The sequence below is a fragment of the Cucumis melo genome, chromosome 9 (assembly GCF_025177605.1).
Source record: "Cucumis melo cultivar AY chromosome 9, USDA_Cmelo_AY_1.0, whole genome shotgun sequence".
NCBI classification, from domain to species: Eukaryota; Viridiplantae; Streptophyta; class Magnoliopsida; order Cucurbitales; family Cucurbitaceae; genus Cucumis; species Cucumis melo.
Window position 1 is genome coordinate 17,618,715 of NC_066865.1, and position 144,179 is coordinate 17,762,893.

Below are 144,179 nucleotides of genomic sequence, written 5' to 3' on the forward strand. Positions count from 1 at the left end.
AAAGCAATTTTGACCAAGCTGATACATACTCTTAGGGTGTTGCATGCTTTGCATGGTAGCTAGTAATGTACAATCCTCGGAAATAGCTGGGCTACTAATACTGTTGCAAGTATGGGCATATGATAGATTTAATATTGTAGCAACCACAAGTTGAATTGCAAACCCCAACTGATTGTTCACTAAGTTCCAAAGTACTATTTATTATTATTATTTTAATAGGTAGATGGAGAAGTGTCCTACTTGCATCTGAACAGTCAGCAAATATGTTATTAACATTTTGACAGATATTTGACTAATTGATACACACTCAGGTAACAAAATATTATACAAATGAATACTGTATATTTTTTGTTGTTTACTTATGTTTGTTTTTTTCTTACATATTAATTTGACACCATACATACTCAATATCATGACATTACCGCTTGATCGATGTCATAATGGTCAAGAAGTTTAGACTTAATTTAGCCCTCTAATATTCTTCCATATCGTAAAGTAACATTTATTAGATCATGTGTGTTGCGACAGTTGTTCAATATGCGATAAATCGTGCCATCATTATGCTTTACAAACCCAACACTAAACTACATTGGTTTAAGAGGTGAACACGGTGAAAATTAGCGTAAGATGCATCATGAATATATCACGATGTAATGTATACATCATGAATCGTTGTGCACAAGGAGAAGTAACATGACCCAATTGTATATGCCTATTTTTCTTGATACAATTCAATTAAGAGACGATTTATCACACCCGAAAATGCTTACTATTATTGCATGTAAGAATTTTAATATGATATGTTTTATAATTATATGACATGAACATTATTAAATGTTATTATATTTAACCGTGCAAAATAATTTTGTTCAAGACATACACGAGTACTCGGTGGAACACGATTTACTAGATTTGAGTTCAATGTGTAATCAAACCTTGATAAATGTAGAACATAATATTCAGCAGATAAGATGACTCAATGTTGTTGACATAGGCTGAAGACGTATTAGACATAGATTGATAAAGACAAAGCAAGGATGTTGCAGAGGAAGAGATGTCACTATCCTTAGTTTGTAGTTCAAAATTTTAATTCATATAAATTCAATTTTCAATTAAAAATGATGTAAAATTACATTCTCCTTTACACCGAAACCATAGTCATATTAGAAACTTAATATGAAAAAAATAATAAAAATTAGAGAAGTATTTACTTTTAGCCGGAAAGAAATCCCTTGGAAGCCTAAAGAAGAAAAGAACAAAATCGAAAGAAAAAAATCAAGTGGTGTTGCATTCCTCAGAATTGTGCTCGCAATTTAATCTATTCATGATTTCATTATTAACTCAATTATTTGTGATTTCATCGTTAAGGAGATAATTAAAAAAACATTAGAGAGAATTAAATAAACTAAAAAAATTAAGCAAAATATCGAAGTCGTGTATCCACTATACAATTTCGATTGTAACATTGAACTAGTCTTCAACTACGTATGCTGTGAGTGAATTAAAGAAAGTTGTATACCTACGCGACTTTCATTCATAACAATTTCAACTCTAATCCTTTTTTTGGTTAATTCTTTTATTATTACCCTATTTTTATTGATAGTTTGAATGAACATTATTTTTCAAATTAACAAGTTTTTTCATTAGAAAAAGGGGTTTGATGGTTCTTCCATTAATTAATTGAGAAAAAAAATAAATAAATACTTTATAAACAAAAGAGAAATTTTCATAAATATTACAAATCACTAAAATATTTACTGTCCGTGTAACAAAGCTCATGAAATAAGTAATTTCTTTCTCATGAAATAAGTCATTTCTTTCCATTATCTTTTTTCTTTTCCTCTCATCTTCGCTGCAATTTCTTTCCATCGTTTTTCATCTTTTTCTCTTTTTTTTTTCCAAATTGTTATTTGGTTCAAGATCGTGTATTAAATATAAGAGATTCATTTTTTTCAAACTTTTATTTGGTTGTTCAAGATCATGTACACTTGAAAAATGACGTTGTTTAGATTTTGGTAATTAAATATAAACGATCATGTGAAAAAATAGCGGTCGTGTATAAAGAATCTTGAAAAAATTGTTTAGATTGTGGTAGTCAAATCTAAACGATTGTGTAAAAAAAATAAACGATCGTATAAACAAATTTAAACGATCGTGTACCAAAAAAAAATTAAAAAAAATCGTTTAGTCAAATCTAAACGATCATGTATAAAGAATCTTGAAAAAATAAATGATCGTGTACCAAAAGAATCTTGAAAAAATTCGTTTAGCCAAATTTAAACGATCATGTACCAAATATATTATTCGCGTCGTTGATGATTTAATTGACGAGACATTTTTAGTATTTTTTATCGTAGGCATGTGGATTTTTTTTGTTTTTTGAAATTTATCCTAGTGTAAATATTTTATAGCTTTATTATATTTTGGAAGAGGATCCTTAAATAAATTACACCCGCCAAATTTGAAATAATTAATTACACCCACAAAATTTGAAATAATTCATTTAAGAAAAGTACATTGATGTCTTAAATCGAATATTCTGGTGATTATTCTAAAAAGTATGACCAAATAATTTTATAACTCTGTTGAACTTTAACAACTTATATGTTCGATTCTAATTAGTGGAATTAATGTAAAAATAAACTAATCAACAAAAAAAAAAGATTTAAAATTTAGAATTAATATAATTAATGGGATTTTGGGAGGACTAAAAATAAATAATTGATTGGTTTTGTGATTTAATTTTCTATAACTTGTTGAACTAAAAAAAAACTTGAATTTGTTATCTCTAACATATGTGGACAAATTAGGTAGTAAAATATATATAAACAATATACGTGGGCATCTAACATTATCATAATATATGGAATAATCACTTGAAAGCCCCTTCTTTAACTACATTATGCGTTAGCATATAACATTACCATTAATATTTATAATACTCTTTCTTTTTTTTTTTATGTTCATCCTATATCAAATATATATCGTTGAAACTTTACTAGGAAAAAATCGAGAAAATGGTACATATTTCATGAAATCTAATTTTTGTTGTCTCTCATAGAAATATCATTTGATATCTATGAGTCGCTTTATTTCAATGTTGTGCATAATAAATCTACCAAGTTATCATTCCAACAAACTTGTTGTACAATGATGTTGCCTTTTAATTTTTCTTCAAGATCACAAGTATAGAAAAACTTTGATGAAATTTATTTGGTTTTATTTACTTTAATATATTCTCCTTTGACTAGGCTATACAAGGTGTGTTGTCTTAATTCATATATCGTTGGAAGAATATTATTGTAAGACAAGTCACATGTTCCTCAAATGTTCAGCCAAACACATTCTCGACTTGCCTTATGAATTGCAAGAATTTCATCATGATTCAAGGAAGTGAGTATTAATTATGGTTTGTTTTACTGACTATAGCAGTTCTTCCACATGTGAAGAGATAATCTTTTTGGGATTTAATTTTGTGTAGATTAGATAAATATCCAAAATCTACATAACCAATTAGATTAAAATTCAATTTAGTTGAATAAAACAAACACATATCCATCGTTCTTTGGAGATAATGAAGTTATCCTTAATTACATTTCGATATCTTTTTGTTGAAGAGTTGTGTTTAGCTCATAGATTTACTGAAAATTTGGTATACGATTGTTCGTTTATATTTGGATGACTACCCGAATCCTACCCAAATCTAAATGATGTTTTTCAAGTTTCTTTATAGACGATCGTTAAATGTGACTAAACGATTTTTTTCAAGATTCTTTTTATACGCTATCATTTAAATTTGACTATATTATCGTTTATATTTTGCATATTCTGGTACACGATTGTTTATTTCATTTATTTACTATACGTTTTCAAGGATAAATTTTAAAAAAAACTTTTTCAATTTGTTATATCAATCATAAATATTTTTTTTTGATTGTTTGTTATAGTATTTTTTGTTGAAGATATTTATTTTTATTTTTACACAATTTTTCCTTCACGGAAGTCCCAACCACATGGAATGTTGAAACCATAAATCTCCAAATTGGCTTAATTTCAATGCAATGGCCTCTGTTTCTTTCTCATGTCTCTCTTCTCTCAACCCCATCATTTCTTCTTCAAAACATTCCCTCCTCATCTCCCGAATCTCCGACAAGCCATTTCCCTCCAAATCTTTGAAGTTCTCATTATCCCCAAACCCACCAAATCCTGAAACTCCTCCACCCAATTCACCTGAAACTCTCTCTGATGCTGCACCGCCTCCTCTCGACCCTGTCAAGCTCGCATTCGAGCGAGCCAAGGCCTACAAGAAATTGTCAAAATCGGGCTCCAATTTGAATGTTGAGCTCAAACCCGGTGTTGGTTCTGAAGGCAACTCTGTCCAAACTGGTAAATTAAGTTTCGATGGGGCTGACGAGCAGAGAAAAATGCAGGGTGGGCTTAGAATTACGGTAGAGGGTGCTACTGAAGTGAAGGGGGAAGCGAAAGTTGTAACTGATGGCACGAAGGGTGGGGAAATCAACACCAACGAAGGTAAATTTTGTTAATGTTGATTTGATTGAGTGTTGGAATTATTCTGATTAAGTTCAAAATTGTAATGCGGTATGGTTGCTACCTATGTATGGTGTGAGATAAGTTGTTATTCTGAACTTGAAATTGAACGCTTTGTTATAGAAATTTGATTTGTGTAGTTGATGTATTACATATAGATCATGTAGGGAGGAAAATGTTTAAAAGATTTGGACTTATGTTGCTGGTTCGGGGACATCCGATTAAACTGGAATGATACAAAGAAGATTATCTTGATCCTTACGCAAGGATGACAAACACAAATCAAGAAATGGTCCAAATATTTAAAGAAAGTTTGGATTTATGTTGTTATTTGAATATGCATAGTTTGAGAATTGGGTTTCAATAGCCTTACTTTGTATAACTGATGGGACTAGTAAATCTATCGGTGTTAGTAAGCTCACGTAATTAACAGACAAATATAGCCACGGTGTCTGAACTGAAACTCAACCAACTGATAGGTTGTGATTTTATTTTCGTTTTAATGCAATTCAAAGATGGATTATTTAGTTCTGAGTTGTTAATTCCTTGGTTTGGTCTATGTTCTCTTTATGATCTTATGATGGTCTTCTATTCGTTTTCATGTGCACAATTATAAGGAAAGAGTTCCGTAAGTAACTTGAATTGATATTAATGGTGAAAGTGATCTTCAGGATTGAAAGACAGAGAACGGGAAAATTTGGGAAACAAACAAAAGGGTGATAAAAAGGGAGAGCTTTCTATCTCAAGCATTGATTTTATTGGGCTTGGCTTTGCGGATAAGAGAAAGACCAGGGGATTACCAGCTGGATTGGTTCCAATTTCAGACCCCTTTTCTGTAGAAGACTTGCCTGAAGTGGAAATAATTGTAGGTGATTCGAGCAAGTTTGACGATGCGACAGCATCCAAAATTAAACCAACGCAGGAGGATGATTCTGATCTTTACAAACCCAAGGTTTCTACATGGGGTGTCTTTCCCAGACCTGGCAACATTTCTAAGACGGTAAGACATCTGCTTTTATAGTGTTTTTGGTGAGAAAGATTCCATTGTCCATCGTTTGTTGATTTTCTTGTGGAAAATAGAATGTGCTTACGTCCTTTTTTTCTTTTTAATAATAAATGATGTGTTAATCCAAGTAGGGAGCCTAAGTTCATGAACTAATTTTTCCATGCAAAACCTTCTTCATCTTTGTCTGAAACGTTAGCTATTGTTTGTATACAAGGAATTGAGGACTATATAAAATCTGAGACAGATAGTGTAGTGCATCAGATGGCTTGATATATCATTGAAATTCCTGAATACATGTTAACCTTTTGACGACAAAGATTACCTTCACTAGTACTCTCACATAATGGAGAAAGTGCTATTTCCCTCTTTGATTATTTTGGAATATCATAATGTGTGAAGGTGTGTTACACCTCAAGATGGAGTGTGGCCATAACTCATAAGTTGGTTTATCAAGAACAACAACAGAGTACCATTGTTACTAATTTGAAACTATTAACTAAAAAAAGTACTGTATCATATATGCTGGACGACTTGATCATGAGTGAGCAACGTGGGTGAAGCATACGCATACTATTTCAATGCAGAAAGTGTCGTACATTCAACGATTCAACAAGTACTAATAAAATTGCGACTCTAAAGTGTTCATTGGCATATTTACTTCATCAATGATGCCCTGTGAAAGCTCCTTGAAAGGAATTCTTCAATAATGGTGCAATTGGATTCTGGTAGATTTCACTGATACACTTGTAGACGTATGCTATTCCAATATCATATTTAAGGCCTCATTTATGGAGGCATATATTAAGTTCCTAATAACAAGGAAACAAAAAATATGAATATATTGCAATATCAATAACCTTTCAAGAGGGCTATCCCACCTTGGAGAGGGCTATCCCACCTTGGACAAACTCCAAAATAATTTCCTCACCTCAAAGGTACCCAAGTCCCTCTATTTATAACCAAGTCAACCCTAGGTAAAAGCTACTATGCCTTATATTTCCTATGTATCCCCTATTAGTATTCTTTTCTCACAACACATTTTTAGAATTATTTCCTTTCTTATTCAGTTTGGAGGTGGAAGAACTATACGCCCTGGAGATGTGCTTGAAACAGATGAAGAAAAAGCTGCGAAGGAAGCACGGACAAAAGAACTGATTGCTGCATACAAGAGAAAATTTGGCTTGACCATAGATGCGAAACTGAAGTCCGAATGTGAAGTGGTGAGCTTAATTAAAAACAAACATTATTAACTTTTATAATGTTATGTCTTGACACGAATAAACATCCTTTTTTCAGTGTTGTGGCCTTCCTTTATCAAATTTGTGATTTGATTTTTCAGACTATTCTCCAAGCTTAAACATTGCAATTTACAAAGTAATTTGTGCATTGTTTGCATATGGAAGTTCTCTCCCTACTTCTAAAGTTAAACATATTCTTATCGGCATCTCATAATTACAGGCACTAGAGGAAGGCGATTCATTGATGAATGTTGGAAAACTTAAGGAAGCCTTACCATATTACGAGACAATTATGGAAAAAGTAAATTTCCAGGTAGGTCTTTTGTACCTTGAGTTTAATGAGCAGCTTAGAAGAATATATTTGGTAGAATGCAATATTGAACTGACTCAAATATCTATACTCACCTTGCATAATGTGCAGTAATGAATTTTCCTTTCCCTAACTTGTAAATGGGTTTTGGAGACCTCCATTTATTTAAAACAGAGAGAAAAGAGTTCCTAGGCAGCACACTAAGTTACTTAGTCAATTTGAGATGCCTAGTTCTCTCCCACCCACATTTCTCTCAAGTGCTTCTCGACAAAATATATTTTATTCAGACCAACTAACTACCGAGGAATAAACATATACAATAGATTTCCTAGCAAAAACCTGGTTTTATTTCAGTCAACCATCCGGCTGTCTTCCTAGATTCTCCTATATAAATGAAAAATACCTTCACACAGGGGTCTCAATCCAGTGTGGTATTGCTTTATTGCAGATTATTAAGGTTTCTAGAGTCTAGACTGACCCCTTAATATATTAGATGTCCTGGGTGGCCCATAATCTTGATGGGTCTTCCCCGCAAGATGTTGGTTTGATGTCAAAATTAAATATAAGTATACAAACTGGATAACTATTCTCATGCTTTGTTGTTTTCGTCTCTGACTTTTGTTTACTTGAAAATACTGTTTATGCAGAGTGAGCTTCATGGACTTGCTGCTTTGCAGTGGTCTATCTGTCAAGATTCCCTTAGTAGGTACGTTCATGGCCTTCGAATAAGCTTTGTTTGAAGGTAAAATAGTGAACACTAGGTTTACATGGAAATGAAAATCCTAGAGTAGGGGGGAAAAAGCCACGATAGAGAGTAAGTTTTTATTATTTTCAGACCCTCTAAGAATTACAAAAGGAGACAACTTAGGCTTTAGCAAGCTCTAGTACAAAAATGGAAACAAACTTAGGATAAAGTAAAATACTAAAATACACTCGGGCCTATAAACTATCAAGAAAGCCCCTTATATTCAGCAAGCTTTAAAACTTAATAACGCTAGAAAAGATAATCTATTTTTTTCACGTGTAGCTAAGCTTTTAAGTCAAGATCAGCTCTGCATGAATATATATTTTATGTTCTCTCTGCTTTTGATCACGTAAATGTTCTTTAACATGAATAATTGTTTATGTAATGTGGTTTATTTTGAATTATGTTTCAAAAGTTTTCGTCAAAGTAAGGGTGCCTTCTGTAAGTGATATGAAAACGAAAGTTTTTGAAATAGGGATTCACTTATAATAGAGTTCTGTATCATGTTTTTTGGTGTTTTCAAATATGTTTTGTAGTAGCTTTAGAAACTAAATGCCGTTTTTTTTTCTTTTTGTTTTTAAGTTTACTTTAACCCATTTGAGTTTATGGATCTAAAATCAAGAAACAATCTAAATCTCATGCTAACATGCTTTAAATCCTCATCAAATCAATTAAGAATGCGTCCTTACAAAAAGTTCCGAAGTTAGTAACTAAGTGAAGATAAGATTTGAGTATAGATTATTATTAGTGTATTATTTTATCCATTTGCTAAATTGAAAAAAAAAATCAATGCAAGTATGAATATGAAGTTACTCAAAATATAATTAAAATTTCGTAGTGGAACAATATAAACATGTCTAAGTAGGAGTTAGATAAACATGGTGATATCAAAGAAAGGAGGGAACGAGTATAGAAAACTGAGAAAGAATTGAATAAATTGGTTTTTTGTTTGTTTGTTTGTTTGTTTTTTATTTATTTATGATATCACAATTAGCATTCTTAACAGGCCAGATGAGGCTCGAGAAATGTATGAGAAGCTTCAGTCTCATCCAAATCCTCGAGTGAGCAAGAAAGCAAGGCAGTTCGTGTTTAGTTTCCAGGTAACTAGTGACAGCGTTTTTTAGATAAACTTGTTTAGTATGAAGTTAAATATAAAACAATCAGTTCTTCAATTAATCAACGCTTATACTAATAAATTAATTAATGGTTCAAAGATTGAAGTGTATCTTGTAACTTCATTACTATTATTTAATGGGATTCTTTCTGATGGTTGTATGACTTTGGACCTTTTCCCATGTTCAGGCAATGGAAATGATGAAGGTAACGACAAGGTCGTCCTTCCTTTCAAATGACAGCAGCTACCAGAACTATTTTGAAGCTTTTCTTGAAAACAAGCTTAACTACTCAGCTGACGAATCCGGGATTGGGGAAGGTGTACTTAATCAATCTCTTCCCTATGTCATTTTTCTTCTTTCTCCTATTCTTCTGGTGCTATTTGCTGCTGTACAAAAGAGAATATAAAATCACCCAGTACAATAGAGAATTCATACAAAATATAAGGGGACCAATCCCCTTTGTATATAGAGGCATTCTTTTATGCTGTACAGCAGAAAATAAAATCACCATACATTAACATACGTAACATAATACAATGGGATTGGTATCCTTCAATTGTAATGTCAGAGTATTTGTATTTTTGAAGTTCAAAGCTTCTTGCAGAATTGATGTAGCAGTTAATGAGAATGGCAGCATCACCAAAGGGTTACCAACTGGGTAATTAGCTGCCAATCAACTTAGCTATCTACTTCAAATAGAAGACTTTTGTACTGTTGGCGCTGGTTATATACATCTGTTGTACTATGGTAGTAACTGATTAAATAAACATAATATATTTCAATGTGAGTGGTTAATGAAAATCACTTCTCTCTCTTAGATCTACCTCATCCTGCTATAGTAACTGAATTAAGTACGACTATGGTCTCACCATCTTATCCTTAACCAATGCCACCACATCCTCTCTCTATAGATACTTCATCAATTTCATTATCCATAATAGTTGGTTAGTAAGTCCTTGTGGGGTATCTTTTTGTATTGGAGATGCTGGACCTTGGTACCTTTGAGAGGTCCCTTTCAGCCAAGTTAGGTAGAATAAGTATAAAATAGATGATGCAAGTCTAAAGAGTACCAATTCAGTTGCTAACCAAAACAACATATTACATTCTTGAATTCTCAACCAAAAAGTTAGAGGTTTGAATCTCACTCCCATATGTTGAATTCAATGATGTATTGATTTAGTCAGGGAAGAGCTTCGGAACTCTCGAGTTGTCTTAGAACATGTATTTCCCTCCTATTTTTCTTGCTTCCTGTTTTTTGTTCAACATATCACATTCAGAACCTCAAAGAAGATGACTAGGTTTGGAGTTTTGAGTTGATAGGCCCCCTCATATTTCCTTCATATTATAATAGATCATGTGAAATGCATAGGACCCTGTCATCTATATATTCTTTTGTACGTTTAAATCATAACACTGTACAAAATAACTATATAATTTTGTATCTGATTTGCATCTGAAATAGCTTCTTTTCATTAGTTCTTGTGCTACTTTGATGGAAAAGTTTATGCTCGCTATGATTGGTTCAATATCTTCAGGAACAAAATGAGTCTTGTTGAGATTTCAATGATAGATGAGACTTTTCAGCTGTATATTAGGCCCACACAAAACTGTTTTTTGGCTGCATATATACTTGTAATTCAGCTTCAACTTTTTTTTTTTGGTTCAGATTTCTCATTTCCCTTTCTTATTCATTTCCAGGTCTGCTATGCCATTTGAATAAAGAACTAATCTTATAGTAGGCATTACTTTACAGATATTTAATGGAACCCCTTTTTATGAATTATGTATTGTCTTAATGTATTAATATTGTTGAAGCTTCGGATTGAGGATGCTAGAAACAAAATTTTGAGAACCTCTTTCAGATTTAAGATGCTCATTATATCATAACGAGCCCAGAAACTGTCCCTTTTTGGGCCTTTTTTGATTATATATCTCATTAAGCACATGGAGGAGTTGGTAAACTTTCATGGTCCTTGCTGTCCCTGTTTGCTTTTAAAGATTTTCCTCTTTAAATAAAGTAGGGACATTAGGGTTCCTACCATAATATGAAAGTTTTAAATCAATCTTTGTACCATGATAAGATTTATAGATCTATAGTAATGGAACAAAGTTTTGAATCAAAAGTGGGATTGATAGTATTTTAATATGTAACACTTTTGTTTCTTTATATTTTATGAATTTTATGAAGAAAAATACCAATCAAGTGTTTCCTGAAAGTACTCAATGTTATTTAATATATATAGTTTTAGTTTTATTCTATTCTGTTGTGATTTTATGATTTCTTGTGTGTTCAAACGTTGTTTATTATTTACTTTTTCTTAAAAGTGGTTGTTTGCACAAATAGTAAAACGAACTAAAATATTTATAAATATACCAAAACATTATTGTAGAGATGTTTGCCAATGATAGATGCTAATAGTCTATCCGTGTCTACTACTAATGACACTGATAGATATTGATATTTTGTTATATTTGTAAATATTAGCCGTTTTATTATTTAAAACAATTATAAAAAGTAAAAAGTAGTCTTTATGTTTATTCTCTCATAACTTTTGAAAACACATTCATATTGTGTCTTCCGTTGTGTGGAAACTATAAATATCATTCAACCAAACTCGACATCAATTTATTTCAAACTAAAGACCAATGTAAAGATTTATTGGTCAAAATGAGTAGTTGAACTTGCGTAGTGTTTGTACTATCAATTTTAAAATAGGATGTTCAAACTGATATAATGCTTATGCTATCAATTTCAAAGTAAAGGTTGGATCTTATTGAAAATACCATTGAAAAATATTTAATGTGAAGAGATAAATTTAAATATTTTGATTAGATGGAATGTGACTCAAAGTACACAAACTTAAATGGAATGAGACTAAACGTCCATAAGCACAAGAGTGTTTTAACCTTTTTGTTTCGGTAAGAAAGAAAGCTAACATAATACCATGTTTGCAAGAAAGTTTATAGAGCCTTACCTAGCATCAACTTTATCATCTCTACGCATCATATATTAATAACCAACAGTTAAGATTTAGTTGAATTATATGATGTCAACGTGCATATAACTTAACTAATTTAAGATATATCTCACCGACTATAGTGATATATATCAGAATATTTCACCTACTCAAGAAAAAAAAAAGTTAAAAGCTAAAATTGAGGCATAAAAATGAAAGATTAGAAATAAAAACAACATTAAAAAATTGTTGTGAACTCCATTGATGGCTTAATCTATGACGTTATATTAAAGATGAAATAGAAAAACAATATTGTAAAAGCTTAACCAATTTGTTAAAATACTTGATTTGTTGGTACTTCTTCCTAAATGAACCAAAAGCACATAATTTGCTTTATACAAGTAAGGAATCAAAGATGCAAGTTAATGATTAGTATATTTTAGTGGTGATGGTTCCATTGATATATATCTTTTCTAAATGACTCAAGTGGACCATCATTATAAAATTAAATGGAAAAGAAAAAGAAAAAAAGAAAAAAAAAAGAAATGAAATGACGTTTATTATTAATAATAATATTGTTATTTTAAAATTTAAAGATAGAATATCAAAAGCCAATTATCCAAAGCAATCAGATATGGTTCATCAATTAGTTGGTATATGAATGCTTCACTTGTCAATGATTAGGTTCAACTATTTTAATTATCAAATATTAGGAAAATTGTCAATGAAGATCACAAAATAAACAAATAGATAAATAAAATGAGAGCACATAGATTATATGGGGAACTAAAATAAAGTATTTGAAAAAAAATTAGAATGCTAAGGACAAAGCAAATATTTTCTTTTTGTTTGTTTGTTTATACAAAGCAATAGGAAGTATATAACAATAAATAAAACACAAGAAAAATGTTAAATTAGGACTAAAACAAACAACCTAACCAGAATAGTTTGGGTATAAGATAGAGCTACTATATTCAAACTTGAATATAACTATAAAAATGAGAGAAAAGCTATTTTAATATGTTTTTTGTGTGTGTTTTTCCAACCCCAAATACCATGGTGGAGAGTAATAAAATCAAGAGATAAAAAAAAAAAAAAAAAATCAAATTTTAAAAATATAATATTTTAAAGTATTAATGTTTAACATTTTCAAACCTAAAAACCAAACAATCCAACTTTAAACGTAACAAATTAAAACGATACTCTTTCCTAGATCATTTAAAATTTGGGTAAGAGAAACACAAATACTTGCAAAAACCGATAGTCCATGCATACATACATACAAATTTATGATTGGTTAATCCAATTATAAATTTAAAGTAAAATATGATTTATTTAAATAATAATATATTTGAGTTTGGTTCAAGTTAAAGTTTTATTTGGTATCGAATCTTGTTTCTTGTTTTTGTTTCAGAAAATTAAGTCGATAAACATTATTTTCGCTTCCAACTTTTTTGTTTTGCTATCTATATTCTACCAATATCTTAAAAAACAAAGTCAAATTCTTTTAAAAAGTTATTTTTGTTTTTGAAATTGACTAAAAATTTTAACCATTATATTTTGAAAAGTTATTCATTGTAATCATGGTAGGAAATAGAGATAAAAAATGCTTGATTTTCAAAAAGAAAAAAAAAAGTTGGTTACCAAACCGACCTTAATTTCAAATTCAAATATTGAATTACACAATTAAGTATATGTTTTTATTTTTTCATAAAAATAATTTGATTATATATTATTTTACACAAAAAATTTGATCTAATTTAAATTCTTAAATCTTGTATTAACTCAATTATGAAGGGTTTCTCTTCTTCTTCTTTTGTTTTAATTAAAAGTTTAGGGGACAAAACTTTGAAATTTATGTTTATTTGGTTTTCAAATTTCTTTTCTTATTTCATCCGTTTTTTTTTTAATTACAAATTTAGACCACAAATGTTGAGATTTGTGGTTATTTGTTATTTTTACCTTTTCTTTCTTTCTTTTCTTTTTTAAATAAATACACTCTAGTAGTTATAAATTTCAAGATCTTTTCTTTTTTAAATAAATACACTCTAGTAGTTATAAATTTCAAGACTTGTATTACTTGATTAGTTGAACTTTTACAAGTGTTTAATAGGTTTTGGATTTCTAATAATTCGTCTAATAAGACTCTAACGATAATTGGTAGATATTACAAAATTTTCATCTTATAGGCCCTTAAAAGTTGAAATCGACCCTTTCTAAAATTGGATGTTTATGAATTATGGAAACTTTTAATTTTGTGTCCACTGTGTCTATAGATTTTAAATTTTTTTAAAATTTAAATCTAAATTGTTTATCATTTTGTTTTTGGTGTTTGGTTTTTAATTTTTGAAAATTACACATTTTTTTTTTTTTAAATTTTCTTTACAATGGTTTGTATATCTCTTAAATATAAAGTTGAATTTTTAATAGAATTCCAAAACAAATAAAATTTATAATTTTAGAATTTTAGGAGGATAAATCGAAGCCATAAAGTTTATTGATTAAATGTATAAAATTTACTTTTTAATGCACATAAGTTGTATTTAAAACTTGTACCTAAACCCACTTGTACCCCACACACACACACACACACATATATATATATATATTAAAAGAAACAATTTCAATTTCATATTCTCATGCTCATGCTTACAATGATAACATTGTTTAGAAATGAAATATTTTACACAAAGAAGAAAAAAAAGAAAAAAGAAATTATTATTACTGGAGCTCATAATTACATTATGTTTTAGAAATTGAAAAAAGAAATAAAAAGAAAGGAAAGTGGTTTTGGCGTTTTGTGCTACTTTTTGAGTGTTGATGTGAATGAAGAACGATGATGGAAAACACAATAATGTGGAATTCACAAACAACATATAAACTTCCTTTTCTTTTGCACCCCCACGAGTTACCCCAATTATCCACATTTTTGCACCAATAATCAACTTTCTTTTTTCTTCCTTTTCTTTCTTTTTTTATTTTTTTTTTATTTTTTTTTATTTTTAGTAAAATTACAAATCTAAGTTTTTAATTTCAACTTTGTATATTTAATCTCAACAGTGTTTAGGAGGATGAGTAAAATTACATATAATAATTTGAGGATTATAATAGTCTGCGTTTGAGGTGTATACTATTATAGTTTGTATTGTTATAGTCGGTGTTTAGCCTTCATTTGGGTCATGGATTAAGCAAAAGAGGAATTAGAGTTATTTTACGTCGAAATCCCTGTCATACATTGTTCCATTCTCTCGGTCGAGTGCATCTTGGGACTACTAAAAATTTTGTTTTTCTCGAGATTAATCTCAACTGAAATCAATTTCAAAATTCTTCCCAAATTTAAAAACTCTTTGAAAATTTGTTTTTCGATTTTGTAATCCAAACCGTGTAAATTCTGAAACATTTTTTTTAATGTTTTCATTGTAACTAGAATTTGACTTTTACATTATTTTAAAATGCATAATTATATTAAATACATATAAAAACATTTGTTATAGACTCAATTAATTATCTTAATATAATATGTATTGTGAAATATATCATAAATTATAAAATATTACAAAATAATAATGACATAATTATTTTACAATTTACAATTTAACTATGACATGTTGACAATAAACTATTATTAATTTACGGTTTACGATCTCACTTTTTCGGACTAAACTTACCATTTAGCTAAATTCTCTACCAACGTATTTTCATAAAATGTGTAGATAGACCAAAAATATGTATTTAAGGTCATTAAATCTTAATCTTGCAGAGGATATATACATATATTACTTAATTGGTTGCTTTATATATATATATGCCTACATTTTTATATATAATAATAGTTAAATATAAATAAAATTGTAAAATATGTTAGGATAGGAGATTTGTCTCTTTCGTATTACGCTACTCAAAGTTGACTAACCCTTTATTAGAATTCAAGTCGGGAAATTAAATAATAATAATAATAATAATAATAATAATATGTTTTTCTTTCTTTTTTCTTTTTACAAAAAGAAGAAAACAGAGATGTAAATAAAGTAAGCATAAAAGAATTTATAATACTAATAATGAGAGAAGAGAGGAGGAGGAGGAGGAGGAGGAGGAGGAGGAGAAGGAGGAGGAGGGGAGCGTGTGTTAATGGACCAGAGGCCCAAAGGTAGGGCCCGCAAGCAGCCCACTAAAGCCGACCACTTTCCTCTTTTTTTATTTTTTGTAAAAGCGCGGCACCGCCCATTTCTCCTCCCCGTCAACAGTCCAATAATGAATATTACGTATCAAAGTAAAAGTATGGCAAACGCCCTCTCTGAAATTACTCCACTGCCCTCCTTTTTCTCTTCTTCCCTTTCTAAAACACTAAAACCAAACCTATTTCCATTTCCTACTGGAAAATTATGAGTTTTAAAAAGAAAAATCAACAAAGAAAAACCAGCTTACAAAACAATTACAAATAAAAGTAAATTAATTGTCATAGATATAGATAGAGTGGAATGTGAAATAATCTAAAAAAGGTGAGATGAAAATCAAACATTATAACTGGTAGAGAAAATAATTAATTTAGACATCGTATTTATACAAAATATTATGTGTAGAAATAGTAATACGATGATACATAGAAAATAGTACAAAAAGTGGGATGATTATTAAAATCCATGGCGGTATATGTATGATCAAAGAAAAGAAAAGAATGGCCTAATTCGATGAGAATGGGTTGAATTACTTAAACGACAAGAAGAAGAAGAAGAAGAAGATGAAGAAGAAGAAGATGAAGAAGAACAAAGCTATAAGATAGGTCAAATCCCACAAGCACAAATACAATAATATAAATTCAATTCAAAAGCAACAAAAATAAAATTAAAACAACTTTCAAATTTTGTTCTCATAAATCATCATAGACAAAGAAATCCCACCCCCTGTTCTCTCAAAGCATCTCCAATTAGAAAAGAATCCTTTGGGTTCGCTTTGGTTTTCACGAATCTTCTTTCTCTACGACTTTTCTTTCATTTCATGTTTAACTTTTCAAAAAGCTTATTGGGTTTCTTCTAGAGATTGAAAAATTCCCCTGTTTTTGAATCAAACCCATTTTGGAAGATGGTTCAGAGAATTGTAGCGAACAAATTTGGTGTTCAAAGTGGTGGTGGTGGTGTTAAAGGTGAGAAGAGAGTTGCGAGTTTCAAAACTAGTTCATCTTCTTCTTCTTCTTCTCAAATCCCAGATTGTAAAAACAGAGCAGCTGATTTGAAGAAGATGATGAAGAAATCACGAGCTATTCAGCTTTCTGAGTTTGAGATCAGTTTAACTTCATCGCCGGTTAGGAAGAATATATCTCTGCCTGGTAAACCACCACCCAATTCTTCTAATGTTTTGGAAATCAAACAGAAGCAAAATCAAGCTTCCGTGATTAGAACCAGCGATGGCTCGCCTAATTACATGAAATCCACAAGCTGTTTTGATGCAAGGAAAGAGGTTTCTCAGGTGAGTTCTCGGAATTCTCGAATTTGTGGTGATAGTAAGAAACCCAGAAGAAGGAATTCAGAGAATTCTACTCATGCGTCTATTACTGGCCTTAAGCCCACCAAGAGTTTGACAAAATCCTCCAGTATGAAACTGGTTAGAACTTTGAAGAAGGCACCAAGTTTTAAGAAGTCTTCAAGGGTGGCTCTGTGTGCAGACATGGATTCTCATAGAGCTACCTGTTCTTCCACTCTCAAGGACACTAAGTTTCCAGCATACCTCGTGCTGAGCCCTGGAGCAACTGAGTATGAAGGAACATCAGCCATGAAAGTCTGTCCTTATACTTACTGTTCGCTTAATGGTCATAGACATGCTCCTCTGCCTCCTTTGAAGTGTTTCTTGTCTGCAAGGAGACGTTTGTTGAAGAATCTAAAAGTTGAGCCTTCTGGTCTTGGAGTGAAAGGGGTTGATGATGCTGGTGGGAAAGTGCTAGATGAAGAAAAAATGGTCCCAGAGGTTTTGGAAAATGATGGTGGGTTGGATTTTTTCATTGAAGTTTATGCTGAAAATAAGGTTGATGATGTTGGATCAATTAATCAAGATAGGGTAACGAGTGGAGATTGTGCCGGTGTTTCTTCTTCTACCGTGGGATATGAAATGAAATTGAGCAGTGAAGAGGACAATAAACCAGTTGCAGAGAACATATCTGATGGATCCATGGAGTATGAGGTTGGTTTAGGTGAAGAAGTGACTGAAGGAACCTTCTTCCATGGGGACGAGTACGAGGATGATGCTGCTTCGACGGACACCGAGATGGAAGAATGGGAGGAGCAACAGTTTTTGAGCATGGAAAATGATGGTTTGGATGAGGTTGAAGATCAATCAAATGCTGTAACTGAGGATATATCAGAAGTGGCTCATTTGCAGAATGGAGAACTTGCTGGATCTGGTGACTTTGTAAATAAAAAGAGTGGAAACTTTGAAGAACAGCTCTATATTGAGGATTCTGACTTGAATCGCCATCCGGATTGGGAGGTGGAAGGGGCTAGCCAAGTGTCGGAGAGCTTAAGCTTTGATCAACTTTCTTATTTAGAGGATGAATATGATGAGAAGGATGCTACACAAGCTGTTTCTGAAAGAGATGAAGTTGAATATCTGGAGATGATTTTGAATTATGAACTGGAAGCTGAGGTTGAAGAAACTCTCTTTGTAACACAGGAAGCTTCAGATAAAGAGGAGGAAAGACAAAATCTTCAAGTTGATAGAGTTTCTGATGAACATTGTGGGATCCATGAAGAAGTTTTGCTATTGGATTACCAGCTCCCCAACAATGATCTTGTCTTGCAAGAGAAATTACTAGATGCCGATATTGATAATCAAATGGAAAGCAATAAACAGCTTGATGATTCAAACCATGGAGGTGAGGTTGCTATTGAGGCTGAAAATTTTGATGGACAATGCCAAGAAATCTCTGCTACTGGAAACAGTAATTCTGTTTGTGAAGAAGGTGAAACTGAATCTTCAATAGTCCTAGAAATGACAGGTAATGAGGTGCCTAGTGATTTGAAGATAGAAGAAACATCTATGAATGATAATAGCATCGTGCCGGTTGACATGGTGGAAGGAAAAGATAGAGCAGATTCATTACTAAAAGCATCAAAGGTATCCCGTAACGCAACCGAATCCAGCCAAGAACTTGATCTCGCGACCAAGAATTGGGAAGTAAATCCAAAATGCAAGAGATTAGGAGATGAATCAGAAGATCGGGACTTCAATCCACGAGAACCGAATTACTTGCCATTGGTGCCAGACCCCGAAGGTGAAAAGGTAGATCTCAAGCATCAGTTGATTGATGACAGGAAAAATGCAGAAGAATGGATGCTTGATTATGCACTTCAACGAACCGTCACCAAACTTGCACCAGCTAAAAAGAAGAAGGTGGCACTTCTCGTTGAGGCTTTCGAATCAGTCATGCCGACATCCCGCTACGAAATCCATCTTCGGAATAATGCTTCGGGAGCTTTTACTCCAGCCAAACGCATCCAAGCTTGTTTCTGATGGTAGTAGAAGAGGTAAACCTCCAAACACCATCTTACCAAGTTCATTTGTTTTAACTTGTTTGACTAATGAACTAAAACTTACAAAAAGACCCAAAAAAAAAAAAAAAAAAATAGTGATTCTAGAATAAGGTTTGTAGCAGATGATCAACAGCAACAACTTGCTTGTATGTTTAGGATGTTAGAGAGGCAAGATGAACTAATTATGAGGTCTAATAGGAGTGTGAAAAATACTCAAGTGTGTTAGAAAATCGTCAGTTTCTTGACACTGAAGTATTCGTCGTCGATGGTTTAAAGATGAAGAATGAGTGGCAGGGAGATTTTCTTTGCTTCCATACATCCCTGTTGGTGAACTGCAAGGTTTGAGAGTTTGTCATTCTGTATGTTTGATTCAAAGGGCATGAAAGAGGAAAACAGTTGAGTAATGTCTGATGTCTGTAAATTATAATGTAAGCTATGGTGTCATTTGTTCATGTGTGCTTGTGATGATGAAGGTGTATTAGTAAAACCTTCAAACCCTCAGCTAATTTCATAAACCTTTTTTCTTTTCTTAATTTTTTTGATTTTTATAATTCACATCTCTACTGATATATATATATATATATATATATATATATATATATATATATATATATATATATATATTATATTTTGTAAAGTGGCATTGAGAAATTTGAAGGGGTTAAAGATATTGAAGTCTCCTGTCTAAGGTGCAAGAAATGCTAATGCGAATTGAAGAAGGAAAGTAGTTTACACTACTTATGCAAAATTTCTTCTGTAATGATACTCTCATACTCTCAAACTTGAATAGGCCTAATGGCTAAAATCACATTTGATATAGTCAAGATTACTTTTCTTTCAAAATTAAAACTATTTTGAAAGTTTGGAAAGATGATATGAAATTAAACCAAATGAAAAGAAAACCTTGTGAGACTTTGAACCAAATTTACATTTGAAAAGGAAGAACTTTAGAGAACTAAATTGGAGATATTGTAATTTTCTTTTCCTTCACAATGGTAGCAAAGGGTAACTTAAACAAAATGAGTCAAAACGAAGGGCAAAATCTTTCCAAGGAGGATAGTTTTCGAGTGAGATTGTCGAAAAATCAAAGGTCGTTCGAGCATGAGTGGTTAGCTCATCACGAGCAACAAAATTATTATAATGGTTAGTTTAAAAAAATAGGAATAAACCCTCCTATGAAAGAGATAACAAATAGAGTCGATGAAAGCTTGAACTACGTTAGCATAATTGGGATTTTCAACTAAAAAACTTACAAAGAATCAAGAGAACTGGTTTCCACCCAAAGTGGGAATATATTAGCTTCAAGAGCTTTAGAAAGACCTCACATAACGATGGCCTTGGCGAGCTGAACAAAATCTGCCAAAGGAGAATAAAATTTCAAGGTAAGCCTAACATCAACATTAACAATGGTGTCAACCCAAACATTACTATTTAGAAATCTGCATCAAAGTTCAACTCAAAAGAACTTTGAGAAGGAGCAAACTATAATTATAAAATACATGTAAAATCAATTCATCTTTCACGGAAATAAAGCTAATTTATTCGAGATTTTTAACTATAATTGAATTTTCTATTTCTTTCATTTTATCCTATGTTCAATAAGGTCATAGCTAGAATCAACAACAAAAGAGTAGATAACTCAATGTTATTGTAATCGACAAATTATCTACTTCTTCTCTTGAAGTTAGAAGTTCATATTTTTTATAGAAATGAAAGAATGAGAGAAAGGATGTACGGGAGACAAAATGTTTTTTCAATAATAAATAGAACAAATATTAGATTGTTACGTTGTTGCAACGGTTCCTAGTAACTTCTCTATTTGTTGAGTATTTGAATAGTAAAGCAAAATATTATCATTATAACCATACATTCTCATTAATCAAATTTCTAAATTTATGAACGAGTTAACGCTAGTTATCCCTACAAATTCTCAAACTTGGTAAACATAATCTAAAACTAATCTTACAACATAGTTAGGTGAACCAAATAGAAAAAAAAATAGATAAAATAACTATATATATATAACCGTAATGAAGTGGCTTAATAAAGAAAAATTTTGGATTTTTCTTTAAAGGGCCTCATTAGTGATTATATCAAAAACCAAACAATCACTTTGAGTCTAATAGAATTAATGTCTACTAAGATGTTGGATAAATGTTCATTTCTTTGAAATCGAAGGTTTAAATTGTAATTCTCTTTCGTTTGTTGTAAATAAATGAAATACTATTTCAAATTGAACAAATTTTGTAACTTAATCCAAACAAATCAAGAAAACTATTAGTACAGAAGTTTTAATTTTTTTTTTATCACCAGAAAAAAAAAACTTTAGCAACTACTTATCTAAAGAAAAAAAAAAGGATGATCCTCCTAATAAGCATATTTTTAACAACACAAATTTGATGAAATTAAATAAAAAAACAGAATAATGTTTTTTTTCCCTTGAAAGTAATTAATTAATCAAATAAATATAATTTTGAAATTTTAAACCATACTCGTAATTATATTTTTCTAATAATTTTGAGGACACGTTTGATGAAAACACTACCTGTTTTTTTTCTTCTTCTTTGTAACTGATATTTTGGTATTTACTTAATTATTATTAGTTACTCTTAAGATTGAGTTTGTACTACGAATCTCGTGAATTAACTGTCACATCCCATGTTACAAAAAAAAAAAAAAAAAAAAATCATATTTTCTAACGAAACATTTGATCGAATGCTACATTTTCAAATAGAAAAATATAATATCAAACTTGACTTAAATTTTTAAGAAGCAAATATGTTGAACAATATTTACCATTTTAATTTTGGAAAACTAGACATCGAACTTGTTTTTTTTTTTTTTTTTTTTCTTTTTTTCTATTAGATAATGTAAGTGAAATTTGAAAAAATAAAAGAAAATAAAAGATTGAAAATGATAAAGATAAAGAAAATGATAAAGAGTGGGGGTTTGAATTTTGTTGCTTTAGGTGTAAAATGAGAGGGTAAGGTTTAAAATTTTTGCCAAATATAAGCACAGATTTTCTTTTCTAAATGTAACAGTCTGAGAGAAGAGCTTGAATGCTACAGAATGGTAACAAATACAGTTAGAAACAAGAACCCATCAATTGTTTGTTCAATTCTGTTGCCTCAAACTCCAACCCCTTTTCAAAAGATTCTTTCTTTCTTCTTCTTATTTCTCATTCTCTTTAATCTTCTTCTTTATAAAATCCACACATTTCTTTATCCACAGCCACAACCCTTCCAGCTTTTCCCAAAAAATTTCCCTTTTCAAATACAAAACAATGGCTTCCAATTTCACCATTTACAACAATATTTTTGGTTCAGTTCATGGGAATTTCTTAACCCTTTGCTTTCATACGCCTCCAAAGATTAATTCCGATGGCATTTGGGATTTTGTTTTTGGGTATGCTTCTAAAATTAGGTCTTCTCCTCTTCCATTGTTGGAGCTTCAAATGCTGCTTATTTTCTTTGTCATTATCATCCTCCATTGCTTCCTTCACCTCTTTGGTCTCCCTGTTTTTGTCTCTCAAATGATTGTAAGTCTCTCTCTTCCTCTTTTTCTATTCTTTTTACATCTTATTGTCTTCTAATTGGTTTGATTTTGTATTTGCATTCTTTCGTGAAGATTTGGTTATTTAGTGATTGATGAAATTTAAGAATCTCTTCTAGCTAAAGTTAAAAGAAAAACTCAAATGCTAAACATCTTATATCATAGTAAAATGACAAAAATACCCCTATGATAAAAAAAGAAGTTAAAATTGGAAAACACTAAAATTGCATCAAAATTATTAAATGTAATATAAAAAATAACTTGTAACTTAGATTAATATTTGAGTTTATCAATGAAACTTTTATGAATTGATAAGAAAAGATCATTGAACGTATTGAGAAGTAATATTTTAAGATGAGGTTTCGAATTTGATGACGATTGAGCTTATTGTCTTTTCTCTGCTTCTTTTGTTGGTGCTTCGTCACAGGCTGGCTTGATACTTGGATCATCATGGAGGGGAAGTTTTAGTTCATTTGACAACTTCAAAGATGATGTATTTATGACAGCATCACAAGAAATAGTGAGTTTGCTGGCAGGATTTGGTTACACACTTTTTGTGTTTCTTATTGGAGTTAGGATGGATTTAAGTGTGGTTAAAAGATCAGGAAGACAATCTTTGATAGGTGGTGTTTTATCGATAGTTATTCCTGCAATACTTGGTTCATTGACAGCATTTGGTTTTTCAAGACTTGGTAAAACACATGAAACGGCTAACATGGAGTTTGTAGCAGCAAACCAATCATACACTTCATTTGCTGTTGTGGTTTGCCTTCTTGACCATCTCAAAATTCTGAATTCTGAAGTTGGTCGTTTGGTACTTTCTACTACAATCGTAGCTGATTTGGTGGGTCTGAGTTTCTCCTTCATAATTACTGTTGTTGAAAATGTTCAAAGCCAGGGTGCTTTGAGTGGTTTGATGACTATTGCTTTGGCGGTTGGATCGATGGTCCTTGTCGTGTTTCTCTTTCGCCCTGCGATGCTTTGGATTGTTAGGTCTACACCAAGTGGGAGGCCTGTGCCGGATGGATACATATGCATCATTATTGTATTGGTGCTTGTATCTAGTGCAACTTCTAACATTATGGGACGAACCGTTTATTCAGGACCATTTATCTTGGGTTTGATTGTGCCTGAAGGACCACCTTTAGGAGCTAGTCTAGTGAATAAACTCGACAGCATTATTACATCGGTTTTCGTTCCGCTCTTTGTCACTATTTGTGTGATGAAGGTTGATCTTTCATTCCTTCTTTACGATGGAGAATTTTTTATCTATTCTACTATCGTGATCTTTATATCCACTATTGGAAAATTGGCTGTTTCTGTTGGTACTGCTCTATATTTCAAGATGTCTTCTCATGATGCCTTGGCATTTGGCCTCATAATGTGTACCAAAGGCATTGTAGAGCTTGCTGCTTGCTCTTTCTTTTATGACAGTAATGTAAGGTTTTACATGACATTAGACTTATATATGTATATATTTATACTTGACAATGAACTAAAAAGTAACTTTGATGCTTTTGGTGTGAAATTTGCAGTTACTAAGTAAGCAGACTTTTGCAGTGCTAATTGTTGATATTTTGATTTTCTCGATACTGATGCCGATGCTCGTGAAATGGTTCTATGATCCTTCAAGAAAATATTCTCACTATCAGAAAAAGAACATTCTCAATTTGAAACCTGATGCTGAGTTGAGCATATTAGGATGCATTCATACACAGGATGACCTTCCTGTTTTGCTTAACCTTCTTGATGCATCATGCCCAACCGAGGAGTCTCCTGTTTCTCTGTATGCTCTTCACCTTGTAGAATTGGTTGGTCGAGCTACGCCTGTTTTCATCACACATGAGCTTCATGACAAAAAATGTTCATCTGAAGTGATGGTCTCAGATAGTCTTATTCAAATGCTTCGCAAGTACGAAATGAGTAACGAAGGTGTTGTATCGATTGAGGCATTCACAGCAATAGCTCCAATGAAACTAATGCACGACGACATATGCACCGTAGCAGTTAACAAACTCACTTCCATTATAATCCTTCCATTTCATCGAAGATGGACAAGAGAAGGATTCGTGGATTCAGAGGATAACACAATAAGAGCATTAAATTGCCAAGTCCTTGAGCGAGCACCGTGCTCAGTGGGAATCCTCATTGATCGTGGCCATCTTTTGAGCTATCGTTCGTTTGGAGGTTCTTGTGCATCGTTATTACAAGTTGCAATGGTTTTCATTGGTGGTCAAGACGATAGGGAAGCATTTTCATTTGCTAGACGCATGGTTAAAGAGTTGAGTACTGCTCAACTCACAGTGATACGCTTACTTGCAGAAGATGAGAGCATTAGCCATTGGGAGATGGTTCTTGACACGGAACTGTTGAACGACGTGAAGCATAGTTTTGTGGGGGGCGAACCTTTCAGATACGTGGAAAAGAGAGCGGATGAGGGGTCGGAGACAGCATCAATAGTAAGATCTCTTGGTGATGAATATGATCTTATCATAGTTGGAAGAAGAGAGGGGATTGATTCACCACAAACTTCAGGTTTGATGGAATGGAATGAGTTTCCTGAACTTGGGATCATTGGAGACATGCTTGCCTCTGCTGATTCACATGTTAAAGCCTCCACCTTGGTGGTTCAACAACAACAACAATGGTCATTTTATAAACAATGATCAATCAATTACGTCCATTTTTAGTGTTTTTTTGTGGTATAATTTAAGAGCAATACTTGAGCATATTTTTTGCTGCACATGTCTCTCTGCCACACACTGAAGAAAATTTAAAAATATTTTTGAAAGAAAAAGGTCAAGTTTATCAAGTGACAAACTTTAACCGGAAAAAAGATTGCAAAAAAAAGGTAGAGTTAATGATGTACCAACATTCTTTTTCATTCATATTTTAATTGTATCATAGTTTTAGGCCATATTGTTGATTGGAACACGTCTATCTTTTACCTTTTTGAAGTTGTTCTTTTCAAGGCGGTCTTCAAATAGTGTGTTTCCTATTGGTTTGCCCACAAATGTACTTGTGTGAATACAAAGTCATTTTCATTTTTTTTTTCACGTAAACCAATATTTTCATATACGAGTGATTTCTTTTATAGAAATTAGCAAAAATAATAAGATGGGGAATACAAGACGTGGAAGAACTCCAAACCAAAAGAAAGACTACAAAGAAAAATTCTACTATGTGAAAAATTATTCTTACCCCAATTATAATAGCACTCTTTCAAAGTAGTATATCACCACATAAGTTGCTAGTATTCCAAGCTTAATATGTTTCAAATGAAACCTAAAACTTAAAACTTATTTTATAGTGACACTTTTTTGAACCTTTTTCAATGTAGGACAACTGTATTTTTAACATTTTACTAAAACTCAACAAATTCCACCTTCACTCTTCATTCTCCTTTCCATTGACAAAAGTTGACTAGTACCTTTAACAAAACTTTAAGTTTTCTTTCTTAACATCAAGATTTGCTTCCAGTATTCATAAAGAGGGAAAGTGACAAGATGTGTTTGAGCACCATATCTTCATCATTTATTTTCACTTCGATCATCTCTAGATGATGCTATTAAGAATAACTAGATTGATATGAGTTTTCTATAACTTCCACCATTCCTAGGTCTGTTGCTTCTTGATCATGTACAAAGATTGAGATACTCTTTTTCCTTCAAGCTTCTCCCTTACTTTTAGGGGCTATTTGGACGTAGTATTAACAATGTGGGGTTGAGTTTGGATAACCCTGACTCACGTTTGGGCCTCATTTTATGGAAACCCTAGTTTTAGGGTTTCCATAATACTTGTTTTACCTCTTTAACCCCCCATTCTTTCTTCCTCAAACTTGCTGAAATTTCTTCTTTCTTTCTCCCCTTCAACCTTGTTTTGTCTCTTCAATCCGTGTTCCCCCTTCCTTGAATCCTTCTACAAACCATCTTCAACCTATCCTCAACCCTTCCCTTCTTCTCCCTCAACTCCTTTATATACACAAATTTTTTTAGTCGATCCATATGTTTGTGAGAGCTTCGCCATTCGTTTTTGTCGTCGAATTTTTTTTTCTCTTGGATATAAAACCCCATTCTGTTCTCTTCACAATCCATCTCTAAATCGGTTCCACATTCTCTCTCACTCTTCGAAACTGTAATTCGTTTTGTTGAAGGATTCGCTCCAACGGCGTTGCCTCCGAGACTTTTTGGTTTCGTTGAACGCCTAAGACGATTCCTTGCCTTCATGTTCGATGGGTCTTCTCGCTGAACATGCAAGTCCTTCGTTATTGTCCCTTGGAACTCCCCTTGCCGCTCGACTTCTCTTTTGTCGAGGTCTTTTCCTTGCCGATTGGTGTTTTCCTTCACTGAGTTAGGACATGTGCTACACATTCCTTGTTGTGGCAATAGGTGATTTTCGAGCATGGTATAGGGAGATAATTTTCGGTTTGAATTTTCTTTATTTTCGAAGCCGATGGTGAGGTCTACGATTCTGATTTCAATTTATTTTTTTAGCATATTTAAATTTGTTTGGTTTTTTTATATTTTATTTTAAATTTTCATACTCTTTGTGAAAATTGGGATTTTTTATTTTAATTTCTTTTAGCTTCCTGTTTGTTAGGTTTGTATTTTGCTATGTTTTACCGATATTGGTTTGCTATGTTTCTATGTTTGTATGTACAATAGTTTTTGTTGAGGTTGTTCTTTCGTCTTGGTGAGGATTGTACCTCTTTGGAGACTGTTCATTCTGAACTTGTGCTGCCTCTGTTTTTTGTAATTTCCATTCACTTGCATTTACTTGTTTATTTCAATATCTGTATAATGACTGGTCTATTATTTTAATTGATGTTTTGTTGATCTATTATTTTAATTGATGTTTCTGCTACTAGAAATTTGGTTCCAATTATTGAATGAGTTTCTTTCCTCTGAGGCTATTTTTTTCCTAAAACCGTTTACATTTTTATGCTTACTATTAACGAGCTTTATTTTTAATTTTGATTTTTGGGTACATTCGTTGATGTACACGGTACGTATTGTTTATTGTTTCTTTTTATTTTTTTCAATTACTTGACTCAATTAGAATAGTCTGTGCTCATGTTGCTGTATTGTTTCCTAATTTTCGTTTTCTTTTGTAGGACGCCCTTCATAATATCCTTCTAAGAGTTACTATGGATTAGCCGTTTGTAGTATATTTTTTATTTTTTGTCGTTTCATTTCGTTTACGGTTAAGACAGTGTAATTTCAATTGAATTGTTCCCAACAAACTATTGGTTTTGTAATTTGATTTCTTTTGGTCTTGTATTTAGCTCTTGCATTATAAAACGAACATTTCTAGTATCCTTTTATTATATGCACGCTAAAATTGCATCGCTCTAATTTTTTTCTCGCACCTTTAAGTTCGCATTTGTTTCTTACAATCTACTTCGATTGCATTTCATGACTACTTGCCATGCAAAGATACTTGCCACATTAGTTGAAGAAAATTAGGAACCACATATATTTTTTTTACAAAAGTTAGTATGTTCATTTACAATAAAAACCATGCCCGCGAATTTAATGACAAAAAAATTTTGGAACTAAAAAAATTATCACATTACATTTTCATTACTATATTCATTTACAAAAAAAAAAAAAAAAATCATGCTCAACCACTAATATGTTTATAAATCATACTAAGAAAATTCTCCAAACTACTATCAATGGTTATTTTAACCATTTTTTTTTCACATTACAAAACAGAGGTATAAAACTATTTATATGTTTTCAAAGTTAATTGTCACTGAGTTCATAATAATTTTTTAATTAACATGGTTAATTCGACCCACATCACTATTTTTATATTTCAAATTAGGAATTTTGCAAGAGTTAGTAATTTTTTTTTTATCATCCACATCCATCATAAGTCTTATCATTTTTCAAATATAATTTTTACAAGAGTTGTAGATATGTTTCCAATTCGTATGTTTACATTTTTTAAAATGTATATCACCATTCATGTGTAACACATGCGTTGTAGGTGTAATAACATTCTAATTACACATGTTCACAGTGGTTACCAAGTTCTACACTAATCATACTACCCAATAAGAGGAGTTCGACGCTTTCGTAAAAAAAAATATGCAATAATAATTTCATTCGTATATGTACAATGTGAATTAAGAAAAATGACTATTTAAAAAAAAAGATTCATAACCCAACCTACATAACCCTTCCCCAAACATATCTTATTATAAAATCTCCATAACCCAACCTACATAACCCTTCCCCCAAACACATCTTATTATAAAATTTTCATAAACCTATCCACATAACCTTTCCTTCAGACACCTCTTATCATAAAACTAAGTTTCTAAACCCTTCTTCCAAACAAGAATTATGATAAAACTCTAATCCTTCCATAACTCAACCCTTCCCCCAAACGCACTAAAGGCTTAGTAAGAATAACTAAATTTGTCATTTAGAATCCATTTCATTAATTCTTTTATGATACAAAAATTCAAACAATGCAACAAACTCTGTGCATACTCAGAAATTTAAGAAACTACAAAACCCTAAGGCTTTAATACTACTTTTTGGGAAAACCTTCCATTACTCCCACAAAATAAGCAAATAAACAACAAAAAAATTTAAAAGAAAGTCGTAATAACGGGGAACACAAGAATTAGAATGAGAAAACCCAAAGTGGAGAAAATACCAAAAAATCATTACAATCGCATAAAAATCTCTTTTCTAATCTTAATTACAATAGCACACTCTCTCATAGCATTATACCACTGACACAATTACCCATTTCCAATTGAGAAAATTTGAAAACTAAAGACAAACTCCCTTTGTATAGGGCTTGAAGTTCATCACATTCCTTAAACCATTCTAACGTGGAACAATTGCAGTTCTAATATTTTGCCAAAAGTCAATAAATATTTTGTTAAAATGTATGCTAATTATTATCTTTTTCAACGATCTTAAGAAATTTTCTTATGCATTATGTTATATATATATGTTGATAGCACTAAAAATATGTTATCTAATCCCGCTTAATTTTGGATTTTTCTTAGATTTTATATTTCTGTAGGCTAGTATGGAAAATTAGAGGAGATGAACAGGGTTTAATCAACCTTTTTAATAAATATACCCAAATTAAACTAATTAGATAATTTTTAAATTAAATAGAAAAAATTTAGCTAATTTATGTTAAATAACAAGATTGACAAAAAGTATATAATAAAATATACAATCAATCTCAACCAACAAAAATATGCAACTAAAATTAAATGTAAAAATAATTAGAAAAAGATGTAGAGAAGAAGACACCACAATTTTCTATAGTGGTTGTTCAATCAAACTCGACATACATCCACTTTTTCAAGCACCTCTTGGAATTTTGATTGAAAACCTTATTTTGACTCTTTTTATGGATTAAAGTCGAACGACTACTTGCTCCTTTTTCGGGTTCAAGAGCAAACCTAATCCTTTTCACGGTTTAGGATTCAACCATCACAATATGAATTCTCTAAGGACAAAATGAAAAAAATAAAAATTGGAAGCTTTAGAGAAAATAACAATATAGTGACTTTTACAATTTTTAAGGATTATAAGTTAAATCAAGTTCTTAAAAATTCGAGGAGAAATGAAGTATTTAAAAAGAGTTTAAAGATATTAAAATTTCAAAATCATTTTGGGTGATTAGATTAAAAGGAAATTGAATGGTTGAGATTTAAACTCAATTGACCATCAGATAAAAACAAATAATAATATAGTGATATATGCTTTTTAAAATAATTTGTTTTAATCTCGAATAAAAACAAGTTCACCGTATTTTTTAAAAAACCAGATGTTGACACAAAAATAAATAATAATATTAAAATTTATTTTCTTTTTAAATATGAATAAAAAAACAAAAGCCACATGTTTTACTTTTTTATTGCTGCAAGTGACTTTTTTTAACAGGTTCAATTTGATTATTTGGCTGCTACATCATCATCTTGGATATTTTTCCGTTAATCATGTTTTAGCAATAATATTTTTTTTCGTTTGAACTCCGATTTGGGTGATTCAAGAGACGTGAGAATCATTATTCCAAGCTCTAAATTATGAACTATTCAAAATAATAAAATTGTCAATAAAAAATTTAGATTTGTTATCATCAAAACATTAATTAATTAATTAATTTGAGATTGAGGACAAAAAAACCAACATTTTCTAGTTGCATATTTCGTAGGATTTGAGCACATGAAGGAGGAAACCATGTGATAATAGCGAAATTTAGCTAAAGTGGGTGAGTTCAACCTTGCTTGCCCTAAAACTACTAATTGAGTTTGGATGCTTTTCATTAATTTAATTTGTATCGATGAGTTGATTCAGACAAATAGATTGACTTTTCAATTGATTTGGTTAGGTGTAACGATTACTTTGGTTTAATAACGAAGAAAAGTATGATTATGAATACATTAACTAACAAGGGAAATCCAACTAAGCTAAGTTAGGACACTTTTAATTATTAAATTCAACCCCAATTTACTTTTGTCGCAATTTTTGTTCCTTTACAACAAAATAACTACAAACCTCCATCGTCTACCATCGTACTGTAAACTGTTTACTTGAAAAATTATTGGTACTCCATATGTTGGACCTAAACTTACCATTAAGAGTAGTAGTTGCAGTTTATTATTTTGTCAGAGTTTGGGCAATAAAATGCATTGGAATAGAGAAAAAACTATCCTCACAATTCAAGAGAATATATTATGATAGGAAGGGGTGAGCCACAAAATAACAAGAGATGACACCTGCATGCATTCTCAATCGGGGCTTCGACCTCACTTTTTTGTGTTCCAGAAGAGATTTAGTTAGAGTACAACTCATTTAATGCACAAATAATCTCCATTTATGAATATTCTTATATTTACAAATAATTGATTTACTAATAAATTCATGCTCCTCTATTATGTATTAAATAATAATTTTTTAAGGTAGAATACCAATTCCTTAAAGTTTATTAAATTATTGGAGTTTATGTCTCTCTCGTCTAATTTAGTTCTTATTTCTTCAATTTTCCTTCATGCACAATAGCGTAGTTTATTTACTTTGCAATAATTTGTAATCTTTAGAGATGTTCAATAGATGGGTTGGGCTTAGGAACAGACCCCCACACCTATTTTGTTCTCTATCCTTACAAATTTAGAGTAGGGAGAAAGAAATTATTGTGAATATTCTACCTTAAAGTTAAATATTATTAGATGTCTATGACTTTTGTAGATTACAAATTCATCGAATAACCTCTTCATCAATTTCTTTAACTTTCTTGTGCCCTATTTATGTTTGGTTTTATAACCATTATTTTCACAACCCTATAAATAGAGGTTGTAGAGATTATTGTATACACACCACAATTGAGTTTAATTGTTTCTCTTATTCCTCTCTTCTCTATTATTCTCAATTTGGTTGTTCTTTGTTTTTTATTTTATAACACGTTATCACTACGTGTCTCTACTATACTCTAAAGGTTTTATAGAAATTGATTTTGATTCTTGTTAAAGACTCACTAGAATTTTCTCCATAATTTTTTAGGTATTTAGAATTTCGTTCAAATATGATGAGTATTTTGATTTTGGTGATTTTGTCGTATATGTATGTATTTGGTGTATTCATCATTGATCTTTTCATCACCATCATTTATATTTCTTGAATTTAAACATTGATAACTAAGTATGCAATATATGTAAATTGTGAAATTGTTTGCTAAGTATTGAATAAGAAATTTTGGAACCAATCACAAATTGCCACATCATTTACTAAAACAATTGTATTTGGTATTAACTAAAAATTGACATGTGTCCCAAATTAAATTTAAAGACAAATTGGACAATTCTAATAATGTCAGGTGTCTTTATTATGACAATTGGATCAAATTAATTATTTTGGTTCAATTAAATATTATTTAGTTAGGCAAAAATTCAATTGAGCGCAAAAATAAGCTTAATTTAGCTTAAAATAAAATATGACACAAATCCATGTGATTGAGTCCATGGGTATGGTCCATGGACCAGAATAGGCTCAAGTCCATAAAAGCCCAGCAGGGAACTCTATAAATAGAGGAGTTCTGTAGTGTTGGAAATTTTTGACTCCAGAAGGTCTAGAGAGAATTCTAAGAGATAGAAGCCTCTTCAACTCCTAAAGTCGACCACCCTCGAAGATTGAAGCTCGTTTGAAGATACAAGCTTTCTTCCAAGACTCCAATTTCCTAAAGTCGACCACCCTCGAAGATTGAAGCTTCTTTGAAGATACAAGCTTTCTTCCAAGTCTCCAACTTCAAGAACATCACGTGCTTCGCTTCCTTAAATCAAGCGTAAGCATCCAGCCGAGAGAGAATCAGAGGATCAAATTTTAGTGATCGAACCACATCGCATCGAATCAACATAAATACAACATCAACATAAGTTCAACTCCACGAATCAAATTTCTCCAGAAATCTCGTGTGAACACTAAGGTACATTTGTTATTAGTTTTACAATTTGATTTGATCAGATCGGAAAACTTTACTCATATTTTCATATGTTAGACAAAAGTTACATGTACTTTATCCTCAAATTTTGGTAGAATAACTAAATAGAAAAATTTGTAATTGCATAGAGTTGATGAAAAACAATCTTTAATTTGGTTTCAAGTTATGTATGACATTTTCATGGTAAAACTTTTTTATGTTAAATTTTGGGTGCATGAGTTATGTATATCATGACATATGTGTTGGATATGTATATATTCAAACTTAAATTCTATTTGAAGTATACATATATATGTGTTGTTACTATTTTAGACCATAGACAATTTTTGTATTTGTCGAGGATATTTTTTTCAAAGTTGCTATGTAAGTTTGAGTAAATAATAATTTAAAAAAATTGAAATTTAAATTCTAATCAATATAATTTAACTTTATCTCTTAGAACCATCAATTTATGTATGTGGTATATATTTAAAATTGTTGCAAACAAAATATTATGCATTTGATGAAGAACTATGATCATAAATTGTAAATTAGTGCATCACATTTTTAAATTTAATCTTATATTTGGAATATTTGATTGAGATGTTTTTTAATTAATTTATATGAAAGTTTAAATTAGAATATTTATTTTTCTAATTGGATTTCATTTTACTTGATAAATATTGTGGTAATATTTATCTTTTATATATATATATATATATATATATATATATATGTTAGGATTATATCATGTTAATATTATTTTTCAAATATGAGAACTAATAAATTTTCAAGATTAATTTTAGTTGTTTGTTGTGCTTGCGTTGAAACTTATTTGATTGTTGAATATTTAAATTATTCTCAAGTGAATTTTGTGAGTCTTAAAATTTTGTATATAATGATTATATATATTTGATTAAATTCTCTTGTGACAAAGTTTACGAAAGTTATGTATTATTTTAATTACTTCTTAAACCCAATTTTGATTTAATGCACTTGAAGTTGCATAAATCAATTAATGCTCATTATTTTTGCCGTGCACTCATAGTTGCACATGTCAAAGCATCTTTGCTCTAATTACAATAACAATTTGAGAGAGAAAAGTTTTAAACATTATATATTAGATATTTAGCATATGTTTCTATAAAAAAATGGTAAAATTCGATCAAATAATTTAATAGCATTCCTTGAAGTGAATGTTACAATATTTAGTAAGATCGAAATTATGTTAATAGAGAGAAGTGTTTATTTGATTAGAATTGTATATATTTATATCAAAATTTTATTTTCCAAATATGTTTTGGAAAAGATACAATAATCTTGTATTTTTCGTACATTAAGAGTCTATTTAAAAATTTAAAATCCTTAACGATGAAAAGGAGAGCAATGTATGAAAAACAAACTTTGAGAAATTATTTTATATCTACTACTACAAAATTGGGTTTACTTGACGCTTTTACAATTGATATATACTTGACAGTTTTAAGAAAAACTGTCAAATAACATAAAAGAGCGTAAACAATAAGAGGTATTGAAAAAATCCAAATTTTTTGTCTTTTTCTTTTAAATACTTGACATGTTAAAATTGTCAAGATTATTTTTAATTACTTGACATTTAAAAAATTGTCAAGTAAGATATAATTTTTTCAATTAAAATTTTTCCTCTCCTAATTTTTACTTTTCCAACCTTTTTTCCTCAATTTTGTAAAAAAATTAAACCCTAACAATTAATTTTCCCTCTTCTAATTTTACTCTTTCCCAAATTTTTCCCCCCAATTTTGTAAAAAAATTAAACCCTAACAATTAAATTTCCCTCTTCTAATTTTACTTTCCCCCAATTTTGTAAAAAAAATTAAACCCTAACATTCTAATTTTACTTTACCAAAATTTTTCCCCCAAATTTTCTAAAAAGAATTAACCCTAAATTTTCCCCCTCCCAATTTTTGGAATTAACCTAAGTTTTCCTCCTCCCAATTTCTCAATCTCCCTCACCCGAAGTCCTCCAAAGCTGCCGCCGCCCACACTGCCACGATCTGTCGCCCAAACTGCCACAAACGCTCGTGCCCACGAACGCCCACGAAGGATCGTCGCGTCTGTCGCCCACACCGTCCACGACCGCTCGCGTCTGCCACCCACACCGCCACGAACGATCGCTCGCGTCTTCCAGTTTCTTCTTCCGCAACCGCCGCCGCAAGCCGTCGCTTCACGTTCCGTCTTCCAAAATAATCCACCGCAACCGACCACCGCCGCGAATTCTGCCCTATTTTTCTCCTAATTTTATCCGTAAGTCATTTTAATTAGATTTGTTTTGATGTCATTTATTTTTTTCATTTTTTTATTTAGTTTCATGCTAATTTTTGCATCTATCTATTATTTGTTTTCAATTTTGTTTGGTGTTGGAGATTGAGGGTATATGAAGTTTCTTGATGTTGGAGATTTAGTGTTCACTTTAACCCATTGTGTGTATTGGCCAATACGACTTTGTTATTGTATTATTTTCAATTAAGTTTATAGGGGAAATCATGGACCATCAAGCTTTTCTATTTGGGATATCATTGAAGTTATCTTATAGGGGAAATCATGGATCACCAAGCTTTTCTATTTGGGAGGATATTGAAATTATCTTATATTGAAGTACTCACTAGAAACGTTTAGGAATTGTTTTGGATGTACTTTATAGTTGATTTCATCCACTTAAAAAACCTAAAAAAACCAATCAAAATAAGCACTTATAGTATGTATTTTGATATTCCTTTGTGAAGAAGGTAGAGTACCCATTTAGACTTTGTTTTAATAATTGCATTTGTTTGCATGCAAGTTCTTATTCCTTTGTATTTTGATTGTTGGATTTTAATGTTATAGATTTGGTTATGGCCTATAGTAACTTGTATTCTTTTTGTTAGTAGGAGTTGCTAAAATCTTGTATTTCTTGTATTCTTTCATATGAATTTCTTTCATATTATGAATTTCTTGTATTCTTTCATATATTATAATTCAAATTGATAACCATTACTCAATAATTCTCTTAGGACTTACACTTATGGATAGATCATGGATGCACAAGAGTACGTTATCGAAAGATTATGAATTGGGTGTAGAAAACTTCATAAGTTTTGGATTTTCTAATACAAAAGATGCCTCTATTCGTTGTCCTTGTTTGAAATGTGGGAATTGTGAAAAGCAAAGTCGTACTACTATTAGAGATCACTTATATGTCAATAGAATAGATGAAAGTTATAAAATTTAGTTTTTGCATGGTGAACAACTACCTGAGTCATCCTTATATGAGGAATCTTCTAAGTTTGACACTCATATGTATGAAGAGAATGATGTTGGAAGTATAAATGAAATGATTGAAGTTGCTCATGAGGAGTATTCAAAAGATCCAAATGAATTTGAGAATTGCTTAATGATGCCGAAAAACCATTATATGAAGGATTCAAAAATTCACCAAGTTGTCCACATTAGTGAAGTTGTATAATTTAAAAGTTAGGTATGGATGGAGTGATATTAGCTTTTCGGAACTACTGAAAAACTTTAAAGGAAATTTGCCTACTTTCAATGAGATCCCAACATCCATGTATGAAGCGAAGAAAACTTTAGGTGCATTAGGAATGAGTTATGAAAAGATTCATGCATGCCCTAATGATTGTTATTTGTATAGAAAAGAACACGCTAATGCAACTGAATGTCCTGAACGTGGTGAATCAAGGTGGAAGTATGCTAATAATGCAAACAGACGGAAAAAAAAATTCCTGGAAAAGTTGTATGGTATTTTCCACCGATTCCACGTTTCAAAAGATTGTTTCGAAGTATTGACAATGCTAAAAATTTGATTTGGCATTCTAATAAATGAGTAATTGATGGAAAATTACGACATCCTGCAGACTCTCCAGCTTGGAAATTAATAGATTTGAAGTGGCCAGACTTTGGTTCTGAACCTAGGAATATTCGTTTAGCATTGTCAGCGGATGGAATCAACCCACATGGTGAAATGAGTTCTAAATGAGTTCTAAATATAGTTGTTGGCCCGTAGTGGTTGTGCATGAAAAGAAAGTTCATGATGTTATCAATGTTGATATCGGGTCCAAGGCAACCAGGGGATGACATTGGTACGTATTTAGCACCACTCATCGAGGATTTAAAACTCTTATGGGAAAGTGGTGTTGAATGTTATGATGCTAATCAAGAAGAAATATTCAATTTAAGGGTTGTTTTGTTACGGACAATAAATGATTTTCCTGCATATGAAAATCTTAGTGGATTTAGTGTGAAAGGGTATAAGGCATGTCCAATTTGTGGAGTTAATACATCCGCTATAAGACTAAAATATGGGAAGAAAACGGCATACCTTGGACATCCAAGATTTCTAGCACGCAACCATCCATACCGACGTAAAGAAAAGTCATTTAATGGTGAAAAGGAGCTTAAAACAATTTCAGAACCTTTGTCTGGAGAGACTATATATTCAAGAATAAAAGACCTTGAATTTCCAAGAGGAAAGAAGAAGACAAAAAAAAAAAAAAAAACAACCTATAAAAGGAAGTGCAAGGAGTTGTTGGAACAGAGTGTCTTCGTTTTTTGAGCTACCATATTGGAAAGATCTTCATGTCAGACATTGTCTAGATGTGATGCACATTGAAAAAAATATATGTATGAATATATTGGGTACGCTTCTTGATATTCCTGGAAAAAGTAAGGACGACTTGAATGCTAGACGTGATTTAGTCCATTTGAAAATTCGACCAGAGCTTGCACCTATCAACGGTGAAAAAAAAATCTTCATTCCTTCTGCTTGTTATACTCTTACAAAGGAAGAAAAACGTTGTGTTCTGAAGACATTGTCAGAAGTAAAGGTACCAGAAGGTTATTCTTCCAATGTTAAAAACTTAATGGTTTAAAATCTCATGACTGTCACGTGCTCTTACAACAATTATTGCCTATTGCAATAAGATCTGTGCTCCCAAAACATGTTCGGTATACCATCACTCGGTTGTGTATATTTTTCAATTTGATATGTAATAAAGTCATCGATGTGCAACAACTGGAAAAGTTGGAAGAAGATATTGTGGTGACTATGTGTTTGCTAGAGAAATACTTTCCTCCTTCATTTTTCACCATTATGATGCATCTCACTGTACACATTGTCAGAGAAGTCAAACTTTGTGGGCCTGTATATCTTAGATGGATGTATCCCTTCGAAAGATACATGAAAGTTCTAAAAAACTATGTAAGAAATAGACATCATCCAGAGGGTTGTATTGCAGAAAGTTATATAGTAGAAGAAGCTATTGAGTTTTGTTCAGACTTCTTTCTGGGGTTGATCCTGTTGGGCTAGGCATTGATAGATTAGATGCATCTTTAGACAATTCAAGATTTGGTAGACCATTATCTGCAGGAGTTTCCTTCAATTCTGAACAAGATCTTCTATACCAAGCTCATCGGTATGTTTTGGCTAATACAATTGATGTGCAACCATATATAGAGTAAGTTAAAGTTTCAATTACCTTGTCTTCGATTTTTTATTTAATTAATGACGTAAACTTAACTATATATTACAATGTTTCAATGTTCAAGTAAACATGTGGAGGTATTGCAATTGAAATACCTAAATAAGGTTCTTCATCAAAAATGGATTCAAGAAGAACACAATCGAACTTTCATATCTTGGTTAAGAGAAGAGGTAAAATTTTAAACTTACTGATATTTTTTTATGATGAATTTTGTAATTACGTTAAGGTACTTGTCTTGGTAGGTTGCATATGAGATTGGGATGGGAAATGTTGAAATTTCAGATAACTTGAGATGGATTGCTCATGGCCCTCATCCTTTTGTCATTAAGTATAATAGTTATGTCATTAATGGATGTCGCTATCACACGGAGTCTTATGATAAGAATCGAAGTGTTCAAAATAGTGGAGTTAGTTTAGTGGCCAAAACAATGCAAGTGTCTAGTTCGAAAGATAAAAATCCCATCTTGGAGATATGTCCTTTTATGGAGTGATTCAAGATATATGGGAACTTAATTACAATACGTTCAATGTTGCAGTGTTTAGATGCGATTGGGTTGAGAACAATAATGGTATGAAGATTGACGACCTTGGTTTTGTCTTAGTTTATTTAAAAAGAATAGGTCATAAGTCTGATTCATTTATAATGGCAACCCAAGCAAGACAAGTTTTTTACGTTGAAGATCCAAGTGATGCTAGATGGTCAATTGTGCTTACTCCACCACAGAGAGATTGTGAAGATCAATCAAATGACGATGAACTTGGAGATATCATGTTACATTGTCAAGGAGTACCTAGTGATATGCCAAATGTCGATGGAGGTAACGATTTGGATGAGAATATGTCAACATATGTACGATCAGACTGTGAAGGCACATGGATTCCTAAATAACACATTGTGGGTGAGTTTCTACTTATTATGTACGTATATGCTATGTTTGGTTTGTATATGCCTAGTATGCCTAATATAATCTTCATCTTTCTTTGACAGGATATTCTCTTTACACATGGAGCCAACGATAGTAAGAGACGATCAAGACAAGGAGGTTGGTGGAGCAGAGATTGATGGATTAGTTGTTGGAGTGGTTGATGAACATGTAGAAAAACCTAAACAACAAAGAAAGCAGGGACCAACGATTATGTTTGATGTGACACGTGTTCGAAGCGAAGGTGAGAGAAAATTGGTTGAATACAACGAAGATGGCGTACCAATTGGAGAAAATGGGGCGAAGCTTAACTCCTTTATCGGGTCGTGTGTACACTACTACATCCCCATTATCTATGCAACATGGATAGATGTGCCTGCAGAATTGAAGGAAAAGATATATACCATAGTTGAGGTAAATTTAATTATAGTAATTTTTGTACAAGTTTATTTAAATTGGCAATATGAAACTAACTGACCTTTAATCTCAGACTGCATTTATAATCGACAATAGATCTAGGAAGAGCATTCTTAAGACTGCAGGAACAACATTCCGTCAATTTAAGCATTGGTTGACGAAGAAGTATATTTTGCCTTTCAAGAATGAACCTGAACTCTTGAAACGACCACCATACATGTATTCTTATATTGACCAAAAACAGTGGGAAGAATTTGTTAGATCTAGACTATGTCCACATTTTGAGGTATCATTGAATTTACTTATATTTTATGTATTAAATATTTGTTAAGAAACTTTTTAAAACTTCAATACGATGTTATATTGTGTAGGACAAAAGAAAACTTCAACAAGAGAGACGAAAGAAGAATAAGTATAACCATAGACTTTCAAGAAAAGGTTATGCTAATCTTCGAGAGGAATTGGTAAGAAATAGTTTATGTTTGCATTAGTCTTAAAAGCTTCTTACTCAATGTAATGAATGTATAAGTTGAAATGTAGAAAAATATACCTTCAGAAGAAAGTGAGCTTGACCGAGCTAGCATGTGGAAGAAGACTCGTGTAGATAAGAAGGGACAATACGACAATGAAGATATTCAAGAAGTTGTGAATCGTATAGTAAGACACATTACAATTTTACATTCTTTAAAGTTTTAAAGTTTTATGAAATTAAATTATATTTTTGTGCATTTTTAGGATGAGATCTCCAAAACTTTTGCTGATAAAGAGCCGTCTCCAAACGATGTTTTGACACAAGCTTTGGGTACACGAGAGAGTAGTGGACGTGTACGTGGAGTTGGTGGGTTTGTCACCCCAAGTACTTATTTTCACACAGCAAAACGCTCAAAGAAACGGAATGAAGAAATTGACAAGCTTAGTGAAGAGAATGAAAAGCTTCGTTTGAGAGTTCAAGAATTAGAGAATATTCACATATCAACACAATCTACACCGACGTCTGCACATGGATCTTGCTCCAGACCAAGATTGGAATACGATATTCAATGTAAAAAAAATGTGGAGAATGAGGTAGTTAAAGAGGAGGTGAATGTAGATGTGATTATTTTGAATGATCTACAGGAGGATGCTATAGAGGTAATTAGTTATGTTTTGGCACAACTTGATGCATGAGTTTCTATAAGTCTTATTAAGTTTATTAATGTTGGATTTGTCTTTCTTAGGTTCGTAATGAAAAAGAAGTTGTATGTGAGTCTAATATGAAGATGCCACTACCTTTGAAGATAATACTCAGATTTGCTGAAAAGGTAATGGACAAAGATTCAGGGATTCGTTACCAAATACCATTCTCGATGTTTGGTATCTGTAGGAAGACGTGTGTTCTTCGAGAAGATATTATTGATTTTTGTAACATGCGAGAAGTGAAGACTATGACATTGGTTTCATATATGGCATAAGTACTCATTCATCCATTCCAATCTTTTTATATAAATACTTGTTTATTGATTTCTCTATCTTTCTTAGGTATTTGCATTCACAAGATGACCTTTCAAATTACATCTTCGTTGATCCATCCCTTATATCTGTTGGACACAACACCCAAGAAGTTAGAGCTCGCAATCTTTATAGTAGATTAATGGCTTCAAAACCAAACTAACTCGTTCTTGCTCCATTCAATCCAGGGTAAGTAATTACTATACTAATCAATGAATTATGTGAAGACAATCTTGTGGTTGTGGTGGTGGTGGTGGTGGGGGGGGGTTATGAAATTAAATTATATGAAAACAATCTATTTTATTCTTTCTATGTAGTGGTCATTGGGCACTTCTAGCTATTAACGCATATGATGAACGCATATGATGAGACAGTCTACTATCTTGACTCACTTCGAACAACATCAAGAATAGATATTAGATATGTCACTGACACGTAAGTAAGCTGTCTTCATATATGATGTTTTCCATCTTAAAGTTTACTTCATTATAACGTCTAGTTGTTTGTTGGTATTATGGCTATTACTATCTTCCGATCTCAGAAGAATATTCCAACAAGTCGTAAACAACCAATATGAAAAACAGTGAAGGTAAGTGTACACATATTTCTTGGCAATATGCATTATATTGGGTAGTATGTGAATGCTTCTTGGCAATATGAATACTATGTGATTGTTTCTTGGAAATATGCATTATATTGGGTAGTATGTGATTGTTTCTTCACAATATGCACTATTTTGGATACTATGTAATTGTTTCTTGGCAATATGAATACTATGTGGTTGTTTCTTGGAAATATGTATTATATTGGGTAGTATGTGGTTGTTTCTTGGAAATATGCATTATATTCGGTAGTATGTGATTGTTTCTTCACAATATGCACTATTTTGGATATTATGTAATTGTTTCTTGGCAATAGGAATACTATGTGGTTGTTTCTTGAAAATATGCATTATATTGGGTAGTATGTGTGGTTTCTTGGCAATATGCATTATATTGGGTAGTATGTGGTTGTTTCTTGGAAATATGCATTATATTGGGTAGTATGTGATTGTTTCTTCACAATATGCACTATTTTGACAATATGCACTATTTTGGATACTATGTAATTGTTTCTTGGTAATATGAATACTATGTGGTTGTTTCTTGGCAATATGCATTATATTTGGTACTATGGGTGATTTCTTGGCAATATGCATTATATTGGGTACTATGTATTTACAGTGTCCTTTGCAAGTTGGAGTAGTTGAATGTGGATACTATGTGATGAGATACATGGGAGATATAATCACCAATTGGAGCATAATAGTCACAGATTTGGTAAGTTGTGTTTAAATGATTGTTTGAATTATTTTATAAATTAAATTAAAGTAATCAAAGTATTAACTTCAATATTTTGGGTTTTATATCAGATTGATACTAGGACCTCATACAATCAACTCGAGTTGGACGAAGTACGAATGGAGCTTGCTAATTTTTTGGGTGGCCACATGTGAAATGATCATAACTAAGTTCTTTTTGGGTTAGATAGACAAATTTTGTTGATACTGGATATATGTGAACTAGTTTTATTGTTATTTTGTTGATACTAAATATATAGGTGAATAGTTTTGTTGATATTGGGATATAGGTGAACTAGTTTTGTTGATATTTTGTTGATAGTGAGATATAGGTGAACTAGTTTTGATATGGTAACGACACCTTTAGGCTACATATATATTTTGTTTATATATCGACACATTGATGGAAAGTTTAGGCTATTGTTAGAAGTTTGGGCTACACACACATATATATATGTTGTAATTAACTATGTAATCACCAACTTATATATGTGGTTTATTGATATATCTATGCAATTTCTTTGATGGAAAGTTTGAGTTGATTTCAAATTTTTAATTGATGTGTATTTTAATATTGTTGGACTTCAAAACAGGTGAATGATAAAATATATGGATATTTCAAAATATATAATTTTTTATTTGAACAAACCTTATAATTTCACTTGACGTGTAAAACATGTCAAAAATAAAATCTCATTATTCTTGACACAGAATTATTTGACGCATAAACACTGTCAAGTATAATTCCATAATTGACGTGTTTTAAATGTCAAGTATAATTATACTTGACACATCGAAATTGTAAAAAATAAACCCCTTATTCTTGACACTGGATTAGTTGACGCATAAAAACTGTCAAGTATAAGTATATACTTGACGCTTTTTCAATGTCAAGTACAATTATACTTGACACATAAAAACTGTCAAGTAAACCTTCCTTATTCTTGACACTGGATTAGTTGACACATTGAAAAGCGTCAAGTAAACTAATACTTGACAGTTAAAAAACGTCAACTAACCACAGTTTTGTAGTAGTGATCTCTTGAAGAGATCATAGTTTTTATTTTATTCTTATGATATTATTTGGATATTACAAATTACTTACAATCTTCTGAAGAGATAATGGTCTACCTCTTCTATTTTCAACGACACATTTTACTCCTACCCTATCCCTTTTTTATTTTTAACGACACAATGTTTTGATTTGTAGTGTCGTTAAAATCCAAATTTGTACTCGAGCTCGCATGACTAGGGGTGTACCTACGGATCACGTGCATGGTTAGGAGACAGTTATATTGTATATACAGAGTCGCTCGCACAATGAGGGGTGTTTCGACGGGACCACTCGCACGATTTAGGGGTGTTCGTACGGTCTTACTCACTCAGGCGTGCTCTGTTGGACACACGATGCTACATTTATGTTTCTAATGAAAAGTTAACAGATCACCTAGTGGGACTAGTAGTGGGTCCCTTACTGAGTATATTTATATACTCACTCTTTCCTATGTTTAATATTTTAGGCTAAGGTAGAGAACTTGAGAAGCTGGCGAGCGACAAAAAAAGGATCTGTGGCACGCGATATGGGGACACCGTTCACATAAACCAATCCTTTCTATGTTGTCATACATTGTTCAATATGTCCAAGTACGTTGTGGACAACATTGTATGCACACTAGAAGAATTTTGGCCTTTAATGTCGGTTTAAAACCGACATTAAAGACCTTTAATGTCACTTGGAAACCGACATCTTTGTGAGCGTTATGAAAGGCCTTTAATGTCGGTTGGGCTTTAATGTCGGTTTAAAAATGACATTAAAGGCCTCTTTAATGTCGGGTTAAAAACGACATTAAAGGCCTTTAATGTCAGTTTTCAACCGACATCTTTGATAGTGTTATTGAAGCCCTTTAATGTCGGTTGAACTCTGATGTCGGTTTAAAACCGACATTAAAGCCTAGTTTTTACAAATTTATTTTTATTTAATTGTTACATTATTGTTCTATAGATCAACATTGGGTCAATGTAGATAAATATATTTTTTGCACGCCAACAAATCAATGAAATTCATATTATGTTAGAAACTATAATATTTGTCTTTTACATTTGAATACACAAAATAAAATCTTAATATTATTTTTATATATACATTCTACAATAGTACATGAAAAAAATTCTAATACAAGAATTAAATAATTAAAAATCCTAAATGCCTTCTCAGTCTTCAATTTTCAAATATCGCTTGGCCATCTCTGCACAATCGCTTAGCATTCAACCCGATATGACTTCAATTATCTACAAACAATATCCAAATAAAAACCATTTATATAGAATAACAAAGCTCTTTGAAGCACTAAAATTGTAGACAATGATGAAAATATCTTAAGATTTTATATCCACACCCCAATCTACATAACTCTCTTCAGTCTACCTCATCCATTAGAGTTTCCTAAATCTCTTCAATCTAATATTAGAATTATTTCATAGATGCAATCATATACAATCCTTTTCCCAAATTAAAAAAAAAAAAAAATTATGTGGCAACCTATGAACTTTTGTAATTGATTAGCTCATAATATTGCCCGCCAAATGAATAATCGACATTTTTTTACATAACATTATTATGAAAACCAATATCAATCTATAAAGAAATAAGCAACATCAACTCAATAAGTTGAAATGTAAAGCAATCATATTTGTATACCTTGGGTGTGGAGAACCCTTGATTGGCTTTTGGCCATATTTCCTCCATGAATAATCATCATATCTGCTAGCTTGTTACTAATCGTGGGCACCTTAATCGACCGCTTCACTCTATGCTTCACTGTAGTGTTATTAAAGGCCTTCCCTTTTCCTACCATTGCATTTCATAACAAAAATATCAACACAAAATACACAATCAACAACCAACAATACATTTGAAGCATCATTTAATCTTTAGAACACAAGAACACTGTGTAACCAAGAATTTACTTGCCACTTATGCATTCATAAAGTGTGTTCAAACTAGAAAGCCCTTTCTCATTGGATTAATAGGAAGTAGAGTATGACTGTTCTAAATGGGGAGGGAAAAACAGATAAAGGAGAAATTTTAGTAAAAATTTGCCAAGGGAAAATGAGCAGGTGTAGCCATTTGAGGGTAAATCCTGAACTGCTGAACTATCCAGTTTATAAGTGAAATAGAGTAGAAACAGAAGTAAGAATCAACAAACAAACCTGTCAATCAAGCAGCCATTACATGCTACAAAAACTATATAGTAATAAAATTCTAAAGCAGAAAAACTTTGCTTTGATTAGTTGGCAAACAGCAAACCGTATAAAGTAACACAACATACAATAACAAAGTCTCTGAACTGTAATATGCCATGCACGAAAGTTTTCCTTCTATGTATCAAAGCTGCTTATGAACAAAGTTTTCCTTCTCAAGCAGCCTCTCTAAAAAACACATCATCTTGAGATCCAACATCACGAGTAAATCTAATATCAAGCAAGTTTATAAGGGAACTCAAATTTGATTTTCCAAGTTTATAAGGGAACTCAAATCACAAAAGAGTAACCTTGACAGTCCCATCACCTGAAGTGTTGCGATCCTTTAATGTCCTTGGGCTAAAGCGAACATCAGTTATCCATTATGAGTATTCATCAAGTATAGACCTCATTTTAAAAGACTTTATGTACTATATTGTAGCCTGCACCATAAAATTGTTAAGAAATGTCCTAGAAACTAAACATACTGCAAACATACTTAAATTAATCAACATAGCACCATACTTGATAACCCACTTAATAAGAATATATTTAACATTTTTATCACTCCCACCACCTGCAAGTAATTTTCCATCAGATGAGAAGTAGCAACATTCGACCTTTTTTGTACTTGAAGGAATTACACAAATTTCCTTTAGGGTGGAATAGCTAATTTACTTGCAAAAAAGCATTAATACTTACAAAGAAAAAATACCTCACATTTAAAAGGAATAATACTTACCTAATGTTTCGCTCATAGTTTTTATGAAGTTTTTTTTTTTTTTCAAAAGTAAAGCATAAAAGAGAGTTTTCCGAACTATGGAAAAGCTTGTGATTGAACCTTCAAGCATTTAGCAACAAATATTTTCCAATTTAGAGATTTGTGTAAAGAACCCATATGAAATCCATATTCATTCGCCAAATAAAGTCACAAATTAGCCAACATCACTCAATCTCCATCTACCTACTAATTCAGCTGAAGCAATTATCTACTAATTAAATGGTGAAGAGATTTTGGCATCTAACCCTTAAATCGAGGAACCCAATTTTGTATCTATTAATTAAACTATGGTAGAATTTCTACAATCTAAGCAATCTTCTTTTAATCACCAAATAGGTAGAATTTCATTAAAATTAAGCCCAACTAATTACCTCTTGTTGAGATCTCAGGTACTATCACTTGTACGAAATTTGGAGCTTGATTTCAAATGGGTTCTTTAAACTTTGAAGTGAGTGGTCTATATTTCCTATAAACATAACAAAAGCCACATTACAGAGAATATGAGGAGGTGTTTGTTGAAGGTGAAAAAGAAATTAAACCATCATCAACCTTTGAGAATGAGTCTATAAAAAACTTTAACAACCATCAATTTCATCTCCACTTTTTAAATCTGTACTGGAAGCTAACATATGATTCATCAGTTACAAAGAACAAGACAAAATTTGATAAAAAAAAAAGGTGACAATCGTATCTCATTATATGTAAGCTAAGAATCCAACAATGAATTTTGATTCTAAAAAATGGATGGAAGACAATACGGATTATATATTCATGAAGATGAAGATGATATGCAAATAAGAAGCATCTTCAGAAGCCAAAAGATTGAACTCTATTCTAAGATAGCAAGTACCTAATCATATTCCAAAGCCAAAAACTACTATAATCTTGTGGAATATAAGATCCCACCAGCCCCTTTCCATGTCCACCACCACAGTTCCGTTCCCATATCTAATTCAAATCAAAAGATGAACAATGATTATAAAACACCAACTTCACAGTGGTAATTAAACAAATATCAATATTAGCACAATGATTAGTTTTCTTTCTTTTTCATTTTCCTTTTCATGAAAAAGTTACCAGTAATAGCAACCCATGAAGATAAAGTTAAGGAAACAAAATTTCATGCCTAACTTTAGACAAAAAAAATAAATAAAAAAAAAAAAAGTAAAGAAGACATAAAGGAAAATATAGATGCTAATGTCAAATACTAATAGCTCTTAAACTAATTCATCGTGCTTAGCGTTGTCTAAAAGTTAAACAATGACTTACAGTAGACTACCAGCAAAATATGCCCTTCAAAAGTGGAGATGAACTCAGTGACTATTAGTTGTAAAGCTTCATCGCATCCAAAAGATTAAAATATCTTCAAGGTGCTCTAACCTTTTATAACTTAAGTTTGATATTTGTAATAATTGATATATGTCTTTGTCTTCCACGTTGTAGTATGCTAGAGGAGTCATTTCTTCAAGGTGCTTTAACTTCTATCTGCATCATTCTAAAATAAACAAAAACACACCGATCAAAATCAAAACAAGTAATAAAACTTCAACAAGAAATTGAACTACAAATTCATTAGTTCTAATTGAAAGTGGTTGAACCTCGTCAAGTCAAATATAATTTGTTTCTTCAGTAAATTTTTTCTTAATAGGGATATTTTTTATTGATTCTGATAGACCACAAAACAAAATTCAAGTTCAATTAAGGATATTCTATTAAAAGTAATATCATGAGAAAATGAAAACAAAAATAAATAACATTATAAGCCCTACCACTTTCTTCTTCACATCGGAATAACATTAGGATGCTGCCAACATTGAGATCGACATACTTCACTACTGTTAAATCGAACAAATGTGAGCGAAAATAGATCAATTACAAAGTCTTTGGAAGAAATACCATCTCTAATGAGAATATCTTCAGTTGGAAATCGTTCAAGGTATTCAATGGACAAACTGCCAACATTGAATTCAATGGGCAACTTCAGAATCGTTCAAGGCGTTCAATGAGCGGCGCTTTGAATGCAGATCTGGCCACGAGCTTTAACCAGATCCAAGATTATGAGATAGATACGGCTGAGCACGGTGATGGCGATGGTTGGGACGGACCTTCTAGTGGCAAGCACAAAAGCAGTGGTGGGTTCGATGACTACTGAGCATGGGTGGGTTTACGGTGGTGGCGAGCACAACGACGATGGATTTCTTCTAGTGGTGGTTCAACGACGACAAGGTTGGGCACGTGGTGGTTCGACGACAACAACGTTGAGCACGAGGGATCACAGTGTTGGGTTCAACGACGACTGAGCACGGGTTGGCTTGATGGATTTCTTGCGGCTGTTGTTCAAAGGAGTGTTAGGGATCGAAGGCGTGAGATGCAGATTGAGAAGAGTAGGATAGAAATTGAGAAAGAGAGGGATTGTAAAATCATATGGCTTGGAGAGAAAAGAGTAAAGTTAGAGGGAGAAACCATTAATATTTTACAAAATTAAAAAAATAAAATAAAAAATAAACTTTGATGTCGCTTTTAAAAAAGAAGGATGTTTAATGTCAGTTTTAAACCGACATTAAAGAGGGAGCTTTAATGTCGGTTTAAAACTGACATTAAACATCCGCTTTTTGAAAAGCGACATTAAAGCTCATTTTTCATTTTTTCCACATGACATTAAAGCCCAAATTTCTTCTAGTGGCAAGAATGTAGTCAAGTTATTTAAGTATGGTTCCATTTCTTGTCATGACATATAATTTTATCGAGATGTCTTTACCATTTTTTTTAACTTTAAGATTCTTATGAGTACTCATATTCAGGATTTCTTCTAGAATATCTGAATATCTATATTCTTAACTGATCATTAATTGACTATTTCTTCTTCAAGGATCTTTCTTTTTGGAACTCACATTTGCCTATCACGCTTCAAGCGTGTAATATTGACAACTTGTAAATATTCATTCATATATAACTCGGTCACTTTCTTACAATTATAAATATTCTGTAAATGCATCTACATTTGATTTGATATCATTTTAGTCCAAATGAGATATCTTTTGAACTTCTAGTTCAAAATAATCTGTATGATGATCAAAATGAGACAATACTTATGCATTTCATTCAATTTATTTTTTCAACATTTTCTTAAATTCTCCCCCTAATGTTGGAAAAAAAAAGCTGTCTCATTAGAACTAGCAAATTGCATAGTAAATATATCATCCATCCGGGGTTTAATTGTTTCATCATCTTAAACATGATCTCATACAAATTTAGAAGCTTTTCTTTTCAAACATATGCTACAATATGTTCGTTCACTTATCTCAATCAAAATAATAAGTATATTTATGGCCATCAATAGGATGCGCCAACAAGAATTAATAAACCATGAATCTCTTCCCAAAAGCACGAGAGTTTCAATTTCAATTTTCGCTAGTGAGAGTTTGATAATTAACCTCTTGAGAACAAGAGACCCCTTGACAATTTATTACATGAAAGAATCTTCTAGTTATTCAATGGATGTCAATGTATATTTCCAATCATACATTAATTTCATTATTGACCCAAAATGACTTTCTCATGTCAAATAAAATTATATTTGGATCAATGAACTTCAGGTTCATTGTTGCATATATCAATTACACGAATGTGTGTGTAACATGAGAAGTAAAAATAGACAAATTTTCTATATATCTACCTGTAGAAGATTGTATATAATATATATATATATATATATATATATATATATATATCATATATTATTATTATAGTCAATCTCTCTAGATATGATATCGATTACAACATATACCTTTCCAATTTACTAAACTTCTCTTTGATAAATTTACAAAGATAGTAAAGTGTATCAAGACTATCAAATCTTGAAGATGTATTGTTTAGTTTTAAGTATAATATGCATAGATGTACTACATGCAACAAATAAATATCAATTATTCTTATTATCTCCGAGTGATTAAAAGGAAACCTAAATATTTCATTCATATTTATATATATATATATATAAATGGGTAAAAGAATAATCATCTCTTCATTGGAAGTAATCTGTGATATCCAAATAATATCATATTTAAAAGGTTAAAATAAAAACTATGATCTCTTCGAGAGATACGAATAATTTAACAAAGTTTTCTTTCATACATCGCTCTCTTTTTCATCGTTAAGGATTTTACTTTTTTTAAATAGACTCTTAATGTATAACAAATACAAGATTATTGTATCTTTTCCAAACATATTTGGAAAATAAAATTCTTGTATAAATATGTATGGTTTTAATCAAATAAAACTTCTTCTCTATTAATATAATTTCGATCTTACTAAATATTGTAACATTCACTTCAGGGAATGTTATTAAATTATTTGATCGAAATTTACCATATATATATATATATTTTATAGAAACATATGCTGAATATATAATATAATGTCTCAAACTTTCTCTCTCAAATTGTTATTGTACGAGCAAAGATGTTTTGATATGTGCAACTACTGGTGCACGACAAAAACAATGAGCACTAACTGATTTATGCAACTTCAGGTGCATTAAATCAACATTGAGTTTAAGAAGTAATTAACTATTATACATAGCTTTCATAAACTTTGTCACAAGTGAATTTAATCAAATATATATAATCATTACATATAAAATTTGTAAGACTAAAAAAGTTCACATGAGAATAATTTAAATATTCAACAATCAAATAAGTTTTGGTTTAAGCATGACAAAAAAATAAAATTAAAGATAATATTGAATACTTATTCTCATATTTGAAAAATAAAAAAAAATATTATCACAATTTTTGTTAAGAATAATACAATTCAATTAAGAAAACAAATATCCTAACTTTACTTTCTATATATATAACAAGCATATTTAAAGATATAGAAATATAAACTTATTAGAAAACGTCTCAATTAAATATTTCAAATATAAGAATTATATTTAAAAATAAGGCATGGTTTACCACCTTAATCTAAATAACATTATAACATTTATAACATACATCTAAAATGATATAGCATATTTGACAAATCTATAAGATTTAACCAAAAAAATTAAAGTTAAGAAATACTTTATATTCAATATATTTTCTATTTTGGATCACTCAAAACAAGGTTATTTAAGTTTCTTAAACATAAATTTTATCCTTCAACAAATATGAAAATTATCTATGGTCTAAAATAGTAACCACACAAATATATACATATACTTCAAATAGAATTTAAATTTGAATATATATATATTTATCCAACACACATGTCATAAGATACATATCTCATGCACCCAAAATTTAACATAAAAAAGTTTTACCATAAAATGTCTTACATAACTTGAAACCAAATTAAAAATCGTTTTTCATTAAATCTATGCAATTGCAAAATTTTCTATTTAATCATTCTACCAAAGTATGAGGATAAAGTACATGCAACTTTTGTCGAACATATGAAAATATGAGTAAAGTTTTTCGATTCGATCAAATCAAATTGTAAAACTAATGACAAATGTACCTTAGCAAACAATTTCACAATTAACATATATTGCATACTTAGTTATCAAATGTTTAAATTCATCTTTATGTTTAAATTCAAGAAAGATGAATGCACCAAACACATACATATGCAAAGTCACCAAAACTAAAACACTCACTATACTTGAATGGGATTCTAAATACCTCAAAACTATATAGAACAACCTAGTGGATCTTTAACATGAATCAAAATCAATTTTTACACAATCTCCAAAGTGGTGAGACTCGTGCTAATAACGTGTTATGAAATAAAGAATAATGAAACAACCAAAGAGAATAATAGAGAAAAGAAGAAGAAGAGAAGACAATTGAACTTAATTATAGTGCATATACAAATTATCTCTACAACCTCTATTTATATGGTTGTGAGAATAATGGTTACAAAACCAAACATAAATAGGGGACAAAAGAGGTTATTGAATGAATTTGTAACCTATGGAGGTTATGGACATCTAATAATATCTGACTTTAATGTAGAATATTCATAACAAAATTGACAAAATATTTACAAAATAAAATAAAAATTTAGATTCCATCAATATAACATTGATAGATGCTGATAGGTTTCTATTAATTTTTTTTTCATTGTCATTATTGATGTAGATTAATAAAAGTATATCATTGTCTACGAGTGTTTATTTCTAAAGTTTTGTTATCATTTTTTTTAAAATATTTTTGTTTATTTTAATATGTTTGATTTAATTTACAAATTTTAAGTCAGATAAGATAGTTTTTAAATACTAATTTGAGATATAAGTTTCATTGTATTATTATATATTAGTTATTACTGTAAAAATGTTTTAAAAAAAAGACCAGCCAAAACTTTTAAAATTTATATATTATATATAAACAAATACATTTTTTAAAAATCTAACTCAGAATTCAAACCTTTGTTCGGAAAACATAATAAATAAATTGTGAGCAAAGAAGTCTAAATTTTAAAAAGAAAAAAAAAATCATTATCAAAGAGGCATTTACGATTTAACGTTACTAATTAAATTTGTAATTAGACCCAATCCAGTGGCATGTTTGGACCTCATGGTTTTTGAGAAATTTAATTTCATAATTGGTTTCGAATTGAATTCAACTATTTTTATTTTTCTACAAGAAAGAACAATGATTTTGAATTGAAATTGAAAGTAATTTAAAATCTCTCTATTTACTTTAGAAAGTTTTTAAAAAAAACTAAACCAAGCCAAATTTAGAAGTTCATACCATTTAAAACAAGATTATTAAGTTAACCTCGTCATACTTTAAATTCCAATTAACACACCATAATTAAAAGTTTGTAGTATTATTAAATTTAAGTGGTGGGTAAATACATAATTTTGTTATTTCATTTTGTGTTGACTAAAATTATTATTATTGGAAAAAAGAACATGAAGTGCAGCACTCATATGGTAATCCATGTGTCAAGCATGTGCACATTCGTGACTAACAACTAAGCCTAGCTGCCTTTTTTCATAAAAAGAATAATCATTACTATTTAAAAAGTAAATTTGCATCCTATTATATATATATATATATATATATATATATATATATATATATATATATATACAAACATGTTATTTTGATATGTAATTTATAGTTAATTCTAAGGATAGACTTCAACCTTAAACTTCAAAATTATAATTGTTATATATTATTTACTGAGTAATGCATAGGTTATAGATTGACAAATATATTTTGATGATGATTTTTTCTTTCGAAAATGACCATGAAAAGATAATTATTTGATATATTCTTCTAAAATAATTGGAAAGATAATAGTAGGTACTGAATTTGTTTTTCTTCATACAAACTGTTTGGTGTTATTCTTTTCAAAATTGTTTTCAAGAACTACTTTGAATCATTTGTGTGAATGATAAAGTTATCATGAATTAAAGTTGCTTTTGTTTGACTTTACTACAAAGGAAAAAAAAAAAAGAAAAAACCAGAAAAGAAAAAAGCAATTTTTAGGGCTGGAATTATATATATATAGTAAGGTGGGTGAGGGTAATTTTAAATAGTAGAAAAAGTTTTTCACCTCTAACAAATAATATGTTCTTTTATTCAATTATTTTAATGAATTGACTTTATCAGATATTGAAACCAAAACAAAATTTATAGTTTATAATTTTGGTTGAATAAATAATAATTAATATTTTTTTCTAATATTACAAAACATTAATTACATTACTTGGAGAAAAAAAATTGTACATAATACCAAATATAACAAAACTAATTAAAACATTTATCAATTATAGCTAAAGTTTAGATTTATTGTTGTCAATTAGAATCTCTAACGAAATTTTAGTATATTTTTGGGATTGTTTTTTCATTTATATTTCCTTATAATAGTTTCTAAAATACACAACACAGCTCTATTATTTAATATATTTTTTTTAAAGAAAAGTTATTGTTTGTTTGGTTCATAAATATGACCAAAATAGGAAACAAGAGTGTCTACACACACTATATCTTCTAGATAATTTCAATTCAATCTAAATTTAAATTTAAAAATAATTAGTAATTTTATTTTTATATTATTGAATTTTCATAGTTTATCATTTTTTTTAAATGTGTAGTAAAAGTTTGACATTACATCAACTGTTGGTTAAAAATATTTACCTATAGAAAATTAGGTAAGAATGATACCAAGAACAAAGACCAAATGGAACATTATTGATAATATCTAGAAAATAAAAATGAGATATAAGAGATTTGAATCCACGTTTCATGGAGAAAAATATATATATCATCAATATGAAAATTAACTTAGTTTCACAGTATTAATGTGTAACAATTTATTTAATTTTATTTCATGTTCGTGAAATTGCTTTTAAAAATCAATTTAATATTATGAATATTGCATCTTAAAGTGTAAACTCAAGCATGGGATATTGAATTGATTGAGTGATTAAATGTGTGATTCATAGTGATTTAATACTTATCAAAATAATTTTAAGGTTAAAATAACACTTTATTCCCGTTCATTCCATTTTAATTTATGTGTTTAATTTTATTCTCTTGCATTTTCAATAAATTTTAAATTTAATTCATTTATTGTTAGATTTTTTATTTATTATCATTTTCACTATAAATTTTAAAAAATTATTCGCACATTGTGTTTATTTCCATGAAAATTATTATGATTATTTAATCAACATCAATAAAAATTGATCTTGAGAGATTAAATTGAAGATTTATTAAAAGTACAAGGATTGAAATTAAACATTTGAAAGTAGGGAATAAATTTTAAAGTAGAAGGAACGAAACGATAATTTAACCTAATTTTAACAATTTTGAAATCACAATCAATACATTTATTAAGATTTAAGATTTGTTAAAAAGGTGGATCGTACAAAATTAAAATAGTCATACATTGTTGAGATTTAACGATTTATGAATATTTAAATTCTTACGTTATAAAAATCTTTTAGAAAACAAAATTGGTTTTTTTTTAAAAAAAAAAATCCGAGAGAGGAAACATTATTAGAAAAACACATTTACCCAAAAAAAAAAAAAAGAAGAAGAAGAAGAAGAAGAAAGAAAGAAAGAAGAAAAATGAAAGGCAGAGCATAACCAACCAAGTCGGTTTACTTGAAGAAATGGGAAACAAATAATAATAACAACAACAACAACAACAATAAAGAAATAAAGATTTTTTTTTTTTTTTAAAAAAAGGGAATGGTATTAATGTCTTAAGAGTAAATAGAAAGATAAACCAAAATCTAAATTGTTTCTGGGAGTGAGTTTTTTGTTAAATCTCCCCTCTTTTCATCTTCTTCTTCCTCATAAAACCCTCCCCTGTGTTTCACTTCCTCTGTGTGTTTTGAGTTTGTAATGAAGATATTTGAAATGGAGAAGAGAATAAGAATGGTGATTTTGTTGATTGGGTTTATTACGATGGGATTTGGAATTGGAGATGGAGAGACAGAATGCGATTTATACAGCGGGAAATGGGAATTGGATTCTTCGTATCCGATGTATAATTCATCGGAATGTCCATTCATAAGGAAGGAATTTGATTGTATCAAATATGGCCGGCCAGATCGTCTCTATCTTCACTTCAGATGGCAGCCATTGCACTGTGATCTCCCCAGGTTCTCTCTCTCTCTCTATCTACAATTTCAAATTTATTGAGGGTACTTTAGTCATTTTGAGTGTTCTTTTTTAAGTGTATTAAAAATAAATATTATTGTATTTTCTTTTTTGTAAAGTTACTTTTCTTTTTTCTTTTTCAAAAAATAAGACTCTTTCATTCTGTTTAGAGATGTCCAACAATGTGAGATGGAGTTGAGGATGTGTTTAGTATACATTCTCAAGGGCTTAATTTAAAACATAGATTTTAGATAAAATTAGAGTGTCAAATTTGGGCCAACCTAAATGGAGTTGTAGAATATGAATGTTTATATTATTATTTGCTTTAACAGGAAGGATTTTATAAGAAAAATATTTATATTTATTATTTTTATTGATGATTTCCTTAATTATTTTTTTGGGAATTAATAAGGTTATTTAGTGCATATATTTGGAATTAGTTGCTAAGCTAGTAGGAAAAAAGTTTGTATCTTTATTTAAAAAAGTTGCAACAATTTAGTTTAGGTTTTCTTTTTTTCGTGAAATTATTGTTAAGATCCAATGAAATTTGTTATGAATGTAGAAGTAGGAGTATTGTTAAGATCCATCGCTATGAATGTAGATGTATTGAGTTGTTACATGATAGAATTTGATTGTTGCTTTTTATGGGATTAAAATTTTTACTATTTTATAGTATAGATTAACTTATTATTATAAATTTGATGGGTTAAAATAATTCTTTATCATAAAAGAAATTTTGAGAAAAATTAGATTTTGATAATTGATTTTGAAGGAATTTTTTTCTTTTACTATTTTAGTAGTAGATTAAATTATTAATATAAATTTGATAGCTTTAAATAATTCTTGCTTATAAATTTTTTTTAAAAGAAGTTGAAGATTTTTAAACTTTTATTTTATTCTTTTGAAAAAAAAAAAAATCTCTTTTTTTCCTTTTTAATATATATTTTTTTATAATTATGACTTGCAAGTCTTAACTAAATTAATGTATAATTGAAATTATTATATTAACACGTCAAGACATGATTTTCAAAAAAGAAAAGAGAGAATGGATTTAAACAATCCTTTTAATAAATTCATGTAATAATAGTAAACAATATATTCTTTTTTAAAAAAGTAATGGAGTTGAATATTGTCATCAAATATTAATTTATTTTTTCTTTAAGAAACAAACAATTAGAATACATTTATATTTATTATTATTAAATGAATCTTGTTTTACAAATGTGATCATAAAAATGATTATATGGGTGCTGTGTGGTTTAGGGTTTTGATAATTTTAAATGGCTAGAATTTCACAAATATTGGCATTTTTTCTTATAAAATTGATAAAATAATATCATATCTTGAGAATGTTTTCGTTATATCTCACTCGTTGTGTTCTAAGAAAAAAATTATATATCACATGGGAGTCCATTTAATTATGTATTTTATTTATAAAATTACCAGAAGGAATTACATTAGACTTTTTAATTTTATTTATTTATTTTTGTTGTAATCTTTATAGTAATTTTCTAATCTTTAATAATTCATAATACTTTTTAAAACTTTCCTTTTTCTCAAAAAAAAAAAAATACATTTTCTAAAATCCATCCATCTTAACAATAACTCACCCCGTTAATAACTATTTAGTTTTTTTTTTAAATTAAATATATACTCTATGAACTAAAAATTTATGTGTTTTATATTATAGTATAATGATGTTATTGTGTTGAAATGAAAAAAAAAAAAAAAAACACAGATTTGATGGAGAAGATTTGTTGGAGAGATTTAGAGGGAAGAAGATAATGTTTATTGGAGATTCAATAAGCTTAAATCAATGGCAATCACTTATATGTTTGCTTCATGCTGCACTTCCTAATTCCACCATTGTTCAACAATCCAATGACACCACTCGTACTATTCAATTCAAGGTTAGTTTACTCCAAAACCCTTCAATCTATCTTTTCTAATCGCTACACCCCAATGACATAAATAATTCAAGTTATAAATTTTACTTTTCTTTTTTAATGCTTCCTTTCTTTTGACTTTGTCTAGATTCAATATAAATATATATTTATTTATTTTAATTGAGATTCAATTTTGAATTCTTTTTATAACGTTTTTGTTTCTGTTTTATTAAAAATGACTAAGTTGTCTGTTTCTTTTTATATGATTCTTATTGAAATAATATTTAACTATGTTTGTATATTTTGTCCAATAAAAAAATATATATAAAGGAAGAAAACGATATTTTTAAATATAACAAAATGAATCAAAATATTTATAAATATAGCAAATTTTAATTTTTACCACTAATAGAAACCAATATCTATCGGTATATATCATTGATGAACATTGATATTTTTGTCGTATTTGTAAATGTTTTCAACAAATTTGTCATTTAAAAGAAATTACTTTGACAAAATAATGTACTTATTGTTTTTATGAATGTTCTAAATCTAAAATGGGTTTAAAAAATAATCTAGAACTTAAGAATTTTAATGCTCTTTTCAAATATACATATCAAAGTGAATCAAAATATTTATAAATACAACAAACTATGTCTCTATAATCTATGATAGGTAGTGAAATTTTGCTATATTTGTAAATATTTTGAGCAATTTTATCACTTAAAACAATTATTCAAGATGATGTATAAAATTAGATGATTAAAATTAAATATTGAAAAGTAGAAATGAGAAGTAAGGATGAGACGTCTAAAAGTAAAAACAGATTATTCCATATAGGATGAGAGAAAGATTTGATTTAATTTTTCAGGAATATGGGACTTCAGTGATGCTATTTCTAAGTCATTACTTGGTTGATATTGAAGAAGAAAAAGGGATCGGAAGAGTTTTGAAGCTTGATTCAATCAAAAGTGGAGATATATGGAAGCAAATGGATGTTTTAATTTTCAATACTTGGCTTTGGTGGTACCGCAAAGGATCTGGACAACCGTACGTAAACCTCTCCCTACCCTCTTTTAGGGTTTTAAAAGTCGGTTTGGTTGGTTCGGTTTAGTTTTTGTTACGCTCTATCTTAACCTATGTAATTATGGCTATATTTTGTCTTCTCTTTTAAAATATGTTTGTAGATGGGATTACATTCAAGTTGGCAATGAAAGAGTGAAGGATATGGATAGAATGGAAGCTTTTAGACATGGATTACAAACATGGGCAAATTGGGTTGATTCACAAGTTGATACAAACAAAACCAAAGTCTTCTTTCAAGGAATTTCTCCATCTCATTACAAGTAAGTATATATATATATATATATATATATATATATATATATATATATATATATATATATATATATATTATTTTTTCAATCTCTGTCCTCTCTTTATTGTTCTTCTTCTTCTTTGGATTTTTTTTCTTCTTCTCTCTTTTGTTATTTTGGTTGCTTAAAAAATGTGACATATGCATGCTTTTTTTTTTTATGATTTTTTTTAAAAGAATTTCAACCTTTTTTCCCTTATGATTTAAAATTTTTAGAATTAACTATGTGGTTTTCCATGTATATTCTTTTGTTAGCTATCTTAAATTCTTATATGCTACATGTTTTCCTTGACAATCAAATTTATCGGTAACTCCAGGAATGAAATGTCAAATTAAAAATAACTCAATGATAATTAATAAAATCTTTTACTCTAAAAAGTAAAAAGTAAAAAGAAAAAAAGAAAGACAGACATAAAATGATGTATATGAAAACCCATATTGGGTAAGATCAAAACAATCAACATTTGGCAAAGTTAAGATCAACGTGAGAAGATTAATCAATAATACAATCATATATAAGAACTAAATTGAAAGTTCAAAACAGGAATGAGAGTTGGCCGATTTGGATTGCGAAACATGCATTACATAAATGTTATTAAAATGTTTTATTTATCAAAACTAACAATTTTTTGTTTGTTTGTTTATGTTTGGCAGTGGCAATGAGTGGAATGAGCCAGGAGTAAGAAACTGCTTTAAAGAAACAACTCCAATAAATGGATCAACATACCCAGGTGGTTTGCCAGCAGCATCGTGGACACTTGAAAAAGTTTTGAGTGAAGTTACAAAGCCAATTCATGTACTTAACATAACAACACTTTCTCAACTTAGAAAAGATGCACACCCAAGCTCCTACAATGGTTTCAAGGGAATGGATTGCACACATTGGTGTATTGCTGGCCTTCCTGATACTTGGAATCAACTTCTTTATGCAACTCTCATTTCTTCTAACACAGTACACATATATACCAATTAACACTTGTATGTATTACTTAATAATTATTTAGGGTTTCCTTTTTTTCCTTTTTTTTTTATGAATAAAATTGTCGTACAGGACGGTCAATTATATTAGATATCATTCTTATTTAAACCGTGGAATGGAAAGTTATACATTATAGTTTTTCTTTGGAAATTTTGTGTGGATGAGCTCCTTAATTTTCAAGGCTTCAAATGTAAAAAAGACTCAACCTTGGAAATTAAGTCAATCTTGTATAAAAATCTATTTAAAAATATATTAATTTTAGAGTTAATAAGAGAAATGACAAAATAAAATGTTTTGTTTTAAAATTATAAAAATGGCAAAATGAATTTTAAGCCATTGACCAAAATATCCCCAATAATTCAAACAAATTATATCTATTCAAATCCTAATCACTAAAATTATTTCACTATTATTAAAAAAGAAACAAATATGTTAAATTTTACTAAATAAAAAAATAAAAATCATAACGATTCCATTAAATATAATCCTAGAAAATTATACAAAAATATATATATATCAAAACATAATATTTTCAAATATTGAACCAAAAATATTTTGTGCTTAAAATAACTTTTGGTTCTCACCAATTTTGTGTATTCAATAAAGTCGGGCAAACAATTTTAACATGACCATAAATACCTTGTATTTTGAATACTTAAACACACTCATTCAAAAGAATTCATCTATTAAAAAATATTTAGTCAGATAACAAAAAATTAAAAAAAAAATCTCATAGTACCCTCTTTTTTTCTATATTACGAATATGGCAAATATGGCAAATATAACAAGTAATTAATGATATTAGACAACTATTAGAGTTATCGGAGGACTATCAGACAGTTATCCACTTCTTAATTTGCTACTTTTGCAATTTAGAAAATGCAGTGATAGGGATTCTATTATCATAATTTTTTTTTTGCTATTTTTGCAAATGGCTCTCAAGTAAATATTAGTTTAGAGTAATCTATAAAAAAAATAAAAGATACGTCATAATTATCTTTTGGTGACCCTTTTTCCACCATCTAAAGTGTAAACTAAATAAAATAAAAACTATGTATTTGTCCCACAGCTTTATAACTATGCAAAATAGAAAAGTACACATAGCATATTGAATGCTCAAACAAAATACAAAAACAAATAACAAAAACAAAACCTGGTATTTGGAAATTGATACGAGGTTGAGTTGTCCACCAAAACACCTTCAATTCTGCTGCTAATTTTTAATAGCCGATTCAAATTGTTCTTGACGTATTCTAAATTCCCAAGACATTTATGATGTTGGAATGAAGAAACTTATAAAGCAACTAGTATTGGTCTTCTTCTTCTTTAGTTCCCTTTAGTTTAACAAATTAAGCTCTATAATTTAAAGAGATAGTGTCCGGGCCATAGTCTATATAAGATTTGTGCCTACTAGACCACAAGCTAATCAAATTGCCAATGTCTTCCCACATGTTCACAGTGCTTCTTTTAATTTCTCTGAAGATGCGATTGTTTCTTTCCATCCAGATCGTCCATAAATGAGCAACTCCTGCATTGAATGTGATAATACTTTTTCTGCTTGTTTGCTTGACCTGCATAAGGATAGACAAAGGGATTTGGTGCTATTTCTGTCAAAGATTCCGCCAATGTGAGATAGTAATTTATCCTGTAGGATTTTTGAGATCCACAGTCTATGAAAAGGTGGTTGATATCTTCATTATTGGAGTTACAAAAAAGGGCTCAGCGGCTAGGATTTAGGCAAGACTTTGGCATCTTTTTTTGGATGACATCTAGTGTGTTGATACTTTCATGGATGATCGTCCAAACAAAGAATTTGCATTTTCTAGGCACCGTTGACTTCCAAAGATTTTCGAAAAATTTCTAGGATTTGCACATCACTTGGAGAGCCTTTGTATAAAGCTTGTTTGATAGAGGTTATGGTGAAGTTTTTGTCCCCACTTAAAATCCATAACGATCTACTGCTTCCATTGTTCGGAGATGGAGAGGGAGATGTGAGAATGTTTTTGATGCTGCACCAGATGTTTATTTCTTTGTCATTAAGTGGCCTTTTTGGTGCTATATTCCAATCGTCAATATTGTTATCCCAAACCTATCTTATTGTAGCATTTTAAACTTGTGTTTGGCTGATATAATTTGCCTCCATAGTGCACTTGGTTTTGCATGGAAACACCATAACCAGGCGAGCAAAATTTGTGTCCTCTAATCTTGTTATGTCGAGCCCCCCTTTGCTCTTTGGAGTTGTGACTAAGGCCCAACGCACAAAATGAGAATTTTGATTTTCTTTGTTGGATTTCCAAAGGAAGTTTCTCCAAATCTTCTCGATTCGTTTGTATACAGTAACTAGAGCTTTGAAAATTGAAAGCTGATATGATAAACTGGAAATTGAGGCTTTTAATTATGAGAGTTAGTTTTTCGCCTTTCGAGATTTGCATATATATTCAACTGCTTAGCTTTTTATGGATCTTTTCATTGATATTTTACTAAAAGTCCTTTGAGTTAGGCTTGCCACCTAGGGGGATCCCAAAATAATCTATTGGCAAAAACTACCATGGGACGATATCCATTGACTAGTAACATAGGACGTTCGACTCCCTTAGACATTTATTGGAGAGAATGTAAATTTTGAACGGCTTATGGTTAACACAGAGTTTTAGTCCAAGTGGGAATTTATTGAAATTTATATCTTAAAACACATAGTTTGTAGTTTAAATTATATTCTATTCAATAAAGTATTTATTGATGACTTATTAATGAAAATAGAATATTATAATCTTGAATCCAATAAACTAAGGTCCTGAGGCTATCTAGTGTAGACTTGAACTTTATGTCTATAAGCGTGGATCAAGTTCGAGTATATAGTCCAAACAGTCTATAGTGTATGAATAAGGTTGAGCGCCTTATTCTGGGAACACTATGGATGCAACCTGCTCTGTAGTTAGTACAAACGAAGTGGTCCTGAATCGTTCATGTAGAGACATGGGAGTGGAGGCATCCTATGTAAAGAGTTTACATAAGACTGAAACCATGAAATAGTCACTTTCAAGTTATAACACCGTAGACTATATAAAACTGACTATTTAGTTTTTGATGACCTAGGTTGTAACGATCCAACTTTTCAGAATAAGCTGAGGTCATTACTTTACTATTAAGACACTTCATCAAAATATAAAGATTTCATAAAACCCGTTTAAAATCATTAAACATCCAAAAATAAGGAAAATTGTCTTTGGACCCTAATTCAAACAATTTTAAAAGTTCAGAACATCGTCTATAAAATCATAAAAAAAAAAAACAAAACAAATAGATATCCTAACCATAACTCATTTTACAATCCTCAAAACAAAAATAACAAATATAATAAGCAGAAGTATTAAAAATAAATGTTCCCGTATGACGTTCACGAATCCTTCTGCCCCTCGTCGGTCTATCTCTCGCATTACCTTTGTCTGAAAAAGTTAAACATAAAAGGATGGGTATAAAATATACCCAGTAAGAGACCTACTACTGGTCTCGTTAAGGATAAGAACAGTTAGCTTCTTATTAGGGAGTACCCTGCAACATAATAGTCTAGTGATCCCATAGGATACACGCATTAGTCTAATGATCCCGTAGGACACACATATCATTCTAGTGATCTCATCGGATACACATGTTAGGCTAGTGATCCCGTCGGATACACATATCAGTCTGGCGATCCCGTAGGATACACATCTCAGTCTACTAAAATCGTAGGATACACATCTCAATCTACTGATCCCGTAGGATACACATCTCAGTATAGTCATTTTGAAGGATACACAACATGTGGTGATCCCATAGGACATTATGCCTGCAAGGTGCACTACCCCATAGATAAAGCTAACAGTTACCCTTTAGTCCATTCTAAGCAGTCTATGACAATCACATTAAAACACATTTCAAACTAATCATTCAGACTCTACGCATATAACCAGTCAAACACTCTAAGTCCAGTCAACAATACCATTCAACAATATATATCTAAACTATACTTCACGGTCACACCATCTAATTACAATCCATAATACAAACCATCAATATGTAACTACCTGATAGTCAAAGCATCTAATTCAGTCAACAGCACAACCCATCAATATCCAAACTACACATGACAGTCAAATCAAATACATCCAATCAATAGCACAACCCATCAATATGTTTAAACTACATATAACAGGCAAGTCGTCTATACTCTGTTAATAGAATAGTCCATCAATATATATAATTTATGAATAACGGTCAAATCGCCTATACTGTATCAACAGTGTAAACTAGCAATACTTTCTATCTACACATAACAGTCTAACTAGTGCAGTCACTATTTTATAAGTTTCGTATACGTCAATACGTTACAATTATAAATTAAGTCCAATAGTCGAAATCCCTTACCTTACGCTTAGCTAAGATTCTTGATTAAGGAAGTCCAATGAACTGAACCTACACATAAACATAAGAACTCAAACACTAACTCGAACAAATTCACTCAACCAATTCACCCAAATGTGAATTCCACCACTTACCAAAATAATTGGAGGGTCGATCTCCAATTAAACTTGTTGTATAATCTAAGAACTCGAGCTCCAACACCTTCGAAGAATCAACAATTTAAACTAGAATGGCTGTGGAAACAACTACAAAACCCATAAAAACAACCTTACCACAAGACTCACACCAAGGCAGAAGTGGCTTTGAAGTTCGACAGACAAAGGGCACAACCTTACCACATGATCCCTAGCTCTGCGGTACGTATATGTCTCTATTATTCTTAAATTTTTGCAAATATATGATTATGTACTAAATTTAGTTATTTCTATATCATTTTTAGGACCGAAGGTGTAGAATGACACGCATACGCACCTCGTTGGGAGACTTTTTTTTATGTTTATGTTTTTTCTATTTTGAGAACTATATTTATTGTAGTGAACTTATTCGTATTATTAATTTTAATTATATTTTTTTTAATTTGTATTTGTATATTTCTTAATTTATTTTAATTTATATTCAATTTGTTTTAATTTAATACAAAACGTTAGGAAATTTTTTTGAGCAATCTGAACATCATTGTGAATGTTTGAGCAAAATATTATAAGAAAAAAGTAGAAATAAAATATCAAAAATATATATAAAAAGAAATTCCCAACGTAAAGAAACGTCGGGAAAAAACGTCGGGAAAGAAAATTTCCCGATGCTGGAAGTTGCACCGACATAGTGTGCGTCGGGAAAGATGAATTTCCGACGCTTAGATCAGCGTCGGGCGAGGCTTTCCCGACGTCGCGCTGGTTTGGCGTCGGGAAAGCCTCTCCCAACGCCTTTCTCCCGACGTTCTTCCCGACGTCGTTTTGTACGTCGGGAAAGGTTATCCTGACGTTCTTTTCATTTTCGCCGACGTTTTTTGGCGTCGGGAGTACCCCCGTCTCTTGTAGTGTCGGTTCTTAGTCTGGAGAATAGCGGATTAACTATAGTGGTGATCTCGATTCAAGTTTGTGAGGTGATTATCGAGGATCCAGGAATTCTTCAAAGGTAAGTATTCCTTTAATCCTAATTATTTTATTTAGGATCTTTTTATACATGTTAACTTCTAAAGTGTTTAGATTCAATTAGAGTAGAATTCAATCCGTAATTCCGCGTCATGTATTAGTTTCCGTCAAAATCTTGCAAAATGGCACTCAAAATGGTTACTCCATAAGCTTGAGAATGTGTAGACTATAGTTTAATTCCATTTTTCTTATTCTCTAGTTTGAGTAATATCAGAAGGATACAAAAGCTTTGATAGAAGCCTCTTGTAATTAAATTTGAAAAAGGTAAAAAAAAAAAAAAAAAACTTTAGGAGGATGTTTTGGTAATTGAGATTGAAGAGAGAATTGTGTGTTTTAATGTTACTTTTTCACTTGCATGTTGGTTTTTTTTACGTAGTACGTAATGACTTCTCTTCAATTTTTGAATTTCGAGGTAATTTGTCGTGAATTAGATCCACTCAAGAACAAGTCTTTATGTGGTAGGGAAAGAATAACCTCTTGTTGTATGTGGATGCGTTAGATGATAGCTTGATGGATAGTAGAAGATTCTAAACACAAAACCTCTTATCCTTATATAGATACAAATCAGCTCAATTGAGCTAATAATCTCTTATTAGCTCCTATATTTTCATATTAAAAGAGGTAGGGGTCATTTGGATCCTAAACTAAAGTAAGTTGGAGTGGATCTCCTTGTTTGGGGCTCATGTTATGGAAATCTTAGTTTTAGGGTTTTCATAACACCGAATTTACCCAAATACCTCCCTTCACACAACATTTCCTCAATCTCCCAAACTCCTTAAGTAGTCTTTTTTTTTTTGTTTATTAAATTATTCAATTGAGTTTAAACCAAAAATCAACATACCAATCTTTGAGTTCCAAATAATCTTATCTAAATATTTTAATTTTAGCTAATAAAGATCTTGTTAATTTCTAACTAAAATAAATTATCTTAGATTTTATTGTTTTTTTATAAAAGTTAGTACTTGCTATATTTTGTTTAAAAAATATTTTTTAAGTTACATTGGTACTCCAACTTTTTTAAAGGTTGAAAATACTTACCATTAGTATGTGTGGTAAAAAGGGAAAAATGTTTAGATGTAATGTAGATTTTGTACTCATTTTATGTACTCACATGTGACAAAATTATAAACAACGATGCTTAGAGTATAAGCAATTAGATCTAGTCACTTTTTAGTCATTGTTATATTAATGAAGTTATGTTTTGAAAAATTTGTATTTGAAATGTTATTTGCATTGCCTTACTACCAAAGTTACAAATACTATCGATGTATGTTTAAGTTAGGATGTCGCATAATAACCTAAGTTGCTGTTGTAGGGAGTATGTCAGGTTAGGTTGAAATTTAATGGGGTAAGAATCACATGCAAGCAATCTTTAATAACAATGGTTTGTGTTTACATGTTTACAAGTCACATATGTGTACGCAAAAAAAAAAAAAAAAAAACGGATGAAACGTAACAATTTAATAACAAATTTATGGAATGAACGTCGTAATTAAAAAAAAAAAATTAAAGCATATACTATCATAACAATAGGAATTATTATAATACTAGGAATATCATCTCACATTAACCCTATCATAAATCACTCCCTTCCTCAAACGCCCCATAAAGGATAATGGATGATTTGACTTCAATAGTACTAATGAAGTTTTTGGCATTGTAAAAACGTGCATGAAAGATAAGAAAAATATATGAATGGCATTACTTTAAAGAAACCAATTAAAGAAAGCCACAAACTAACGCAACTTAAATCTATTTAACATAATAAAGAAAATAGTAAAGCTCCAAAATTATCTACATGTAGCTAATGGTGAAACTTAATTAGACCCTAATCACATTTAATAAATACATAGTCCCTTAATTTCCATATTAAAAATCTTTTATTTTTGTTTATTAACAAAAGTCATATCTATTTTATGACACTATCGAAGTAGACCCAAATTAAATTTGTCCACAAGTTTTTAATGTATATATGTCTAATAAGTTTTATCTACTTCCTTCTATAAACTTTTCAAAATGCTTAATTTGTCCATGGGTTTTTAACGTAGATATGTCTAATAAGTTTTCAAAATATAAATTTTTTTAACAAAATTATTTTAAATGACAAACTTTCGACAATATTTATAAATAAAATAACATATTACAGTGAATCTATAATAGACTATGACTCTAATAATAGTCAATCTTGATATATTGTGATCCATTGCAGATAAAATGTGGTATTTTGTAAATATTTTAGTTTATATATTTTGTTATATTTAAAAACAATATATTTTATTTAATAGATTCCGAACATGGTTTTTTTTAATGTCTAAATCCTAAAATTAATTGTTTTAGTAGATAAATATTTTGAATTGAATGTCTAATAATATCATACCTTCCAAATTTTGTGTATAGTAGTTTGGAACTTTTTTAAAAAATACCAAACTCCTTTGGTAAATTAAATTTATTACAAATTTTCATTTTCTATTTAATAACATATGTATAATTTCAAATGATTTTAAAAATCACAAAGAAAGGCCCAATTTTCTAATATACATAATGCACTAAAGGTTTATTTATTATAAAATATTGAAAGAATTACTGTTCGAAAATTTTCAAATAAAAATTATATTCATCTTCTAATCGAGCATGACTCTACTTTGAACACTTAAAAAGTCAATCTAAGCACACCTTAAGATTTAGATTATTTTATAAATTATATTGCAAAATGTATATCTATCATAGATAAATAGATCTAGAAATATATACATTGCCAAAAAAAAAGACAAAAAAAAGTGGAAGACTCCGGTGTACAATATTTTAATGAAATTTAAAATTTAAATAATTATAGTGGATAACACTTTTAGAACCATTTTTTCTTTTAGGAAGGTAGATAACTAGCTAGAATATTTAGATGTTTGGACTTACATATGTTCCACGTTCTTAAGATAGCTATATTTATCTAGTATGAATATTTTTCAATATCTAGGAATACTGAATTTGTTTCATGGGAGTTTTACACATAAAATATCTTAAGTTTCTACTATGTCAAGTCATGTACCTGATCCATGACTTTAAGCAATAGGATAGTCGTGTACCGGATACACGACTTCCTTAAAGATGGAAACCTTAATAACTCACCATATTTTTTATTTTCCATTCAAAAGAAAGAACAAAAAAAAAAAAAAAAAAAAAAAAAACAAACCTTACCCTTCCTCTCCTCTACCATTCGGCTCCCGCGCCAGCTTCATCTTCTCTTCACAGCCTTCTCACTATTCATCATCCATTGCTACCATCTAAGGTATGAAGTTCTTTAATTTATTCTCTTTTTTATACATTTTTGTTTATCTAGTGTAAATTTATTTGTATGATTTTTGTTCTATAGAAGTGTAGGATATGAACTAAATCTATTTTGGTATGAAGTTAATTTTCTCTTTTTATACATTTTTGTTTAGGTAGTGTAAAATTGTACAAAGTTGCATTCTTATTTCCACCGAAATCATGTGTTAGAAACTTTAAGGAAAAAAATTAACAAAATTGAAAGAGAAGAAATCAATTGGTGTTGCCATTTTACTCTATTTATGATTTAATTATTAAACAAATAATTTAAAAATATTAAAGACAATTATAAAAACATATATTGGTTCTTACGAACCAACAATAAGCATATTATTAATATGCCTTAAATAAGAAAAGAATATGCATTGCTTCCATTAAATAACCCTCAACCTTAAATAAAATATTAACTCATTTTTTTAAATAATGTTAACATCTCATGCTTTGATGAAAAATTCTGTTGAAGAAAGTGTTACCCGATACACGATTTTTTTTAATCAAATCACAATATTTGAACCAATCTTCAGACACGACACGACTGTGAAAGAAGAAAACTATTTGGATACATCATAGATGAGTTATCCATCCAATAATCTAATCATAGTTTGTCAAGTTAAAATTTATTCTATTTTTTAAGATATTTTTATTTATTATTATTATTATTATTATTATTTTTTTTTTTTGTAATGGGAGGAATCACAATATGGATCCAAATATAAATTACGAAAAGAAGATCATTAACTGCAATAGATTAAGAGTTTTGTTTTCTTTTGAAAAGTGTAAAATTAAACAAGATATTCATTTAAAAAAAAGTTAAATAGGATATATATACTTATTTTTTACCCGACATATTTTTCATTTTTACTTCAAAATATATATATTCTCTATTGAATGACGATTAACCTTAATCATCAATTAGCAATGTTGAAAGACTCGTAAATACATAAAAATACAAAAAAAAAAAAAAAAAAAACTCCATCTTAAAGTAATATGTATGAGAAGTCAATTCATTGCCTCCCTCTCCCCATCTTAAACACAATAATCAATACATTTAATAACCTAATTACATCGCCTATATTCAACGCTAGAAATTTAGTATATGTTTAAAACAAAAAAAGATAGGTGGTTCATATTCTCTCCTAATTAAAAAGGAATTATATTGGACAAAGATTTTGCACGAGCAAAAACTATAAATAGATTAGTCCGCAAATAACTCAAACATGCATCTCACACTTGTCCTTTTTCCTCTTACAATCTAAATTCATTCAAATTATCAAACCATCAAAACCACATATATATGTTTCTCCCCATCTCTTTTCAACAATTTTAGTTTCATAATGTTCAAACTTCTCTTCCTACTTATTTCACTCTTCTTTCCATACTCTTCTTCTTCATTGCATCCCTTAGTTGTTGACTCCGAAAAATTGCATCTTAATTCTACTGCCATTTCCGATTTTCGACTTCTCAATCGAAGGAGTTTGATAAGTTGTCCTATAAACCTAAACCCTTATATCAAACTTGAAGTCATCTCCAAATCCAAGAATAGTCTTTTGGACGAGGAGTTCATCAATGTCGTTGTTACCGGAGTTTCGATTCCGTCGATTGATCATTGGGTCGCTTTGATCACACCGTCAAATGCAAAGTACGTAATCATCTCTAGTTATTCATTGCTCTTAAAAGTGATCCCTTGTTACCGTTGATAAAAACTCGTCAAAAACCATCCCGTATTGAAAGTTTTTAAATGTTTAACGTTACATTCTTACCAAAACCATTATAGATTTAATATTTTGACAATTACGATAGATGTTCTTCTTTTTACTGCTTGTCGTTATAGATCTAAAACGACGCTTTCTGAATTTCTCTACAAATAGAGGACACGATTTCGATTTGGAAAAAGATTTTTTTTTCTCTATTTTCATCTTTTTGATTTTCGATCTCATGATTGATATATTTGATAGTTTTATTTGTTTATGTATATTAAACAGTGTTGATGGTTGTCCAGAGAACAAAGCTCTTTATCTCCAAACGGGTGATTTAAGTTCCCTTCCTCTACTTTGTCATTATCCAGTCAAGGTATATATGTATATATATATTATATACATAACTTCTTTTTTAACTTTTAGAAAAAGTAAAATAAATATTTATATATTGTTTTTGGCAATTGGCAGGCAGTTTATTTAAGGAGTGATCCAGATTACCTACGGTGTAAAAAGAGAGAATGCAAAAAAAGAGTGGGAAACAATTGCGTAATACAGACATGTAATGCAACCGTGTCATTCCACGTCATAAACTTCAGAACCGACGTGGAAGTGGCCATGTTTGGCGGCGGCTTTACGTCCCCTTGTCTTTACCTCAGATCACACCCTCTCCCTTTCCTCAATCCTAACGCTCCATTGTACGGACACCTCTCTTCTCTTGATTCCACTGCCACTTCTGTGAGTTCCCAAAATCCTATTGTTTTTCTTATTATTCTTCTTTCTATCCATCGTCAGGGTAAAACTTTGCTATATTTAAAATTAATATTAGTTTTAATAAACTAATAAATGGAGAATAACATATTGTAGATGAGATTGAGCTGGGTTAGTGGAAATAAAAATCCCCAACAAGTTCAATATGGGAAAGATGGAACAATAAAGAAGACCTCTCTAGTTTCTACTTTTTCCCAAAATGACATGTGTGGTGAGTTCTCTTTTTCTCATTTGCTTATTAATTCTACATTTTAAATTTGAAAAATAACATAAATATAATAAAATTCGACCTAACTTTTGAAATCAAACCTTCTTTTTCTTTTTCTTTTCCTTTTTCTTTTTTCCTTTGGTAATAGATACACCACTGATCCAAAGTCCAGCAAAGGATTTTGGCTGGCATGACCCAGGTTTCATTCATTCAGCAGTAATGACACAACTTCAACCTTCTACCACCTATTCTTATAGATATGGAAGGTAATTTCTTTTCAATTCTCTCACCTATTCTAGAATAGGTGAAGGATAGGTGAGAGGTTCAATCTCTCTATCCCACCATTATTTTACTAAAAAAAAACTATGTAGTTAAATTGATGGATAGATTTTGAAAATTAAGATGAAAAAGTACAGTGATTCAGTTGGTTGGAGTAACCAAACAACATTTAGGACACCGCCGGCCGGCGGCGGAGGAAATGATTTTCATTTCATTGCATTTGGTGATATGGGAAAGGCTCCTCTTGATTCTTCTTCAGTTGAGCATTACATTCAGGTACTATCTCCATATACTATTGAAATTAGCATTGATGGATTAGGGTTGAATGGTAATATATTTCTGGGGTAATGAACAGCCAGGGTCGATCTCAGTGGTGGAAGCAATGAAAGAGGAAGTAGAAAGAGGAGAAATAGATGGAGTGTTTCATATTGGAGATATAAGTTATGCAACTGGTTTCTTAGTCGAATGGGATTTCTTTCTTCATCTTATTAATCCCATTGCTTCTCGCCTTCCTTACATGACTGCCATTGGTAACCATGAGAGGTACCACTACTCATCCTGATTTCATCAAGCTACCACTTATGTTTGTCTTTTGAAAATCCGTATATCTGCTTAAAGTAATAATTAATTAGTACCATATTGATGTTAATGCTAGTTTGTGTGTTGGTATCCTGTATAGTGATCGCAACTATATGAACAAACATTAATTCTTAGTACGGTAGGTTATAACGGCTTTGTTGGAGAACTTTCGAACTAGTTTCGTAAGCATAACTAACACGATTTTAGTACTTCTCATGTAAATATTTATGTTGATATTTATTGCTTTACATATACGTAGGGACTATGTTAAATCAGGATCAGTATACTCATTGACAGATTCAGGAGGAGAATGTGGAGTTCCATATGAAACATATTTTCAAATGCCAAATAATGGTAAAGATAAGCCTTGGTATTCCATTGAAATGGCTTCCATTCATTTCACTATCATTTCTACTGAGCATAATTTCTCTATCAATTCACCCCAGGTAAATTTAAATTCATTCATTTCCTCCGAACACACTTTCTTTTATTATCACTATTTTTACTTTTAAAAATTATAAAATATATAAAAAAAAATCCCATAACTCTCAACTTTGTTGGTTTATTTTCGTGTGTAGTTTCAACGTCATAATGTTTAGTGATATTTTTATCCTTAAAAATGAAATAAAGATTAAAATAAAAGGTTTAAAATAGATATTTTTAATATAAAAAGATATAAGTTGAGAATACAAAAATTAAAATGGATCAAAAAGCAAAAAGTACATGCTTTTAATTTAAATTCGTTTTTACTTACCCTTGAACTAAGGAACTATAGTATGTTTTGTTATTATCGATTTGCGTGATAAATTAAATTCTTCACTTTTCTTTCTTGATAAAATATGTGGGGTAGGGGATCATGCCTCTTGCCTCAACATCACTATTTTAAGTTTCAAATACAATTTTAGAGTGCTAAATATATATACCTTTGAGAAATTCTACAATTTATAAGTGAACTTTGTTTCTTTTCAATCATGTAAATGTCCTTTTTCTTTAACAGTATGAATGGATGAAAAGTGACATGGCATCCGTTAATAGGTCAAGAACACCATGGCTCATATTTATGGGGTAAGTTATTGCAAATTTATAGGTTTGTGTACTTTTTTTATACTACAATAATGAAAATGTTGATTCATCTCTAATGTCAACATGGAAAAGTGCATCAACAAAAGGTTAATTAATATCATAATTGTGATTATACTATGAAAGTTTTTCTTAGATGTTGGTAAATGTCATGCACATCTAGGCATAGACCCATGTACTCTTCGATACGTGGACTTCCTACTAGTGTGGACCACAACTTTGTTGATGAAGTAGAACCACTTCCCCTCCAATATAAGGTAAATTTGAAAGTTTAGGGATTAAAATTAAACCTAAGTTTAAATTATGAGAAGAATTATTATGTTGAGATGAATATTAATGCAGGTTGATTTGGCTTTGTTTGGGCATGTTCATAACTATGAAAGAACATGTTCTGTGTTTGAAGATAATTGCAAAGCAATGCCTTTCAAAGATTCAAATGGGATTGATACTTATGATCATAACAACTACACTGCTCCTGTTCATGCAATCATTGGCATGGCTGGATTCAAGCTCGATGAATTTCCTCCCTTTAACGTACTCGAACTCTCATTCATTGAAAACATGTTTTTGATGAAATGACAAAAATTTCGTATTTGAAAGCTAATTACCTTAAAATGTTTTGGGATTTACATTTTGTTGGCTTAAATTAATAAGAGTGTTTCAAAGTGCTTTTTGAAGAATACAAACAAAATTGTACTCTTTAACCATTTTAATATAAACTATTTATATTTAATTTCTTTTTCTTTCTCCTTTATTTTAGCTTCTATTTACTTTATACATATATAATATATATTTGCAGGTAGAGAGATGGAGTTTGGTTAGGGTTAAAAAGTTTGGTTATTTGAGAGGACATGCAACAATGGAGGAACTAAGTTTAGAGGTTAGTATTGTGAAATGTTTCTATTGTTGCGAAAATAATCACCTTTATTGATTTTGGAGATTTACAGAAAAGCCATATATATATATAGGTTGGAAACTATATATATATATAATTTAAGAATTTCAAACATTTGTATTCAAATTTCAGTCAATAATTTTAAAAGATTTTCTAATAGTTGAACTTTTAATCTTAGATAACTTCAATTTCTTGTGAACTAATTTTTTTTAGCAAGGAAAAATTGTGAAACATTAAGAAAAATATGAACTTGTAGAAAATAATTAATTTTGTATTTTGTATTTTTATGCAGATGGTGAATGCTGATACAAGAGAAGTAGAGGATAGTTTCAAGATTATAAAAAGTTCAAATTCCACACCCAATTGATTAACTCCTTAATTAATTTCATCATCATTAATCTAGAATTAATAAATAGTCAATATCATATGTTAGCATGGACTTGGCTAGCTAGACAAAAACTATTTGATACCTTAGCTTATATAAAAAAGTTAATTATTAGAATAAATTAAGCAAAGTATATATGAATGACTTTGTCTTATTGGAAGATTCTACTTCTAAATGGATATGCCTAGATAATATATATATATATATATATATATATATATATATATATGCATTCTATGCTACAAAAAAATTTGTTTTGTCACAAGGTCTATATGACATAATAAACCTTGTCCTTTACATAAGTTAAATAGAATGGTGTGGCCAAATTGAAATATTTAATGAGTTGATATGTTATGTATAACCTCTCATATTGGTGTTTCTATTTAAGGAGTACTTTTTCAATTATATCAAATTGATTCTATTAATTTTGGATATAAATTAAAATGCTTAGACGATATGTTTATAATTATTTTAATTAGAAATTTGGTGGTAATATGTGGTAATTGAAGCTCTTAAGGTGAAATAATTATGGTCAAATAAGCGTATATAATTCAACTAACATACAAAAATCTATATTAGCAAACTAGGTGGAACACGTTTGGAATATTGACTAATTATGAGTTGCGCCAAATGTAACTTTTATATACACAACATTAAATGTTTTAGATTAAAATTTTAACATAATTTGATGAAAAGGTGTAAGCATAAGTTTATGAATAAAGATTTATAATTTTTACTAAAAGTTAAAAGTGAGCTTATTTCTAATAGTATTAATATGACCTTCATTCTTAAAGGTTAAAAGTCCAATCTCTCACGCGATAATTATTGAAAAAAAAAATTGATTGAACATATGATTGGAAAAGTCAATAGCAACATGTCAAGTAGACAGCTAGGCCTCCTAAGTATTATCATAAATTGACAATGTTTATTTAGAAGCTTATGATAAAACCTAAAGAATGATCCCAATATAATTAATATTATACCTACATATATATTCTAAAATATTGTTGACATTTGTTTGTTTGCAAGACCTCTCCTTTGGTACTACCAAAAAGATGAAAGTTTGTGCACTCTTTATTGTTTTTTTTTTTTTAAATACATTATTGTCTTTTAAGAAATATTTTCCATGAATTGTATTTTCTTTATTTTATTATTTGTGAAATTTAAGGCTATTGAACATTTTAACCGATTTGTGACCTTAAATTGCGTAATAATGTCTTCGGAAAGAAAAATAATCATAAAAAAAGAGGGAGAGAAATTAAAGGATTAAGATAATAGTTAATTTTCATAATTTAGAAGAAAAATTATATGCATGTGTGGCCGATTTATCACGTGTTGATTGAGGCGTTTTTTGTATTTTTTATTGTGCGCCTATGAACTCTTCTCGTTTTAAAAATTGTTCTATGTGGATTATTTGTTATTATTTTTTTTTAAAAAAAAAAAAAACCCCTTGTTTTCAGATCGATAGTTTCCAATTATCTCGTTTATCTTCCCCTCCCTCACAAATAAAATCATTTCCAACCATCAAAAAGAACATTAAAGGCCACACGTTTTTCCCTTCACCTCTTTACTCATTTCTTTCCCATGGATCTCTTACTCAATTTTAATTCCATTTCCACACTTTTCTTTCTTCTCTCCCTTCTACAATTCTCTCTTTTATCTTCGTCGTCAACGTTACATCCCTTGGCAGCCCATTCCGCAAACTTGCATCGTAATTACACTGCAATATCGGATTTTCGATTGCTGAACAGAAGAAAGCTGATCAATTGTCCACCTAAAAACTTTTTTGTTAAAATCGATGTCATCTCCAAATCCACGAGCCTTTTAAACGAAGAGTTCGTCAACGTTACTGTTAGTGGAATTCCGAATCCATCAAAAGACCATTGGATTGCTATGGTCACACCTTCAAATGCCAAGTATGTACATTTATTTTCAAAACTAAACACTTGAAAAATTAAACCAAACTCAACACTGTATATAATATTTAATGTTTGGTTGATTTATCAGCGTTGATGGTTGTTCACTGAATGGATTTTTGTATGGTCAAACGGGTGATTTCAGCGAACTTCCTCTACTTTGCCATTATCCTGTCAAGGTAATAATTTCATAATTTTTGTTCTCAATTACTAATGTATTCTAATCAATGTCATATATTATCAATTGTTTTGGTGCTAATAATTTAACAATAAATTCAAATAATGAAACTCAAGAGAGGGACTAAAACTCCAAATATTGTAAGATAATTTGAGAACAAATTAAAATTTTTTATATCTATTTTTTTCATGCTACAAATATATGACTCATAGACCTTACAAAAGTCTGTCTGGTTATGAAATAAATCTTCATAAACTCCATTCTAATTTAATTAATTTTTATGCAGCCCTAATATTAATGGCCATCTTTTAAATACTGTCATAATAAATATTAAAACAAATGAAAATTTAGGGTTCATTTTGTAACATTCTAGTTCTAAAGAAAATAATAATAATAATAATAATAATAATAATAATAATAATAATAATAATAATAATAATAATAATAATAATAATAATAATAATAATTAAGTTGGATATACGTTCAACTATTAGTCTTTTTGGTTATAGGTATATTTTGAATTATATAATATTAGAAAAAGGGACATAAAAATGTTCAAATTTGAAAAACGTGGAGGTAATAATGTTAGAATGGATTACGAAAATGACAAGGAAACCAAGTCAGCAAAGAGTATGCCACGCTGGAAGTGATTCATCAAGCCACTATGTATCCTTAATTACCTTCTACAAACTCACACCAATGGTTAATTGTTTGTTATGAAGAATATTTATCCTGTCTATCAAATGAGGGCACCTGTCTAATGTATATTCTTTAATTCATTTTTTATTATTTCTATCTCAAAATTAAGGGATTTTGGTTGTATAAATTGACCATTAGTCATTATCAATACACTCTAAAAAACACAAAGAAAATTTTCCAAAAATATGAAAAGTTCTAAAACCCAACCCTATTTTGGTAACAGAGCCTACCTATGGCCAACGCCTCCTCCAATGCTGCAGTCCTTGGCTTCCCTACAACTGGGTTTTCAAATCCTCCTTTAAATCAAGTTCTCAACCAACTAACCACGACCAAACTCGAATATCTCAACAATTACCTATTGTAGAAAACTCTTGCTCTTCCAATCCTCAATGGGTTATAAACTAGAAGGTCATCTTACTGGCGAAACTCCCTATCCTCTAAGAAGTTCGTTTCGACGCCAAGTAGTATAAGTGCTTCAGTGACTAACATTGAAGAAGTTGAAGGAGCCACACAAAGAGCATCGTCAAGTGCGCCTGCAACAATGATAGCAAATCCTTTTTGTTCGAGAATAATGGTTCACTACTGATATGTTGTTGCTTGGTGGGTTATACAACTCCATGAAACCTAAAGTTGCTATTCAATTAATGGGATTCATCAATGCTAAAGTTCTGTGGGAAGCAACACAAAATCTCTTAGGTTTTCCGTTAAGACCTGAAGAAGATTAATCCTTCGGCAAACCTTTTAGACAACCATAAAAGGAAACTCTAAAATGGAGGATTACCTATGCTTTATTATGAAAACTAATGCTGACAATCTTGGTCAAGCCGGTAGCCCTATACCTCCTTGTGCCCTTGTTTTGAAAGTTCAACTAGGGTTAGATCAACCCGATGATTGCTATCATTCAAGAAAAACCATATATATTTTAGTTAGACATGTAATCCAAGCACCTCATATTTGAAAAAAAGTTGGTGCATCAGAACGTACACTCAGCTAGTTACTAGTAATATAATTTAGAATGTCACTATCAATATGGCACAAAGTTGAAATTCAAGTGAACTCAGATCCTACAGTGGTCTATAGTTCCATGGGAATAATAGAAATAGTTTCAATGGACATCTAGGAGGATCAAATAATAGCAGAGGGCGCGGTCAAGGTCGTAACAACAAACCAACGTGTCAAGTATGTGGTAAGTATGGTCATTCTGCTCTCATATGTTATAATAGATTTAACAAAGATTTTTCTAGTCCCTTATCTCAAGATCAAGGAGGATAAAACTCTAGCATGCCAGGAAATTCAAACCTAGTTGCTCTTGTTACTCAAAATAAGAATTGGTACATTGACAACGAAGCAAAGAATAGCTGAATACTCAAATCTAACTAATCCAACTAAATATTCAAGTATAGAAAAAGTCACTATTGAAAATGGAAGCCCTTTGTGTTGGTAATTCATGTTTAGAGCTGATGAAAAAATAATCTAGCACTTACAAATATTTTAATATCACAAAAAACTTAGTGTATCAAAGCTTACACAAGATAATCATGTATACCTTGAGTTTCATGGTTGTTATTATCTTATTAAGGACAAGGCTATAGGGTGGATCCAGAAACTCTTAAAGATGGATTCTATCACCTGGAAAATGTTAGGTGTGAAGGGAGCAGCTAAGTTAGATTATGGTAGCAATACAAAGTCATAGTAACTACACAAAAATAAGACACGTCAACCTTGGTTTTAATAGGAGCAATCAATCTTGCTAACATCAATGTTGTAGCGTCAAAGGTTGTTCGGCACAAAAGATTAGGAACACTCATCTTCAAAAAATTTGAACTCCATTGTAAAGCATTGTAATATGCCTGTTAATAATAGTGATGAAATATACTTTTGTCTCTTGTCAGTTGGGTAAGGCTCATAATCTTCCTTTCTTTATATCTAAATCTCATGCCGCTGCATCTTTTGAACTTATTCACTTTGATTTATGAGGCCCAACACCAGTGTGTTCAATAGATGGTTTTCAGTATTATATTCTATTTGTGGATTATTACAGCAAATATTCCTGGATATATCCTCTTAAATAGAAAAGTGCAACAGTTGAAGCTTTCAAACACTTTGTAATGTATGTCAGCAATCATTTTAACCAAAAGAAGTAAAGCATTTCAATCTGATAATGGTGATGAATATAAAAAGATACATAAGTTATGCTCAAATATGGGAGTCAGCAGTTAAATTTTCCTGTCCATTACCTCAGCTCAAAATAGGCGTGTTATTTTTATAAATGGAATGCCCACACCCATACTTAAAGGTAAGTCCCCGATTGAATTATTGTCTTCTCACAAACTAAACTTCCCTGATTTAAAGGTGTTTGGATGTGCGTATTTTCCCTATCTACAGCCTTATCAGTCAAATAAATTTCAATTCCACTCCAAGTAGTGCATGTACCTTAGCTTAAGCCCATTACATAAAGGCTTCAACTGTTTATCAAAATCAGGCAAAATCTACATTTCTTGGTATGTCAAATTTAATGAGGCTAAGTTTCCATTTCCTAATTATTTTCCACCGGCCTAACCCAACTCCTTCTCCAATATGTATGTCTTCTCCGTCTCTTGAAATACCTACAGTTGTCCCCTGGCATGCCTCCTCATCCTCGGCCCAACCTAGCTCGTTCTCTTACCCACTAGAGTCTCCTACTTAACCTCTTATCCTAACAAATCCAAACAGCCCACCAAGTCAGCCCATACCGACACACGCCATCACTTCAGAAACCCTTTCTCCAACTTTATCTCCTTCCTCCCACGGTACATCATCATCCAAAATTGTCTCTCTCGCTTGGTACAAATCCTTCCCTCTCTTCACTTGTATCCTCGCCAATCTCGTCAACTCCGATGTTATCACACCCCATTCTAAGTTTTCCCCTCTAACCTAGATCGTGGTATGAATCTACTCCTAAAAGAATTTTTTTTAAACGTAAGATTGATAAAATGCTTTCCAAAAATTCTAAAACAAAAAATCGACAGAATCTCCCTTGAAAAATAGATTAACCACACCTGAAAAATCGAAGAAAACACACTTCTATGCTTTTCAAACTTAAATAACATCGGGTGTGTCTCACCACATACTCATCCAGACAATTTCCAGAATCTCATTTAGAATTTATATTCAACTATGAACTAGTTACAAAAGAATTACAATCTAATAAAAGACCTCTCAAACTCAAATTCTCATCGTGACTCTCGCTTCTTCTAATCACCCAATAATACAATACTACACATAATTATATACATACAACAAGAATGAGAAACTACACACAATGATAAGGAAAGCACAACCAATGCTTGGTCCTTGACGGCTATCTAGAGGGGAGAAAACATTGAAAATGTGAGCTAAAACTCAGTGAATGACAAGTTTTAAAAGGTAAAAGTTCATTTAATATATCTTCAAACTGTTTAAATATAACATCAATAACGAAATAATAATTACAACGTTAAAATCGTATATTACCATAAATCACATGTAAGGCCAAAAAAATTGTACCCAATCAATCATGGCAAGGCGGCTAAATATACAGCCAAAGATAGCTCGCACATGACCAAGGAATCATGCAGCCAAAACTAGTTCATGTGTATTTAGTACCCGCCACGATAGCAACCCTCATCCAATCCGATCATGATAGCATACTAAATACACAGCCAGAAATAGCTTACACGTGATCCATATCCACAAGGGAACACGCGACCAAACGGAGCTCATGCTACTTAGCACCTACCACGGTAACAACATACCGCTCCTATGTGCACATAGGGCCACCCACCATGGATTAAGCTAGGCCCGAAGCCATATCACAATCCTCCATCCACATCCTCACCTAGCTCAGGTTCCCGGATCTTCGGTCACGACCTCTTTCAGCCCCGAAATCCCCTGACAACCATAGGTAACACTACAGAAACACATTCTTGTAGCCTTAAGGGTAATCACCAACATTCATAAAAATCACATATTTCGAGTTTAAAAACCAAACATGGTTAGAAACACATTTTCAAATTATTTTCGATCTTTTGCCATCAATACATACTTTAAGAAATCCTTCAAGTCTAGTTATAAATCAATAAATGTTTAGAAACTAGTTGCCATCTAAAACTTGCTTAGTAAGTTTGGGTTCAACCACAGTTTCGAAATACAAGAGTTCATGTCATATGCATTCTTAAAATCGTGATGAATAAACACACCATTTAAGTATAAATGAAAACAAGAACTTGAAACCCGCTTTTTATAAAACCCAAGTCATAAACATTCTCAAAATTACGATACATAGATACATTGTTTAAACATAAAAGAAAGCATAGTCATGACAACTTTAGGTTATGGTCATTTCCAAACTATATCATAAAATAATATGTATATGTACAAAGAAAGTTTGAAAATGAGCCACTCATGATCAATAACTCGATCCCCCAAGATTATGCGTTTTTCCCCTTCAATTTGGTCCAAATTGTGTCAAACGCCTAATTTTAAGCTTTCAAATGGCTGGACAGCAGCTCAAACACTTCTAAAACTCGAATTCTAAATGGTGGATCTGAAAGAAGAATGGACACCAACGGCTGAATGAAAGGCATCAGAGAAGCAGCTAATGGCTGCTGTGAACGAGGACATGGCTGGGTTGTTCATCGGCATGCGAGTCGTCGTCAGAAAAAATCGAGTGGAGCATCACGATTGATGAACAGAGGCGTATCGCAAACGCCAAATGGCGTGGAGGAGACGAGCAGCGCGGACATGCTGTTGTAGACGCGTTGCGTCGTTTCCAGAATGAGTCGCGTCGACGTGCAAGGAAGGAAGAAGGGTGGTCGGCTGGGAAATAAATTTGGACGGAGGAGGGACGGTCGATTTCTCTAGAAGCGTGAGGAAAGAGAAGAAGAGAGAAAGAAATAAAATAAAATAAAATATCTTCCCTCCCTTTTTTTCTTTTAAAACTTTAATAATAATAAAAAGATCTTTAGAAAGACCATTATACCCCTCGTTCCAAATTAAACTTGTCTTTTTGTCCTTACTTTCCTTCTTTCAACATTCAAATTTCCAAGTCTTATTCCAAACCAAATTTGTTTCAATTTTCTTATTAAAACAATTCAGTCTTAAAGAATTGGCAATTAGATTTAAGCTTATTTTTCACAACTTCGAAAATATTAATATAAATGAAAGGAGACAGTGAGGGGAGCTTACAGACGCAACCCTTGCTCCAATTTTTCCCTTTCATCCCATGGTCACTCGTGCCAAGTCCAGCATCTTCAAACCCCAAGCTTTTTTGTTCATTCCTTTACCACTGATTGGGCTCTTACTGAACCAATCTGAGTCCAAAATGCTCTTACTACACCCTAGTGGAAACAAATTAAATGGGTTTTTCGCCTCAAATAAAATTCAGATGGCTCGATTCAGCACCATAAAGCTCGCCTGATTGCTAAGTGATTCATCAAGCCACCAAGGATTCTTAATCATCTTTCAGAAACTCACAGATGGTTAATTGTTTGTTATGAGGAAATTTTATCTTGCCTATCATATGTGGACACATGTCTCTTCATAAAATTTAATGTATATTTTTAATTCATTTTTTTATTATTTCTATCCCAAAATTAAGGATTTTTTGCCGTATAAGTTTACCATTGGTCATTACCGATACACATTGAAATATATTGAGAAAATTTTCCAAAACTCTCGAAAGTTCTAAAACCCTATTTGATAATAATTAACTAAACATCGATGATACATACGAAGTAAACTTTAGAGAAAAATTTAGGTTATTGGATCTCAACTAGTATTTCTATGAAAAAAATTTGAGTACTAATATCGAGCTTTTTACGTCCATATCTATATCACTAGTATCAAGTATGCAATCATACCGGTACTAATACATTTCAATATAATCAAAACTTTGTAGTTAAACGTATTTAGGTAAGAGTGATACCAAGTTGAGTGAACACTTGAAAAGTCATCGTGTTGCACCCTTTAAGAAAAATAAATGACCATTAATATCGAAATATATATATCAGTTGAAATTTGAATTGGATAAATCTTATCTTTTAAAATCATACATTTTTTGAAATTTGACGATTAGTTTCTCTTTCATATATATAAAAATTGAAAGAAGTAAATAAAATTTGATAAAATCAAAAGAGTTGTTTCATTTTTTTTTTTCCTTAAGTTGTTATAGCATATTATTTAATCACCATATTTAAATTAATTAAAAATATAAGAAAGTTCGCTTTAATATTCTTATCGTCACTAAGTTTTAATAAAGAGGTGCATATAGTCCCTAAATTTTTAAATTTGACCATTTTGGTCATCACTTTTGAAGAATCTTTTACTATATTAAAAGTGATTCAAGGGAGAATCATTTTTTTCACAATTTTATCCCTTACCAAATTCTAAATTTACAATATTAATATTATCCTATGTATTAACCTTACTTACTATGTTGAAACTGGCTTAAGGAAAAATCATTTTTAGATAATTCTATCTCTTACCAAATTTTAAATTTACAATATTACTCTACGTACGTATTAATGTATGTCAATCTAAAGTTATTGTTTTTAATTTATAAAAAAAAGTCACATATTGTCATTTTGTTGTATTATTATCAATCTTAAGTTATTGTCATTTGATTTACCTTTTTAAATAATGTAAGAAAGCTACTAACTTCTTATGTTTGTTTGTAATAAATAATCATTTTAGTTTATCATTTCAATATTTGTTCCATTATAATATAATAATAAACAAATATAAATTTAGAAAATTTTCATAAATATAAAAAACTACTAAAATATTTACGATTCGTCTAACAATGCACATAAAGTTAGCCATTTTTTAAATATTTCAGGTTTACCCTTTCATCTTTCTCTCCTCTCTGCGATTTTTTATTTTCTTTCTTCCTTTACTCTTTTTTTTTCTGCGATTTTTTTCTATTTTTTGATTTTTCTTTCTTTTTTTACATCATTTAAATTTGGGTAACCAAATCTAAGTCTTTCTATCGTCTCTTTCCTTTTTCTCTCTTTTTTTTATTTTTTTGCTGTGTGCATCCATCTTTCTTCTTTTCCTCTCTTTTTTTACGTCATTTAGATTTGGGTAACCAAATCTAAAATATCGTGTATAAAGAATCTTGAAAAAAAATCGTTTAGCCAAATCTAAACGACCAAATCTTACAATTGTGTAAACAAATCTAAACGATCGTGTAACTTAATTAATTAAAAAAATAAATCAATTAGATTTGGTTATCCAAATTTAAACTATCGTTTACCAAACAATAGCCAAATCTAAACGATCGTGCACAAAATATATTACGTGCATTACCAAATATATTATGCCCGTTGTTGACGGTGCATTTTTGTTATTTTTCATGATGAGCATGTGGGCTTTATCCGTTTTTAGAATTGTTCTAGTGTAAATATTTTGTCGTTTTGTTATATTTTTTTGAAAACCCCCTATAAATTTTATAATAAATAGAGAAGGGAGAAAGTCATTTTTTGGAACACTTTCATAAATATAACAAAACACCAAACTATTTACGACCCATGTAACAAAGTTCATGAAGTTAGCCATTTTTTTAAATATTCCAAATTTGTCCTTCCGTCTTTCTTCTCTTCCTCACTGCGATTTCTTTCATCATCTTCCTCCTCGCTACAATTTCTTTCATCCCCTTTCTTATTTTACTCTTTTTTTTTCTGTTGCAATTTTTTTCAATCGTCTTTCTTCTTTTTAGATTCTTTTTCTACGTCATTTAATATTTCCGTTGTCTTTCTTCTTTTTCTCTTCTTTTTAATTTCTACTGCAATTTCTTTCCATCGTTTTTCTTCTTTTCTTCTTCTTTTTTACGTCGTTTAAATTTGAGTAACCAAATCTAAACGACCGTGTACAAAAAATAGTAAAATCTAAAATATCGTGTATAAATAATCTTAAAAAAAATCATTTAGATTGGAATAGCCAAATGTAAACGATCGTGTAAAAAAAATAAATCATCGTGTAGACAAATCTAAACAATCATGTACCCAAAGAATTAAAAAAATCGTTTAGCCAAATCTAAATGATGGTGTAAATAAATCTGAACGATTGTGTAAAAAAAATAAACAATTATGTAGCAAAAGAATTATAAAAAAAAAAAAAAAAAAAAAAAAAAAAAAAAAAGTCGTTTAGCCAAATCTAAACGATCATGTACCAAATTTTGAAAAAAAAAATCATTTTGATTTGGGTCCAAATCTAAACGATAGTGTAATCAAATTTAAATGTAACCAAATTAAACGATCGTGTAACAAAATTAAACGATAGAACTAAAAAAATAAATTGTAGTCATATTTAAACGATCCCAAACAATAGCCAAATCTAAAAGATTGTGTAGCAAATATATTAAACGCGCGTTGTTGACGGCGTGGTTAATGGGACATTTTTTTGTATTTTACACGATGGGTCTCTAGGTTTTTTTTATTTTTGGAATTGTTCTCTCCAGTGTAAACACCTTGCCGCTTTGTTATATTTGTTAAAGACCCCTTATTTTTTAAGCTCCTCACATTTATTACTTAAATTTATATTTATACAACAATTTACCTAATATACAAAAATTCAAATTAGCCCATACACAGTGACTTAGCTTAATCAAAAAGTACAATGACATTACAGAAAAGAAAAGTATTATATAAAATTCAAAGGTTGGTAAAGAGGTACTCATTTTAGCTTTATTATATATTTTTAGTATTGATATTTTTTAAATTTACTACTGCATACTATTTGTTCATTTTATCAAAAATATATATTAATAACAAAGATTTCACGGGCAAGTTTAAAAGGTGACTATCAGACAAGGATACTCTTTTCGGTTGTGCAAACCAATGTCTTTTTTTTCTATCATTTTTATTCACTGCATTACCAATCTTCTTCTGATTCTCCTGATGCAAGTTTTTATTAAATTGGCAGGCAGCATATTTACGTAGTGATCCAGATTATTTGCCATGCAATAACAAAGGGTGTGTAATACCTCCTGTAGATGGAAAATGTGAACAAGTAACATGTAGTGCCACGTTGTCATTCCACATCATCAACTTCCGAACTGACGTGGAATTTTTCCTTTTTGATGGTGGCTTTGTCACCCCTTGTCTTCTCTACAAGTCCAAAACTCTCTCCTTCCAAAATCCAAATGCCCCATTGTACGGACTTATATCTTCTATTGATTCCACTGCTACATCTGTGAGTATTATACTCCGCATCTCTAATTTTCACAAATACATTATCTGCATTTCCAATATTATTACTTATCTTCCTATGTCTCTAAAAGTTACTTTTTAGGTAGGATGATTGGTACTATATGCAATAGGCAAAGGAATGTGTTATGTTTTTGACAAAAATATTACATTTACTTTCTTTTTAATTTAAAAAGAAAAATATCTTCCAAGTTTTTAGGGCTTTCTTTCCTCTTTTGATTGTAGGACAATTTTTAGACATTTTTATGAAGATTGTTTGAATTAAGAGATTCAAAGAAGACTTAGTTAATTGAATAGGTTTAGGGGAGCCTGACCACCTTCAAAAGATTCGACTTACAATCAGGGGGAGCTTGATTTCTTTCTTTCCTTCTTTCTTTCTTTCTTTCTTTTTGAAAATGAAAATATCTTTTAAATACAACTTGGGGGTAGGGTGATTTGAACTCGGAACCACTTGTCCTAAAAAATATACAAATGTCAGTCAAGCTAAGCTTATGTTGGTAGCTTGATTATTTTTAGTAAATAGGGAAATACTAAAAAGAGTACCAATCTGGGGGAGTGTTTTCTAGATTAATGAACGTGTTCATTAATTACTACTCGTTTGAATCTTAATAAAAATCTCTTTATCAAAGCTATAGAAGCTTCCAGAAGTAGGTGATTTTTCACCGAACTGAGTTATTAAAGTTATTGAAGAAGGTCGTGACATCGAATCATTGAAATTAAATGAGTTATTTGATCTTTTACACACCTTTGAGATATCTATTTCATACAGAGCAGACAAGAAAGGGAGAGAAGTTGCATTTCAATCAATAAATGATGAAGAATCTTCTAAGAAAGATAAATCTTCTCATGAAAGTTTAACTTATTCCATGGCAATGCTTAGAAAACAATTTTCAAAAGTTGTTAAAAAATTTAACAAATGACCAAACAATTATGGAAATAACAGCAAAGATCAAAACAACTTTTCTAACAGAAGAAGAGACACTAATAAATCTACAAGTAAAACGGATAGATCATTTACATGCAGAGAATGTGAAGGATTTGGACATTATCAAGTAGAGTGTCCAAACTTTTTGAAGAAACAAAAAAAGAAGACTTACTGCAACTCTATCAGATGATGAATTAGATTCCAACAGTAGTGAAGAAGATAATAATTGAGCTTTCATTAGTAGTATACTAACTAATAATGAACCAGAAAAAAAAAATCTTGAAGACTCATTTGTTATCAGTTCAGATAATAACATGACGTGCAATCAACTTCATCAACAATGGCAAGAAGATTTATTAGTTCTTAAATAACAGAATGACAAAATACAAGAATTATTAGAAGATAAACATCGTTTATTAACATTAATTACTAGTTTAAAGCAAGATCTAAATATGACAGCATTACCAAATCTGTAAAAATCCTCAATTCAGGAATTGAAAATCTTAATCAACTTCTTGAGTCTGAGAAAAGTTCTACCAGTAAGGAAGGTATTGGTTATAATAACCAAAAAGATGCTTTGAATAAGAATCAGAAAACTGTCTTTGTTCAAACTGAAACTAGAAACATAACTAAAATTTTTTAGGCTCACTCTATCAATAACAGTAAGAAACAGAAGAAAACAAAAAAAGGGTTTGTCATTACTGTGGGAAGTATGGACATATTAGACCCTTCTGCTATAAACTTCTTAAAAAGAATTTCTACCATTCCTTTTGAACTAAGAAAAATCCTAAAAATTCCAATCCAATTATTTACAAACCTAAACAACCAAAAATGGAAGGGAGAATTTAACCCACTTCCAATAAATGCAATGTAGCCTTTACCACCATACACACATCAATTACAGACGACTGGTACTTCGACAAGGGATGCTCTAGACATATGATTGGAAATTGAGCTTTCTTCTCTAAATTAAAAGAATACACATCTGGACATGTGACCTTTGGTGATGGAGCCTGAGATAAAATACTTGCAAAATAAAATATTCTTAAACAAAATCTTACAAATTTACATGAGGTTAGATAAGTTGAAGGTCTTGCAACTAACTTAATCGGTATAAGTCAACTTTGTGATCAAGGTTATATAGTGAATTCTTGCAAAGAAGAATGTACAATTCTTGATAAAAACAATACCATTTGTATGAAAGCAGTTTGATAGAGAGATAATTGCTATAACTCGATTTCAAATTTTGAAAAAACTATTTGTAACTTATCAAAAGAAACACAGATTTAACATAAAAATTTGGGACATGTTAGTCTCAGATCAATTGAAAAATATTAAAAGAAGATCCTATTCTACAGATATACCTTTATTGCAAATCAACTCATATTCTTTTTGTGGTGAATGCCAAATTGGTAAACAAATTAAAGATTTACTAAAAAGGTCGGGCAATGCTATATTAACAGAGGTCTAGAACTACTTCACATGGATCTAATGGGTCGAATGCAGTCTGAAAGTCTTGGAGGCAAAAATATGTTTTTGTTAGTGTTGGATTAAGTTTTTAAGAGAAAAATCAGATAATGAAAAAGTCTCACAGAGACGTCAAGATGATGATGAAATTCTCTATAATGACCTAAATCAGAAAAATATAGATGTTTCTCTAGTTGTTCCTAAAGACAATAACATTAGTGAAAACATTAATAACTCTCAACCTTCTAACAGTATTATTAGTAATCTAAATATTGGAATAACAACTAAAAAGAAAGACAGAGTTGATTATGCCAAATTAGTTGACAACATTTGCTATACATCACCTGTTGAACCCACTTTCATGAATAAAGCTCTCAAAGATGAATTCTGGATTAATATCATGCAAGAAAAACTTGTACAATTCAAGAGAAATTATCTAGGTCATCAGAATCCAGCATCTTTTGCAGCACTTCCAGCACCAACTTCATCTTGCACAGACATATGAGAGCTTTCGGAGACATGTGCCTGAAATTTTTTTGACGGAAGACGATAGGGTCTTCGCGGCGGAGTACTTTTAAACCGACGGCCTCTCATTCTCACACCATGCATGGCTGACTTTGAAACTGGAGCTTCATGAACTTCTTCAGATGATTTAGCTGCATAATTTCCCTTACGGGTATTCACCATCGTTGACTCAACCCAAGATACAAAATAATGTATGAGAAAAGAAAAAAAATCTGAAATAGAATAGAGAGATGAAGAATTCTGAAGATGAAACGATCAGTTTAAATATCCCGTAATCCCTCTCTATTAATTAATTTTCCCTTATCAAGGAAATCTTTTCAGATGTCGTAAAGATAGTTATTTATTCCTAATACGCTGACACAACCCATCATTTCTGATCGTGTTAAAGTGCTTCGTCTTTTTAGCTGATTAAGAAGTTAAATTTTACAGACTCCTAATCCAGCACGTAAGTGCTCAAATGTGCTCGCATCAAGAGGCTTAGTAAAAATATCTACTAATTATAAATTCGAGCGAACATGTTCCAATGTAATAATCTTATCTTCAATAAGCTCTCTAATAAAATGATGCCTTATATCAATATGCTTGGTTCGACTATGCTGAACTGGATTCTTTGATATATCAATAGCACTCATATTATCACAGTATAGAGTCATAATATCTTGCGTGATCCCATACTCATGCAGCATATTTTTCATCCATATTAAATGAGTACATGCACTCCCTGCTGCAATATATTCAGCCTTTGCTATAGAAAGGGATACACAATTTTGTTTCTTACTAAGCCATGAGATAAGATTGTTTCCAAGAAAGAAACATCCTTCAGATGTGCTTTTTCTATCATTAAAAGAGTCGACCCAATTTGCATCGCAATATCCAACCAAAATAGAATTCGTATTATAGGAATATATATCCCAAAATCACTTGTTCCGTGAACATACTTAATTATCCTTTTGACTGCTGCTAAGTGTGAAGTTCGAGGATCAGACTGAAATCGAGCATATATTCCAACAACATAGGCAATGTCAGGTCTGCTGGCTATTAAGTATAAGAGACTCCCGATCATGCTCTTATAAAGCTTGTGATCTACTGTTGTGTCATTAGTATCTTTGGTAATTTTAACATGTGTCGCTGCTAGAGTCCTTTTGTGTCAAGATTGTTCCAACCCAAATTTTTTAACTATGTTCTTAGCATACTTCTCTTGAGATATAAATATACTCTCACTTCTCTGTTTGATTTGTAGTCCCAGAAAACAAGATAATTCTCCCATCATGCTCATCTCAAATTCTGATTTCATGATATCAATGAAGATATCAACAAGTTATCATCGACAAAGATTTGTGTCATAATTAGATCATTGTCAATTTTGTTAATAAATAACGTCTTGTCAACTCCACCTCTGGAATATCCTTTACAACCCAGGTAAACTGTTAAATGTTCATACCAGGCTCTAGAAGCTTGCTTTAGCCCATATAAAGCTTTACTGAGCTTATACACATGTTGAGGAAATTCATAATCAATAAACCCTAAAGGTTGCATAATATAGACTTCTTTATTCAAGTAACCATTCAGGAAGGCACTCTTGACATCCATTTGATATAATTTAAACTTGCGGAAACAAGATATACCGAGCAAGAGATGGATAGCTTAAAGTCTGGCAACATGAGCAAATGTTTCATCGAAATCAACTCCTTCGACCTGAGCATAACCCTGAGCCACCAGAAGTGTCTTGTTCCTAGTTACATACCCTGCTTCATTAGTCTGTTTTTTTTTTTTTTTTTTTTGAAAATCCACTTAGTTTCTATAATATTTTCTCCTTCAGGTTTAGGAACCAAGGTCCATACAGTGTTGCGTCTAAATTGGAGTAGCTCTTCTTCTTAAGAGCAGCATCAACAGATGTGGGTTGAATAGTAGAAGTGTAACATATATCAATGATCATTTTCAAATAATCTACTTTATCCTTCTTTCTAGTGGTAATTCCAACTGAAGGATCACCGATAATCAAGCTTGATGGATGATTCTTCCTAACATGCGATGATGGAATACGATCAGTTTCTTCAACTGTTATTTCCTTAGGTGTTGATTTAGAGCTTATGTCAAAACTATTTGCCTAAGTATCAGCTTTAGGTGCATCAGCAAAAGTAGTATTAGGAACTATAGTCCCTGTAGGTGCTTCATCATCCTCATCAATAGTTCATTTGTTAGTATATTCAGAATCATTTACCACAACATTAATTGTTTCCATAACCGTTCCAATTTTATTATTGAAAACTCAGTAAGCTCTGTCATTTTGAGAATATCCAAGAAAGAATCCCTATTCTGATTTAGCATCCCACTTTCGATGATATTCTCTATCAGTAAGAATGTAACAAGTACTTCTGAAAACATGAAAATACTTAACATTAGGCTTTCTTCCCTTCCATAGTTCATATAGAGTAACAGTAGTTCCAGATTGAGTGGTAATTCTGTTGTGAATGTGACAAACTATGTCAACAGTGGCAAATCTTTGGCATGTATCATGACTCGAGCCATCTCTTGTAAAGTTCTATTTTTCTTTCAACTACTCCATTCTGCTGAGGAGTTATAAGAGCAGAATATTCATGATGTATTCCTTCTAATTCACAAAAGTTATTGAGATCTTCATTTTCAAATTCCCTACCATGACCACTTTTGATTCTGACAATCTTCTCCCCTTTTTCTCATTGCAAACTTAAACATAGGCTGATGCAAACTTTAGTAGTATCAAATTTACCTTTCAAAAAACGAACCCATGTAAATCGGGAAAAGTCATCCATAGCAACAAACACATACTTCTTTCCTCCAAGACTTTCAGTTTGCATTGGACCCATAAGATCCATATGTAGAAGTTCAAGAACTCTATTTGTGGAACATTCCTTTAGACTTTTTTTAGGTGCTTTAGATTGCTTTCCAATTAGACAATCTCCATAGAAGAATGTGCTTTTGACGTCAATATTTAGAATACCAATAACAGTCTCAGTTTTTATAGCTCTATCTATGCTCCTTAAGTTTATGTGTCCTAACTTTACGTGCCACAACCAGGTTTGATCTTCTTTAGTTGAATGACAAACATTTGAATTATTAGAAATTCAATGGTAGCAATTATCCGCCTGTCGACAGCCATTCATAAGAACTCGATTATCTTTACCAATTACTACACAACTGTCTTTGGTAAAATTCACATTGTGACCTTGATCACATAGCTGACTTACACTAATCAGATTGGCTTAATTCATCCACATATCTAACATCATTTAGACATGGTAGATTATTTTTAGCAATGTTTCCTTTTATTATGATTCTATTTCTTACACCATCTCCAAATGTAACGTGACCCGAAGTACATTCCTTCAATTTAGAGAAGAAGGATCTGTTTCCAGTCGTGTCTAGAACATCCACTGTCAAAATACCAAGCATCAGTCGTGGCTTGAACAGCTGTGAAAACAATATTACATTGTCCAGACTGTTTAACTCTCTAGACCATACGACTTCTTTTTCTTCTACTATGATTTGCAGAATTAGATTTATGCTTATGACTGTCATACTTTACCTTCCACTGATACAATTTATCTCTTTATAGCCTATATCAGAATGATCTAATATGGCCTTTCTGACCACAGTAATGAAAAACCCATCTAGTAGTTTTAGCTGAAGGGCTAACAACTTTCATTGTAATGACTGTATCTTACTTGTCTTTTACTGAATAAGGAACAAACTTTATTTCAATTTTAGGATTAATATTTCTAACTGAAGCATCAAAATCAAGATTATATTTGCTTGAATTAATTTGTCCTCAATTTAATATTAAATCTAAATTTTCAATCCCTGAATTTAGCATCTTTACCGATTTTATTGTCTGATCATATTCATTCTGAACTTCTTTCAATTTTAGCTTTAGAGATGATATGACAGACATTAATCGTTCATTTTCTTTTATAAGGTCTTGAATTCTTTCTTTTTGTATTGCTCTGGCTTCAAAATCTTCCTTCCACAGTACCTTGAGCTCCTAATCGTCAATTCTTTATCATAATTTTCTTTAGAATATTCACTTTCATCTTCAAAATCGATTTCTATAATAAGTACTGTGAATGCATTCATACCATTATCTTCTTCACTAATTATCACTGTCCTCATCTGACAAAGTAGCATGAAAATTTTTCTTTTGTCTTTTTAAAAATGTGGGACATTCAGCCTGATAATGGCCAACTCCCCCACATTCTCTACATCTGAAAACTCTTTCTTCACCATCCTTTTTCTTTCCATAATCATTGTCCCTCCTATATGAAACTTCATTATACCTTCTTGTATTGTTCTTACCATCTTTTCTTTGATAGTTAGTCGAATTTTGAGCATTCGATCCTGTAGTATTCAAATTTTTGAATTTTTTGACCACCTTAGAGAACTGTTTCGTCAGAATAGCTATTGATTCATTCATATTTGCTTAATTATCAGACTTATTTACTTTTGTCTCTTCTTCATATACAGACTTAAAAGTGATCCCCTTGCCTTTCTTGTTCTCTCTGTGAGATATGGTAATCTCGAATGTAAGCAGAGACCCAAATAATTTATCTAGTTTTAATTTGGTTATATCGTGTGCTTCCTCTATGGCAGTGACCTTCATGTCAAATTTTTCTAGTAACGATCGTAGTACCTTGCGCACTATCTCAGATTCAGGAATTTTTTCCCCAAGCAATAGTGATTCATTAGCAATTTCCAGAACTCTCTCATTGTAATCTGAAACAGATTCATCTTCAGACATTTTTAAGAATTCAAATTTTGAAGTCATCAACTGCAGTCTGGATATCTTGACTTTTGTAGTACCTTCATAAGCAACTTCCAATATTCTCCATGCTTCTTTAGTTGTAGAACAAGAGTTTATAAGTTTGAACACATTTAGATCGACACCATTAAAAATTGCATTTAAAGCTCTAGCATTCCGAACTGATGCTTGTTCTTCAGCATCAGTCCAGTTAACTTCTAATTTTGGAACAAATGCACCATCCACGGTAATCATTGGAGGTTCATATCCAGCCACAAGAGCTCTCCATGCTCTCTCATCTAATGTTTTAATGAAAACTATCATGTGAGGCTTTCAGTATGAGTAATTTTTACCATCCAGCACAGGAGGTCGTGATGTTGAAGGTCATTCTCTGATTTTCTTCATGATTTTGCAACCAGCTCTAGTACCAATTGAAAAACAGTGTGAGATAATCAATTAAACTTTTAGTTAATTCAAAAGTAAATAATTGTTGTAATAGCTAAAGTGATAGCAGAAGTGAATAACACAAGAAACTTTGGTAACCCAGTTCAGCCAATATTGCCTACGTATGGGGGAGCTGCACACAGCCCTAATGAGTAATATTATTATGATTCACACTTAGTCAATATACATCGATACAGCATATGAACTTTGTTCAACTATATGACTATTTAACATGCTTATTAGCTTCAGACTTCAGGCTCCCCCTGAATGCATGAGTAATCCATCTCAATGATATCTAACTTTAGGCTCCCCTGAATGCATGAGTGAATCTCTTCGACAATATCTTCGACAATATCTTCATACTCTTCTGAAGATTACTGTGATCACTCGAATCACTGCTTCATCCTTTTCATTACTCATCATAAGATTCAACTTACATTAACATACTGATCCTATAGACATCAGATCGCACTACCTTTTCATACCTATAGCTTCTGCAATCAATCTCACTGTCAATCTTCCGCCGAGAATCCTCTTACGTTTTTTCCACAGATCACCCATTTATTTTCAACACACATATTTCTATATATATGACCTATATATATAATTCTTTTTTCTCAAAGATATTTTGCAAGATTCCTAAAATAGAGGAGAATCTTTTTATCTTTTAATTATCTTATCTTTAAAAAGATAATTTCATATTTTCTTTTAGACAAAATCTTCAACACATGATCAAGCCCATTTTTAAAGAACTTTTTATTAAAAAGCAAGAAAAGAAAAAAAAAAAAGCACAAGATCAATTATGAAAGCAAAACTATACAAAGAATATCATAGAATTGAAGTAAATACACCCAATTTTTCTAAGAGTTACCATAGTTCACCATGGAGATTGAAGAATCAAAAGAGATTTGTTGGAGAAAGGTAGACATTCTTGAAGCAAATTGAGATAATTTTATTGAGAATAGGATTTACACAAATTTAAGAAAAATATTGCTTACAAACTAAAAAATGATTGAGATATGCAATTCATGAAGTGAAATAGGGGCTAAATAAGGCTTAATGGCAGTTATTAGGGTTGAGGCGCGTGGGGACACGCGCTTTAATTTGGGTCAATATGTTCAAAAGCGTCTCGGTCCTTGACTGAATGCTGCCCGAGTGTCGTGACGCTCGCATGTCAATTCCTCTACCTTCTAGCGCCGATGTGTGATGCTTGACTTCCATAAAATTATGAAATTTTCCTTGAAGCTTGTTTCAATTCGTTCTTGCTTGTTTTAGCTCAATTTTAAGTGATCTTCGTTGCATTGAGCTTGTTATGATGTTTTTTATTGTTTCCTACAAAAAGGTGATCTGTTTAGTGAATATATGAAGTGAAGAGGGGAGAGTTAGGCTATAAAAATCATGTCAAATTTAGTACTAACAATTTCATAAAAAAAAAAAAAAAAGGAATACTTGAAGGATCTATCATGGATGGAATATAAAATTTTACTACATTTTGTAAATATTTTCAACACTTTTGTCATTTACAATAATTTTTCTATGTTAATTAATAATTAATTTTTTATGTGAGTTGTGAGAATTGATGCACAAAAATGGATGATCTCGAGATGCATGTATTACCCTTCCATTTTTATATTTATAGATAAAGTTTATCTTTCATCAATTTATCGGTCTTAATTTATTAAATTTTGATAATATTTTTTAAAACGGGAATTAAATTAATTGTTACGAACTACCAAATATACACTAACTTTTCTTGTTGTGCATGAAGTGAGGGATTTAAACTGCGAATCTTTTGGTCAATTGGCCTTCAATCAACATTTTAAGGACCATGAACCTCTTGGTCTTCGATATAAATTGATGTAAACCGAGCTAAACTCTTTTTGGTATATAAAAGACAAATTGTTAATTACTTATTATTAAACTTCAAAAATTAATATATCAAAGTGAGTTGACCTGAGTTTTAGTGGGTGATTGATATGATTTTTTTTTATCCTTGAGGGGAAGTCCTGGCCTTATCCTTTTAATTGTTGTAATAAAAATAAAATAAAATTGTTATAAAATTTGAGAGTCCAACAACTCAACAGTAAAAATTGAAATGATCAAATTGTTTCTTTTATGAAAGTTTAAGAACAAAAACTGTTACGTTTTTTAAGTATTTATTTTTTTCTATTTGTATCTCATTTTCTTTTCTTTGATACAGTCCTTTATGGTTTAGAAATTTTCAATTTAGTCCATTATATTTTAACGGTTTCCAATTATATGAAATTTTTTGTTGAATTACTTTATGGGCTTTATATTTACATAGAGCAAAAACAAAATGCTTATTTCTAAAATGAATAGCTCTATTATCAGTGATCAGAATATGTCCTATGTTAATGTACTTAAAAAGAACACATGTGCTATAAATAATTCTATTGGCATAATCTTTTATCTTAATCTTAGAGAGGTACGAGATTCAAATCTCATGCCTTGAATTGATCTAATCCCTCAAATTGTTGTAATATGTTATAAAAATATCTTTTATAATCTATGTAGATGAGATTGAGTTGGGTTAGTGGAGATGAAGAGCCTCAACAAGTTCAATATGGTGAAGATGGAAGAATACAAACTTCTCAAGTTTCTACTTTCTCACAAAATGACATGTGCAGTAGTGAGTTCTCATTTTCCATTAATTCCTAATTTCGACTCTTTTTTTTTTTTTCAATTTTTCTTTTAAGAAAATATTTTTATTTCAACAATTTGCAGAACAAGAAGATTAATTAATTCTCTAACCTTATAGTGTGTATAACTTCTATGTCACTTGAATCATATATTACCATGAAAGGGTGTATAAATTTTATGCCAATTAAACTAGATATTGTCATCATTAGTTACAATCTTTTGTGGCATGGCCCATGGTGACGAAAGAAAAGTTCTTGATTTGCCCCTATACCAATTAGAAGATTATAATGTTCAATAAAAATAGTGTTAAATTACAATCAACGCATGTTGATACTTGTGAATCAAAATTTCGATATATTATTGTGAACATCGACATATATTAGTTGATAATATATATGGGTGTGTATGATATAGATTCACTTCTTCCGAGTCCAGCAAAGGATTTTGGATGGCATGATCCTGGCTTCATTCATTCAGCAATAATGACTCAACTTAAGCCTTCTACCACCTATTCCTACAAATATGGAAGGTATTATTCCTGCTTTAAACCCTAAACCCAATTCAAAATGGAAGAAAAATAAAAGAGGTTGTGTGTGTGTGTGTGTGTGTAGTGAGAAAGTTGGTTGGAGTGAGGAAACAACATTTAGAACACCGCCGGCGGCCGGAGATGAAAATGATTTTAGTTTTATTGCATTTGGTGATATGGGAAAGGCTCCTCTTGATTCTTCTTCAGTTGAGCATTACATTCAGGTACTATCTCCATATACTATTGAAATTAGCATTGATGGATTAGGGTTGAATGGTAATATATTTCTGGGGTAATGAACAGCCAGGGTCGATCACAGTGGTGGAAGCAATGAAAGAGGAAGTAGAAAGAGGAGAAATAGATGGAGTGTTTCATATTGGAGATATAAGTTATGCAACTGGTTTCTTAGTCGAATGGGATTTCTTTCTTCATCTTATTAATCCCATTGCTTCTCGCCTTCCTTACATGACTGCCATTGGTAACCATGAGAGGTATTTAAATATAACCCCTCTTTCTTTCTTTCTTTCTTTCTTTTTTTTTTTTTTTTGAATCAACAATTATTTGTAATTTTAAACTCTCCTTTCATAAGTATTCCCCTATTAGTTTTCAGAAATTATTCAAATTTATAGACAAACATTCAATGTTTCCACTCAAAACTTCTTTTCGTCTTTTAATTAGTTAAATCAAGGTACTCTTATAAGTATTTAAACTTTAAAATATTATATGTTAGTTAACGTTCAATTTTGAAAATAAGTCATCGTTATTTTGAAAAAGATTTAAAGTGTTTACTAATCAACCACTCAAAATAGTTTTTAGAACATTTTGAAATAGTATTTTAAACAATTTTTTCTCAATTAATCAATCTAAACATGGTATCTTTCAATTTGAGCGTGTAGAGACTATGTTGAATCGGGGTCGGTATACATATTGCCAGATTCAGGAGGAGAATGTGGAGTTCCTTATGAAACATATCATCAAATGCCAACTTCTGGTAAAGATCAACCTTGGTATTCCATTGAAATGGCTTCTATTCACTTCACTATCATCTCAACTGAGCATGACTTTACTATCAATTCACCACAAGTAATCATTTCTACTCCAACTCTCTTTTATTTCATATTCATTCAATTCAATTTGATTTTATTAAATATATATTGTTTTCCCTATTAACAGTATGAATGGATGAAAAATGACATGGCATCTGTTGACAGGTCAAGAACACCATGGCTCATTTTTGCTGGGTAATTAAGTTCAATTTATTACAATTCAATCTTTTAAACTAAAGGTGTGGCAATATGATGATACATTTCATTAAATTTCGGGTACACATTATTATGAAAAATATTACGTAAAATTTCTAGGACTTATGAAGCACTGAATTCATGCTATTTTAGTTTGAGTGAAAAATATTTAACACTATAACAAATAGTATAACATTGTGACAAATAGAGATTTAAAAATGTTATATTAGAATGAACTGAATTATAATTTGTGTATATTACCATTCTCTTTTAATTAAAAATATAAGATATATATATATAACAATGGATGATGAATTAAGATTTAAATTAGTTGCAAACTTTTGAAATTGAAATGTAGGCATAGACCCATGTACACTTCCATACAAGGTTCATTGGTCATTCCTCCTAGTGTTGACCCGAGCTTTGTTGCAGCTGTTGAGCCACTTCTCCTACAAAATAAGGTTCACCATCCTCTCTTCTAACCCTAAATCCTTTCTTTTTAAAAATACCTTTTTAGTCCCTAAATTTTTGTTCAATTTATTATATTTTATTATCTTAATATAATTTTGTTCAGTTTAGTTTTCACTTGGTCTATTCAATTCAATAATAAGAAATTAATATATCAAGAATCTCAAAGTGATGGAACAACAAGTACATAACCGTCGTTAATTAGCATATATATGCTCCTTTTATATTTATAGTTACATAGCATTATTTCAAATACTCATACTCGACTTTGTAATATATAATACAAAGAAAGAAAGTATATGATGACTAACTGAACCAACCTATACTTTAATTATTATATACTCATGATGAGATGTTGAGTATTATTTTGATGATTAATTAAGTTTAAATATATAATTACATATTGATGAAGTAATGAATGTATATTAATGGGATGATGAAATTAATTAACTATATATATTGTGAATGCAGGTGGATTTGGTGTTGTTTGGACATGTTCATAACTACGAAAGAACGTGTTCTATTTTTAACAACATGTGCAAAGGAATGCCATTCAAAGACATAAATGGGATTGATACTTACGATCATAATAATTATACTGCTCCACTTCATGCAGTCATTGGCATGGCAGGATTTACCCTCGACCAATTCTCCGTCCTTGTACTTCTTTTTTTCCTCTCTCAATTCTCCCACTTTCCATTTATCTATCTATCTATCTATATATATATATATATAATGAAGTTTTAGTTAAGTTAATTTATTTATAATTATAGACTAATTTTAATTTTCTATTTAGATAGATTTATTATAGGATAGAAAATAGAAATTAACTATATTTATAAATATTTTCAATATAATTTGTGGGAATAATGATTATTGTAATTTTGGTTGATGTAATACAGGAGAAAATAGAAAGTTGGAGCTTGTCTAGGGTTTCCAAGTTTGGTTATCTAAGAGGACACGCCACAAAGGAGAAGTTAAGTTTTGAAGTAAGTATACTATATTTGAGAATTTCTAAAATGTTACTTTTGCCCTTTTAAATTTTTATAACCTCTTAAGTTGTATTTGATTGTGTGAGTCTTTCCAAACTCAACCTTTTTAATTTCTACCCATTTAAAGTTACATTTTATTGGGTTTTTTTTTTTTTTTGTTTTTTTTTTAATCACGGGAAAATTTTACTTTTTTTTATTAAAAATACTTTTCTAATTTTTAATAATTAAAAATATTTTTTAAATATTTTTTAAATATTTTTTAAATATTTTTTAAATGATAAAACTTCTAAAAAATACTTAGCATAATATTACAATTTAATTTGATAGACCAAGATAGGCTTCCATATATATATCCATCATGATACAGATATACAAAGATAACAGTTTATTTTGATCTATGATGGTTTATTATTAATAGGTTATGATATTTTGCTATATATTTTATAAATATTTTTGTTCTTTTTGGTGTATTGGAAAATAATCCAAGAAAAGTAACGTTTTAAAATTTAAAAAAAAAATTGTCACTTTAGCATTCTCTTAGTAATAACGAGAAAAGTATGGATGTGACTAAAAATAGAACCAAACATATAAGATAAAGAACAAACATATAGACGGATATTTGGCATTAAATAAATGTATAGGAAGGGACTCATTTTGCTCAATAAAACGAAATTGAGATCGATAAAATTGGAAGGAAAAAAAAATCCAAGATATTCTTAAATATAACAAAATGAACCAACTTATTTATATATACAATACAATTTTACTTTCTATATATGATAGTCTCAAATAAACATCTACCACTTTAATTTATCGTAGTTATTAGAGATAGAAAGTAAAATATTGCTATACCTATAAATGTATTCAACAGTTTTGTCATTTAAAACAATTTTTCAAATTAAAACATCATCGCAAAATAGCTTTTTTAGGAAAAAAAAAAAAAAAAAAACTTTGTGGTGTGTGGAATTTGATCCCATTATAGTTTACGTTTGAAATCTTGTTCTTACATGCAGATGGTGAATGCTATGACAAGAGAAGTAGAGGACAGTTTCAACATAATAAAAGCTCAAATTCCTTAGCCAAAACATGACTTACAAACCCAAAGAAAAGGTAAATATATATAGGTAGTTGAGAGGTTTTTTTTTTTTTTTTTTTTATTTTCAATTTTTTCAACATAAATTCGGGAGAGCCACACTCCCATAGGCAACTTCATTTCTATTAAATCAATAATCTCTGTTTGAACTCGTACAAAATACAAGTGAGATTTATTTTTACCATTTATTAATCTATATATGATTTGTGAGAAACTATGGTTTGTTTTGGGACGAGTTTAAACTAGTCAAACATTGATGGTTCCCCCGCGAACCCTGACTGTACTTTGTAAACGAATGACTTGTGTGCATGTAATTTAATAAAATAGTATAACAAAAAATCCATTTGGATGAGAAAGTATAGGCATTTAACCGTTCTAATTATGCTCAAGTTGATAATGTCATATTTCTCTTGAACAGTCATCTATCTAGCTGTCAACCACGGCTAGTTTCATTCAACCTTAATAATTGATATTTTAAGATCTTTTACCATTTCGTATAAAATAACCCTTGTAAAGTTAGGGGATTTCATCCATTCATAACTATGAAAATGTATAGGTTAAATAAAATCATTAAAAAGATACCTCAAATTCTTCCGTTATTTCAAAAAGATAACCAATGTTAAAAATCTTTCATTAACGTTTCAAGCTACCAATAGAGTTAAAATTCTTTACAATTCCAAATACAAATTGAGATTTGGAACATCGCAACAGTAACCTACAACATAAATTTTAGATCTCTATCTACATTTGAAATTCCAAAAAAGTAGTTTTAAAACATTTATAAAAGTCAAAAGGTAATAAAATTTCGCAACTTTAGGAAGAAAAGTGGTACCTTTACAGGTATTTTTTATAATTTAGCCGAGAACCGAGCTAGCTGTCGGTAATCAATACAAATTGAAGTCGATTAAGAAGAAATCGAGACGACACTATTAACAGAGACAGCTCTTTATTGAGTAATGATATTATGGTAAGTTTGAAACAGAGGACCAGAAAGTACTCTAGATCTGTACAGAAAGACTACAAGACTCGGATAATTTATACATATAACTTGTTACATCATTCATACATACATACATACAAAAGTGAATTGATGAAAGACTTGTGTCAAATTTTATTCTACTTGTCTTAAAGACCTGTGTGACAAGACGATTCTACTCATTCCATGCGCTCGCTGCAGCTACAATCCGATATTCCAGTTTGCATCACTTCAAGCGAGGGCAGTGAATGACTGACTGCTAATATGGAAGAAAATGCATCATTATTAAGTGAAACTTGCACAACTCGGATGACAACAATTGTACTCACTCGTTTGATGAGCTTGCTGCAATAGCAATCCAGTAACGAGTATGAATCTCTTTTTCAACGAGGCTGGTGAATGAACCTTGGAGTGTGTTTTGGGCTCATGCACTTGGCTGGCTTCTCATTGTACTTAGCAGGACCAATTGGAGACTTTGGACCTTTGTTCTTTGGAGAATTTGGAATGACTAGATCCTTCAGTAATTTTTTCGCATCCATTTCATTACTTGCACCTATCAAATTCAATTATGAAGGGATCAGAGTCTTGCAGTCTATACTTCTTTTATGAGGTTACAAGATTAGCAAAAGGCACACCTTTTGTGAGAATCTTATGAGCCGTTGGTTTGACTTCAGGTTCCTCATCTGCTTCATATAGAGCCATAGCCTCAAGAAACTCTTCTGTAGTGACTAGATCATCAGTAATGCTGTCGAAATCATCTTCCTGATGTTGGCTTAGCCAATAATCCCGAAACCATGGAGATGTCTTGACTAGTTCCCACCACTCTGGAGAGAAATCCTCGACGTTGCGAAGTGCAAAAGGAATGAAGATTGGAGCATTGGGGTTCAGTGTAAAATTTCTTCCAGACAATAATGTCATCCTTACTCTAGACTAGCCAATTCTTTTAATGAACAGCAGCTCTAAAAGCCTTTACAGACCACAAACCTGGAAAGTTTGGATATGAGACACTTGATCGAGTAAAACCATCATGAGAACTCCACTAAAATAGAGCAATGACTAGGCTATGCAAGTGGGATTAAAAGAATATTACTTTCTTTCTTTAATCAGACAGTACAACAAGAAACCTGTCTCTAAAAAAGGAATCCTAAGCTTGGTAAGCTCTCACCAGATTGATAAATCTATTTATTGTCGTGTCCTTAAATTCAGCCACTCGAAGAACTACACAACTCAATCCAATTCAACAGGTTTCAATTGAATCTTCCTTCTTCTCTTTGAGAATAAGATACTAAACCAATGAATGGGGAATCCAAGCATTTAACCGAGTGAGAGAGACTTTCATAGAGAAAGGTGAAAAGAATACACTAGCATACAAAAAAGGAAAAACCTAAAAAAGGAGTCAGATTATGAATGAAATAAGACGGTAGAAAAGAACCTAGAAACAAAAGGCCAAAAGAGAACAAAGAATCTAACAAACAACCAAATATGGCTATAAGAAAACTCGCACGCGCTCTAAAGATTTTGTTGTTTCTCTGCCCCAAAAGCCCTCACAAAATAGAACAAAAACCGCTCTTTATCCCTGCAACTATGACAGCAGCTGAAACTACCAGACTACACAAGAAAAATCACAACTCCATATGATTTTAAACCAAATAAAAAAATGATGAATACTTTTACGAGGGGGTTCGTTTGTATCGAGTTCAAAGTATTTAAAGTCTGTTCGGCTCCTAGCGAATCAAATCTTAAAGAGTTAATAATACGTCGATCTGAAGAACAGAATCCTTATTCAAATAACTTGAGAACAAAAAAATGGTAGTACAAAACCCAAGAAACTACAACGATCATTCAAAAAAAAAAAAACAAACAAACAAACAAAGATAGCAAGAGGAACAAAAATCGAAATGAATTCAGTTTAAACACAAAAATCAGCATCAAACAACGCATCATTACAACTTGAAATCACAACAAAAATCATAGAAATTAGAAAGGGATAGTCATTGTTACCGTTAGAGTGAAGAAAGAGATGTTGGATGGAGTGAGAAGAAAGTGAAATGAGAAGAAGAAGAAGAAGAAGATGGTGATGAGAGTTAGAAGAACCGAAGCAGAAGATTAGGGACTACGGAAGCTGAGGTTCGGACATGGCTCATAAAAATTGTTATCTAAAAAAGCGAAAGAGAAGGAAGGGATGGATGGATGGTAGTAAGGAGTGTTGATCGGAGGGCTGGAATGAAGTGATGGAAGATATTTTTGGTTCGGTGTAAATCAGTAGGAATTAATGGGGGCGGCGTTTAATAAACGATGCCGGGCCCTCAATAATAGTCTCTTTACCAAAAGAGCTTTTTCTTTGGCTAAGCAGTTTTAAACTCGGTTTCAAATTCGAAATTAAACCTCTAATTAATCTGGTTTTATCGCTTTGTTTAGTTGTCTCCGTTTTGATGAACCTCCGAAAATTCAACCTTCAATCTTTGAAATTAATTTCAAATTAACTCTAATGCTTACCATTTAACAAAATATAGAGCTACACTGAACACAATTACAAGTCTAAAATAATTTTAGAATGTTCATCGAATTTAATATAATTTTAAATGTTTAATTTGTATGAAATTTCTCATAAGTATACAGATAAATGCATATTAAATAGACGTGTTGAAATCAAATGAATAGACCATCATTTTGTATGTAAACGTGATATCAAAAAGTAGGGCATATTCGTTGCATAAAAATATTCACATAATTATACTATCCTATAGAAAAATTTGTATTATTCATTCTCATGGACTTGGATTTAATAGGACTCTTTGGGACAAGGATTATTCTAAGAATATAATAACCATATATTCCTACAATAAATACTATTTTGTAGTCCTCAATCAACACTATTTCGAAACCCTTATTTGATAGAGTATTTAGTATTTGCTACGATTACTATTATTTTATATTCATCTTTTTTTTATTATTATTTTCTATTGTTTACTGTTTACTTCTTAATCCAAACTAGTTTACACCTCAAACATATATTATTGTTACTCACTAAAATAATTTATCCCTCAAATATCAATTATTATAATCCAACGATAATAATGTAGAACTATATATATAATGATCTTAACTCCTTAACTCAAATATCCCGTCTCTAATCTCGATATTCTACTTTTGAGGTTTGAGTTTAGTATTATTTTAACTTTTGTTATGAATTTTTATGTATTAACATAATATTCATGTAATGTTATATTATATTTGTTTTTTAAGAAAAAAGATTTGTTTAAGTTTTCTTTTTTTTCTCTCTTCGACATCCTCTTTTTTCTCCCTTCTTTTTTTTTTTTTTTTTTGTTTAAATATTTTAGTGGAGGATTGAGAAAGTTGAGGAGGGAGAAAAAGGACCATGTAAAGAAAAAAGTGAAATTTATTTTAAGTAACGAAACATTTGAAAATATTTATAAATATTACAAAATATCACAATCTACATGTGATAGAGTACAATATACGAGTATGTGTAACAACCAGTTAAAATTGTATACACATCATAAATGCTATCAAATTCAAATGTTAATAAGAAATGTAACTTTCTATCCTTTATTGTTATATCACAGTATTTTGTGGTGTGTATACTTTAATTTTTTTTTTCTATTGGTTCTATTTCATCTCTCTTCAGTAGTGGAATATCTTTTTCTTTTCTTTTTTTTTTCTTGAAATTGACTTCACCGAACCATTTAAAAGGTTTTTTTTATATATGAAATAGAAAAATCGAGCATTTAACTTTAAAGTCTATAATACAAATTTATTCAATTGAACTATGTTTGTGTTAATAATTTCTTTCAATACTATAGAATTAATCATTTTTGCATAAAAAACATGTTTAAGTTTTCTTATATTTCACGATCATAACTTAACTTATCAAGTGTTGGCTTCAAATGCATATCCATATAGTAAATGTCAACATATTAGGTATATATATATATAAAGAAAAATTGAGTTGATTTGGTGATTTTTGGATGAATATTTTTAAAAGAATTAAAAATGATTAAAATGGGTTTTTCTATTGAACGTTCAAATTTTCATACCTACCTTTATTGTATTAAAAAATTAACCATTAAAAAAATATTAAAAGTTGAATTAAAAATTATGTCGAAGTTAAATTAAAAATTAAATCTATGAAAAATGATTGTGTGATATATAAAAGTTTTAGTTATGTTTATAAATTATTTATTTATTATGTTCTTCATTTTAAAATACTCTCTAAAATATTGGTGACACAATATACTGATTATCATTGTTTGTTATTGTTTTGTTACTTACTATTTGATTTGGCTGGCTGAACTATATAGGTTCGATATATATTTACATAATACACAATATATGTTGGTGGCCTGGTGGGAAGAATAGAAGAAGAGAGCACGACGAAACCTAATAATCAGAAAAAGAAAAAAGAAACCTAATAATTATAGTTATTAGGCCGGATAATGAGTCATTTCTATGGATATTTTTTCTTCAGTCGTGTCTTGGTTGTGTCAAGACTGTGTCTGAAATTAAAAAGAAATAAAAATAAAAACCAACATGCCAGTTGGCGTGGCGTGTTGGAGACATATAGGTGGCCTGTTGGAGACATGTCGATGGTGTGTCGACGTTGGAAACGTATCTGACACTAATACTTCGCCAGAAGTGTCGGTGCTTCTTAGCCGATGATCGTGGTCAACTAACCTTCGACCACCATTTTTCACAAATTTTCGACCACCAACTCTAGTGACCATTGCAGACCAATATCTGATTTTCACTAATTAACCTTAAAAATATTAATAAAAATACTTTTAGTATACAAAAACCAAGCAAAGCTTCTATATAAGAGCATTTTATGAAAGGAAAAATAGATATTAAATACATTTTTATTTTTTAAAAAGAACTTTTTTATAAAAAAATGTTTAAATAAAAAATGAATTTTTGAAAATATATATATATATATATATATATATATATATATATATATATATATATATATATATATATATATATATATTTATAAAGAATTATAATTAAGTTCTCAATTTAATCGTAGGAATATTTTTTAAAAAACATTTTCACATTCTTCTATTTTTTTTCTTTTTCATTTATAGCTTTTTTTAATATTATTGTTATTAGATTTTTTTTAGTTATCTTGCTTTTCTTTCATTTTAGAAGATTTTATTTATTTGTTTCTATTTTTTCTAGGTAAAAACCAATCATCTATCTCAATCTCAATTATAAATCAATGTAAATAGTGGAAAATATAAATCATGTTATTGGAATTTATGTCCTAAAACTCGTCGTTTGTAGTTAAAACTATATTCTATTCAATAAAGTGGTTATTGATGATTTATTAGTGAAAATAGAATACTATATTCTTGAATCCAATTAACTAAGGTCTCAAGGCTATCTAGTGTAGATTTAAATTTTATGTAGAGATATAAATGTGGATCAAGTTTAAGTTTATAGCCCAAACGGTCTATAGTGTATGAATAAGGTTAGGTGCCTTATTTCAGGAATACTATGGATGTGGTCCGTGCTGTAGTTAGTACAAACGATGTGATCATGAATCGTTCATATAGAGACGTGGGAGTGGGTGCATCCTATGTAAAGAGTTTACATAAGACTGGAACCATGCAATAGTCACTTTTAAGTTATAACACCATTGACTATATAAACTAACTATTTCGATTATGATAACCTAGGTAATTTAATCTTAATTCTAAACTAACTATGAACTTTTGTTTAAACGGTATTATCCTTAGATCTGCATAGGTGAGGGCAGCTCAACGGCGCTGGCCCAATAAGTCTCCCATTTTAGGAGTAAGACCAAGTGGATAGTTAGGGACATAGAGTGTAAGACGAAATTCACTCCTACCCGCTTTAAGGTTAGTAGATAGGTTGTTTCCTTAAGGATTGAATCCAAGTCTTAAATAAGGGATCTCACCCTCTCCTTAGCCCGAGAGGGACTCAGTTTATAGGTTGGACCTTAAATCAAATGTTTAATAGTGGATCAATGGGACTCAAGGAACAAGATGTATTCTTGTGGTAGCCGAGGTTACGAACAACCGGTGAAAGATTTACTTACTGATTATGGCTATATCAAATGAACACAAATATATCTATAGTGATGGGAGTGCAACTATATGACTTTAGTGCAATGACCCGTTAGTTAATGAATGTTGATTACCTCGATCTAAAAGGGTTTAGCCAATTAATCTCGGATCATTGGTGCCCATGATCTATAGGTCCCTTAAGTCTTCCTGCTAGCTCATATGAAATTAACTTAAAACAATATGTTGGAATAGTTCGAAATGTTTGAATTAGGTAGAGAGAGAACCAGCGAATGTATATGATATAGTCGTTGATTATAGAGCTTTATGTTTAAATGTGATTTAAATATTAAAAAATATGAATACAGATTCATATTCGAAAGCTCAGAATTGGTTGAAATGGTTAAAGTGATAAAAAAAGTCAAAATGTTGACTTTTGAGTTTGAAAAGTCAAACTTTGACTAGCTTTATATTCAAATGTGATTTGAATTTCAGAAAAAGAAATGTGGATTCATGCTCGAGAGGTTGGAATTAGTCAAGACGGACAAAATGTTGACTCTTGACTTGAAAAAGTCAAAGTTTGATTTTGACTTGAATGGTCAAAAAGACTATATTGCCCTTGGACTAGTTAGTGGGAAAACTCAACATCTTGTTGGATAATTCCACTAACACTTGGTGAGATAGGTGGCTACATAAGATGTAAACACCTAGCCCACTAAGTTCCACTAATTGTTAGTGGATTATTAAGTGTTAGAGATTTAAGAAAGTAATTACGTGTAATTTGTCTATTTAAAAGGTTGTTTTTCAAATTGAAGAAAATTTTTACTATTTTTGTAATTTTGAATTACAAAATAAACCTACGATTCTCTCAAATCTCAACCTATTTTTTCACCTCCAAATTCCATCTCTCTTTAATTTTTTCCTTCACTTAACGGGTCCTACAACCCGATTCTAAGTCCAGAGAATAGCGGGTCAAGGTTGTCCTGGTTCGTGATTTGAGGAGATTTTGAGAATTGGGAAGCTACAAAGATGTGTATTTTCTTTTAACCCTAGTCTTAAGCATGTTAACTTCTAAATTAGTTTAGATGCATCATTTAGAGTAATTTTGATCTGTTCTTCCATTGCGCATGTCTCGTTTTTCCATCAAATGTATATGTTATATAATATTGTTTATATTTTAGTTTAATAATTTTTTTATTGATCAATTTAACTAGAAGACTTACCTTGGAATGAACTTAGTTGTCAAGTAAAAATTAAAATTCAAACTTTTATTTCTCAAATATTGTTTGATAAAATAAATTATAATATTCCAACAATTGAATTTAAACTTAAAATAATAATTTATTTCAATTTGATGTTAGTAAATTATGGTTAAAATAAAAGAACTTGAACTTTTTTAAATTAAGTGTTGTTACAAAAGTGTATGAAATTCTATTTTAATAAGACGTAGTAAAATCAAAGTAAGTCAAATAAAATTATAATTTTAGTCAAATCTCTATTTCAAAATTAAAAAGAAAAACCCAAATATTTTTATATTTTTTTAGTTTATTTTAAATTTAACTATATTAAGATAGAGACAAATTTAAACCAATTTAAAATCTAAGCAATGATTAAATATAAAAAATATATATTTCACAAACTCAAGATTTATAAATCTGCACATTTTTCTAGTCCGGACTCTAAACACAATTTTTTTTAACTCAAACAACCTAAATCAGAATTCCAAATCCAAATTCAGTTTTGTTAAACCAAACAATCTAAATCTACGTTTCAAACATAGGTCACCCAAACAACCTAAATCTATCCTCCAAAGTTTTCACATTCCCAAGCTACCTAAACCTCCGGCCTAACCCTAGACTTATCATTCCTAGGCTTAAGATTCCAAGCTTGTACACCAAACCTCTAAACTAAACTCGGTTTGGTCACTAGCATGGGTATATATGGTTTGTTAGTTGTAAAATAAGATTAAGAACTAGATTGTTAATTGTGACCGTTTAAATACTTAAGAAATTTGATATAATAATTTATTGATGACCAAAATAACAAGCCAACTTATAGGCAGTTCAACTAGTCAAAGTATTATATATCTTTTTTTGAAAGTTGGCTTTGAATTTCTACCTCAGGTAGGGTTAAACTATTGGAGGAAAGTAAACAAAAACAAGTAGTATAACTGTGTATAAGGATCAAATACGAAGAAGATGGTTTAACAACAAGGAAAAGAAAAACTCACCATCATCAAATATAGGCACACTTTTGATCTACAAACATCAAACACATTTTTATTAGATATATGAGCACAACACCACAAACTGTTTTCTATATTCATTTTAATATCAATCTGCCCAACAAAGAAAACAATCACGGGAAGGCACTTTGTCTATCCCAGTTTGGCAAGGAATGCTCAGAATCAATGCTCAAATCTTTGGTAAGAGTTCTGCTTGATCTTGTCGGCCCTGGAAGCCCCTTCAGCCCTGGTGATCTTTGCTGTTGATGAAAACCTCTTCTCCCACTGCTAATTCCAACTTCACTCACCATTGAAGAAACCAAACACAGCTGCTTTGTCTTGCATGGAGAATTCCCATCAGAGCAAGTGTCCAATCCCCCTGCTGGCCTTAGCTTTGGGGAGCTTAAGGATCTTGATTTTGCCTTTGCTGATTCAGTGGCAGCCATGTACGTTGGTACCAGTGGGGAGCTTGAAAATGAGCTGTTTGAGTCTATTGCACCTCCTAACGAACGTTGCTTCTTATGATGAAAGGGGCTTTTCAGAGCTGGTTTTCGAGAGGGAGATTGGTTGGGGGGGTGTTCTTCTGTTGTTCTATCCATGTTTTTTGTTGTTGGGTTTGGTTTGAATCTTTCGTTTGTTGTCTCTTTGTGTTTCGGATTTGAGGTGAAAATGGAGTCCAAATCTTCGAGTTCTTTGCTTTTCGAGAGTTGGGTGTCGACCCATTGGTCTAGCCAGTATCTCCATCTTCCTCGTACTTTCTTTCTTTCTGATTCTGCAGATCTCTGTAAAATGGAGGAAGGTCAGAAATTTGAATCGAGGAAGCAAAGGAACAGAAGTGTTTGTTTAAGAAATGTTCATTATTAGCACTATTTACTTACCCTGTGGGCGAATAAGTATTCCTTCACTCGCTCTCTCCTGATCACTGCCTCTTTCCTGCTCAAAAACACTGCATCTGCTTCTTCTTTTGATAATAGGCTATCATCCCACCTTTGATCGTTTGAATCCAACTTCAAAAGTCAATGAAAGAAAGTGAATAAGAAAACAATTGGAATGAATCAAACTACTAATGTATATTGATCCAGGATGTAAAAGAAAATCAGAGGAAGACAAGGAAGAGGCTTGTTAAGGAACAACAAAAAGTGGCTGCCTATGGTAATCCGACAATGTGATTCGTGGTTGAGTTTTAGTAAATACACTCGTATGCTTAAGAGAAGAGGAGTTAATCTAAATAAGAGCAAACTCGTTAAGATCAAGTGTGGATGATAAACAACTATTTAAGATGTAGTTTAGGTGGTTCCTTGTTCGAGTGAGAACTGTTGAGATGTGAATATAGTCCTACATCAGGTAAAAGAAAAATGTTGAATATGTAAAACAACCTTCGTACAAGTATTTTGGGGAGAGTACAAAAATAAAGCGATGTGGGCTTAGTACTTTTTCTGCAATGTGGGAGAATTATTGATGGGAACACAATCCCACTTTCGTTAGAAATGGAGAAGATCTATCATAGATATCCTTTTAGAGTTATTGATGAAGTTAAGAAACGTTGTCCTTTATCAATGGACAACATCACCATTGATAAAGGCTTTTAGAGAAGAGTCCAGAAGTAAATTCATGCAAGCTAAGTCTATGAAGCGACTTGTTGTCTTAAATAACTGTGTTCAGAAACAATAGTATGATCAAACCAATCATATAACAGAGTACATCAATCACTATACTGCCATAATTTGACTTGGCCTACCTTTATGATCTTATCTTTCAAGCTCTGAAACTGCCTCGTTTCAGGGGAATTGTAAGTGTTTTGAGGAAGATGAAGTCTATTTGAACAAACTTGTGATTGTATGCTAACAATGGACTGCAAGCACTTCAAAGTAGCAATGGCTTGGCGCCTAACAGCTCTCCCTCTAATAATTGCTTGTAGCCTCACTATTCCTTTCAGTGCTCTCAACGCTTTTCTCGCCTGAAAATTTACATTCTTTACTTAATAATACAAATATCACCAAGTACACAAGCCTGGAGAGTCACAACTTGTAAACAAATACACAAAGTAGTTGGGACCTTTTGATGCCTTACGATTAACTATTAAATATCTTTGGATTAACGTAGTCGTTTCTTATTTCTTGTTGTTCGTTTCTATTTATTTGAAAAATAAGTGCAGTTAGTTACATTCTCTACTTTCTTTTAGAGGAGAAACATTCTATTGAAAACAATGAAATAAGAGCAGACCCCAATCACCAGTAGCTGATTAGAAACTAAATAAGAGATTAACATTCTTAAAAGGGTGTTTAGTCTTTCACCGATACACCCACGTAAATAGAACCAAATCCATAAAACTGACAAAACAAGTAGAGGAATCTCTAAGGAGGCACTTATTTACCGTCTCTACTTCTTGTTGTTATATTTGTATACCAAGTTAAGAAAAAGGAAGTCCTGGTATTCCCTTCCCTGCGTGTCTAACTTTCCACAAATGATAATAGAACTTCCATTTTTATTTTTATTTTTGTTTCTAACCTTTTATCTCTCATACGTCTCATTTTCATCCAAAAAAAACAAAATAAATGGTTATTTTCTTGAATGTTTATTTCTTCAATTCCTTAAAAAAGAAAAAAAATCAGAATACAAGATTTAAAATCATGCTCCATGGGTTCTGCTTTTTTTAACTCAGACAGTAGCAGTGCCAATTTGTTTCAGCATTTTGCATTCTAGTTCTATTGAAGCAAGGCAGAAAGTACAGTCAGAAGAAGTACTCACAAGGAAGCCACGGAAAGCAGTTTGGATAGTAATAGCAGCAAACTCATGGATTTCCCTTTCATGTTTAAGGAGATCAGGTGGAGGAGCCTTTTTGAGAGGCTTAAAGACTTCTTCTGCAGCCTCTTGTTGATGAGATTGAGTGGTCCCTGTGAGCCAAACGACCTCAACAGCAGCCTTAGCTGCTGCAACTGCCGCCTCGGCCGCTGCAGTACTTGCAATGGCCACAGAAAGAGCCTGCTTCCTCTCCTCTTCCTCTTCTTCCTCCTCTTGTCTCGATGTCGTCGTTGCTTTTGGTGGCAATGGCGCTGTTAGTGTGGCTAGTCTTTTGTTCCTCATCTTTCCAAACACCCATTTCCATCTCTTTTGCTTCTGAAGAAACAAAAACTCATTGGCATTGATGATTATTTGAAGACATAATAAAAAAATCAAGCTTTATAGAGGTTTCTCTCTCTCTCTTTACCTTCTCAGGCTTTTGCTGTGACTCTGAAATAAATAGCTTCTTGACTAAATAAAACCAGCCATTCTTCTTCCCCATTTGAGAACCAGCAGACAATCAAGTAGCTAATCCAATGAGATCAATGAGCAATGGAAATAAAACAGTATCTCAACCAATCTCAATCTCAATCCCAAAGTAGAGAAAATACTTGGTTTAGAACAGTATCTCAACTAATTTCCAGCAAACTCAAAAAAGAAAAAGAAAAAAAAAGGTTATCCAAGTTACACAAAAAATGAATCAAGGGTCCTTCAAAATTCAACCTCAATTACATTAAAAAAAATGTTAGAGGAAAGCCATTGGTAGAACCTTCAACAATGGAGGATGCATCTCATCAGACACCAAGCAGCAGGGAAAAGAACTCAAAAGTAGAAACGGAGGCAGATCTTCCCCAAATCATCAGAAACTTTGAAAGGAAAAAAAAAAAAAGAAAAAAAAGAACCAAGTGGGAAGAAGAACAGAAATGGGGGAAATGAGAAAAGGTGTCAAAACAATTGTATTGTTAATTGTGAATTCATGTGTGTTTGTTAAGTGATTGATGAGATGAGTTTGTGTTGGTTGCTTGCTTCCAGTGTTGTGGGCCTATCAATCAACATATTGTAAAAAAGAAAAAGAATGGCAGAGGAGTCATCAGAGCTCTACTTTTGTGGGAACATCTTCTTCAATGGGTATTTCAAAAGAAGAAAAAAAGAAAAAAGAAAAATCCTTTTGACTTGAATGGGTCCTTTTAATCTTTTGTCGCAGCCTTTACTTTTTCTCTCAAATCCATCAAACATATTCAGAGGCTTGTTGGGTACCAAATTACCGAATTGCCACTCCATTCCTTTACTTACATTTGAGAATCACCAACGAACTTTCTTTTTCTTTTCTTTTTAACTTCAATTAACAACACTTTCAATTTTGTAATGAATAAGTCAGATTCTTCTTCAACTATCAATTTCAACTTTATGACCAAAAACAAAAGTTTACGTATTATTAGATTTTTTAAAATATCAAATATTAACGTCATATTAAATCTAAAATTAACATTCATCATCTAATAAACACTAAAATTCTATTACATATCAAATCTCAAAGTTTAAATTTGTATTCTGAGTTTTTTTAATTTATTACCAAAATGATCCACTTATTTACCAATATAGTAAAATGGTAAAATGTTTTCTTGGGCTTTTTTTTTCTATACTTAAAAATATTTTCGGTAGTTTTATAACACTATTACATATAAATTTGAAAGTTAAAAAATTGGTGTCATGATGACTATTTGACGTTTAAATATTGTATTAGTTATCTTGCTACATTTAACGACGGTTTTCATGTTTTCAAAGAAAATATTTGAATTCATAGGGACACAACTTTAAAAAAAGAAAAAAAAAATTAGAAAATACAAAATTTACAAAAAAAAATACTTACAAAATATAGTAAAATATGACAATATATTTATAATAAATCGTAGATAGACACAGTAGTCTATCACAAATGAATTATGACATCTTATTTTTATTTCGATAAAATTTTGATTTATTTTGTTATATATGAAAATAGCTATTTTTAAAACTTTTTTTCAAATAGTTACGTTTTTAAACCATAGAAAATAAAATAGTTAAAAGTTATAATTATAGGTGGAAATAGTATTTGATAATGTTTATAATGTATTTAGTTTGAAATGGTTTTCACCATGATTGATGATTGATAATGCAGACATTATTAGTCAAAGTACTAACTCATATACCAAATTACCATGTGTAAGTATTTAAGACATGTTCCTTTTCACAACAAATTAAAAGAAAAGTTCTTAAATCTGTTCAAAGTTTAGTTTTAAGAAGTTATGGGGTTCGTTTATAAAATTATAAATAACTTTTTCTAAAAAAAAAAACAAATTGATGGGAAAATGGTTCTGAAAACAAACAAATAGTACAAAGTGGGTAATAGTGTTTTATTGTTTTTATTTGTTATTTTAGTACAATTTAAAAGTTATATGTTCTATGACAAATCTAAATTATAAAACAACACCCTTAGGTTTCCTTTTGTATATAGTCTTCTTTTTCCTTCCAAAATTATTTTTAGTTAGAAGTAATTTGAATTATAAACCTCTTTTAATGGTGCGTTGTATTTGTTTGAGATGAAAATTCAATTACTTCGAGATATTTTAATTTGTAAATAATGTTTTCTTATCATTATTGTATACCATTTTAAAAAAAAAATCAATATGAAAACAAACATTTGCATGTTACTAAATTAATGCTATCATTCCAATAAACCTTTGCATAGAGATGACTTAAAAACATCAAATAAATCTAACCATTATTTATAAGTACTTCTAGGGGTTGCATCATTGATTTAACAAATTTTGGTATTTAAGAAAGTTTGAGTAAAAGAGAAGGGTTTTGGCTTTTTCAAAACTAAATTTTCATATGAAAGTTATACACATATATATAATAAATTAATACAAAAGTGAACATATAAGTCATATTTTATTAAAAAGAAACCTTAAAAGTTAGGCAATCAAAAAGGTCATTTAGGACTAAATCATGACATGAAAAGGTTGTTAATTTATACACTCAAAATCCTCTTTAAGTTGGAAAAACAAAAGAATAATATGCATGCATGTAAGTAATCTTAGGGTATTAATTAATGTTTGTGGGCTAAATTAAATGAGTTTATGAAAGGACACAATTATTATAACCATTTTGTTATATTGTTTGGAGACTTTTTATAGAGGTTGGTTACAATAATGAGTCTACATCAAAAAATTTCTTTAAAAAATGTAAATTAGGAAATGGTTGATGGTTTGATAGGTACTACGTAGAAATATTAAATACAAAATACACTTAAATTTTGGGATAAACTATATACAATATATAAGACATTTTTGTATGTGTCTAAATAACATTTAGAAGTTTCTATCTTGATATTTTTAACTTTGAAATTGTAAAATAATTTTTAAAAATAAAATAATTGTTTTTAGGTTGAAATGAAAATATAATTCAAGATCAATTTATCGAAAAAACATACCTTATAATAAGAAAATTGAATATTTAAATGGTCATACATGTTTCCTCAATGTTTCATATTTAATTTCTACTACCATGAATATAGAAATAAATAATATATATATATATATATATATATATATATAGGAATTATTTTTTTAGTACAAACAACCTCGGATTGGTAATTTTGATATGTTTCCGGAATAAAAAAACAAAATATTCTTTAATGTGTAGTTGTTCATTTTAAGGAAAAAAAATATGGTGTTGTATTTATGAACAATAATTCCATTTAAAAATAAAAATACATCTTATCCTACCAATTAATATTTATTTCTAATTGTAATCGGATGGGAAGAAATTGTCAAATATGGAAAAATTGACAAAATATTTATCTTCCATGAAAAATAAGTATAATAAATTTTATCTTTTAATGATTTTAACAATATATGAATGTGTGTATTCAACTCAAAGTGAAAAAGAAAAAAGAAAAAAGAAAAAACAAAACAAAACTCAACCCTAATCATATTAATACTAAATAACAAAAAAAAAAAAAAAAAAAAAAGAACTCGTATGGAAGAACACTAATATCTGATTTCTTCATCTAATTTGGCTGGAAAATCCTTAAACTTGTAACGATTATCATTAGTTAAATTTCAAACCAATCATAGAGCGATCAACAAGTTTGTGAGTAGAATCCTCCTACTCTTATTGTGGAAAGAATTTACTCAACCTCCACAAATATTAGCCAATATCCACACAATATTTTTTAAAACTCACTAAAAATCTAATAAAATAAAGTTTTGCATGAAACCCTAAGTGTGATCGTAGCACAAATTAACCATGTAATACCTTTGTTTATATTTCATAAAATTATTTGTATGCATATCTATAGGACTAGATTACATAAAATGTCTTCCAATTAAACTTTGTATTTGTAAGTTTAAAAAATATCCTTAAACTTAAAAAAAAAAAACTGTTAAAAAAATAACTCTTTTAATTGTTAGTGTTAAATGGAAACAATGGTAGTGTTTTTATTATACATTAAAATATCCTTAAACTAATTTTAAAAGTTTTAAAAATACCTTAAAACTAAAAAAGAAAAAAAGAAAAATTCAACTTCAAATATAGCTTTATTGTTAGTATACAAAACCAACATGATAATACTCAAATCAAAAATGTTTTTGAATTTTAAAAGTTGCATTGATCTACCGGTCTTAAAAACCAAGTTTAAAATATTTTTCTAATTAGTATTTTGATCAATTATTCTTTTGAAGTTTTCTTAAATTAAAAAAAAAAGAAAAGACAATTTAAAACAAATTATATAGATATCCACTTTTTCATCTAAATACTCTCATAGTTATCACATTTGTGTAATTATTACACCAATTTTTTCATCACAAAATATTATAAACCAATGCTTCAAATTACTAAATCTCACAAATTTCCAAAATCAAAATTTCAGTCTCTTAAAGCTTATTAAAATGATAAATAAAACCAAATACAAAAAAATGGCACAATTAGTTATAATTAACGCACACTTAACCATACACATGATCTTGTAAAAACATATAGTCTTAATTAGGTTCCTCTAATTTTGTTATTTTTTTCCTTAAATTTATAATATGACCATAAATTTATAATATGACCATAGTTTTGATGCAAAGGAAATGCAATTTCATACCATTTTTAAATGAAAATTGAATCATATGAGTTACAAACTAATGTTCGCTGAACAACATGTTCTACATTTATCAAGGTTTGATCACACATTAAATTTAAATCTTGTAAACCATGTTCCACCGAATACTTGTATACGTCTCAAATAAAATTATTTTGCATGATTAAATATAATAATATTAAATAGTCTTCATGTCATATAATTATAAAACGTACCATATTAAAATTCTTACCATGTAATAATATTAAGCGTCGTCAAATATGATATATCGTCTTGTAATTAAATTGTACTAGGAAAAATAGTCATCGATACAGTTGGATCATGGGTTGCTTCCCCTTGTGCACAACGATTATAAGGTGCACACCACATCGTGATATATTTGTCATGCATCCTACGCTAGTTTTGATTGTGTTTACCTCTTAAATCAATTTAGTGTAGGTTTCGGGTCTATAAAACACAACAACGATGTTGCGGTTTCGGGTCTATAAAACACAACAATGATGTTGCGGTTGCTTCCATATCATAGAGTGACATTTACCATATCAAAGGGCCAAAGTAAGTCAAAAGTTCTTGACCATAATTAATTATGACATCGGTCATGTAATTATAATGTCATAATACTCTGTGTGTGGTGTTCAATTAACCTGTTGTTGAATAAAATTTTTTGGAACCAATCACAAATTGCCACATCATTTACTAAAATAATTATATTTGGGATTAACTAAAAATTGACATGTGTCCCAAATTAAATTTAAAGACAAATTGGACAATTCTAATGATGTCACGTGTCTTTATTATGACAATTGGATCAAATTAATTATTTTGGTTCAATTAATTATTATTTAGTTAGGCTAAAATTCACTTGAGCCAAAAAATAAGCTTAATTTAGCCTAAAATAAAATAGGGTAATTATAATAGGTAGCAATTTTTAGAATAATTATTAAGTATGTAGCAATATTTTAAAAAAATTGCAAATATAGCAAAATCTATCAGTGATACACTTCTATCGTTGATAAACTCTTACGGTTTATCAGTGATAGACCAACATTTGCTACATGGTCTATCGGTGATAGACTCCTATCATTGATAGATTTTGACATATTTTGCTATATTTGCAATTTTTATAAAATGTTGCTATATACTTAATTATTTTGAATATAATTGCTAAATTTGCAACTATCCCAATAAAATATGACCCAAATCCATGTGATTGAGCCATTGGGTATGGTCCATGGACCAGAACAGGCTCAAGTCCATATAAGCCCACCAGGGAACTCTATAAATAGAGGAGTTCTCTTCATTTGTAGAGGTTGGAAATTTTTTACTCCAGAAGGTCTACAGAGAATTCTCCCAAGAGATAGAAGCCTCCTCAACTCCTGAAGTCGACCATCCTCGAAGATTGAAGCTCCTTTGAAGATCCAAGCTTTCTTCTAAGTCTTCAACTTCAAGATACAAGCTTTCTTCCAAGTCTCCAACTTCAAGAACGCCTTCGAAGATTGAAGCTCCTTTGAAGATCCAAGCTTTCTTCCAAGTCTCCAACTTCAGGAATACCTTCGAAGATTGAAGCTCCTTTGAAGATCCAAGCTTTCTTCCAAGTCTTCAACTTCAAGAACACCCTCGAAGATTGAAGCTTCTTTGAAGATACAACCTTTCTTCCAAGACTCCAACTTCAAGAACATCACGTGCTTCGCTTCCTCAAATCAAGCGTAAGCATCCAGCCGAGAGAGAATCAGAGGATCAAATTCTAGAGATCGAACCACATACCATCAAATCAACATAAATACAACATCAACACAAGTTTAACTCCACGAAACAAATTTCTTTGGAAATCTCGTGTGAACACCTGTAAAAAAAGAAACATAATTAGACAACAAAAAAATATGTACTAATCATTTGCACAAAATTTTGTTAGCTTGGTGTGCATCAATCAATTATTACTAGATTTTAGAATAACTAGATTTGCAGAACGCATCAATATATTTAATCAACTGTTAGAGTTGGTAAAATATCATAATAACAATTCGTTCCAACATTACTATAATAAAAAAAGATTTCAGTGCCAGCTGGCCCAAAAAATATTAATAGAAACAACAGTCAGCTGCAAATGTGCGGGCCTAGTCATGTACCCGATCCACGACTTAAAGTAATCGACATTATGTTTTTTTATGATACTTCTTCTATCACCTTATTTTTAATGATAAATATGTAAATGACATTATTTTTTTCATATATATATATATATATATATATATATATATATAAAGGAAGCACAAAACGTTGAGAATTTTCCTCCAAAATCATTGGTTAATGATATTTTTAAAATATTTGAATAATTATCGTTTGTAAAAATAGCAAAAAATTTCATGATAATAAGATCTATGTCAATACATTTTCTAAATTGCAAAAGTAACAAATTTAAATATGGATAGTCTTTTAATAACCATATGATATATCTTATTATTTATCATATTTGTCATATTTGCGATATGAAAAAAAAAAATGTACTATGAACTTTTTTATCCTAATTTTTTTTTTTTATCATTGGATGAAATTTTCTTTTTTTTTTTTTTCATTTTTTTACAAAGCACAAATTTCATGACCCAATATAAAACAAAATAGCTCTAATGTTGTTTTCTCTATTTCTTTTGTCAATTTCATCACAAAAATGCTTATACAATTCATAGGATGCACAAGATAGCATTTGGTTTTGAATTAAAATTGAAAGCATTTTGCCTTCGAAGTTTGATACTTAATTTTGAAATACTTATCTAACTTTGAATGAGGGTTAAAATATAGTTATCGATGTCAATATTGAAATTTCAATTTTATAGCAATATCAATGAATATACAATAAAATATAGATATTAATGTATATTTTCACAAAACTACGGAATTTATAAATTTTATTTAGATTAATAATTAAGTTGTTTTATTCAATACTAAGTTAGGGATATTGTCATTAGTATTCCTATTCATATTTGGTTTCATAGATGACATATTTTTATTAATATTGTACATACATCTTAAAAGAGTTGGAGATATCTACGAATATTATATCGATATCAATCCTTTGGATTTGTAGATATATTAACACATTGAAAGAATCTTTGAACTTTTGACTTCGAATTAAATGAAATTAAAAGCAAAAAAAGTTTAGAGGTAAATGAATGAGGTTTGTTTAGATGGGAGAGTAAGTTAGAAGTTGAAAGTAATTATAAGTAATTAAGTAGATGTTTATGTTGAAAGTTTATAGTTTTGAATTTTGATGTAAAATTAAATGAGAGAGAAAAGGGTAAAATGGGGAATTGAGGAAGTGAAATAGAGGAGAGAATGTGAGAATGTGAATGTAAGAAAGAAAACAAAGCATAATTGTTGAAGGGAACAGAGAAGCCAGCTGGTAATGGGTCCCTCAAAAGAGGCCTTGTCATCATATATTATTCTCTTTCTTTCTTTTGGCTTAGGAATATAATTTAGTTTCATCTTTCCCCCACATTAATTCCCACACATTCCCTTCTCTCTTCTTTTTTTCCTCTCTCTCTCCTCTCTTATTTTATTATATTATATATATATTATATATATATATATTAAATTTAATCTAGATATGACATAAAATTTGTAGTATCGATTTTTCAACTAAGGTTAGATTTGATGGTACCAAATGTCGATTATTGTTCTGCCATGGAAGATCTATTACCTTAAAAACAAATTTCGACACAACAACGATGCTAAATCGCATATATCGGTTGATTTTCAAAGTTAACACAACACTCTTGACAAGAGTGTTGCATATATCTGTGTATATATATAGTAAGAAAAAGTCAATGTTGGTGAATATTAAAATATGAAAAGGGATTTAATTGTGTAAATTAAATTTATTTGTTAGAAACTTCAAATTGAATTGAAAAGCATGAAATTAAAATGTTGTTTTATGAACAAATTGATTTAGTATGTATGAAAGTTAAATTTGTAGTTTTTTCAATTTGAATGAGTTATGTTTAGTTTTAGTCCAATGACAACTAAAATGAGTTAAATTTGACATATGTTTAGATTTTTACATTTATTTGATTTATTTTGTATTTTGGAGAGTTATTAAGTTGCTAACCTATAAATAACAACTTTGTTAGTTATTCATTTGTAGCATTCTATTCAAGAATTGAAGAGTTTTTATCTTCTTTCTTTCTTTCTTTTGTTACTGAATAGAGAGCAAGTATCTAAAAGTTCTACCAAAATCGAGTAGTTTGGGGTTGTAGTTTTACCAAAGTTAGTCGTGGTATCCTGCTGAAAAGATAGTTGTAGTCTACTTGCAAGCCATGCAAAGTGAATGATTGTCTTCAGGACAACGCTTATCATACGCATGCCTCGGCCATGATTTGAGTATACAAAGTTTTTTTAGGTTTTCTCAAGTCTTTATTATTTCCATATCTAAGCCTTGTTATATGATCATTTGACTTCTAAATATTATACATTCCGTGTATTTGTTTTCAATTGAGGTGTAATAAGTTAGCTAGTGTATTTAGTTGATTTTATATTCAAAGTTTTCTCCAACAACGAGCACTTGTCACAAAAGAGTTAGAATCAAGAGATTCCCTCTATCTCTATAGATAAATTAATAAGACGTTTCTAATTTTAAAATCAACGTTAAATTTTTAGTAGATAAATGATTTTAAAACAATAGGTTTGTAATTGTCAAAGGATTTTATTAAAACATTATATTCATAATAGCCAAACAATTACAACCATCAAAAGGACAAGTCATTACCAAGAAGATGTCCAATTTTCACCACATACTGTAAAAAGAAAATTGTTTAATTGATATTCTATATTCTTTTTTCATACAATAAAAACGAGATTTGAAAATTTGAACTTCCAACTCTAGAAAAATAGTACAAGACAAGTAGACTCACTTTCTCAAAAATTTATATTGTTGGCACAACTAAATAAACGTTGACATAGCTTATTTGTTAATTTGATCTTTGAATCAAGAGTCTAAGACATTATACATTTTCTTGGTAGCTTCATAACCAAAACACATATTTGTTATTTAGATAAAGTTGGTTTATTAAGTATAACGTCATAGAGACTATGTTAGATAACTATTTTTATTAATAAGAGCGTTATTGCTAATTTATTTATTTATGTACTAAAAATTTTACAAATTAAATGCTAATTTCCTTTGAAGTGTCTTTTCATGGAAAATCCTATGGATTAGTTCGATGTTGTATTTTATTTAGTTAAAAGAATAACTTGATAATTAATACAAACCTAAAAATAAAATATTGAATATTTCAATTTAGATATGCTTTGTAAATATTTGAGTTTAAAGTGTCCATTTTTTTCAAACAAAAGTTAGGTTTCACTTTATTCATGAATACATACAGACATGAAAGAATGTACTAAAATAAGTTAAGAGGTAAACTTTTCTATTTATTTTATCGGTGTTTTTAACACTGTATCAGTGCTTGTGTTATTGACTTTTTAAAAAAGAGCGAGAAGTTTAATATGTCATATATGTATTCAAACTATAGCTATCTTAAAAGATGCACCGAAATGTCTTAAACTAGGATTGACACATCTATACCACTCTTATTGGTGTCGAAGCATTTCATAAAAAAGGAGGATAAAAAGTCACATACGTACATGCATCCTATTATTTTTTTCTAATACAAAATTTTGAATATTTATCTAATCATGTTGAAATATATATATATTTCTTTTAAGAAAATTGATGTTGAGTGATTAATAGAGCACTCATATATCTTAACTAAGTTGAATTATATTATTTTTTAAAAATAAAAGTATAAAGAAAAAATAAAATTAATAATTTAAGTATTAATAAAAGAATTACCAGATTTGTCCATAAACAATAATACATGTAAAATACTTTTTCTTTTAATACAAAAGACTTTTCTTTAGAACTTTTTAAGTTGAATAATTGAACAGTCTTTGTTGAGTTATGCGTTCAAATGAACTAATTATTTTCTCAGTTAAACCTAAAAATGTTGAATATATATTATATAATTGATCGGTTGCAATCAATCCAACTCTAATTTTTTATACGGGGTCTTTTCAAAAATATAAAAAACTGCTAAATATGTACACTCTATAAAACAATTCCAAAAACGAAAAAAAGCTCAGAAGTCTACCGTGGAAAATAACAAAAATATCCCGTCAACCACGCCGTCAACAACACGCATAATATATTTGCGATCATTTAGATTTGGTTATTGTTTGATATGCGATCATTTAGATATGACTACAATTTATACACGATCATTTAAATATGGCTACAATTTATACGCGATCGTTTAGATATGACTATAATTTATCTTTTCAATTTCATTATTTAATTTTGTTACACAATCGTTTAATTTGGTTACGTTTAAATTTAGTTACACGATCATTTATATTTGATCGTTTAAATTTGGAGACTCAAATCTAAATGATTTTTTTTTCAAAATTTGGTACTACACGATTTTTTTTAATTTTTTTGGTACATGATCGTTTAGATTTCTTTACATGATCATTTACTTTTTTTACACAATCGTTTATTTTTTTTACATGATCGTTTACATCTGACTACTCCAATCCAAATGATTTTTTTTCCAAAGATTCTTTATACACGATCATTTTTTTAAACGATCGTTTACATTTGACTACTCCAATCTAAATGATTTTTTTTTCAAGATTCTTTATACACAATCTTTTATTTTTTTTACACGATCATTTACATTTGTCTACTTCAATCTAAATGATGTTTTTTCAAGATTCTTTATACACGATCTTTTATTTTTTTTACACAATTGTTTACTTTTTTACATGATAATTTACATTTGACTACTCCAATCTAAATGATTTTTTTTCAATATTCTTTATACACTATCTTTTAGATTTTGCTATTTTTTGTACACGACGTAAAAAAAAGAAAAGGAAAAAAGGAAAGACAATGGAAAGAAATCGCAGCGAAAAAAAAAAGAAGAAGAAAAGTAGAAAGATGATGGAAAAGCGGAAAAAAAAGAGAAAAAAAAACGATGCAAAGATTAAACGACGTAAATAAAGAATTGAAAAATAAAAAGGATGATGGAAAGAAATTACAGAAAAAAAGGGAAAGAAGAAAGACGAAATCGCAGGAAAAAGATGATGAAAGAAATAGTAGGAGGAAGACGAATCGTCGGGAAGAAAAGAAAGATGAAAGGGTAAACATGAAATATTTAAAAAATGGCTAAATCAACGTGCAACCACCGTTTTGGACACTTCTTCTCAAATTTCTCAAATTAAAAGCTACCATTAATAACTTTTCTTTTGAGAAATGATTGTTTCATACACTTTTTTCTAGTTTTCTTATGTTGAAAGCTATCAGTGAAGGCTATATTTAGTGAATATCACTAATAGATGCTATCATTGATAGTTTTTATCAGTTATTATCACTAATTTTCTATTTTTCACCATTACAAGTGTATTTTCTCTATTTTCTCAAGTTAAAAGCTATCATTGATAGTAACTACCAGTGTAGCAATTGATGATTGTTATAAGTTGTTATAGTTACCGCTGATAAATGCTATCAATGATAACTTTCAATTTGAGAAATGCGTTATCAATTGTTATCACCGATAGAAGTTATTCTTGATAGTGATGATTATTGAAGTACAAACTTGACATTTTAAGAAATTGGGAAATTGCATCAGATGATAAAAAATTTTTAGAAAAGATAGCTCATAGCATATTTTTTTTGCATATTGTAAATTTGGCAAATACGATAAGTAATTAATGATATCAAATGGTTATCAAAAGGTTATCCGCTTTTAAATTTTTCTACTTTTGCAATTTAGAAAATATAGTGACATAAGTCTTATTATTATAAATTCTTTTACAATTTTTACAAGCGCCCCTAAAAAACCAATTATTACTCATGGGTATTTGCTATTTTTGCAAACATTTTATTCTTCTCTTTTCTAAAGTGTGATATTTGCTCTAATTTTCCAAGAAAAAAAATTACTCCTTTCACCCTAAGCCAAAAAAAAAAAAAAGAAAAAAAGAAAAAGAAAAAACTAGTGGATTGGACCCAAAAATCATATAGGGCCAAATATAAGCCCAAACTCACATTTTCTCATGGTAGGTGAGAATTCATAAATTTATAAATTCTAAGAAAACTTGGGGAGAAATCTCTATCATCAAGTGAGAGAACTAAATAATGTAAACTAAAGTTCAATTTCAAAACATTTCAAAGAATAAAGATGTAAAAGGAAAGTATATGTTTTTTTTTTTTTTTTTAGTATAATACATGTCTATCACAAATGTAGGGAAAGTATATGTTTTTCCCTTGGGTTCCAATTGTATTGCATTTAAGTTCCTAAGCCCTCAAACTCAATAATTTTATTCCTAAACTTTCTCTTAATTTTTAAGAAATATTTACTTTAACACTTAAAATATATTTTCATTTTAATTTTTTAAAATAACTATTTTGTAACAATTTAATAGCTACAATTTAAAATGTTATATTTATGTACGATGGAAGTTAACTCATTTGCTACAGGTATAAAAAATTGTTACTTATGTGTAAAACACTAATATTATATTAAAAAAGGCTATAACATCGTTGCAAATTTTAAACTAACAATAATTAAATTGTGTCATATTAAAGTCGTAAATACAAAAAATTATGTACCTCATCTACTAATATTATATCCATAGTTTGTGACTAAAAGATAACGAAAATTAATGTTAAAATAGTCCGTTTTATACAAAATGTTTTCTCAAACTAGTCAATGTAGTTTAAAAATAAAGTTTCAATTTAGAAATTGTGTTTAAATATTTTTCATTCTCTTACTTTGTTTAAAAAACTATGGTAGAAGATTGAACCTCCAACTTTTGAAAATAGGTCATGGTAATATTACCGAGTCAAACTTTTTCGTTTAACTTTTAATCATTAGTATGAATGTTAACATTGGTTAGGACTAAAACTACCGCAAAATAATATTTAAGAAAAATGCTATTTAAAGGAAGAAAGTTTTTGTTCTTCCCTATTTCTAAGAAATTGGTATGAAAAATTGGATTGTCTTTTCTTACGAATAACCTTCTTTTGCCAATCAAACTTTTTGTCAAATCCACAACATTTTATGGACATAAATTTACATCATTCAAAACATTCACCATAAAAAACATTATGGTTGAATAAGAAATTTTGGATTAATAATTACATTTCAAAAAGATAATCCATAAGTGAGTACTAAATTGAAAACATTTAAAACCATATGAATTAAGACTAATCGGTAAATTATCCTTTTGAGGAACAAAATGATTTGGTTGTTAGGTCAAAATTATGCATTCATACCAGTTAGATTTAGGAAAACAATAACTCTAATTCCTCAATTATGGCTTCATTAATTGGCTAACATAACTGGTAAATGGGATTGTGTTGATGTAACATTTTTATCATAATAAAAATAATAATGATGTGTAACCTATCTTACTAATACTTTTCTCAAGTGCAATAACCCTTTTCTTTTTCTTTACTCCAACTAACGGTATTCACCGTTTGGTTAGTAGTGGTAACTTAGTGAGTTTTCCTTCAACACACATGAGAGAAAGAAATTCCAGAAGGAAAACAAAGGGGCGACCGACAATGATCCGATCGGTGACTGGAAGAAGTAAACGGTGGCTGTAGGCGACAAATGGCTGATTATGACGTGCAGATGTGGCAAGGTCTCAAGCGAGAGAGAAAAAACTAGCGATGGGCTGGCCATGCCGGCAGCAGAGCAGCGTCCCGATGTGGCTGGCGGCAATAAAGTTTGCGTTCAGTGGTTGGCCGTCGAAACGGTTAGAGAGAGTAAGCTAGATGATGTCACGATTGCGGGTTAGAGATCAATACAATTAGGAACTAAAGATCATTCATGTAACAACCCGATTTTTTAAGGTCCCTGACCAGGGTCATTACTACTATGCATGCAATTTTAAAACAAAAACTGGTTGGCCATTAGGCACACAAATATAGCTGACCTAAAAGTACACAAATCTAGTGTGTACATAGCTATAGGTAGAAGCGTAGTTGCCACTAATTAAGTTATACACGCAACGTGCAACAAGGGGTCTCACATTACATAATCATGTCATAGTAACTTTTAACTTTATAGCACGTTCTCATAAATTGTCAGTCATAAATCACACATACCATTGCATAAAGTTTCTCAGCATGCTTTAAAATTTAATTACATTTCGTCTGTCTCAAATGCATTCTAGGAGGTTGAAACTTGATATATATCCAGATAATCTTCCCTTTTGGCTTACCGAACTCTTTTGAAATTCTAAAATGTTGAGCGAAAACAAATTTCAGCTTTCATACCCCTTAATCAAAGCTGTAAATTCATTATAAAAAACAAAGGTTCTTAAATGTTTTACCCAAGCTGTCCTTTGTCAAGAAACTGTCTCGGAACCATTAATGATGATAAAACAAATTATAGCATCAAAGTTTGCTCAAAAGTGACTTGGAGCAACACCACCAGAGAAACTCATATAGAACGGCACAACCTTGCTAAATAAGGTTCGAAATGTTTCCTACCTTTCAATTCCAACACTGAAACGGAGTGGATTCCTCAAATCAAATCCGATGGAACTATGGGTCATGGTAGCTGGATGCAGATCAACATAAGATTGCGGTGGCAACTGAGTGGGTTTCCCTTCTGCACACATGAGAGAAAGAAACTACCGAAGGGAGAGAAGTGGCGATCGGCGGTGATCCGATCGGTGACTGGTAGAAGTAAACGGTGGCTAGTGGCTGATTATGGTGTGCGGATGTGGCGAGGTCTCGAGTGAGAGAAAACACTAACGATGGGCTGGCCATGCCGGCAGCAGAGCAGCGTCCCGATGTGGATGGCGGCAATAAAGTTTGCGTTCAGTGGTTGGCCGTCCAAAGGGTTAGAGAGAGTAAGCTAGATGATGTCACGATTGCGGGTTTCACTCTACAACCAAAGATTCAAAATTTATTCCTCTATTTCACTTTGGGGAGGAGGGGGGAGGGGTTTAGCATGTATGACTATATTTCTTTTAATTAAAAATAAAAATTAAATATATAACAACGTTTTTTAAAAGTTTCAAATATAGCAAAGTTTAGTGACAGGCTCCAATCGAGACTTTTATGGGTTATCAGTGATAGAGCAATATCTTTCAGTATGGTCTATCATTAATAGACCGCTAGGTGTTTATACTTTCTTACACGTTTGTGATTAATAAACCATATAGCATTTTGAAGTGAAGATGTTCCTGATTTTAGTAGAACCGGTTTCTCAAACACAAAACTCTGGCCATTACTCCCCCACTGCGACCCAATGTATCTTTTATTAACGAAAGCATGAAGCACATGACCCTTTGTATTCACTTGGAGAGTCACATTTTGAAATGAAGATGTTCCGTTGGTGTCAACACTCGTCATGTACCAGAAGTAGTCGCTGAAATCAACCGTGACCCTTTTTTGTTCCAAAAGAAGGTTTGCCGCAAATTTACCATTTCCTTGCAGTGTGTCTTTCATAGGTTCTGGAGCCCAAGCCCACGAGAGTTGTGCATTTTCCTTCTCATTTTGCTCCTTCACGAACATAGATGTTTGAGAATTTACTTTTGCGGTGTTGTAAACCTCCTTGTTGCAACCATCAAGAATGCTCACAGACCAAGCTGGTACAAAATATTTTCCATCTGCTTGTAGATCTATGGTGGCATCATTTTTTCCATCTGTGTTGCTTAAAAAGCAAAACCTCTCCCCTATTGTTGGGTTAAAGAATTTCGTTAAAGTTACAGAGCTACCAAAGTTTTGGTCTGAGCGTGTGCCGTTAGTGAGAATCTTCTCTCCTAACTTGATTGATGCATGGAGTTGTTTGAGATGCCCCCATTTAGGTTGATTCAAGTTCCCATATTCATCAAGTGGGGCGTTGTAATCGTAAGATGTAGTGATGAATGGACCTCCCGATGTTCTTCCAAAGTTGGTGCCTCCATGATACATGTAATAATTGTTGAAGACGCCGCCAGTTTGAAAAAATCTTGCCACAGAAAATGCTACATCTTCTGCAGTTCTGTAAGGGTCTTTGTCGCCCCATTTCTTGAACCATCCCACCCAATTTTCAGTGAACATTTTTGGGCTCTTAGGATTGTTCGGAGTAAAGTTATCACAATAGAATCCATTGCATGTATTAATGATAGGTTGTGGGGCATCACTTTGTGTTGGCACATGATCCATGGAACGCCAATATTGAGAGATTCGGCCATTTGAGCACACCAATTGATATATGCTTTTCCTGCATCTCCATAAGCTGGTGTCATCACATTTCCATACTCATTCTCGATTTGAGCTAATATTATTGGCCCTCCTTGTGAAGCAAAGAGATTGGCTTGTTTACACATATTCACTATCTTTGTCGTGAAAGTTTGCATTTCATTCTTGTAGACTTGATTGTTAGTTCGGAGTTGGATTCCTGGCATATTGTGCAACCACACTGGAAAGCCTCCGTAGTTCCACTCGGCACACACGTAAGGACCAATCCTCATGACAACATAAAGTCCAGCATCTTGGATGAGTTGGAAGAATTTAATAAAATCTAAACGTCCAGAGAAATCATATTTTCGTCGTTGTGGCTCGTGACGATCCCAAAAACTGTATGTCTCAATTGCATCAAGTCCACCATCTTTAGCTTTTTGAATAAGATCAGGCCACATTGCTTCAGTGCTGCGTGGATAATGAATTGAGCCTGAAAAGATAATACGTCGTTCTCCGTTAATAATTATTGCATTTGAATCATATGAAACATTGTCTCCTATGCAAAAAGTCAAGCAAGCTAGAGTTGCAACAAGCCATTGAAGCTTAAACATCTTCGATCCCACAACTTATGTCTTTGGTTTATTTGTTTCCTGAACCGATGTGTTTATTTATATAGAATACATATAGTGATAAGGTGAGAGTTCTTTCCTATCTATATTTGTGTTCAAGGTTGTTGATCAATTCTAAACATAGAAAAGCGATTGACAAAAGTTTTTCGATATGAGTTGCATCCTCTGAAATTGAAGAATTCTAGTTGACCTTATCCCTCAAATAACCGTTTATCGAATTACAACTATTGTACGCAATTAAAAAAATTGTGTTCTTTTTCCCAGGACAACTTAGGATTCTATTTTTCATTTTTCACATTTGGCCTCATGTTGTAAGCCATCAACTTTAAGGTTAAGTTATACACGCAACGTGCAACAAGGGGTTTCACATTATATAATCATATCATAGTAACTTATAACTTTATAGCACGTTCTTATAAATTGTCAGTCATAAACCACACATACCATTGCATAAAGTTTCTCAGCATGCCTTAAAATTCAACTACATTTTGTCTGTCTTAAATGCATTCTAGAAGGTTGAAACTTGATATATATCCAGATAATCATAGAAGTTTCAAACATTAAAGTTTGAAAGTTTATCAAAATAATACTTCCTACAAAGGTAATTATACTCTACTCATATATATATATATATATATATATATATATATATATATATATATATATATATATAAAAGCAGCTCCGTTTTGGTGCTCAAGTCCATCCTCCACACGCATCCAACAAAATCTTCATGTTTTTAGTTAAACTAGTTTAATACTAAAATTTTCATAGACAATAAATTCCTATTATATTTAAGAGGCTGTGAGGGGAGAATGTTTCGCTTCCTTCTTTGTCTTTACAACCTATTACATTAGTTACACACAAATGTCAATAAAAGTATACATTTTGTGGCGCGCATTTGTTGTGCCACTGAAACTTTTAGCTATTTTTTAGATTTGTTGCGTCCAAATATCACAGTTTTAGCGACAAATGACATGCTATCGCTAAAACTTTTAGCGGCATTTTTTTCGTTTTAATAACATTTTTTATGCACCACTAAAAACTCATTTTCTTGTACGTAGTGAAAGAAGGGAAGAGAGATGATTTTAAAAAGATGATGATGATTGTGATATAATAGTAATAAAAAAAAACTCATAAAGAAAAAAAGATGGAAGATTGAGAAAGAGTTTTTTAATAATATTATAATTAAATGAAAAATTGTAATGATTTCCTTTTGAGAACATGACATAGCAAATACAACACATTGTTTTAGAATTTTGCAAATATGGCAAAATTCTCATTTTTTTAAATACTATTCATCTTAAATTTGTTATTATTTCCGAACTACCATTCAATAGCTTATTTTTTTTCTTCCATTTTTTAATGCTCCAATCATTTCTTACTTCTTATCCCACTTTTTAAATCTCTAATCATTCTTCCTCTGATAGAAAAACAATTTGTTTCTTCAATAATGTACATATTTCTTATCCCTTTTTAAGATCCTAATCATCTTTTTTTTTTATACAAGGAAAATGATTTGTTCTCCCTATCTTAATCTTAATTTTACGATATGAATGGTACATTATTTTGAATATGAATTATAATGGTTGTTGATCGGAGTAATTTAACTTCGTTTGTGATTTTTCTGTATTTTCTTCGATGTGTATTTTGAGTTAAATCTGATTTCAATTTTGAGTTCAATCTGATTTAAAAGGATTTTGTTTTATTTTTTATGTTGGTTTTTTTTTTTACTTTGTATAAGTTTTGCATATAAGTATTGTGATGTATTTATATTATATGTATCAGTTGGTTGATATATTTACTACGTGATTTTCATTTTCAAATTTTATACAATTCCTTGTAGTATTATTAAGTATATGAATGATATACCTCAATGTATCATTATTAAGTATTATGGCAATATATTATTAACTCAGTGTATCATTGTTTTTAAATTTTATGTCATTTATTGTTATATCCAAAAGTTGGTTGATAATAGAGATGTCCAATTTTTCTACGAGGCAGGGATTCTCCGATTAAGCAAGGAATGTGTGAGGGAGTGGGAGAAAAAGTTCCTTGTGAGCTAAATGGGGACGGGAAATGCATTCCTTGTCCCAACCCTGTCCTTGCCTTGGTTATGTTTTATTTATTTATTTATTTATTTAGCATAGTATCTAGGTAAGTTTATGTTATTAGTATTATATAAATAATACACTTAACTTCAAGTTTGATTATTTTTTGGCCAAGATAATGAGTATTTTCAAATTTAGATTTATATATGTGAATAATTTGAAATATGTTTATTTATTTCTACTAAAAAAATTGATTAGTTTATTAGGTCAAAATTTGACTAATTTATCTTTAGATTCAAATTGTGATATAAAACTAACTAAATTGTTTAGATTTAATTTTTTAATTAAATATTTCTTACATTAAAAAAATTTCCATGGGGAATCCTGCTCCATTTTGCATGAGAAATTTCATGCGAAGTGGAAATGGGAAGGAGAATGACATCCTGGTCCTTGAAACAAACATTCCTTCAGGTTGAAGAATAGTGAGGAGGTAGGTTATTAAAAAATTTAATCCTAATCCTCAACTAAAATTAAATTTAACTCTAAACAAATAGTTGATTTTTATAGCTCACTCTATCACACTCTACTCTAGAGCCAAAAGATGCCTAAGTTGTTACATGTACAAAAAGTTTAGGCTAAAAGAATGTTTTATACTTTAACAAAATTTCATTTCAAGGACATTAGAAAGAAAATAAAAAGTTGAGGGTGTGAGAAGATAAAAAAAGAGAGTACAAGTTTAGTGCAAATGTAAATGAAAGTACAAATATACGTAGTGAAACGTGTCTAGGAAGAAGAAGAACAAAAAGGAGTCGGTCAGTTCCCCCAAATCAGTACGCCCGCAGCGGCTTATACCATCTTTCTTTCAAATCCCACGTTCTTTCACTTCAATTTCCCACATACTTCGCTCTCTTCATCGTCTCTCTTCTTACATATTCGCCGCCCTTTTCTTTTTTCTTTTTTCTTTTTCTTTTTCTTTTTTTCACTTTCTTTCCATCACAAATTTCCCTTCTTCAACATGGATTCCCTCTCAATTCTTGCCCCTCTATCCCAATTCGATTAATTTTTTTTTTTTTTGTGATTTTCTCTGCGCAATTCGTGTATTTTATCTGGGTTTTCCGTTTCATGTAATGGGTAATTGGAGAGAACGACCCAGGAGAAATTTTCGGTACCAGAAGCCTCCATGGTCGGCGATAAGAAATTACGATCACGATCCTCCACTAGGTGATTTTCTCCCTTTCTTATTTTTAGATTTAGGGTGCAATAGCTATTCTTGGAAATTTATTGTTCTTTATTGAATCCGATTTCTTGGATAGAATTTTTTTATTCATTTGTTCAGTTGTAGGATTGAATGGAGATCTGGGTTGTTTTAGTTGGTTTTGTTTTAAGAATGGTTTTTGGGCAAAATGTTGAAGTAAGCTGAAGCTTGGGTTGGAGTTGCACCACCAATCTTGATTGATCCTTTGTTTTGTTTTTTAACATATTTAGATTTGTATTCAAAGAAAATTCTTATATTTTTCATAATGCTATTGTACGCTATTGTACGGGCGATCAGGTTACTATTTTGAATAGTTTCTGCTATAAAAATGCGTTGCAATGTCTTATCACATTCTTCTCTTTTCTGGGAAGATGAGAAAAGTGAATGCGATCAGTATGCTGTGTGAAACTTAAAAAAAAAGTGGTTTTTTTTTATAATTTGATTTGGAATTCAAGGGTTTTTTCCCCAACGGTAAATGGAAAATTGAAAATAAATAAACATATAAGTTTCAAAAACTAAAAGCTAAAATCAAAATTTTTATCAAACGGTGCTATAGGTCCTTTCTAATTTTGTTAGAACTGCTCCCAATTTGTTGAATACGTGCAGTATTTCTAGATGATTGATGTTTTAAGATTAGGAGTGTTGCTTATTTCTTATATTTATGGAAGTTAAGTTGATTAATAATGTGAAGATAAGGTTATTTTCTCAGAAATAAACGAACCATTAGAAACTGCTTATGGTTACTGTTGTCAGATGGATGATGTAACATCTTATTACATTACAAAAAACACTCATGAAAAATGGGAATCACTGGAAACAAGGATAAAGTTGATTGTACAACCTTAAAATTTATATTCTCCTTTTTTCCTTCTATTTCTATCAAATTTTGCCTTTCAGACAAGGCCAAGTGGTGGATTGCAGTGGTTTATGGCAGTAGAAACGACAAGAGAGTTACCACAAAATAAGTTTGATTAGACATAGAATTAACTCTCAATTAAACTTCAAACTAACTTGTATTTAATCACTCCCCTACTTCTTGAAACTGAATATGTAGACATGGTACTTGAGAAGGATTCAATGCGCTTTTGTGCATTCTTCATGTCAATCATTGTTGAGGGAGAAGGTAACAATGAATTGTTAAGGTGATGTAGTGGAAAAAGAAATATGGAAAGAGAGAAAGAAAAAGATCCAACAAGGGAGGAGACGGAGAGATTCAGAGGGAGAAAACAGGGAATTGGAGAGAAAAGCAAAGGATTCAAAAGATGGGAGGGAGAGGAGGGTCCAACATTATAAAGCAATTTATGAATAAAATTAGAAGTTCCCAACTCCTTAGAGAAAGCTGATGGTAGGGGCTAATTTGGCTAATCTTCAAAACTTCAAGATATAATTGTTTGTGTTAAAGCTTTAGGATTTAAAATGAAACCTATGCCGATTATTAACGATCGGAATAAGACATATTCTATTTATTTTCATCTCTTCACTGATTTTAAAGCATTTGCAAATATTTGATCGTAGAATTTTAATTTAACATCTTGTTTCTTAAATCCTCATCCATATTTTTAATCCTTCAGTGAACTTAATGGTTATGAATATAATTTCGTCGTTTCTTCTTTGTGTAGAGCGTTGGCGAGATGGTATTCCTTTATGGGAAAAGAAATTTTGCAAAGAAATCGGTTGTGTGCCATGGGGTAAAATAATTGATTCCAAGAACTTTATTTATTGTCATACTAATGTAGCCAATTGGGATGATTCCGCTTGTGAAGAGGCATTCCACAATGCCAAAAGACGTTACTGGGCAGAGATTAATGGGCATCAGAGTGACATCTATTTGCCTGATCCAGACAAATATATTGAACAAATCGATTGGAGTCCTGACATGGATTCTAAAATGATTGAGGAACTGGATTGGGCCTATCACACTCCAAATATTAAACAACGCGAGGAAGTGGATTGGTCATATCACCCTCCAATTATGAAACAACACGAGGAACTGGATTGGGCATATCACACTCCAAATATGAAACAACGCAAGGATTGGTTGGAATGTAAAAATAAAAGAACAAGGGACTCAAGTTCTGTTTGGAAAGAAGGGCACATTGAAGGTCCAGGTCATGGGGCTAATCCCTGGGGACATGATAATCAGCTTACTGATAATACCGGACAAGGATGCAGCCAGTGGAATTTTAGTGATTCAGGGAAGGTGAATAATGATGGAAATCCTTGGGACAGTAGCATTTATCAGGGGAACAAGGGTATGGTCGACAGTGCCTGGAAGGTTAAAAAGAATCAAGTTGTCACCTCGTGGAAGAACAAAGAATTTGCTAGTGATGCAAGGGGTGTGGTAGACAATGCATGGAGAGATAAACTGCATCAAGGTGGCACTGCCTCCTGGAAGACCAAAGGATTTGCCAGTGATGCAAGAAATAACTCATCGAGCAGGCACTGGCACCTGCTTGGTGACAGTAATTTTGATCATTATAATGGGCCTGGGAATAACAGTTACAATCGTAATGTCTGGCATTTACCTGATAGAACACGGCCAAATATTCATGGAAACAACCAAGATTGGAAATATCAGTATAGGTATGGCAAGAGGCCAAAAGACACAGAATTTGATTACTATCGGAGGTAGGGATCATGGCAACATTCCTCCCACAGGGGGGAGGGTTTTGATCATGGTGTTTCATGCTGGAGGGTATTCAAAGCTTCGAAGTGATTATTAATGGCTGTCGAGGAGTTGAATCTCCACATGAATTTTGATTTTGCTCACAAGTAACCGACCAGTGACCTCTTCTGTTTTTGCTTTGATACTGCAGGATCGTCTATGTTTTTGTTGGTAGCTTTTTAACTTTATTTCAACAAGAATGATACTGCAGGATTTTTGGTGTAAAGAATTGAATATGAATGTCTTGGTTCTTTTGCAAGTCATTAGGTAGATTCCTTCCCTCCTAGAGCCTTGTACAATCACGTCATGTTAAGTTTGTATCATTTTGATTTGAGAAACCTCTTTTGGGAGGCTTTATAGAGGCAATAACAGCTCTACTATCAATCTAATTCTGTTTTGTAAGTTTGATTGCTTATTCTTAGCCAAGAACATCTCGGAGTTTCATTGTACATCGTCTTGTTGATCTCCCTGATTTGGAACCTTGCAAGTGACCTATTCTCACCATTAATCTTTATAACTTACTTTCATTTTCTAGCATCGTTTTTCTTCTCCGTTTCTTCAGAATCATATTCTAACAGATGATTGCTTAAATATATGTTACACTTGCTGATTGGAAATGCAGTTTGTTCTTGTTCTTCAGTCCTTGTTCTGAGTAATGAGAATTCTGCTGCTGGGAATGGGGATAAACCAAGCTCTGGAAATAGTAGGATGAGCATACAAGTAGAAAACGGTTGACCACAACAGAAGAAGAAAGCAGTAATTGGGAAGAGGTAAGTCTCTCCCAAGCATGTTATTTTCAGCCTCCTTGTGTTGATGCTTCTCTTAAAACTGAAGCATGTTCAGCTATTTTTGTTATTGCTTTTAAGCTCTTGACTATCTAACTCAACACTTCGGTCTGGGTTTTTTACGGTCTGTTTGGCAGGAAATTTGAAAATTGAAAAGTGAAAACAAGGAAAACAAAGTTATACTTCTGTGTTTCCAGATATCTTTCTGATAGCTGATTTAGAAATTAAATTGAACATGGCTTGGTTTCCAGAGATCCAATAATTTGGGAAATTAAGCGTTTGCAATGAGCAATTCAACAAATTCACAGAACAGAGTCGTGTGATTTTGTGATTTTTTGTGGATTGTGAGATGTTTGGTTAAAAAAAAACAATAGTATTCTAATCGAAAATTGTGTTATCATTGCAGGTTTGATTTGTGCGTTTTTAAGAAGTTATGGACTTTTAAGTGGATATTGGGAGTTGTTTATTGTTGGTTTGGTTTATTCAAATCAAGTTGAAGAAGAAGGTAATGAAATTCTTGAAATTACTGTCTTTCAACGTCTCATTTTCTTTCTCTCATGTCCCATGAGAAATCAAAGGGAATTTGGAACTTCCATGGAAATAGAAAATCTCAAGCAAAAACAAAAACAACTTATTTACCTAATAAAGTAAAACCTAGTCCTCCTATTTGCAAGGGCATTTTAAAAAATAACAAAATATAGTAAAATTCTCGTAATAGTTTATTTAAGTTCTTTGTTATATTTTTTTAAATAGTTTCTTTATAAATAGTTTCAGATTTTTTTTGTTAAAAAATAATTTGGAAAAGGTAGATACTGTCATGTATTTCAGTTTTTTTTTTTTTTTTTGTTAAAAAAATAATTTGGAAAAGGTAGATACTGTCGTGTATAAATTTATAATTGAAACACATTTGAAATAATAACAAAGAAACAAACGAGAGTAGGAAAGAGAGAATATAAAAAACAACTAGGAAAGAGAGGATAAAAAAATTCAATTATGACATGTCGGCATCACACCCTTCAATTTATAAAATATGTTACAGTACAAAGTTTCTATATAGAATTTAGTAGGACGAGTATTACAACATGAAATTATATTAGAGTTATATGACTATTAATAATCTATAATCTATGTAGGTTATAAATATCTACACTTTATATAGGTTATAAATATCTACACTTATAATATATAAATATATTTACGATACTCTCTCTTTTAATAACTGTTTCATTAAAAACCTTAGTGAAGGAAAAAAATTATATCATTTTATATATTTTTAATAACTGTTTCGTTAAAATCCTTAGAAAAACTCAATGGGAAGTCACTTGAGTCCTCTCAGTTGTTGCATTCTATCGTTGTACACAAGCTTTCCAAATGTTAATGTGGGCAATATTTTTGTAAATAAATCTGTCAAGTTGTCTTTTGAAGAAATTGTTGAACACTATGTCACCACTTTCTTTAAGTTCACGAATAGAGAAGTTATGGTAAGATGCTTAGTTATATATCTTCTTATGTACCATTCTTTGACTTTTGTATACATGCGTTATTGTCTTCAAATTATATTGTTAGTGAACTTTTACCAAAAGACGAACCATATGTTTCTTGAATATGATGAGTCATTGACCTTAACCACGCATTATATTCTAGCTCTATGAATTGTGAGAATTTCAGTATGATTTGATGAAGTGGTTGTTATGGTTTGCTTTACATATCGTCAAAATGTAGCAGTTCCTTCATTTGTAAACCGATAACTTGTTTAAGATCTTTCTTTGCATGGGTTAGATAAATATTCAATATTTACACAACCAATTAGATCAAAGTTTGATTGTAACAACCCAACTTCTATACTAATTCGAAGTCATTACTAATTAAAAGATAAATAAAATTTCTTAAATTTATAAAAATAGAAAATAAAACAAAACCTCAAATACTCATTAAAAATCATAAAAAAATGTACATAAAGATAAAATTAAATAAAATTCTAATTCGAGTCCTATCAAGTTTTAAAGAAAAATAAATAAAATAAAATAAATGCATCTGATCAATGAGATAAGGCGGAACTAAAATGATTATCCCTATGGCTCGCCACGGTCACTTCTTGTAAAATTAAACAAGAAAAGTGAGTATAAAAATATACTCAGTAAGGAATCCACTACTAGTCCCGCTAGATATCTGTTAACTTCCTACTAGAGTCTTGTAAAGTGGTACCCCTATACTGGCACGTTTTCGAACACGTGCAATATGTGATCCCGTAAGATCATATCTAGTCTTTGGTGAACACAAAGGAACACCTAGGACAAGCTGGTTTTTAGTGTGCTCGAAGGAAACACTAAGACAATCGGGTTGTGAGTGACCCCATCGAATCACTTATAATCATGTCTATGTCTATGTCATACTGGACTGGTGATCCTGTTAGACTACACAGTTTCAAAAGGTGGTGATACCGATGGACACCCATGCAGGTACGACTTTAATAGCTAAAACTAACAGCACAACCTAACCATATCATGTAACATAACATACATCATCATAAACATGGCGTAAGTATCGATCATAACATTTTAAATCAAACATTGTCATCAAAGACATAACACAGTCGTCATCCTCAATATACTACCGGTAATAAACATGTTAACGGTCATCATCATCAATCACCCATACAATGACAGTCATTATCAATAGCATCTAGTTATACATTTTAGCTATCATTAATGCATAATCATAAATACATGCGGTCTCTTAAATTCGGTTCGAGAGTCTAGTAGTAGAATCTTTTACCTGGAGATTAGTTAAAACCGAGATTTTCCTAACAGTCGCGATTAAACTTCCCAAGAGAAAGTTCTAAACAGCAAGGGTAAAATACTAAGTAAATAACTCAATTGTAGGTAAATTAGAATCCAAAAATCTAGTTACTTCAACTGACCCAAAGTTGAGGTAGAACCCGACTTATCCTTTGTTGGAAAAACCCACAGCTCAAACTTTCGGATGAGGCCTAACTAAATAATTCAAAATGAATTCAATTAGGGTCCAAAAATAATCTCTGATGGGTATGTCAAAAACTCAATCAAAACTTATCAAAATAGATGAAAAAGCCAAAGAATCAACTAGGTGGCTAAAAAATGGCTTGGCTAAGGAGAAACAGCTAGGCGGCTTGGCTAGAAGACAGGGTGGCTCGGCTAGAAGGCAGAAATGGCTCGGGTAGGCGACTTCTCACGCGCAGAGGCGGCTTGGTTGAAGTCGCGTGCGACTTGACTTGGTTCATGAAGGGGCAGCTCGGGTGACTGGGGACGGCTCAGCTTCCAGCGAACGCACGACGCGCGGCTCACTCAGACGGCTCGGCGACATACTTGACGCAGACTGTCGGCTCAAGTGTGATACGGCTAGGACAAGTGCGAAACCGACGACCCACGACCGGTGAAGTTTATGAACTACAAGATCACAAACTTCACATTTCGAAAGCAAGTTTAGTTTTGCTTGGATGACTTCTTTCCACTTGGGCCTATCCTTTCTATTACAACATTCTTCAATAGATTTGGGTTCAAAATTATCATTTTCAGGAATGATGCAAAACATTATAAGCAAAAATGTTGTCTACAACTACATCAATTCCATTCCATCTTTTTCCTGTCATGGTATAGTTTATATCAACAGGTATTTGAGTCTCCTCAACATTTTTTTCATTAGTCATGTCCAAGATTTCTTCTTGAATGTTCCTATTGTCGATTGAGTCACTTCGATTATTGATTTTTTCTTTTTCAAGGATTTATATCCTTTGAACCTATTGGTCTATCACGTTTTTGACGTAGCATTGACTCATTAATTGGAGCAACTTCCTAAGTTGGGATTTAAATTCTAGATTGAGCATTTACAGTTGGAATATATGATTTGGTCACTTTCTTAGTATTTGTACATGCATCTGGCATTTGGTTCGCGATATTTTGTAAATGAATTATCTTTCAAACTTCTTGTTCATATTGATTTGTATGAGGATCTAAATGAGAGATAATGATAAATTCCAAACAATTTTACTTTCCAACTTCTTAATTTTGCTCCTCATGTTGGAAAAGTTGTCTCACTAAAATAACAATCAGCGAATTGTGCAGTAATTAAATACATCACCCGTTAGGGGTTTAAGATATTTAATCATTGATGGGGACCCAAATTCGATATATATTCTTAACCTTTTTTGAGGTCTCATTTTAGTACATTGTGGTGGAGTAATTGAAACATATACTGCACAACCAGAAATATGCAAACGAGGAATATTTTGACGTATATCTCTTAAATTTAATAAGTTTCTTTTTTACTTACTAGAGAACAAAGCATTATCAATAGTGAATTTTGTTCATCTGGGCAGAATAAGGTTTACTTTACTGAAACCTTCAATCAAGTTTACAAAACTTTGATATCATACTTACATTTGCTTAGAATGTTGACAAATGTAGAAAATTATTTTTACTTTTAAATATTTTGTGCGTAATTGCACTATTTGTCAAACATAAATCTCCAT

General features: G+C 30.7%; 9 protein-coding genes, 1 long non-coding RNA gene, 1 other non-coding gene and 1 pseudogene across 15 annotated transcripts; 8 read left to right on the top strand and 4 right to left on the bottom strand.

Moving 5' to 3' along the window:
- The first annotated feature begins 3,996 nt into the window (after window positions 1-3,996).
- LOC103503340 (uncharacterized) lies at window positions 3,997-9,763 on the top strand. The gene is made up of 7 exons (XM_008467506.3): window positions 3,997-4,530; window positions 5,220-5,548; window positions 6,622-6,774; window positions 7,013-7,105; window positions 7,750-7,808; window positions 8,854-8,947; window positions 9,150-9,763. Exons 1-7 carry the CDS (start codon window positions 4,062-4,064, stop codon window positions 9,366-9,368), a joined length of 1,416 nt encoding a protein of 471 aa, XP_008465728.1. The 5' UTR covers window positions 3,997-4,061; the 3' UTR covers window positions 9,369-9,763.
- LOC127151073 (U6 spliceosomal RNA) lies at window positions 4,747-4,852 on the top strand. The gene has a single exon (XR_007823814.1). It is a non-coding gene; the product is annotated as a U6 spliceosomal RNA (small nuclear RNA).
- Window positions 9,764-16,481: 6,718 nt separating the features above from the next.
- Window positions 16,482-19,972, top strand: LOC103503348 (uncharacterized). Its single transcript, XM_008467519.3, has one exon. It carries the CDS (start codon window positions 16,999-17,001, stop codon window positions 19,417-19,419), a length of 2,421 nt encoding a protein of 806 aa, XP_008465741.1. The 5' UTR covers window positions 16,482-16,998; the 3' UTR covers window positions 19,420-19,972.
- Window positions 19,973-22,421: 2,449 nt separating this feature from the next.
- On the top strand, window positions 22,422-25,942 carry LOC103483015 (cation/H(+) antiporter 4-like). Its single transcript, XM_008439453.3, has 3 exons — window positions 22,422-22,977; window positions 23,419-24,429; window positions 24,527-25,942. Exons 1-3 carry the CDS (start codon window positions 22,723-22,725, stop codon window positions 25,655-25,657), a joined length of 2,397 nt encoding a protein of 798 aa, XP_008437675.1. The 5' UTR covers window positions 22,422-22,722; the 3' UTR covers window positions 25,658-25,942.
- Window positions 25,943-45,177: 19,235 nt separating this feature from the next.
- LOC127151040 (uncharacterized) lies at window positions 45,178-49,560 on the bottom strand. Its single transcript, XR_007823734.1, has 6 exons — window positions 48,917-49,560; window positions 48,417-48,642; window positions 47,519-47,613; window positions 46,695-46,809; window positions 45,825-45,974; window positions 45,178-45,415 (listed from the first exon to the last, which is right to left on the bottom strand). It is a non-coding gene; the product is annotated as an uncharacterized LOC127151040 (long non-coding RNA).
- A 6,822-nt stretch (window positions 49,561-56,382) lies between these two features.
- On the top strand, window positions 56,383-61,135 carry LOC103483016 (protein trichome birefringence-like 38). The gene is made up of 5 exons (XM_051090321.1): window positions 56,383-56,757; window positions 58,494-58,665; window positions 59,513-59,691; window positions 59,829-59,987; window positions 60,671-61,135. The coding sequence occupies exons 1-5, from the start codon at window positions 56,498-56,500 to the stop codon at window positions 60,987-60,989; spliced, it is 1,089 nt and encodes a 362-aa protein (XP_050946278.1). The 5' UTR covers window positions 56,383-56,497; the 3' UTR covers window positions 60,990-61,135.
- A 10,022-nt stretch (window positions 61,136-71,157) lies between these two features.
- LOC103483017 (probable inactive purple acid phosphatase 27) lies at window positions 71,158-76,187 on the top strand. Of its 2 annotated transcripts, XM_008439455.3 has the most exons (13): window positions 71,170-71,510; window positions 71,854-71,941; window positions 72,037-72,303; window positions 72,433-72,547; window positions 72,693-72,810; window positions 72,961-73,099; window positions 73,179-73,366; window positions 73,662-73,848; window positions 74,400-74,467; window positions 74,646-74,739; window positions 74,825-75,016; window positions 75,282-75,362; window positions 75,670-76,187. In XM_008439455.3, the coding sequence occupies exons 1-13, from the start codon at window positions 71,206-71,208 to the stop codon at window positions 75,742-75,744; spliced, it is 1,917 nt and encodes a 638-aa protein (XP_008437677.2). In that variant the 5' UTR covers window positions 71,170-71,205; the 3' UTR covers window positions 75,745-76,187. The 2 variants fall into 2 exon arrangements, with proteins under 2 accessions (XP_050946279.1, XP_008437677.2); XM_051090322.1 differs by lacking the exon at window positions 74,825-75,016 and having other exon boundaries at window positions 71,158-71,510.
- Window positions 76,188-77,280: 1,093 nt separating this feature from the next.
- On the top strand, window positions 77,281-102,881 carry LOC103483018 (probable inactive purple acid phosphatase 27). Its single transcript, XM_051089563.1, has 13 exons — window positions 77,281-77,678; window positions 77,770-77,857; window positions 87,496-87,765; window positions 98,450-98,561; window positions 98,990-99,104; window positions 99,187-99,325; window positions 99,405-99,592; window positions 99,998-100,184; window positions 100,275-100,342; window positions 100,701-100,803; window positions 101,282-101,464; window positions 101,713-101,799; window positions 102,816-102,881. The coding sequence occupies exons 1-13, from the start codon at window positions 77,347-77,349 to the stop codon at window positions 102,879-102,881; spliced, it is 1,938 nt and encodes a 645-aa protein (XP_050945520.1). The 5' UTR covers window positions 77,281-77,346.
- Window positions 102,882-103,824: 943 nt separating this feature from the next.
- On the bottom strand, window positions 103,825-106,110 carry LOC103503358 (protein EARLY RESPONSIVE TO DEHYDRATION 15-like). Of its 3 annotated transcripts, none has more exons than XR_540792.3 (4): window positions 105,873-106,091; window positions 104,507-104,855; window positions 104,201-104,424; window positions 103,825-104,127 (listed from the first exon to the last, which is right to left on the bottom strand). XR_540792.3 is itself a non-coding variant. In XM_008467530.3 (3 exons), the coding sequence occupies exons 2-3, from the start codon at window positions 104,787-104,789 to the stop codon at window positions 104,255-104,257; spliced, it is 453 nt and encodes a 150-aa protein (XP_008465752.1). In that variant the 5' UTR covers window positions 104,790-104,855; window positions 105,873-106,110; the 3' UTR covers window positions 103,825-104,254. The 3 variants fall into 3 exon arrangements, 1 of the variants encoding a protein (XP_008465752.1); XR_540794.3 differs by having other exon boundaries at window positions 103,825-104,130; XM_008467530.3 differs by having other exon boundaries at window positions 103,825-104,424; window positions 105,873-106,110.
- A 6,040-nt stretch (window positions 106,111-112,150) lies between these two features.
- On the bottom strand, window positions 112,151-116,026 carry LOC103503372 (protein IQ-DOMAIN 11). Of its 2 annotated transcripts, XM_008467557.3 has the most exons (6): window positions 115,693-116,026; window positions 115,351-115,451; window positions 114,891-115,259; window positions 113,881-114,099; window positions 113,021-113,149; window positions 112,151-112,924 (listed from the first exon to the last, which is right to left on the bottom strand). In XM_008467557.3, the coding sequence occupies exons 2-6, from the start codon at window positions 115,423-115,425 to the stop codon at window positions 112,277-112,279; spliced, it is 1,440 nt and encodes a 479-aa protein (XP_008465779.1). In that variant the 5' UTR covers window positions 115,426-115,451; window positions 115,693-116,026; the 3' UTR covers window positions 112,151-112,276. The 2 variants fall into 2 exon arrangements, with proteins under 2 accessions (XP_008465779.1, XP_008465774.1); XM_008467552.3 differs by having other exon boundaries at window positions 115,351-116,026.
- Window positions 116,027-131,224: 15,198 nt separating this feature from the next.
- On the bottom strand, window positions 131,225-132,897 carry LOC127150870 (beta-galactosidase-like; annotated as a pseudogene).
- Window positions 132,898-135,727: 2,830 nt separating this feature from the next.
- LOC103503387 (uncharacterized) lies at window positions 135,728-139,289 on the top strand. The gene is made up of 2 exons (XM_008467566.2): window positions 135,728-136,188; window positions 137,842-139,289. The coding sequence occupies exons 1-2, from the start codon at window positions 136,095-136,097 to the stop codon at window positions 138,852-138,854; spliced, it is 1,107 nt and encodes a 368-aa protein (XP_008465788.1). The 5' UTR covers window positions 135,728-136,094; the 3' UTR covers window positions 138,855-139,289.
- Window positions 139,290-144,179: the final 4,890 nt, after the last annotated feature.

Bases quoted from the DNA above. Each gene is read 5' to 3' on its own strand.
- LOC103503358 (XM_008467530.3), bottom strand. From the start codon at position 104,789: ATGACATTATTGTCTGGAAGAAATTTTACACTGAACCCCAATGCTCCA. The intron at 104,425-104,506 runs GTGTGCCTTTTG...TGAATTTGATAG, and splicing joins TCATAAGATTCTCACAAAAG to GTGCAAGTAATGAAATGGAT.
- LOC103483017 (XM_008439455.3), top strand. From the start codon at position 71,206: ATGTTCAAACTTCTCTTCCTACTTATTTCACTCTTCTTTCCATACTCT. The intron at 72,304-72,432 runs GTGAGTTCCCAA...AACATATTGTAG, and splicing joins TTGATTCCACTGCCACTTCT to ATGAGATTGAGCTGGGTTAG. The intron at 75,363-75,669 runs GTTAGTATTGTG...ATTTTTATGCAG, and splicing joins TGGAGGAACTAAGTTTAGAG to ATGGTGAATGCTGATACAAG.
- LOC103503387 (XM_008467566.2), top strand. From the start codon at position 136,095: ATGGGTAATTGGAGAGAACGACCCAGGAGAAATTTTCGGTACCAGAAG. The intron at 136,189-137,841 runs GTGATTTTCTCC...TTCTTTGTGTAG, and splicing joins CGATCACGATCCTCCACTAG to AGCGTTGGCGAGATGGTATT.
- LOC103503372 (XM_008467557.3), bottom strand. From the start codon at position 115,425: ATGGGGAAGAAGAATGGCTGGTTTTATTTAGTCAAGAAGCTATTTATT. The intron at 114,100-114,890 runs GTGAGTACTTCT...GTAAATTTTCAG, and splicing joins CTGCTTTCCGTGGCTTCCTT to GCGAGAAAAGCGTTGAGAGC. The intron at 113,150-113,880 runs GTAGGCCAAGTC...TGACTTTTGAAG, and splicing joins TGAAAGATAAGATCATAAAG to TTGGATTCAAACGATCAAAG.
- LOC103483018 (XM_051089563.1), top strand. From the start codon at position 77,347: ATGGATCTCTTACTCAATTTTAATTCCATTTCCACACTTTTCTTTCTT. The intron at 98,562-98,989 runs GTAGTGAGTTCT...TGTATGATATAG, and splicing joins CTCACAAAATGACATGTGCA to ATTCACTTCTTCCGAGTCCA. The intron at 100,185-100,274 runs GTAATCATTTCT...CCCTATTAACAG, and splicing joins TTACTATCAATTCACCACAA to TATGAATGGATGAAAAATGA.
- LOC103483015 (XM_008439453.3), top strand. From the start codon at position 22,723: ATGGCTTCCAATTTCACCATTTACAACAATATTTTTGGTTCAGTTCAT. The intron at 22,978-23,418 runs GTAAGTCTCTCT...GCTTCGTCACAG, and splicing joins TTTTTGTCTCTCAAATGATT to GCTGGCTTGATACTTGGATC. The intron at 24,430-24,526 runs GTAAGGTTTTAC...TGAAATTTGCAG, and splicing joins CTTTCTTTTATGACAGTAAT to TTACTAAGTAAGCAGACTTT.
- LOC103503340 (XM_008467506.3), top strand. From the start codon at position 4,062: ATGGCCTCTGTTTCTTTCTCATGTCTCTCTTCTCTCAACCCCATCATT. The intron at 5,549-6,621 runs GTAAGACATCTG...TTTCTTATTCAG, and splicing joins CTGGCAACATTTCTAAGACG to TTTGGAGGTGGAAGAACTAT. The intron at 8,948-9,149 runs GTAACTAGTGAC...TCCCATGTTCAG, and splicing joins AGTTCGTGTTTAGTTTCCAG to GCAATGGAAATGATGAAGGT.
- LOC103483016 (XM_051090321.1), top strand. From the start codon at position 56,498: ATGAAGATATTTGAAATGGAGAAGAGAATAAGAATGGTGATTTTGTTG. The intron at 58,666-59,512 runs GTTAGTTTACTC...TTAATTTTTCAG, and splicing joins CTCGTACTATTCAATTCAAG to GAATATGGGACTTCAGTGAT. The intron at 59,988-60,670 runs GTAAGTATATAT...TATGTTTGGCAG, and splicing joins ATTTCTCCATCTCATTACAA to TGGCAATGAGTGGAATGAGC.
- LOC103503348 (XM_008467519.3), top strand. From the start codon at position 16,999: ATGGTTCAGAGAATTGTAGCGAACAAATTTGGTGTTCAAAGTGGTGGT.